Source organism: Emys orbicularis, chromosome 3 (assembly GCF_028017835.1).
Source record: "Emys orbicularis isolate rEmyOrb1 chromosome 3, rEmyOrb1.hap1, whole genome shotgun sequence".
In the NCBI taxonomy this organism is placed as follows: domain Eukaryota; kingdom Metazoa; phylum Chordata; order Testudines; family Emydidae; genus Emys; species Emys orbicularis.
In genome coordinates, this window is record NC_088685.1 from 26,121,828 (window position 1) to 26,266,006 (window position 144,179).

General features: G+C 44.2%; 1 protein-coding gene across 1 annotated transcript; it reads right to left on the bottom strand.

Annotated features, from left to right (window-relative positions):
* Nucleotides 1-117,435: 117,435 nt before the first annotated feature.
* On the bottom strand, nucleotides 117,436-118,920 carry KCNS3 (potassium voltage-gated channel modifier subfamily S member 3). The gene has a single exon (XM_065401949.1). It carries the CDS (start codon nucleotides 118,918-118,920, stop codon nucleotides 117,436-117,438), a length of 1,485 nt encoding a protein of 494 aa, XP_065258021.1.
* Nucleotides 118,921-144,179: the final 25,259 nt, after the last annotated feature.

Genomic DNA, 144,179 nt, shown 5'->3' on the forward strand with positions numbered 1-144,179 from the left:
GGCAGCCAAGGAACCAGAGGATTAAACACACGTTCTGGGGAAGACACTCAAATTACATAATTCCAGAATAAGTACTCTTTTTAAAAAATCACCCTGATTAATCTCAATGCATATTTCTATGCACAGTCTTGTCTTTCTACAGTGACCTCGCCAATGTAAAGCCTTCTCCAACATATTCAAATATTCAAGAATGATAAATAGAAGGTATCCTTTTAAACAGCTGTCTATATGTATATTTTCTTAGTATTCTTTAGAGCTGATAATCATTCTACTGTTAGATTCAGCTGGTAACAAATTGAAAGCATTCTTCTCATTTATTACCTTGTTAACAAAACAAGGGCTCAGTTCAGTAAAGTAATCTTGGTTTTATCTTTCTGCCTTATTTCAATGAAAATAGAGCAGACTTCGTACATTGCACGTCCCTCCATACTTTGCCAGGACATTGCTATTGTAACCACTGGCAAACTTTCCAACAATGAATGTGGCTATTTAAATCCCAGCAGCAGCTATGCTGGCTGAACTTTTAAATATGAATCAACATATCAAGTAAGTGTTTTAAAGAAAATGTGCTTGTAGGTACCAAATTGAGGTGGCAGCCTCACTCGGGGAGGGGGGGAGGAAGTCAAGGAAGTGGTGACCCAGTGAGAAGTGACAGCTGGATGCATTTCAAGGCCAGAAGTTGGACCAGAGAGCTGTGGGGAACATGTTCAGTAAACTGCTACATGGTTTCAGAAAATTTTCATTCAAATAAAAAATTGTATTTGCTTCACCTGGTTTTCCACCTCTTTTGTGTTCAGTTTTCTCAAATATTCTAACAAACAAGTTTACTGGGAAAGATGTTTGTGGGATATTAGATAATATTCATGAAAGGAAATTTTGAACTCATAATTGTGCCTTATTTGCACCAGAAATCTGATTCTGTTCCACTTCCACAGTCAAGCTATACTATGTGACCTTGTCTGTTTGAAACTAACCAACACACCTTTTATTGACTGTCTTACAGCCACAGCAAGCTACTCACAAACCATCTACAGCCTACTCACAAATTATTTAGCAAATAATTCTGACAAACAAACAAATTGGAAAAAGTCCTAAAAAATCCCCGCTCCCTCCACCCCATTTGATAAGTGGTCCTGTCATTCATAAGTACATTGCACAGCAATCTACCTCCTACTGGTCCCCAAGCACAATCAATGAGTCCCATTCTCCACCCTCAAGTCTCCCTAACCCTGGGCTTACATTGCATTACAGTGTATCATAACCACAACAACTGAGACAACACCCACCAGAGAGAGAAGAGAGGCAAAAAGTGACACAGCCAAGCAACAGCCTGTAAGCACAGTATGATCCTGAAAAAAGCGAGAGCGATCACTTTTGAGTCTGGTGATGACTAAAGAGGCTTGGGGCTGCAAGTTAAGAAACTGCTCCTTTTGGACTTGGTTCCTCCTGCATTCAGAGAAGAAGGACTTCCTTGTAAATCAACAAGATTTCATCAAAGAAAATTAATGTCTACTTCCAACTGGAAGATCCCCAGAGCCCTGAACTTTGACTAGCTGCTCAAGTCAAAAAGGGGCAACAGTATGCATGCCCTACCCCAGCACAGCTTACCAAGTATTGGCAGGTAAGGAAGCACAATGGTTATGGGATAGACATAATTTGATCCTTGCAAATAAAATATGCTTAGTGTATATTAACTTACAAAGCCCTTCACAAAAAAAGACAGTTATTTTTTGGATATTGTGATTCCTTAACCTACTGGGCCCCAGCTAAGGTCTGCTGATGCACGTTTCCATGCATTTTCAAACCTGAAATGAATCACTTTGAGTAGACGTCCTTTTATACGCTGGTTTTGTGGAACTCAGCTCATTGCCTATTGGCACCAGTAATATCCATACCTGCCCTTGGTTTAAGACATTTGCTTTCACCTGGATTATTAACTCTGCAGAATGGATTAACTTTCAAGCTTTAATGTTATCGCAATCTGGTATAAGATGTCTCAGCATGATAAGATGCTGTAAAAATTTTAATGCACTAGCTTCTCTGCTATGCAGCAGAGTCTCGATTTTTATTTATATCAGGACCGTTAGTCTTCATGCTTTCATGGAAAGAGTCATTTGATTTTCAACTTTAAAAGTTAACAGGCATTGTAAATTACTAGTGTTTTTGTAAAGTCAGCTTTTCATCAATAAAGTTCTAAGCTGATTAGGTGGGAGGGCTGGGGAGAGAAAATGGTGCAGACTTTTTATTTAACCTTGTGATAAATATCTTTGTCATATTAGTCAAAGTGAATACTTGTCAGTGTCTGCAGAATTTAGATTCAATTTCTCTGGTCATTAGAGAAGGAACTGAAAAGCCAGATGTCAAGGCAGGTGCCACAGTATATCTGATGGTAAGTTAATGGCCCTTGAAATTCAGAAGCACACTGTAAGTCCTAACTGCTCTGTTTGTCGCCCATGCCAGTCTTCTGTGTCCCACTACTTTTTTACTGCTTTTATTAAGATCGGCAACTGAATGTTAAAAAGAAGTTGTATTTTGTTTAGAATGGCTGATGGAACACGCTACATCATTTTACCATTCAGCACTCCTGTGTCAAAATCTTTCTTAAGCAATCAAACAAGGACCAATAATTTTACGGTGTGATTTCTTGGGACATACCAGGACTCATTAAAACAAGAGTTGTGCATATCCCAGCGGACAACTGGGAATCTCCCTTTTCAGTAGGATTCACAACTCCAATTTATGGCTTTGATAGGGTCATGAGATACCATAGAGACAGATGCAAGATAGGACTGAATATCTTCCTGCTCTGGGCCTCAAAACCAGTGTTATTTGTGGAGAGGAATTTCACATTTGGTAGTACAATAATTTGATTTAAACCAGTAATTAATAGTATTTATAGGATGACATCTCTGGGTAAGAGTCTTCCACACTTTTCATATTGAGTAGCACAACGCTCAATGAGTGCTTCCACTGATTTTGACAGGTACATTCTTGCAGAAGGTGGTACTCCAGTGCTAGTAATGGTGGAAGAATCAGACCTTCTGTTTTTAGGGGACTAAGGTGGTCTCATTTTGGAAGAAACAGAACAGTTCAGCTTTACCTCACCATCCTTTCAGTCTCATTCAAAGTCTTCATCCGATGGTGGCATTATTTTATAACAGGGGCTGATAAATTTAGCACAAATACTCATTTGCGGAAAAGAAAAAAGTGATAACAAATGAGACAAAGATTTTCTAGTGTTGCTGAGTTTCCTGCTGTGCTGGGAGTGATCAATTGCAGCTGTGCTTCCTGCATACGTGATCATGGAATAAATCTATTCTTTATAGTAGAAAACAATCCTTCTCAGAATGCGAGAGTAGCGTTCAATTGTCAGTAGCGTCTGCAGCTTGAGTAACTGAGTGTTTTCTTCGCTCACATCATGATTATTGTAATTTAGCAAGTTTTGCTATTGATTGAAATAACTGGTGCTTGGTGTCTTCATCAGTATGATTCAGTTTAGAGGAAGATGTTGTTGTGTTTTACATATTTAACCAAATCCATGGGCACAAAGGAACTTCAGAGATGTCACTAGCTACATATAGGGCCCACTAAGAACTTCACAGCAATAGTGGTGGTGGGTCATAAGAACCAAGGGATTCCGAATAGTGGATCAGTCTACAGGTTCATCTAGTCCAGTATCCTGTCTCCAACAAAATCAGTAACATCTCCTTCAGAGGAGGAGCTTAGATCTTATGATAAAACCTTTATACTACACTATACCAACATGTACTAATTCTCTCTACATATAAGTTCATTAGTATGTGTTGTGGTTCAGTTCTAAGATCTAAATCTTGAAAACAGACCCTTGGGCCTGAACGAAGGTCCAGTAAGTGCAACAAAAGAGTCCATCTATCTGGATCTGCTTGCAGGATTGTGGCCTATTGTGACAGGAGGGCTCTACTCACCTCAGGACGACAATGCCTCCCGGAAGTTCTGGAGATTAGCTAGGTCAGGCTGATGCTTCTTCCAGACCAGTGGGTACACCCTGTCAGTTCATCCTCTGCTGCCCCTCTCTCGCTCCAGGAACTACAGCTTCCTCTTTGTGACTCAGCCCTCCAGCCAGGTCACTTTTGTGATTTGCCCTTCCAGGGGGGAGTATTGAAGTTCATGCTCTCCAGCAGTCTCGGGCACAGGAGCGGCAGATTTGTATAATTTTTGGTGGTGCACAGAACGGGTCCAAGTCCCACAACTCCCCCACACACACCTACCTGAGGCTCTGAGAGGGCGTTTGTGTGCGGGGTGCACGCTCTGGGATGAAGCAGGGGGTTGGGGTGCAGGAGGTGATGCGGGGGATGGGCTCTGGGAGGGCGTTTGGGTGTGTGGTGCGGGCTCTGGGCTGGGGCAGTGGTGCGGACTCTGGGTGGGAGTTTGGGTGCGGGCTCTGGGCTGGGGCAGGGAGTTGGGGTGCAGGAAGGATTGTGGGGGGTGGGCTCTGGGAGGGAGTTTGGGGGCTGGCTCCAGGCTGGGGCAGGGGGTTGGGGTGCAACGCTTACCTCGGGCAGCTCCCGAAAGCAACCCGCACGCCCTTCTCACAGCAGCTCCTAGGCAGGGGGTCTGGAGGGGTCTCTGAACACTGCTGCCCACATGCACCACCACTGCAGGGCAGGCAGGGCCAGGGGGGATGCTGCAGGGGCATCAGGCAGGGGAGAGACCCGGTCCCAAACTTTGGTGGAGCCAGGCACCCGTGCTCTCATATTGGTGGAGCGTGGGCACCACGGGCCCATACAACTCGTTGCCTCTGCTCAGGCAGTCTTCTGCTTCACTGCCTCACAGTGCCACTCCCGCAGTGGCTGTCAGGGGAGCCTGGGCCCACTCTGTACACCAGGTTCTGGTTCAGGGACCATCTACACAGCAGCCAAGGTCCCATTTCCTGCATCTTGCTGCCCTTCCCTGAGCCACGTCCATACCGCCTTGCCTTTTCCACTCAGCTGGATTTCCCAGTCTCTTCCTTCCCTCCTTCCAGGGAGTAACTTTAGGCAACTCATCACTGCAGCCCATCCCTAAACACTCCTCCCTTTTCCCAGGGAGTGCTTACAGACTTCTCCCTGCCCCCTCCTCTGCTTCCCATTTCCTGTCTTTTGTAGAAGCCCCACATGTCCCTCACAGGTAAGCTCCTTTTTAGTTGTCTCCAGCCTAAAGCTCCCTCATTTGCAGCCTAATTAGCTGATTGGGCCCACCTGGCCCAATTCAGCTCTTGCAGGGCCAGTGTGGGGAGCCCACCCCATCACACCTATGTTTGTATGGAAAATGTGTAAGTTCATTTTATACATGCCTGTTCTCCCTAACTGAATGGAAAATGTTGGGGGTTATTCAAAAAGTGTGCTTAGCAGTGTTATTTTCATACTTTTCAGCATCTTAGGGGGGGTTGCCATTTATTTATGAGTTATATTAATCATGGGAGTAAATGTAATAATAAGTTTAAAAAGTGTTTTGTGGGAGAATTATGAAGCAGTGTAGGACATAATAGTGTGGCAAAAATGGAAATGGAATAAATCTGTTTTTTATAGTAGAAGACAATCTTTCTAGGAATGCAAGAGTACATGACAGTATATTTTAAAGAGAAGTAATGTTTGTAGGCTTGTTTATGGGAGCCATTGAGAACATCTTGGTAAAATTTTGGAAGTTGGTGCTTTATCTTTTCAGGTCACCTTCAAAGCATTTCTATTCTGTTTAAAGACAAATGTAAAATAACCAAGCCTATTTATGTTCCAGCATGTGATATTGCTCCATTAGGCTTCCATTACACAAACTCAGTTCTCCTTTCTGGAAAAGGTATTAGAATGTTCAGCCAGCTGAGAGCATTCCCGGGTGTATTAGGAACCCGTTCGTGCATGTCTGATTTTCTTCTAATTATATCACAGTAATAGTCCTCATGGAAAGCGATTTATGTAAACACTTCCTGTGTATTTATATCCCATAGAAAAAAGCTGGAAATTATATGTCTGATTCAAATGATTGTCTGAGTGAGGCATCCATTAAGGGCTAGACTGGACAACACTTACTCTGGTGAGCATTTACCTGCATCCTTAGTCCCATCAATGCATCTGCTCTTGTAAGTGATGAACAGTGGTGGACCTGGTGGATAGGAAATGCAGTATTTATTATAGAGAGCTGGTCAAAACTCAGACTTTCCATTCTGCAAGAAATTCCAACATTTGAAAAATTAATTTTTGTTCCAAATTGGAAATAAAAAACAAACAAACAAAATTCCTGTGAAAGGAAACTTTTGAAAATGTTTTATTTTGGGTCAATTAAAATGTTCTGTTTTTATAAAACTTAAATATTTTGCTCTGATTTTGACTTTTTAAAAATGTTACATTATAACATAATATAAAATAAATTTTGAAACTAAAATTGTTTTGAAACTAAAAATTGAAGTGAATCTTTATGATGATATTGAAATGAAGCATCTTTAGGGTGACCAGATAGAAACTGAAAAAACGGGACAGGGGGCAGGGGGTAATAGGCGCCTATATAAGAAAAAATCCCAAAAAATGGGACTGTCCCTTTAAAAACAGGACATCTGGTCACCCTAAGTCCCAGGAAGACTGCGAGCTACAAAAGGATCTAAAAAAACTGGGTGACTGGGCAACAAACTGGCCAATGAAATGTAATGGTGATAAATGCAAAGTAATGCACATTGGAAAACATAATCCTAACTATACATATACAATGATGGGGTCTAAATTAGCTGTTACCACTCAAGAAAGAGATCTTGGAGTCATTGTGGATAGTTCTCTGAAAACATCCACTCAATGTGCAGCGGCAGTCAAAAAAGCGAACAGAATGTTGGGAATCATCAAGAAAGGGATAGATAATAAGACAGAAAATATCATATTGCCGCTATATAAATCCATGGTATACCCACACCTTGAATACTGCATGCAGATGTGGTCGCCCCATCTCAAAAAAGATATATTGAAATAGGAAAAGGTTCATAAAAGGGCAACAAAAATGATTAGGGGTATAGAACGGCTTCCGTATGAGGAGAGATTAATAAAACGGGGACTTTTCAGCCTGGAAAAGAGGCGACTAAGGGGGGATATGATAGAGGTCTATAAAATCATGAAAGGTATAAAGAAAGTAAATAAGGAAGTGTTATTTACTCCTTCACGTAATGCAAGAACAAGGGGCCACCAAATGAAATTAATAGGTAGCAGGTTTAAAACAAATACAAGAAAGTATTTTTTCACTCAATGCACTGTCAACCTCTGGAACGCCTTGACAGAGGGTGTTGTGAAGGCCAATACTATAACAGGGTTCAAAAGGGAGCTAGATAGATTCATGGAAGATAGATCCATCAATGGCTATTAACCAGGATGGGCAGGAATGGTGTCCCAAGCCTCTGTTTGCCAGAAGCTGGGATTGGGTGACAAGGCATGGATCACTTGATGATAACCTGTCTGTTCATTCCCTTTGGGGCACCTGCCATTTGCCACTGTCAGAGGACACGATACTGGCCTTCTTGGACCTTTTGTCTGACCCAGTATGGCCATTCTTATGTTCTTACGTTAAGCATCTTAATGAGCTTGAAACTCTTCACTTCATTTTTTAATGAAATTGTGTCAAAATTGACACGTTCACACAGAAAGTTTCAATTTTGATAAAATGGCATTTTATGGTACAAAAATGATCCATCTGAAAAATTTTAACCAGCTCTATTATTATATTTATAGCAACAGGAAGAATCTACATGACACAGGCCATTGAAAGTGCTTATAAATTGCCTTGAAGAAAGAAGCTTTATAATAAGGAGAGTGAGAAGATGATCGTTTTTAAAACCTTCAATTAGTGCAGAATGAGTTTGCACAGCCTTTCAAGGAAAGGACATCTTAACAATGGAGTGTGTTTTTGTTTTTCCTGGCATAGATCCTATTACCCAGAAAAAAGGCATGTGCTATTCCAATTAAAAAGTACTTTTAAGGTTAAGTATACAGAAAACATATTGTTTCTGAAACAGCAAGAGTAAAAAAAAACAAGGCAGTAAAAAGGCAATTTGCACAAAGTACACAATAATATGGGGAAAGATAGCCACTAGATCAGGCCAGAGAATGACAATTCCATTTCATGACAACTTTTCAGCTTTCTAAATTTGCTTTCAGTCCTCATTGGAACAAAATCAAAAACCTTTCCAACATTTTTAGCAAAATGGAATTGTGTCAAAACATCCATTTTCAGATTGAAAATGTCAGGTTATCAATCTCTCTCTCTCTCTCCTCTCTGGGAATGACTGGAGAGTCCACCCTAGATCTCAAGAATCTTCCTCTTGAAAATATCGTCAAAATCTGTACATTTCCACAAAAGATTTTGGCTTTGACAAAACAGCATTGTTCAATTTAAAATATTTAATCTAAAATGTTCTGACCAAATCTAGTAGCTGCTCTTGTAAAAGTCCTATCAATGCCCAGTCACTGATCAGGATCAAACTCTGTTGTCAGATGTACTATCTATTTCAAGAGATAATTTAAGGTAAGATTTCTTTATGCTATTCAGAATTTATTTTTAACATGTGACACTTACAAGCGGAACTCCCCCAAGCATTTTGTCATTCACACACACAAGGAATTCCTTCCCTCTCCCCCCACCCTGGATGCCCACCCCTACCCAAGCATTTTTCATTGAAAATAATAAGAAAAAGATGTCTTCTGCTAGCATGCTCCTGGAAGTACTGTGTGAGCATGCTAGAATCCTGTTTCCCAGAATCTCTTCTGTGCCTGCACAAATTGACCCCAGCTCAAGAGCAGCAGCAGAAAGCATAAACTAAATAAAGAGCAGCATAATCCCACAACCCTTACAAAAGTGCACTGGAAGGGCAAGAAAACTATGGCACAAACAATCTGACCATGAAATCTAAACAGAATTTATGTTCTGCTACAACAAACTCAGGAGACTTTTTCCTGCTGGTTAGTGGTACGTAGCACACTATCAGCTTTGAACTAGAAGATTAGAAGGCATTATTTAAAGTCCTGCATTTTCTTGAAGCAGAGATGGCCATAAGTGGAAATAGCATTACTATTAATTATTTGTATTATGATAGCACCTAGTCGCCCCAACCATGGCTGGAACCTCATTGTGCTAGGGGTTGGATTGAACTGCAGTAAGAAACAGTTCCTGCGCTGGAGAGATTACACTCAAAATAGATGATAGAAAAAGACTGGGAGAAAGAAAATTTTCTGTCTCCATTTTACACATGTGACACTGAGGCACAGAGAGATTGAGTCCTGATTTTGCAAAAGGAGCCAGGCATTCTGACACAGTTAGGGTACTCACCTGAGGGGGAAGAAGGGATCTACCACCTCTCAGGTGAGGGCTCTAATAACTGAACTAGAGGATAGTCTGATGTGGGGCTCCCTCAGTCTCTCCTGTTGAAGCTCTTGCACTGTGAATAAACACCTGAAGAACCATTTGGGAAGGAGGGATGGGATGGGACAGACAGAGCAGAAACATAACAATGACTATAGCCTGGTAATTAGAGCACTCACTCTGGATATGGAAGACCCAGTATCCAGTCCCCCGGCTCCAATAACTCTTTAATTATTTATCCACAGTGCAACAGCTTCAACAGGAGAAACGGAGAGAGCCCCACATCAGAATATCTTGTAGCCTAGTGATGAGGGCACTCACTTGAGAGGTAGCATCTCAGGTGGAGGTAGGGATGCCAACTCTGAGGTACAAAACAAAATCCAGGACATCGGAATCATTTTGTGCAAAGCATGAAACAACAAATAAACATAATCTACTCTGATGTAACCAATAACAAGCCATCTACATTATTCACATAGTATTAAGCAAGCTTTACCACAATACTCCCGGTTCACTTTACCTACATAGCGGATATATTGACTGATGCTTCCGGACAGCCTTTGTTCCTAACATATATAATGCACAATTCTGCATATCTGACCAATTTTATAGAGATATAAGACGTACCTGTAAAAATTAAACTACTACTCAACCAACACCCTTTCCCCATTTAAAAAAAATGCTATATTATATTTTATTTATGTAAGCAGAGTCAGGATGAGCTCTACTCTGACATCTGGTGGTGAATTGTGGCGAGTTGTGCAAAAGAACTTCAGGGGCTGATCTTGTTTGCATAGGCACACCCACCCCACCTAGCATGAGCCCATGGCAGCTCAAATGGTCACTTTGTCTGCTGTGGGATTCCCCAGTTTCTCTGTTATTGGGGCAGGAAGAATAAAGTGTTGTTACCCTGATTATGTGAATCAAGGCCAGTGGAACTGTTTTATGACAGAGGGACTCACCATCAACTAAGTAGCACTTGCTAGACAAGGGACATGGGTTCCAAAACCCAGTGAATTGAGAGAGAGGCTGGGGATAGGTATTTGTGCCTGGTGGTGTGGGCTCTCTTGAGGGCCTGAAACACCTCTTGCTGCTCCTCTCTCTCTCTCTCTCTCTCTCCACCCTCCTCCTCCTCCTCCTCCTCCTCCTCCTCCTCTCCCCCTCCCCGTTGAATATCAGAGCTAATTTTGATTCCATTAGGAGTCTAGTTACAGTCTGCTGAGCTGAATTCACTTTGGGCTAATGGTGCACCAGCACTGGGGCTCCCCTACTAAAAGCTGAAATCACTAAAGTGCTAAAATTGCTAAGAGCTGTGTTAACTAGTGGGGTGGGGCAAAGATAAAAAGCTAAGTGGCTGGCAGATGGGAGCAGTTTGCAGGATGACTGGAGTGGCTCATGGGATGGTGAGTGGAACGGAGCTGAGCAGTTTGCGGGATGGCTGGAGCGGAGCTGAGCAGTTTGAGGGACAGCTGGAGTGGCTCACGGGACTGCTGGTGGAGTGGAGTGGAGCGGCTGGCAGGGCAGAGCAGTTCGCGGGATGGCTGGTGGAGTGGAGCAGCTTGCGGTGAAGGCTGCAGCAGAACCCCACGGAGAGGTGGGGCAGTCAGCCTTGGACCACGTAAGATGCCCCTTAACACTCCACCGGCACCCCCCCCCCATTTCCACCCAGGCTGGGGGGGGGGGGGTAAAACTCTGCAGATAAACTTTTGAACTCTGGGGTTGCACTAACCAGGGACAGAGACTTTTGGGGTGCTGGACTTTTGGGACTTTGGGTGATTTTTGGGTTGCTGGACTCAAGAGCCAAAGGGAAAGGACATGGCCCAATTTGCTGGGGTTGGTCTTTGCTCATGGTTTGGTCTATGAACCCTAAGTGTGGTCTTTTCCCAATTTAATGCTGATGTCGTTTACCTCATGTTATTAAACATTTTCTGCTACACCGAGACTCTGTGCTTGCGAGAGGGGAAGTATTGCCTCTTTGAGGCACCCAGGGGTGTGTGTAAGATTTTCCCAGGTCACTGGGTGGGGGCTCGAGCTGGTTTTGTGTTACGTTGTTGAGAGGGGACCCCTATGTACTGAACCCGGCCCTTGCTGCTATCAACTCGGCCTGGCAGAAGGGTTACATTTATATTCAGTCCACTAAATGGTATGTCTTTTGGTTATGACAAATGTAATTATCTGCTATATATATTTCATAATGTGTGCATGAAGTTGCCTATTCACCCCAGTTTCCAGTTGTATCATTTTTTTTTAAGCACAAAGGTCTTTCTGTCCTTTTGATAAATGTTTTAAATTCAACACATGATAGTTTTTCAAAATGCAAACAGACCTGAAGCTCTGTCTTCATCAAAGCAACTGACAACCTGTTCCTTTTATTTGACCAGACCTTCACTGTGACTAAAGACACTTTCTGAAAATGTATTGCTGACGGGAACAAAGAAAACAAAAGAAACTATTTTAAATAATTCTGTTACTTGTGTTTCCTTGCAAAAAAGAAAAAAAAAAGAAAAAAAAGCCCACTTTCAGTATGGCATCAGATCTTGAGGTATGCTGCTAAGTGAATTTTTCAGTATGGCAAAATCTTTATACAACTTGTCTTCAGCAGTGCTCAGCCGTAGCTTGTCCGCCAATCCTTCCAGGTCTCTCCATTCTAATTCACTTTCATTATCCAAATGCAAACAGGCTATCCAAGACAAAACTGAATTGTCAACATCCCAATTGGTTTCCAAGTATCGAATGGCTTTTCCAAAGAACTTGTCAATAAGTGTTCTGAATTAAGCTTGCTCATTTGGATCAAGTCCTGTTAAAGTTCGTTTCGCTTTGCTACCTCAAAAAAGGGATGACTGGGAAAACCTGAACAGGTGGCAACCCTAGGTAGAGGGTAGAGGGAGGACTTGAACCAGGTGTGTACCCTAATCACTGGGATAAAAGTTATGAGGGAGGTTGTCCTTTCCCGTCCCCCAGCTGTTTTCCATGAACTTGCCTGAGGAGCTCGATCTGGTAGACATGCTCAGAATGTGCCAACGGATTGGGTCCCACGTGTGATTTAGGAGGCCAAGCAGCTGTTTGCTGTCGATCTGTGAATTGCTCTGGGACTTAGGTAGGAGATAGGTGTCCAGATGTTTAGGATGAAGCAGCAATGTGCATTTTCAAAGGCAGAAACATAGGTGCTGTGAAAGAAACAAACTCCACTCAGGTTGGAAGCAACAAAATCAGAGACAGTTTTATTCAAGCAATTGCAAGGGAAGAATACAGCTGGCAGCGAACATCTCTGCCTCAGTTTCTCCAAAGTACAAGCAAAATCACATAAGCATTTATACCTCTTTATGATGTGCATTAATTAAAAACATCTGCATTTTATTTAGGCTATTTGCTATCTATTCCAGTATTTTCTCACTTTCTCTTCTCAAAACATCGTTATCTCAAGGCTAGGTCACAATGACTATTCTGCTGTTTTCCACTTGCTTCTGACGTGAGCCCTGCTTCTACAGGTCTTGCGATATTAGGCTAAGACTTAGCTCAACAGTTGCTCTGTCTCTGACACTTAAATGGCAACTTAAACCCTCTCTTTCTTTCCCTGCTTTCACAGTGCCTAGGGAACTCTTACTGCAAAAATATAGGTGCTGAGTGAGTTTGGGGGCCTACAGGGTTTAGCAAGAGTTTTTTGTGCATCCAGTTGTCCCAAAAGTAGGACTTAGGTGCCTAACGCCTTTTGTGCATCCAGGCTTGAGTGACTTGGCCAAGAAGTCGGTGACAGAGCTAGGAACTGAACCCAGATTTTATGAAGTTCCAGTCTAGTGCCTTAATAACCGGACCATCCTTCTAACGTAGTTGCTATGAAACATAATAATAATACATTGAATTTCTGTAATATTTTTCATCCATCGATCCCAAAGCACTTTGATAAATTGAGTAAGCTTTATTTATTCCCATTGCGTACATGTGGAAAGGGAAGTGGATAGAGGTTAAGTTAATTGCTCTAGGTTATAATGAGACAGTTATAGATCTGGGAATAGACGCCAGATCGGCTGCCTACCAAACCTGAATTCCATCCACTAGCCCCACCTGCCTCATAAATTAACCAATAGTCATCTCTTGTGATAAGAAGAAATGTATATGTCACACGAGAGGATGGAGCAAAAGATTGCAGGGTAAATTGTACTTGCTGCCAAATATCTCCTTCAGCTGAGTCTTATACACACACAACCTGTAGCACTCATGCTGACAGTGCAAAGAGATTGGAGAAGTGAGCTTCTATCAAGTGTTGGATCTTTGAAACAAGTTGCCAGAACAATCACACATATATCACTGGTGAAACTGTGTTCCATGCAAGGGTGGTATTTATTTATATGTAAATGAAAAAAATGGGAGTTTTATCATTTACTTTAGTGAAACATTAAAAGTTGGCCAATTATTCAGCTGGTTTATTGGGCATGGACACTGCATGTATGAAGGACTAAAAAAATAGCATAGAAGCAAGTGACCGTGCAGAATTTATAAGGGAATGCCACACAATTATCTGTGCCCTGTCCCTTTAAGGATTGAAGGTCTGCTGAGGAGCTCAAAAGGGAGTAGGGGGCAGCTCTGGGGAGCAGGGTGTGGTTGAAACAAGAGTTTGGTGTGCTCAGTGGCAATGGGGCTTGTGAAAGATGCATGTTTGTCTGTTTTGGATATGAACTTAATCTAATCAAGTTAATCTAATCTAGTTTTAAAACTGTTCTGGCTTTAGGGAATGTAACAACAGCAGACACCAAGTGCAGTATACGTGCATCTGACTTTCCAAACTAAGTCCTAATAAGACTCCAGACTTACTTTCTATAGATTCAGCATACGGAGCCCCGGCATGCTTCCCATACCTTGGGGATTATTTCTCAGTTTATATATTCTCTCTTCCATAGCCAAGGAGTTATCAGTTCACTTCCATTCACTTTGCACCATCAATCTTTGGCCAACAGCATAATTTTAGAAGTTGGTAACTTTGGGGATGGGGGGTCGGGGGGAGATCGTCTACCTACATCAATTTGAAAGTAAATGTAATTATCTCATTTATGGATCTCTTCTCAGATAATGCACCTAACCATACAAAACGTTCAACTAGGGCACTTCATACCTTGCATAGCCCTTGTGAAAACCCAGTGGACTCCATTAATAATAATATAGATCTCAAAGTGCTTTTCAAAGAAGGTCTGTATCATTACTCCTACCTTACAGATGGAGAAACTGAGGCACAAAGTGACTTGCCAAGGTCACCCAGCAGGCCAGCAGGAGAACCAGCAATAGAACCCAGGTCTCTTGAATCCCAGTCAAGTGCTTGTAGCTTCTAAGCACCATTACCTTGTGTGATACATCTTCATCTGGTCTTTAAGGCTCCAGCAAGGTACTTAAACACCTACCTAATCTTAAATATACAAGTACTCCCATTTATGTCTATGGTGAACCTTGATGAACAGAAGCCTATCAGCAAAACCGCAACTACACTGAAGTGACCGGGAATTTTGCCATTGACTTCAATGGGGCCAGTTACTCTTCGTTTCTAATTAAAAGGGGAGGTGGGGGGTGAGGGGATTTTGAAACAAGAAATGTATTCTAACAACAAACTCTTGTGGGGAAAATTCTTGAAAAGACAGAAAAAAATACCATATGATGCCAAATTCATGAACTTTGATTTAACTGAACTGGGTTTTACATGGAACAAAACATTTCCAGAAATGGTTAAGAAATGGTCCAGAAACAAATCCAAACATTGTGCCAGGCTCAACAAGCAACTACTATTTTAGTGCACCCAGGAAATGCAACAGAGCTAAGCTTACTAGAAAGGATAGAATGGTCTGTCAAACTGAAGCAAAAAATTGTAAAAATAGTGTAGCCAGTACATTAGGACAACACGCTAGTGCTAGACAGGTACATTTGTCAAGCTTTGTAATCTTGGTTCAAAGAAGTTCTAAGCTCCCCAGACTCTCTGGAAACTTTTTGAGATAAATTTGTGCTTTTTTCCTCCTTAGAAGGTAAGGGTCTGATTATGAGGTGTCATATTAGTGCATTTGAAATTGTTTCCTTAAAGTATCTGATTCAGCATCTTTAACAATTCAGCGTTGCTATAAAGATTCGAGCTTCCATGCTTTCCCCACTTGTGTTATTAAAATAAAACATGAAGCAAGAATGTGGAATTCTCAAACTAGTAAGAAGATAAATTTTGCATAAGGCATTTACATACAATGGGAGATACAGAGAAGGAATACAGTAAATAATACGTACTGTGCAGTATGAACAAGCTCAACATGCATGTTTATTCTGCAATATGTTAACTATTCACTATTATTCTTTTTCTTTAGTATTTGTAGTGTCCAAAATTGCTAGGTGCTTTTACAAAACATACAGGGATCCAGTCCTGGTCTTGAAGGGCTTGCAATTAGAGTTTGCTGAAATTTTCCAAAATTAAAATTCACAATGAAATTTTTGGACAGAAATAATCAATGACATGTTTTGCATGTTTTTCATTCAGTGATATAGCCAGCAAATAGCAAACTTTTGAAAAATATGTGGACAACATTTTAGTAAATAATATTTTTATTTTTTCTACCAGTTCGGCTTACAACCTAATTGTGCATGTGATGTGTTAAGCAATGATAACAAAGAACAAACAATGCAATGAGGAAGGGAATGGTCAACAATAATAAGATCCTGGGATTACAAGGTTTAGACACGTTCCCCTTGTGCTATTGTTTTATAACTGATTCAGTTCCAGTGGGTATTGTGGGGGAAGTGACTCTTAAGGATAGATTTGAACGAAAAGGCAGAAGTGGCTCATGGAACAGAAGAGTGTTCAGTGCATAAGGGAGAGTGAAGGAAATACCTGGAACCTTCCTCACAAGGATGAAAGATTCAGTTGATGGTGCTAGGATTGGAACCTGAGGCTTAGACCAGATTTTTACATGGTGCACAAATCTGACACTAAGAAAGCTCATGTCCTGTTTTTGCAAAGAGAAACTATTTGTAAACCTGCTGCGGTTTCAGTGCATTTTTTTTTCCAAATCAGAGAAAATTTGCCAGAAACAACCGTATTTTATCATGTGGGTCTCTCCAAGCAACTTATACATGCATATTAATAATAGGGCTGTGTAACGAGGAGGTGTGGCCTCCATAGACACCAACTTTGTGTTGGGTGCTAAGCACCCACTGGCAGCCCTCCATAAGCTCCCCTCCATCCCCCCAGTGTCTCCCGCCCGCCTGCAGGCCCCGTGGATCAGCACCTCCCCCTCCCTCCCCACGCCTCCTGCACGCCGTGGGAGAAGCGAGGATGTGGCGTGCTTTGGAGAGAGGGTGGGGCGGGGAGGGGAGGGAAGGGGGCTGAACTGAGCGGGAAGAGGTGTGGCGGGGATGGAGTGGGGGGAGGGGTGGAGTGGAGACGGGGCCTGGGTCAGAGCCAGGGGGTCGAACATCCCCTGGCACTTTGGAAAGTCGGCGCCTGTAGTGGCCTCCTCAGAGAGTGACAGGGAGGGACCACAACATGCCCCTTGGTAGGCTGAAGCAGGAGAGTCACATCCACCCTGTCAGAAGCAGAAGGGCGGGACAGGCAGGGTAAATACAAAAGGTGGGCCCTGCAGCTCAGTTGGGCTGGAGCCACCACAAGAGATGGATGCATCCATCCATCCATCCATCCATCCATCCATCCATCCTTCTGGAGCCTGCAGAGGAGTTACCAGGGCTGCCTCCTGAGGACTGGCCAGAGCGCCCAGGACTGCTGGCCGACCAAGATGCTGAGGAGTTGCCAGGGCTGTCGCCTGAGGACTGGCTGGATCTCCCCAGGTTGCCGGCCCCCCGAGATGCTGAGGAGATGCCACCTGCGGACTGGCCAGAGCTCCCTGAGACGACAGACACAGGTACACCCGAGGGGGAGAGTAGGAAGCAGCCCGGGGAAACCAGGGAACAGTCTGGTTGGGAGCTGACCTGATACAAGGTCAGCGTGTTGTGGGCAGATTCTTGCTAACCCAGTGGCGGACCACTGCACCACTGTTAGGGCACTGGGCTGGGATATGGTGGTGTTGGGCAGGCCAGTGTCCCCCCTGCCACCTTACCCCGGGATGGCACTACTCCCCCTCCTTAGGCCAGGAGGCCTGCACTCCTCAGGCAACCCTACCTGAGCCCCATAGACTGTTATTGGTGCTCACCCTTACCAAGTGCTCATAAACTGTCTTGGTCCTCCTCATCCTTACGTGAGGCTCATAGACTGCTTCACTGCTCTGCCCTGATTGCAGGCCAGAGCCTACCCATTGCTTTGTCCACCCTGACTGGGCCTGGGGCTCATAGCCTGCCCTACTGTTCTGCCTGGCCGGAGGACTGTAGCACTAGGTGAAGCTAATTCCCCCCTTTGAGCTCACCTTTACATGTAAGTGACAGCAAGGAGCAATGGCCTCCCTCAGAGACTGACAGGGATGGACTGCCATGCAGCCTACAGGCTGGCATGTTGTTTTTTCCCCATAGATCCAGATTCAGGTAATCAGTGGCACTGGAACACTTTTAATAGTGGGGGTGCTGAAAGCCAGCCCCCTTGCCCCTGTCCACACCCTCCCCACCCAGAGCTGGGGCTGGGAGCAGAGCTGTATCTCCAGGAGGTGGGGACCCGGACAAGGGTAAGGGGCCGAGGCTGGGGCCACAGCTGGGGGTGAGCCCGGGCGCGGGGCTGGGAGCCCGGGTGCGGGGCCAGGGAGTCGGGAGCCCGGGCGCGGGGCTGGGGGCCCGGGCGGGGGGCCAGTACCACAGCTCTGCATAAAACCTGGAGGTGCCACAGCACCCCCCACACCCCTTGTTCCCGCGCCTATGCAGGTAATGTATTTTGCCATATGTCTGAAATTAATAGCTTTTGAATGTTGCATTCCATGTGTATACAGTGTGTTTCATTAGCAACTTTTTTGGATCTCTAAATACAGTGATATTATTTACAAAGGTGCTTCACAGACTTTACAAAGAGGTGCCTGTCTCAAAGATTTTACAGTACAAATATACAATATACAGGAATGGAGGATGCCTTACAGAGCAAAGTAATTGAACAGAGTAGTTTATCACACATCTCCTTAGTGCCTCAAATTATGTTTAGAATGTAAAATACATATTCTCTCAGGTATTGTGTTAACACTTTTTTGAGTGAGATAGAACAAGAGTTTATAGGTCCCATGGAAGAAGAGTATTTTAAAGGGAAGGGTGGAGGCAAAGTAGATTGGAGAAAGAAAGGATGATGATTGCACATACTGAATTGGGGGGGGGTAGTCTCCCCATTGAAATCAATGGGAGTTGTAATATTATTTTCAATGGGAGAGCGGTGTTATGTGCAGCATGATGCTCATTTACTAGGGCACCTATAAAAATTAGGGATATTAATTTTTTATAATAAAAGAATCCATGAGCCAGATTCTCAACTGGTGTAAAATGCAGGGCCGGCTCCAGGCACCAGCTCAGCAAGCAGGTGCTTGAGGCAGTCAAGGGGGAAGGGGCGGCATGTCGGGCTCTTCAGCGGCAATTCGGTGGCGGGTCCCTCAGTCCCTCTCGGAGGGAAGGGCCTGCCGCCGAAGTGCCACCAAAGAAGAAAGCGGCGCGGTGGAGCTGCCGCCGATCGCGGTCGCGGCTTTTTTTTTTTTTTCTCCCCGCCGCTTGGAGCGGCAAAAACCCTGGAGCCGGCCCTGGTAAAATGGCATAGTTCCATTTAAATAGAGCTACGCTGCTTTACACCAGCTGAGGAGCTGGCTCCATATGTTCATAGTATTCTGATCGTCTCAGGATGCGACCTCAGTTGTGTTTGGGGACTCCAAATCTCCATTTGATCTAATTGACAATGACAACCAGAAGTAAGAATTTACAGAGAGCTAGACTTGATTGAATCAATTCTTGCTGGCAGCTACAGCAGCTATAAGAGCCAATAGTTCTGTTCACTACAATAATAATTAAAAAAATATACCTAGCCATTGATTTACCCCATTTAAATGAGCTATGCTTTAGAGAGGCTCTCACCTAGGTTTGTGACAGTCACTCCTCCCTTATATGAGAGGAGGTTGGCAATTGTTCTACACTCCTATGAATCAGCTATCCTGGAGCTATCTTAAAAATTAAATCATGCTTAAACATAATTTAAAAATATTATGAAATACAGTGATTTAAAAAGTAATCCTGTGGTACCTGGAGTGTGTTTAAAAAAAAAAAAAAAGCCTAAACCACAATTAAAGGCGATAAATCTTTTGCAATATATATAGCAAGCTAGCAGCATCTAGTAAAATAAAATCCAGGGCTTTCACTTGAAATCCACAATGAAGGGGGAGTCAGAGGCCTTACCGTGCAGTTGAAGTAGTGGTCAATCATGCTGTAGCTCAGAAGGAAATCTGTGTAGTAGCATTTGATCTGTTTCAGCATCAAAGGATTATATAAAGAAAGGCCACTGCTCCTGTTCCACTGACGTCAATAACAAAATTGACTATTGACTCTGAGAAGGAACATCCCCTGTGTGCACGATAGACCTTCACCACCAGCTTTTCTTTTAACTAAGTTTGAGACGCAAAGAGTTATTTTAATTTTAAACTCAAGTTCTAAGGCTCAGAATCTTAAAGGTATTTAGGTACCTAACTCCCATTGGATCTGGGCCTAAGTAACCGAAAAATTGCTTCTGAGCATGCTCAGTTGGCACCTTACATGAGCCTAATGAAGCCTTACCCATATGTGACCTCACGCTTCCTAACAAAAACCCTTAGTAAGGACAGGGGCCAGGGCTGGGATAATTTGCAATCAATCATTAAATAAAAAGGCCCTCTACATATTACATTTGATGTTTTTGCATTGCAAAGCAAGGGTTTCAAAGTGCAAACAGATGTGCTGCTGCCCCATTAACTGTTTCTTGGTAATAAAGAAGCAAAGGTGATTTACTGGCAGCTCTGGCAGGCTCTTATCTTGCCCATCCTCTGCAGCAGGGGTAGGCAACCTATGGCACGGCACGCGAGCTGATTTTCAGTGGCACTCACACTGCCCAGGTCCTAGCCACCGGTCCGGGGGGCTCTGAATTTTAATTTAATTTTAAATGAAGCTTCTTAAACATTTTAAAAACTTTATTTACTTTACATACAACAATAGTTGAGTTATATAATATAGACTTATAGAAAGAGACCTTCTAAAAACGTTAAAATGTATTACTGGCACGCGAAACCTTAAATTAGAGTGAATAAATGAAGACTCGGCACACCACTTCTGAAAGGTTACCAACCCCTGCTCTACAAAGAGACATAGATACATAACCTGCTGGTGTGAGCAATATTTACCTTTTATTATTGCTTATTTATTATGTTATTATTAAATGAAAGCAGTTTCTTTTGGATTAAAATAATTGCCTATATTAGAAGTACAGGCACAAGAGAGTTCTCCTACAGAAGAAGACCAAAAAAGGGTCAAAAAGAAACAAATAGCATAAATAGTCAAATATGGCAATGAGATTTTTTTTGTAATTATTTCAGTTTCAGTAATCGAAGGCATTAATAATATCCAGCGGGAATTGTTATTTGAAAAAATTGGAGCCCAGTCTTGTTCTCCTTATGCTAAGTAGTGCCTTATTCTGCAAGACATCCCATTTTAAATCTATTGCCGATTAAGGAATCAATTGTGACTTTGTCACCAGGCTCCCTGAATGTGGCAGCCCATAGCTGCACAGCCCCAGGAACTTACAGGAAACCTGCTTGTGACTATAATAATAATACCTAGCTCTTATATAGCACTTTCATTGGTAGACCTCACAGCACTTTACAAAGGAGATCAGTATCATTATCATCCTTTTTACAGATGGAACAGCCTTCCGAGGGAAACAGTGGGGGCGAAAGACCTCTCTGGCTTTAAGATTAAGCTTGATAAGTTTATGGAGGGGATGGTTTGATGGGATAACGTGATTTTAGTCAATAGGTCAATAATGTGCCATCGCTGGTAATTAGTAACAATGGTCAATGATGGGATATTAAAAGTTACTACAGAGAACTTTTTCCGGAGGGTCTGGCTGGAGAATCTTGCCCGCATGCTCGGGGTTCAGCTGATCGCCATATTTGGGGTTGGGAAGGAATTTTCCTCCAGGGTAGATTGGCAGAGGCCCTGGAGGTTTTTCGCCTTCCTCCGCAGCATGGGGCAGGGGTCGCTTGCTGGAGGATTCTCTGCGACTTGAAGTCTTTAAATCATGATTTGGGGACTTCAACAGCTGAGTCAAGGGAGAGAATTATTCCAGGAGTGGGTGGGTCAGCTTTTGTGGCCTGCATCATGAGGGAGGTCAGACTAGATGATCATAATGGTCCCTTCTGACCTTAAAGTCTATGAGTCTATGCGTCTATGAGATGGGAAAATGGAGGCACAGAGAGTTGAAATGACTTACCCAAGGTCATCCAGCAGGCCAGTGGCAGAATCCAAATCTCCTGAGACCCAGTCCTGGTCTCTGTCCACTAGCCCACACTGCCTTGCAAAGTCACAATCTGCTTCTCCATGTCCCTTTGCTCCCGGGGTTAGTACCCTGTATCAGCCCTGTGCCCAATGCAATGTGCTTCCATTGGTGTGTAGTGTGCAAGAGGAAATCTCATATTCTCCCCTTTCTCTCCCCTCCAGCAGAGTCCCTGCCCACATACAAAGGAGAGGTTGTAGCAGTCCTATGAAACTGCTCTCCCAGCTGTGCTGTTACCTACATTATGAATAGTCCACATGGGGGATCAATGGGCCCAATATATTGTTGCTCCCCTATACTGGATGGACTACAAACTGTCCCTAAGGTACTCACTGGGAGCAAATGTGGCAGAATCGGGCCTTGTCTGATGATCTCAGCACTCTCTTTAACAATCCAGCCAGTCAATAATGACTTGAGCAGTATGACTGTTCCATCTTAATATCATGTGGCAAATTAATATTCTTTTAGGATTTCAATTCAAATGCTATCTCTGCATCAGCCCTTGGCAACTCTTATTCCTCATTAGTCTCAGTAAGTATATTATCTTTCTTAATTAAGAACGCTTAAACTTTTCAGCCAGGGGAATTTGAGGATAACAGAAGACAAAGAAATATAGCACCATTAGTTTTAGTGTAAAGTTATGTTGTGTGTAGGGGAGGGTTGGAGCAGGAGACTGGGAGACATGGTTCTATTGTTGTAGCCGTGTTGGTCGCAGGATATTAGAGAGATATTCTTCAACCTGAAGAAGAGCTCTGTTTGAGCTCGAAAGCTTTTCTCTCTCACCAACAGGAGTTGATTCAATAAAAGATATTACCTCACCCATCTTGTCTCTCTGTGGTTCTATTATAGCAATAAGCCACAAGGGGGTGAGCATTACTGAGGTATTTATTCATGCATTGCATGCCATCCAAGATCAAAAATAGCCCACTAATTCACACTAAGACAAGATTTATGGCTATTTGACAATGGATAACTAATTGTCCAATCAGGGATCATGCAACATGAATTCATCCAAAGCCCTTTGAAGTGAATGGGGTGTGACCGAATGCACCCTTTATTCACACCCTACACACTACTGTAATAATCTTTGTACAAAATATGCCATGTGAGGTATCATTTGAAAACTAGGTTTCAGAGTAGCAGCTGTGTTAGTCTGTATCCGCAAAAAAGAACAGGAGTACTTGTAGCATGATTTGAAAATTAATAACTTGCTGGTCAATAATATCATGGTGAAATGTATGTACAAAATATGTATTAAAAATGATGAACATAAGCTGAAATTATGACTCAATGTGTTTACCAGACAAGTCTGGAGAATAGGTAAACCGGTTTCTCAAAGACAAAGCACAAGCTAACACCTCTAGCCAGGTGTCATCAAAGCTGATTGACAATCATTTGTCAAGTGGCCATTCTTTGTCAGCAAAGGAGGATAGGAACAGATTGATCTACATTTAGCAAGCAACAACATGGAACCTCTTTTACCAAGAGATTCCATGCCTCCGCCCTCACAGTGGAAAGGAACTTTATTTAGGGGTAACCCTTAGGAAAATGCATTTCAAAGGGTGACTAGATTATAAAAGTGAGAGGAAAAAACACTCCAGGTTATCTATCTATCTATCTATCGATCGATCGATCGATCGCTCTCTCTCTGTCTCTCACCTAAGAAATCAAAGGAACCAGCCCTTTGTCTTTGGCTGTGGATCCTGGCTGGAGAATTTGGTCAGCCCTGTTGCTGGGAACATATGGTAAGAATGTTTTCTTAAAACAAGTCTAGCTTAAGTTTTAGTTACTAGAAAGTGTTTTATCTTTATTTTTCTTGTAACTATTTCTGACTTCAGTGCATTATACTTGTACTTACTTAAAATCTCCTTGTAGTTAAATAAACATATATTATTTTTAATCAAAACTAATCCAGTGCTGTGTTTAAACTGACGGGTTTGGTAACTCCAATTAAAGTAGCAAACTCTTGTATATTTACCCCCGACAGAGGCAACAGACCTCTAATATCTGAACTGTCCAGGAGAGGGCTGGACAGTGCAGAACACACATTTTTGGGGAAATTCAGGACTGGGCATGTGTTTGGGTCACCCTGCAGGTAGTAACCAAGGCTGCTGGAAGACAGAGTGTGGCTGGTGTGTTGCTGGCAGGCTGCTGGGCTCAGGGTTGCTGGACCAGGGCTGCAGCTATACACAGACATTCAGGGTGTGACCTGCATGCTGGTTGGGCTGCTGGTGAGCTGCCCAGGTTGGGAGCTACAAGCGCAATGCATTGTGAGGCACCCAAGGTTGTAGGTGACAGATGGTGACACAACCCCTCACTGGTCTGGATTGCACCCCAGAATGTGAGTCTTTCCATAACTTCAATGGGCTTTGTATCAGTACCTAAAGCCTTCCATTATGAGAGAGGTGGAAATGGTAACTATCAGGGAGAGATGGGGCAAGAGCTATAAGCTCCATGGGACATGGACTACAGGTGAAATCCTGGCCCCATTAAAGTAAATAACAAAACTTCCGTTGACTTCAGTAGGGTCAGGATTTCACCCTATGTCTTCTGAGAGCATGCGGGGTAAAATCCTGGCTCTAGTGAAGTCAATGGGAGTTTTCCCATTGTCTTCAGTGGAGCCAGGGTTTCACCCACTGTTAGCACTTAATGATAATGCTGGACTTTCCATTCTCACTCCCTCTAAGAATATATAAGCTTAGAGGGAGAGAGATACTTGGTATATACATCAAGTAAAAGTTATAAAAATATAATTGTCTTATTGTTTTCCCACAATCTCCCCAGTATTTGTTTTAACATAATAGGCAAAGGGATTTTCTTTTTCAGTGTTGAGATCCTCGCATTATTATTTTTTTGATTAGTCCACAGGTGTGACATAGTCCAAAAGCCCTAATCAGACAATCAAATTGTGGCTTCAGACAATGTGTGTCCAAACCATATCCTAATACCAGCTGTGCTACTGATTCAGTAAATGGCCTGGGATATGTCACTGAGACCGATGCAAAATTGCATGCTTTTTTTGCAAATGAAATTGCTGCTATAGTGTGTACAGAGAAGGCAATTGTCCACAGCTAGATGATGTATAACGGTTGCTTATGTAATTGCAATTACGCTATTTGTATGTACATTTGCAGTGTTTCCATATGCAAATTAGGCATGCAATTGCATAGATTTTTAGAGCATTTAATTGTATGGGGCCAATATCGTAAATCAGACATTTAAACTCTCTGTGCTCAAAGTAACAATCTCTCTGTGTGACACTGTAAACACTTTTCTAATTATGCTTACATCTCCTCCATTACTACCTTTACAAAAAAAAATCAGATTAATTATGAATGGTTTCCTATTTCTAAGTCTGTGCTATCACATGGAAATGTATGCTTGATTATTCTTGCCAGCAAGTTAAAGATGTATGGGCTGGATGAATGGACTATAAGGTGGATAGAAAGCTGGCTAGATCGTCGGGCTCAATGGGTAGTGATCAATGGCTCCATGTCTAGTTGGCAGCCGGTATCAAGCGGAGTGCCCCAAGGGTCGGTCCTGGGGCCGGTTTTGTTTTGTTCAATATCTTCATTAATGATCTAGAGCAGTGGTTCTCAAACTAGGGCCGCCGCTTGTTCAAGGAAAGCCCCTGGCAGGCCAGGCCAGTTTGTTTACCTGCTGCATCCCCAGGTTCGGCCAATCACGGCTCCCACTGGCCGCGGTTCGCTGCTCCAGGCCAATGGGGGCTGAAGAAAGCGGCACAGGTCAAGGGACGTCAGGTGCTTTCCCTAAACAAGCAGCGGCCCCTAGTTTGAGAACGACTGATCTAGAGGATGGTGTGGCCTGCACCCTCAGCAAGTTTGCAGATGACACTAAACTGGGAGGAGTGGTAGATACGCTGGAGGGTACGGATAGGATACAGCGGGACCTAGACAAATTAGAGGATTGGGCAAAAGAAATCTGATGAGGTTCAACAAGGACAAGTGCAGAGTCCTGCACTTAGGACAGAAGAATCCTATGCACTGCTACAGACTAGGGACTGAATGGCTAGGCAGCAGTTCTGCAGAAAAGGACCTTGGGGTTACAGTGGACGAGAAGCTGGATATGAGTCAACAGTGTGCTCTTGTTGCCAAGAAGGCTAATGGCATTTGGGGCTGTATAAGTAGGGGCATTGCCAGCAGATCGAGGGACGTGATCATTCTCCTCTACTCGACATTGGTGAGGCCTCATCTGGAGTACCTGTGTCCAGTTTTGGGCCCCACACTTCAAGAAGGATGTGGAAAAATTGGAAAGAGTCCAGTGGAGGGCAACAAAAATGATTAGGAGGCTGGAGCACATGACTTATGAGGAGAGGCTGAGGGAACTGGGATTGTTTAGTCTGCAGAAGAGAAGAATGAGGGGGGATTTGATAGCTGCTTTCAACTACCTGAAAGGGGGTTCCAAAGAGGATGGATCTAGACTGTTCTCAGTGGTCCCAGATGACAGAACAAGGAGTAATGGTCTCAAGTTGCAGTGGGGGAGGTTTAGGTTGGCTATTAGGAAAAGCTTTTTCACTAGGAGGGTGGTGAAGCACTAGAAGGGGTTACCTAGGGACGTGGTGGAATCTCCTTCCTTAGAGGTTTTTAAGGTCAGGCTTGACAAAGCCCTGGCTGGGATGATTTAGTTGGGGATTGGTCCTGCTTTGAGCAGGGGGTTGGACTAGATGATCTCCTGAGGTCCCTTCCAACCCTGATATTCTATGATTCTATGATTAAGAAAGAGAGTCAGCATGGGTGTAACAGGCATGGTCAGCCTTCTTGACACTCTTCAAAGAAGCTGAAGAGTTTATATCTATAAAAGCAACAGAAAAAACACAGTTCTGTGTTCACATTACCTTAATTTCAGTCCACTTAATGTCTTTCATCAACTCCTATTGTCTTAGTTTAACAAATGGGATAATAAATAATGCAATCTACATCAATTGCATTTATTTGCAATTAGAATTTTTTTCAATACTCTATTTTATGAATATTTAATGAACTGTATAACTCTGATGGAAGGAGTGCAGTTTAGAGGGCCATAATGAATATTTAGAAAGTCTTCCTTTGCCATCTCAACTGCTGAATTTAATTTAACATCCAGTAAATCTGCACATTGTTCAGCAAGTCTGCAGTTTTCCTGATACAGAAATATGATGTAGGACATTTCAAGTTTTCTCTCTGCTCTCCTCCTTCAGAATAAATAGATGCCTTTGGAACTTCTTATAACCATAGCCTAGAATGCCAAAAATGGGAGAGTAAAGTTAGTCTCCTTAAATCCATATTAAGACTGTGAATTGAAAAAGAAAATTAAAGAAAAAAAAACGCTTCTGGGTGAATATTTAGGCTGTGAGGTGAAAAAAAATAAAAGATCATCTAAATAAGATTCATACCAAAAGACATTAAAATAAAAATGTTCTCAAGCATTTAATAAGGATCAAAGCTTTTTGATGCATAGCAGTTACTAGCAAAAGTTTAGATTGTCTTTGTTTTTCTTCTTGGCCATGATAATTTAATGTTACAATACACCACTGTGCTGGAATAGACTTCCATAGTTATGGATATTTCATATTCATATTTATCATTCAGCCAAAATGCATTGAAAGGGAAAGGGCAACAAGAAAATGGACAACAGAGAGAATAAAAAGAGAGGTGCAAGCCTGAAGGAATAAGCAATGCTGGCATTATATACAGTGGAGGTTATTCAGTGGGAAGGACCCAAATTTTTGAAATGTGGCTTAACACAGACACAAAGGAAAGCCAGAACTGGATGAATCTCTTCTTTGAGACAATTACGAATAAATATGTATAACACTCAATAGCCCCTCTACTAAGGGCTTCTGATCTGGCTTTAAAAAGCAAGGCATCTTGTAAATTGTGTGACAGAGTGCACGACCTGGTTGCAAAGTCGTGGAATATGTGACGGGGTGCTGGAACAATTTTTATAGTGTGGGTGCTGAGAGCCATTGAACCAAACTGTAAACTCTGTATATAATGGAATCTACTTCAAGCCAGCAGGTGCAGGAGCACCCCCAGCACCTATGGTATGTGAGTTCCCTCCCTCCAGCTTACCATTGGGGGTTAGTCTAACTAGATCCCAGAGAGACAATAATATTGCACCGGACCCCTGGAAAATCTATTACAACCACGTTGAGTTTCACAGCTCATAGGTACATATGAGGCAGATGCTTGGGCAGAAAATGGAGATAGCAATCCAGCTAAAGCACAAATGGAGTCTAATAAATACCTCCTTTACAGAGAGGATAATACTGATTTTGTGCACACCACAGTCCTGGGAACTAATTTAACACAGAGTAGAACAGAAGCAATTCCTATTAATCTTTGTGAGAGTGGCACATTACATATCTGTAGGCAGAATCTGTCCCCTATTAAAGTAAATACATTTTGGACCATAGGCACCGACTCCATGGGTGCTCCGGGGCTGGAGCACCCATGGGGAAAAATTAGTGGGTGGTCCGCACCCACTGGCAGCCAAGCTCCCTCCTCCTCACCTCCTTCTCCCCCCGCAGTGCACCGCATCCGCGCTCTTCCCCCTCCCTCCCAGCGCTTCCTGCCGCCTAACAGCTGTTTGGCAGCACCAGGAGGGAGGGGGAGGAGCAGGGACAAGGCATACTCAGGGGAGGAGGCGCAGAAGAGGCAGGTTAGGGGCGGGGACTTGGGGGAAGGGAGTGGAATGGGGGTGGGACTTTGGGGAAGGGGTGGAATGGGGGCAGGGCAAGGGCAGTGCAGGGGCAGGGGGGTCGAGCACCCACTGGGAAGAGGGGAAGTTGGCGCCTATGTTTTGGACTGATTCTGGAATCCTTACTCATGCTAGCAAGCACTTATGCATGTAGTTGCTCACCAACATGGGTAACTGTTGCACAATCAGGGCTTTTCTGCCTTTTTAACACAAAAGCTATATCTGTGCTGCATGGCCATTAGTGTTAGACCAGAGTAGGATCTAGGTATGGGTAAAAATACCTATACCATATCTGTACTAGAGCTACCACCATTGCTATCACCTATGCAACTGAACCAGTGGCAGTACCACAGTGGAAAGATTCCTGGAAAATGCTATTTAGACAGCAGAGAAGTGAAAGATCTAAATTCCCATAAAACCTTATTTTATGTTAGGATTATGTATGAAAATCATTGTGGCTGTGATCCTTAAGTGAGGGGAAAATATTCCAGCTTAATTTGTATTTGAAAGCACATGTAAATATGGAATCTGATTGTGAAATTATTTGAGTTCAGAATACGATCAGAAAGTGGTTTCAGCCTGTAGACACTTTTTGTTGTTAGTCTGAAAAAGCATATGTGCAACCATTCATCTTAGATGCAAGAACAGGAAATACTTTTCTATTACATAATGTGACAGGGCGTGCATACCCCGCACTAGACAAGAAAGGGTTAATCCCACATTATGGGTGGCGGAAGTCCCGCCCCATAGACCAGACTGGGCATGCTCCAAATGCTGCACTAGTATAAAGGAGGGCTGACCATTGGGGAAGAAAGACACTCAGTGGAGGCTCCAGCCTGGGAGCTGCTTCAGCCCCTGACTGCAGGAACCAGAGATCCTCAGACCCAGACTGGAGACCAGTTGCCTACAGCCAGTCAACAGGAGTCTGAGTCCCAACAAGCTACCTGAACCAAGGAGCTCGGAGACCCCGACGATGAACGGACCCCTGCTTCAGGACTCATGGTAGGAAGTGCCCGAGGGGGTTGGAGTGACTGGTACCTCGGACCTGAGGAAAGTCAGCGTGTTGCAGTAGGATCCCCGCTGACTGGGTGGTGACCACACTCACTGCCAACAGGGCCCTGGCTCGGGACTTGGTGAAGAGGGAGGGGCCAACCCCCCCTACCCCACTCCCTGCCACCACCCACCCCTAGGCCGCGCGGCCCTGACCTCCAGGGCAGCTGTGCTGACTCTGGCCTCTAGGCCACATGGCCCTGAACCCAAGGGCTGCCCTTTTGAATCTGACCATTGTGCCTTATCATGGTGAGGCCCGAGACAGTACGGTAGACTGTAACCGCGGTGTTAAAACACCCATCGTCCTCTTCAACAGGAGATGGGGCAGGCAATGATTTGTGGTTTAATGGTTATGAAGCTTAGACTTTTTGAATCACAGATTGTCAACATCACATCAAAATATACGAAGTAAATATCCTTCAGTCAAACTCCAATAAGTTCTCAATCCGCATTTTTCTTACTTTGGCTATCTGTAAATTCTATTATTATTATAAATGGAAATATTTTTCATCGGTTTGTGTGTGTACAGGGATATCCACGTTTACCAACATTTACCAATACAAATCTACTCTAAGACTAAATAAGAGCCATTGAAAAACTGAAGAGTTGTGCTTCGAAGGTCCAGAGTTCCTGTACACGGTGAATAAGATCCCACATGTTCGGAAATTTATTCACATTGCTTTATTGCCCGTTGGAGGATGACATCAGCTATAAAACCTCTATTGCTGTGTATATGGAACTTCTGCTTTTTTTCATATTCTTTGAAAAAATATAAAACTTCAGTAATTATATTTAACTTTTAAGGGCTAATTAAACAGGGCTGCCCAGAGGATTCAGGGGGCCTGGGGCAAAGCAATTTCGGGGGCCCCTTCCATAAAAAAAAGTTGCAATACTATAGAATACTATATTCTCGTGGGGGCACATGTGGGGCCCGGGGCCTGGGGCAAATTGCCCCACTTGCCCCCCTCTCTGGGCAGCCCTGTAATTAAATCACACTATGAGGGAAACCACACGCAGAGACGTTACACTATTCTATCCTAGTTGTGAGCATAGTAAACCTTGGATTGTGTGTACAGAATTAAAATTTCTATTTAATTTGAAACCATCATTGAATTTTTCATATAGCTGTGATTGACGTTTATCTTATGATTTTGATTAGAGGAAAAATCCTTAAGCCCTTGAAATGTACTGTCTAGTCAAAACAGATTGCCTAGCAAGAATGTTGAGTAAATTAACTCATACATACTCTTTCTGATGTATTAGAGATTTCCATGTCAGGAATATTATCCCTAAAAGACCGGGTGTCTGAGGCACTGTTTTTCCATAAAACTAAAGAACCTCTGCAGCAAATTGTTTAAAGCTCTGTGGAACTTCTTTGCTTAGACATAATTAGACAATTTACATATTTATTGGCTGTAAACTCTGTTCAAGAAACTCCCCTCCTTGTGGCTAATATTACATTGGATATTATAACTGAAGAACCATTTAATGATTTTTGTTATATCTGTTATGATGATTAAAAAACTTCTAAAAGGTAAACACCATTTTTAAATTACTTTCTTGGAAGCTTAAATTAATTTTATTGAAATTAACCATTCAAAATGACTGAAGTAATTAAGGAACACGAGTAAATTCAATAAAGGAAAATACTTGAAATAAGGCAAAGGATTTTCTACTTAGTGTTAGCAAGAAGATTCTTTTAAATTGTCACTCCCAATATTGCTCCTGTTGAAGACCATTGCAAAACTGCCATTAACTTCCATGGGAACAGGACCAGATATGACATCCTGGCCCCACTGAAGTGAATGGCAAAATTCCCATTGATGTTAAATGGGGACAGGACATCACCCCAAGCCCAGAAACTGTGTGGTAAGTGCCTGCAAGGTGATGGATGCCCATAACCTCCACTGAATTCAGCTCTCAGGGCAGGTGAAGAAGCACATCTTGCAAGAGGCATAAACAACACCATGTAGAATGAGCATCTTGGCATTAAATACATCCCTGCGCAGAAGTCCTCAAAACAAGGCTCATACTTAAATGCATAGGCTTGGCCGTCAGCATCAGGGTAAATTTCACCCATAATTTGTATGCAGTTGATCCTGCAGGGACTAGTGCAATATGCACATAGATTTGTTTCTCAGCAGCTGCTCAGAGTGTGGTTGTGCTTCTCTCTACACCATGGTGAACAAGGGTTGCTTTGTCTTCCTTCAGTACAAAAAGCCAGAGGAAAGCTTGTTCTAACTACAACAAGGTTAGAAGCTTAGTACTTCATTATAGTCCCATGCATGGCCGGATTAAGGCCGGGGCTTTAGGGGCTGCAGCCCAGGGCCCCGGCTCAAGGGCAGCCCCGCAAAAATAAATCACAGGCAGCGATCTCCAACTCTGGGCTGCTAAAAGTCCCGCGGCGCAGCAGGGTGCTCAGGCAGGCTGCCTGCATGCTGTGGCCCCACGCCGCTCCCAGAAGTGTCCAGCTGCTAGCATGTCTCTCTGGCCCCTGGCAGGGGGTGGGGGAGGCGGCTCCACGTGCTGCCCCCGCCCCCAGCACTGTCCCCGCAGCTCCCATTGGCTGGATCCCAGCCAATGGAAGCTACGGGGGCAGAGCTTACAGGTGCGGGCAGCGTATGAAGACACACTGTCTCCCTCCCTCCAGGGGCCGCAGAGACGTGTTAGCAGCCAGCCACTTCCGGGAGCAGCATAGGGCCATGGCATGCAGGCAGCCTGCCTGAGCCCTGCTGCGCCGCCGGCCGGGAGCCGCCTGTGGTAAGCGCCTCCTGGCCAGAGCCTGCACCTTGCACCCTCTCCTCCACCCCAGATCAGAACCCCCTGCACCTTGCACCCCTGCCCCAGATTAGAATCCCCCTCCTGCACACAAACTCCTTCCCAGACCCCACACCCCGTCCTGCACCCCAATCCCCTGCCCCAGCCCCCTCCTGCACCAAACTCCCTCCCAGGAAAAAGACTTGTATACAGGAGCCCCACAAAATCTTATAGCCCTGGGCCCACAGAAGAGTTAATCCAGCCCTGGTCCCATGCATTTAAATTAGTTGTACAGCAACATAGAGCACCATAACATTACTTAATTTCATCTTGTAGTAACTCCTTGTAAGCATATGTTCAGCAGTAGCAGATGAACATTGTGGAAAGCCCATTGCAAACTCCAGCACATATGCTCTGGAGAGCACAAGCTATCAGCAAGTATAACCAAAGTCAGACATGTTGGTAAAGCAAGGCACTGTAATGCTTCAAAATGTACTCAGATTTGGTATTCAAACCAGGGATTTGGAGCTGTGCTCCAGCTCCGCTCCAGCTCCAGGCAAAAACCTGCAGCTCCATTGCTCCGGAGCTGCTCCACGCTCCAACTCCGGGCTCCGCTCCAAAGCCCTGTCAAATGGTCAATTACCTTCTTTTAAGGTGCATCATGTTTTACTTTACAAATACATTAGTCCCTGATTTAGCAAAGCACTGAAGCATTGACTTTTTATCAATACATTAAAAGCAAGAGGAAGACCAAAGACAGGGTAGGCCCACTGCTTAGTGAAGAGGGAGAAACAGTAACAGGAAACTTGGAAATGGCAGAGATGCTTAATGACTTCTTTGTTTCGGTCTTCACCGAGAAGTCTGAAGGAATGCCTAACATAGTGAATGCTAATGGGAAGGGGGTAGGTTTAGCAGATAAAATAAAAAAAGAACAAGTTAAAAATCACTTAGAAAAGTTAGATGCCTGCAAGTCACCAGGGCCTGATGAAATGCATCCTAGAATACTCAAGGAGCTAATAGAGGAGGTATCTGAGCCTCTAGCTATTATCTTTGGAAAATCATGGGAGACGGGAGAGATTCCAGAAGACTGGAAAAGGGCAAATATAGTGCCCATCTATAAAAAGGGAAATAAAAACAACCCAGGAAACTACAGACCAGTTAGTTTAACTTCTGTGCCAGGGAAGATAATGGAGCAAGTAATTAAGGAAATCATCTGCAAACACTTGGAAGGTGGTAAGGTGATAGGGAACAGCCAGCATGGATTTGTAAAGAACAAATCATGTCAAACCAATCTGATAGCTTTCTTTGATAGGATAACGAGTCTTGTGGATAAGGGAGAAGCTGTGGATGTGGTATACCTAGTCTTTAGTAAGGCATTTGATACGGTCTCGCATGATATTCTTATCGATAAACTAGGCAAATACAATTTAGATGGGGCTACTATAAGGTGGGTGCATAACTGGCTGGATAACCATACTCAGAGAGTTGTTATTAATGGTTCCCAATCCTGCTGGAAAGGCATAATGAGTGGGGTTCCGCAGGGGTCTGTTTTGGGACCGGCTCTGTTCAATATTTTCATTAACGACTTAGATACTGGCATAGAAAGTACGCTTATTAAGTTTGCGGATGATACCAAACTGGGAGGGATTGCAACTGCTTTGGAGGACAGGGTCATAATTCAAAATGATCTGGACAAATTGGAGAAATGGTCTGAGTTAAACAGGATGAAGTTTAACAAAGACAAATGCAAAGTGCTCCACTTAGGAAGAAAAAATCAGTTTCACACATACAGAATGGGAAGAGACTGTCTAGGAAGGAATACGGCAGAAAGGGATCTAGGGGTTATAGTGGACCACAAGCTAAATATGAGTCAACAGTGTGATGCTGTTGCAAAAAAAGCAAACATGATTCTGGGATGTATTAACAGGTGTGTTGTGAGCAAGACACGAGAAGTCATTCTTCCACTCTACTCTGCTCTGGTTAGGCCTCAGCTGGAGTATTGTGTCCAGGTCTGGGCACCGCATTTCAAGAAAGATGTGGAGAAAGTGGAAAGGGTCCAGAGAAGAGCAACAAGAATGATTAAAGGTCTTGAGAACATGACCTATGAAGGAAGGCTGAAAGAATTGGGTTTGTTTAGTTTGGAAAAGAGAAGACTGAGAGGGGACATGATAGCAGTTTTCAGGTATCTAAAAGAGTGTCATAAGGAGGAGGGAGAAAACTTGTTCACCTTAGCCTCTAAGGATAGAACAAGAAGCAATGGGCTTAAACTGCAGCAAGGGAGGTCTAGGTTGGACATTAGGAAAAAGTTCCTAACTGTCAGGGTGGTTAAACACTGGAATAAATTGCCTAGGGAGGTTGTGGAATCTCCATCTCTGGAGATATTTAAGAGTAGGTTAGATAAATGTCTATCAGGGATGGTCTAGACAGTATTTGGTCCTGCCATGCGGGCAGGGGACTGGACTCGATGACCTCTCAAGGTCCCTTCCAGTCCTAGAATCTATGAATATGTTTGTCTGTAAGCACATTGTTATCATTTACTCCACCCTTGGTCATTCTGAGACATCCCATGTCCCAGTACTGGAAATTCATATTGTTTGACACTGAAATGAGAGCATGAAGCTTTTTCCTTTGTCCTTAGAAAAGCTGCCACTCAACTACCAAACAACAAAATTTTAGTCTTCGTTTTTTCACTGATCCCAAATGACATCCATCTTGGAGCAAATGACGGTAGAAATTAATTTATTAGTCACCGAAGTAATATGAATAAGCAGCTCCAATGAAAAGTCAAAAATGTACAAAAATTTTAGCAGTATTTTTAAAGTCTTCTGACCAAGTAGAAATTTCATTAGAGATTGTAAGTTCCTCTCCCCTCATGCCCTCATCTTCCCCTGTATCTACAGCATAGTATCTCAGCAACTATACTTACACTATAATCAGTGGTGTCATATTTAGGTTCATTTTATACTTTTTGTCCTCCATGTGCTCATTTTATTTAATATTTTAAAGCCATTAAGTCCATATTGGTGTAATCTCTCATAATAAAATCCTCATTTCTTTAAGGACGTTTGCTTCATTTACAGTTTTAAAGCATCTTTAGTCTCTTTTGGTTTTTCACTGGCATCGTTCCTCACTGGCTACATCCAACCCATCTACAAACAGATGTATAATCACCAAGAAGATCGTTATTATCTTAAGTAGCGATGGGCAATAACTTCAGAAGGTTGACTTGGTTTGGATAAAGAGTGAGGATGCTTAGGTTTTGGTGTCCCTCCCTCCTTCAAACACACATACCGAGGCGAGCTTTCAACCCTAACTTCTCCTTCACTCAGTCTGCTCTCTAATTCCATTCCCTTCCCCAGTAACATTAGCACGCTGGCTGATCTCTCCAGCTAGATTTTTGTGAATCCTGGTTTCTATCCCTCCCATACCTCCTTTTCCCCACATTTTTCTTCCCTACCTTTTGTCAACCCTTCCTGGGACTCCTACTGTGCCTGTGTTGCTATGTTCATACAGCAGTGGTCTTCTCACTCGCACACTCTAGGACTGCCCCAGGTCAGAGGTGCCCCAGAATTCCTTTAGTAACTCAGAACGCGGCCAGGTTTGAAGATGGCAATCTTTCTAGAACAGATTGCCACAACTACTGAGACTCTGTTACAGGTCTTTGTGGACTGTGGTGGTTGGGATGTGGAAGGGACTTCTTATCCAAGATGGTTTACAGTGAGATCCAAAGGCCATTGAAGCCAAAGAAAGTGTCCACTGGCTTTAACAGGATTTGGATCAGGCCCTTAATCCTCCAAAAAACAAAAACAAAAACACTTTTATTTGTTTGAAGGTTGAAACTGAAATTCAATCTGGTTATTTTTCAAACCTGTTCTCCTCATCTATTAATTATAAGAGGTTAGCTGTTTAAATCAAATAGCAAACATATTAAATTATTCTTGTGCTGGGAAAGAGAAGGTATTACTGTACTGTGGAGTCACAGTAGTCATCTCCTCTATTTAATCTTCTAGCTCCCTCTTTCCTGCTTTATCATGACTTTCATATTTTTAAAGGGACACTATCAAGAAGTTTTAGGTCAAACATCTAGGATTTGTTTTGAAAAGGGGTTGTAAATCTAATATGACATCAAAAAATTCAAAAAAAATCAGTGAAAACAGTTTTAATTTTTGGATTTAAACTTTCCCTTGTAGTATTTGAAGCCCAGACACAAGAGCACTGGCTAGTAAATGAGACAGTCAACTGAAACTGACTTGAATCAAAACAACACTGCAAACCAGAGTCAAAAGTAACACTTTTTCTAGCTTCACTGTCCAGGTCATGTTACATGCAAAAGGCTAAACACCAATATAACTGTTGATTTAGAGTTTCCTGTACATCTGTGATGTTTGTGTGTTGCAAGGCTGGTTGAAAAACTGATTTCCCCCTCCCCTCCCATGATTCTGTTTTGTTTTTCACTGGACATGCTTTTTGATAACTTTCCAGCCAGCTTTAGTGTTTTATTGTATGTAATCTGTCTGACAACCCTTGCTGTAGCTGAGGCACTTTGTTATTATGGATCATTCTATTTGACAGATTAAATACATTTGCTGTATGACATGTAAGGAGGTTTATTTTTTTTTACTCTATTTTAGCAGTTGCTGTTCAATTTTCATAAATTTATCATCAGTTTATCACACTGCAGTACCTATGACACTGCAATATTGCCCTGGTCTTGGCATAGGAAATCACTATCGTATTAATAAATGATCTTGGCCCCATGAATACTGGGGAGATTTTTTCAAAATATTCCCACCATTGCTAATACCAGTTCAGCTTCCCTGGTGCTAGCAGTGCTGGGAGCCCTAGCATAGAAGGCCTATAGGTACCTTCATTTTAAGCATAATGTCAATGAGATCTGTCTGGAGCAATGGTGGCCCATACAGCTTCCCACAGCTCCCATTGGCCAGGAATGGTGGGCGGCCGTGCCTGCAGACGGTCGATGTAAACTAACTGTCTTGCGGCTCGCCAGCGGATTACCTTGACGAGCTGCAGGTTGCCCACCACTGGTCTGGAGCAAGGTTAAATGACATGGTGCTTAAAATGTTGGCAGTAGTATCAGCAGACCCTGGCCTGCACAAGGGCTGCCAGTGTTGCTAACACTGGTGGAGTTGAATCAGGGCTGAAGTAGGAAATTTCCATGAGGCCCTCTGCATAGAGATTTGTCTTCAGGTGATCCATCAGAAAGAGCGTCTCCCTTCACTCCCATGGAACAGGCTGTAGAGATGGACACCAAATCAGTGCGGATCCTGGGAGACCAGCATGAGGCCAGGCCCACCCTTACAGAGACCTCATGTTTCTGCACCAGCTCAGTGTCCTGTGCATCCCCACACTCCCAAAAGAGCCATGCCAACATGACTCCTGCAGCCTATGACATCCCAAGGGACCACACTGAAAGAGGGATCCCTACTGCAGAGGGGCTGGGGGCAGAAAGTTAATACAACCTGTCACTATATTAACTCTCCTAAGGAATCTCAGCAGGGCTAGTCAGGGGATGAGAATAGGAAAGGGCATTTCTGGACAATGCACCCAGCATCAATGTGTGTGTATGTGTGTGTGTGGGAGGGGTGATCAACACATGGAGGGTATCGAGGGGATACTGGCCCACCATGTCTACTTATTTTAACCAGTACCCATTGCTGCCTTAACTCAACTGAGCAGAATGATTGAAGTCAACAGAAGTTAAGAGTCTAAGCACCTTTGAGGATCTAGCCCAGGGGTAGGCAACCTATGGCACGCATGCCAAAGGCGGCACACAAGCTGATTTTCAGTGGCACTCACACTGCCTGGGTCCTGGCCACCGGTCCGGGGGGCTCTGAATTTTAATTTAATTTTAAATGAAGCTTCTTAAACATTTTAAAAACCTTATTTAGTTTACATACAACAATAGCTTACTTATATATTATAGACTTATAGAATGAGACCTTCTAAAAATGTTAAAATGTATTACTGGCATGCGAAACCTTAAATTAGAGTGAATAAATGAAGACACGGCACACCACTTCTGAAAGGTTGCCGACCCCTGATCTAGGCCATAGTTTTTCTGTGCCTTGAGTCTCTCTGTGAAATGGAAATACACCTCTACCCCGATATAATGCTGTCCTCGGGAGCCAAAAAATCTTACCGCATTATAGGTGAAACTGCGTTATATCGAACTTGCTTTGATCTGCCGGAGTGTGCAGTCCCGCCCCCCCCGGAGCGCTGCTTTACCGTGTTATATCAGAATTCATGGTATATCGGGCCACATTATATTGGGGTAGTACTTTTCCACCTCGCAGGGCTGTTGTCAGAATAAATACATGAAGGATAATAAGGGTCTCGAATACTACAGTAAGAGGGCCAAAAAAGTACCTAAGACAGAACTCTGTTTTGTTCATTTCTTTTATATCTAGCTAGCTCTCTGATACCCTCATTAACTGCTTATGTAAGAAAACAACTGGTACTCTGGTTACTGGAGGTGGGAGGGGGTGGGGGTAAATTAAAAGTAGATTCACCAGGCATAGGAAAAGTGAAGTTGCAAAAGCCCATGTGGAGGTGGGAGAGGATAGCTTGGTTATAAATTCCTGCTGACAACTGGGCTTAAGAGCTCCAATCCCAGAGTGTAAAATCAGGAGTAGTAGCCAGTCCTAATTATAGCCAGGGATAGCTCTAGCTTTTTTGCCGCCCCAAGCACGGCAGGCAGGCTGCCTTCGGCGGCATACCTGCGGGAGGTCCCCAGTCCCGAGGCTTCGGCGTACCCGCCGCCGAATTGCCGCCGAAGCCGCGGGACCGGCGGACCTCCCGCAGGCATGCCGCCGAAGGCTGCCTGACTGCTGCCCTCGCAGGGGCCGTCAGGCCACCCCCCCGCGACTTGCTGCCCCAGGCATGCGCTTGGAGCGCTAGTGCCTGGAGCCGCCGCTGATTATAGCACGCACTCCTGTTCTTTACTACTAACAGCTCCTGGATTTTTTTTTCTTTTAGAAACAATTTTAAAATCACATCACTTGATTCAAATTTACTTCAGGACTGTCCTCTCCAAAACAACTGGTCTCAGTGCATCCTTCCTTAGTATATTTATACTGCTAGCAGCCATGGAATGCGCTGAACAAATGTAACGGGACAATCTCATCTACTTGAACACATTTGAAATGTTACTGATGGTGTTAAAGCAGCATTTGACATTCATTAGCCCAGATATTTAAATGATCCATGGTCTTCTGCATCAACTGTGATAAGGTAGGCCCCAAAAGATTAGAAATTCTTCCAAGGCCTTCAGCCCAGAAAAATAAATGAAAAGAGGATTTGTAACGACGGAGTCATATCATGGTATTGCACAATGAAAATTGCAGGAAAGATGCAGATGAATAAAAATGAGCCTGCTCTCTCATCTGCATCACAAATTGAGTTCAGACCAGTTTATCGTGTGGGTCTTGTGCAACGGCGTGAACAGGAATAAAAATTTGGCCACTTTTGGAGGGACACTTTCTGTGCCCCGCGGGGAGAGGAGCTGCCTCTCCTTCCCCTCCCCCTCACGGCTGGAGGAGTTGCCTCTCCCCATTGTGGGCCCCATTGCCGGTGGAGCTCTCTCTCCCTCCCTCTCCCCATGGCTGGGGGGCCAGAGGAGCTGTCATCTCCTGGCTCGGGGCAGAAGAGCTGCCTCTCCCCACCAAGGTCCCGGTGCCAGTGGAGCTGGCTCTCCCTCCCTCCCTCCGCAGCCCTGGGGCCAAAGGAGTTCGCTCTCCCCGCCCCAGCCCCAGAGGAGTTCTGTGCCCCCACTGATTGGGGGGCCTCTGCTTCTGCTTGCCCCCCCCTTGCACACGCCCCTGGGCTTTTGGAAGAGAACTTCAAAAGTTTGCTGTTATCTGCGCTGCAAGGACTTTAACAGTCCCACAGTGCTTCCTGTTGCTGGCATTTGTCCCAATGCCCTTGACAAAGTTTTCCTCCCCAACATCACACTGCTGTCAAGCATGCTGCTTGCCAGCTATCTGTTTCCCTGTAATGCTCCACCCCAGAGGTAGCTGTATGTCAGTAGTGTTGTATGCATACAGTTTTATGAAGTGAACTTGTATCTTTTTGGTGAAAGCCATTTAAATGTAAAGTGTTAGTTATTATTATGTATATTGTAGTAGTACCCAGAGGCTCCATTGTGCTAGGAGCACACATCATAAAACAACAATCCATGCCCCAAACAGTTCACTATTTAGGATAAGATGAGAGAGAACAGGTGGATCAAACAAACAAGTATGGGAAGGACAAGGTAACAGTCAAACAACCATGATGGATGTAATACGCAGGAGTCTCAGCACAACAGCTGCCTAGCCACTCTCAAGTGCTAGGTCTTCATGGGTTAGGAACTTCGCAGGATTACTATATGTAGCACACTCTTTTTACACTTTTTGGACTATTTTGCTAACGTGAGCAGCCGTGAAGACATAGAATCAGATTCATTCTTGGCAGAAGTGTGTGTAACTCTGTTGAGGTCCAAGGAGCACTGACTGCTTACACCAGCTCTGATTTTGTTCCAGAAGCTTAACAGGCTGATTTCCTGCTGCTTTTAACAGTCTTGGTGTCAGCCTTGGTGAAAGATAGCTAGTGATGGGCCTAAACTCCATACTGCCAAAATAACCTAGTTGAATGGAGGCAGAGAGCTCAGCTTTAAACCATAAAAGCTTTGGTCTGATATACGCATGTTTACTTAGCTTTAGGACCAAATATGGTCTATTGAGGATTTGGCAGCATTACCTTGAAACAAAGAAGAGCAATGCCAAAAGGGGGTGAGAAAGATGAACATTTAAGGAAAAATTATATTGTGGATTGTATTTCCCATCCAGCAACCCAGAATAAACCAACTAGAATATGACATGTGCTACAGTACATGTAAGCTATGCCTACTTGGTATGACGCTCTGCCCCCCTCTAGTAGTGGTTAGGACAGCTACAGATTGATGAGCCTGCTACAGCCTTGATTAAGAGAATGCAGTCTTTCCATTCCGGCAGTAGAGACTCATCCATTAAGATCCAGAGGTCCCAAATTCAATCCCCTCCACTTCTGCCAACCCACCCATGGGCACCAGTATTACCCTTAGGTAGTAGAGCTAGTAGAGCTAGCTAGTGTTAGCCTTAGCTAGTAGAGCTGTTCAAATTTCAACGAGAATCTTTTAAGCTTAGAAATTATTTGAATTACAATATTGGTAACAATGGGGTTAATTAATAGCAAGTTAGCCACTTTATTCATAGGTTTCTAAACAATGCCTGTTCAATTGGGTTTAAATATTCTGTCATAGGGCCAATCATGTTCAAATGAAGGCGCACTATAAGGCTAGGCCCACAGAAATAGTTCTTAAAGCATTTTCCATGGCATATTGCAAATGGTTGACCATATACAAAACACTTGGCTGATCTCACCAATTTTTTGTTGTTTCTGTCTGCAAAATAATTTGTAAGTGTCCAAGGTCACAGACTTTGAGAAGACTATTTTATTATTATTATTATTCATGTTGCAATAGCACCTTGTGGCCATTGTCAGGGAGCAGCGTACTGTACAAACACACAACAAAAAGATGGTTCCTGTCCTGAAGAGCAATAAAGAGAGGCAAAAGGTAAGAATAAGAGGATTATGAACAGCCCAAGCAGCAGTCACAGCCCATCATCTGTTTAATTGTTATTAAGATTTTGCAAGCACTGTGGCAGAGGGGACTTTTAAGGAAGTATTTGAAGGAGGACAATGCAGGCTTGTCTAATCAAAAAAGTTGCATCGGTTAATTTAAAGTGTGAATATAAACCAATTTAGTTAAACCTAATTCCTGTGCAAATTCCTGTGTGGACATTCTTATTTTGAGTTAATTTAAATCAGTCAGGTTTAAACTAAACCAAAATAAACTACTCTTGATCCAAAATAAAAGCATCCACACAGGGTTTGTACTGATTTAACTAAATCAGTTTAAAAACTATTTAATTTAAACCAGTGTAACTGTCTCATTTCAAGGTGGCCTTAGGTGACTTTGTGGATGTTTCCAGGGAGCTCCTCGCAGTGAAGTCACCTCTCAATTAGACTACAGAATTCCTGGGAGTTAGCAGAGGAGAATTTGGCCTGTTGCCTTTTAATCTGCTTCTCAAATGCCATGCAAGCCTATGTACTATATAAATGATGAAGTTCTCAAAAGTGACTTTTATTTCCCCCAGGATCTTGCATAGTTTTCCTATAAACTCTGCTGGAGAATAAACTTACAGCAGAGCTGGAATTTCCCTAGCGGGAGGATCCAAGCTGTATCTCTGCATTTAAATATGTTTTATAATGAGAAACACAGCTCAAGTGGAGATAAGAGCTTGTCATCCTTTTCCATCCTTATGTGAGTTTAAAATTCAGCTCCTCGTCTCAGGTGTTGTAGATAAGCAACACCATAGTTAAAAAATGAGCACTGCTCCATTGATAGGAACTGCATTTTCCACAGAAGAATTAACTAGAAAAAAATAACTATTGGGATGTGGATGGTGTAGGAGTTGCATTGAAATGCTTACATCTAACAACTAGAAAGAAAGAAAATCTGGTGATGGACAATGCCTAGTAACTCAAATGTCTAGGAGACACTATTGACTGAGACCTGCTCATCGATAGTGGCAAACATGAAATTAAAAAACACAATGAAGAAACGCACTAGTGTGAAGGACTTCTGTTGTGCTCATCACTGTAGTACGCTTCCCGGCTCTTTGAGCTCTGGTCAAGTGAAAAAATTCTCTAAGTGCTACTGGGTGGAATGTCAAGACCTATTCAAGCATGTGAGGTTATGTCACTCCCTGGTAGCAGGCACAGCATGATGGATATACCCTAATGCTAAAACAGCTCTTAGGGCTTCTCCTTTAGCTCACACGTTCAGGCACTCTATTGCTTGGAATACAAGGTTCTCTTTTCTATTTCTGTTGAATATCATGTCCATGCTGTCTCAGTGTGTCTTGTAGCTGATGATTACAGTCTATACTATGCTGTCATAGAATTATTTTACAACTGAAATAAAAAAGGGGCCAGATCTTCCGCTGATGTAATTCACTGTAAGTCCTGGATTTAATGGAGCTACATCAAGTTACAACAGCTGAGGTTCTGGTCCATACAATTTAACAATGGGGCATAGACATCCTATATGAAATAGGAGAGTGATTGATGTCAACACTAGTTTAAAAACCTTGTGTGTATATTCAACCTGAAACTGATGTGGTAGCTAAAAATAATGTTTAATAATTGATCAATTATTTGTTTTTGAGTTAGTGACTATGGGAGCAATTAGTAGAATATTTTTAAAGAATAAAATAGAAAAAAGATGACTGTTGCTCAAGCTTTATGAAGATAAATGTGCTGCAGGATCAGCTGCTTTTGAGTCATGCTACTGATTTTTCTTATATACAATGTCCTAATTAAATGGCAGTGCTATAGTTTTATTTTCATAGAGATTTTTTTATAGAGAGGATTCTATGTTTAAATTTACTATTCAAAACAGCTGACAGCACTGCAACATTCCAGTAAAGTAGTGCTCATTTAGCTGATTCAGTGTGCATTAATATTCATTATAAACTATAATGAAGTGACACTACACTGATTTAGAGCACTGACAGTGTACTGGTGCCAACAGACAAAGCAGTGCTATGATCCCCTATCTCACTCACACTCGTGCATACACATACTATCGCTTGCCTCATTAAATCCTCACATTAGCCTAGTCTCAGGGTATTATCCAATTGATAATGATGAAGTTAGCATGAATTTTCATTTAATTCCCGCTGCAGCTCATCCCAGGCTGGTTGTGGCAATGAATAATAATTATTATTATTGATTTGAATAGGTTGAAATATAGCGTCATACAAAATTGACCTATTGGTAACCCTTTGAACAAAAGCTGGGGCTTGAGTTCAGTTGAAAGTATATCTAATTATTCCAATGGACTTAAAGGAACTGAAAAATAGAAAGAAACAAAAAGAGGTTGAGACTGGGAATGCTTCAGAGAGAGCTCAGAAGTCACAGTAATCAGCATGTTATAAATTCCTAAATTAGACTAGGAGAGATAGAAGTGACATCTTCACTCCTGGGGGAGCGAGGGAGCAGCATTTCAAGACAATTACTGGCACCTTTCTCTCTCCCCTCCCAATTGATAGGAGCTGGAGAGAGACTATTCCAGCCTCCTCGCCTGACTCCTCTGAGGTGGTTACTAGAGGTAGCCCATGAGTGTGTCTAATTAAAGGAGCTGTAATTACAAACAAAGTTGATGGCTAAGTCTTTTGACTAATCCTCATTTCATGTCAGCCTTATGCAAGGTGGTCTGTTAAGAGCAATGCTTTGAAGAGACAACATACATTAAGTCGGTGGTTTTCAATCTTTTTTTCATTTGCAGACCTTGAAAAAATTTCTAATAGAGTTGCAGTCACCTTTGGAAATCTTAGATATAGTCTGCGGATCCCCAGGAGACTGTGAACCACAGGTTGAAAACCATTCTTCTATGGTAATTACAACTTTTTGCGGACCCTTTAGACATAGTCTGCAGACCCCCAAGCATGCGCAGACCACAGGTTGAAAACCACTCCATTAAGCTATGTACTACAGTTTTGACCAGTCAGTCAAGTGCTGATCTAAGCAGGAGCTAGGCTATTGTTTGATTTCTTTTATTCCTTGTGAAAATCTCTCTCTCTTTTAATTAGAGAGACAAGGTTGGTGAGGTAATATCTTCTATCGGACCAACTTCTGTTGGGGAGAGAGACAAGCTTCAAGCTTACACTGGTTCTTCAGGTCTGGGAAAAATACTGAGGGCATGGCTACACTTGCGAGTTAGAACACATTTAAAGCAGCCCCCTGCGCTCTAACTCACGATGTGTCCACACTAGCAAGGCACGTAGAGCGCTCTGACTCCGTGGCTAGAGCGCTCCTGATACTCCGCCTCGGCGAGTGGAATAATGTTTGATGCGCCCCCCGCTGGAGCACCGTGGCGCCAGTATGGACACCCTGGTCTGTTAATGTGCTCTGATCGGCCTCCAGAAGTGTCCCACAATGCCTGTTCTAGCCACTCTGGTCATCAGTTTGAACTCTACTGCCCTGCCCTCAGGTGACCAACCATCAGACCCGCCCTTTAAATTCTCTGGGAATTTTGAAAATCCCCTTCCTGTTTGCTCAGCCAGGCATGGAGTGCTCTCAGCAAATCTTTCCAGGTGATCATGCCTCCACGCGCCAGGCGATCCCCAGTATGGAGCAATGGCGAGGTGCTGGACCTCATCAGTGTTTGGGGGGAGGAAGCTGTCCAGTCCCAGCTGCGCTCCAGCCGTAGGAATTATGATACCTTCGGGCAGATATCAAGGGACATGATGGAAAGGGGCCATGACCAAGATGCCCTGCAGTGCAGGGTTAAAGTGAAGTAGCTGCAGAATGCCTACCACAAAGCCCGCAAGGCAAACCGCCGCTCTGGTGGTGCCCCTGCAACCTGCCGTTTCTACAAAGAGCTGGACGCGACACTTGGGGGCGACCCCAGCTCCACTCGAAGTACCACCATGGACACTTCAGAGCCCAGTTCAACAAGGCAGGAAGAGGAGGAGGAAAGCGGGAGAGAGGGTGCTGAGGAGGAGGAAGACACCCTGGAATCCCTAGAGGCATGCAGCCAGGAGCTGTTCTCAAGCCAGGAGGAAGGTAGCCAGTCGGGGTAGCCCGGTGCTTGGGGAAGGACAAACACCAGAGGAGGTTCCCGGTAAGCGGCTTTTATTTTGGGAAGGAAGTTATTCGGTGCGGGCTCTTGGGTTGAGGATAGTTAGGGCTGCATGCATGCCTAGATGTAGAATAGGGCGTTGATGTGCTCTCTCACATTGCGGTAATCGGCCTCAGTGATTTCTTCAAAGGTCTCAGCCAGAACTTGGGCAATGCACTTGCGCAGGTTTCTTGGGAGAGCCACTGTGGTCCTTGTCCCAGTCAGGCTAACATGCCCGTGCCACTGTGCTGTGAGGGGCGGGGGGACCATTGCTGCACACAGGCAAGCTGCATATGGGCCAGGGCGGAAGCCGCATTGTAGAAGAAGACCCTCCCTTGCTTCCCAGGTCACCCTCAGCAGTGAGATATCTTCCAGGATGAACTCCTGTGGAAAATGTGGGAACAGTGTTCAGTATAGGGGCCCCCTGCAGCTGTTGGCTCTCCCCAAGGCACAGAAACCCAGAGACAGTACAGCCATGAAACAATCATTCCCCCTGGACCCTGTGCTTACTCACCATTTTGGGGCTCCTGTGGGTTAGGTGCGCTCAGTTTGGGACAGGAAAATTATGCTATTGTGTAGACTGTGCTTGCCCTCCTTAAGTATGGGGGAATCATTGCTCTGTCCGGTGTGAACAATGCTGCCTCTGTTAAGTGTTGCATTTTGCCTTTACAGATGCAACCTTGAGATCTCAGCCATCCATGCTATCACTGGCCAAGAGACTGCAAAGACTCAGGAAGAGGCCATGTAGAAGCAAAGAAGACATGCTGCATGAAGTAATGCAGCAGTCACTTAACGAGAATCTAAAAGCGCAGGAGTGGAGGGTGAGTGAAAGGAGGATCTGCCAGTAGAATGCAGATTGTCGGCACAAAAGCGCGGTGCTCCGGCAGCAAAGTACAAATCCGCTGATAAGCATCATGGAGCACCAAGCAGACTCGATCCAGGCGCTAGTAGCCATGCAGGCGGAGCACTACCGCGCCCGCCCCTCCTCCCCCCGAAGCCCTTGTCCCAAAACTCTTTCCCTTGTGCCCCCATGTCACCTCCAACCCACTTTCCCCAACATCCGGGTTCTTATCACCACCAGCTGCCTCCAACACCTGTAGCTTCGCCACCCAGCCCTGAAAATTACGACCCTTACCCTCTGCACTCAACCCCCATCACCATGCAGTATAGCCATCCTGAAGTGCAGCACTCATTGCACAGCACTCCAGACAGGAAGGCTGAGTGTGATAACAGGACATACGCAAATCTATGATTGCACCGTTCCCCACCCCACCCCCTTGCCCTTTCTGATTCGCAAGGAGTTGTGTTTCTTTTCAATAAATGAATTTTCTTTTCAACAAATGGATTTTTGGCTTTGAAAACATTTCTTTATTATTGCACAAAGTAAAAGATACCTTAGCCCAGGAAAGCAACAGGCACTACAAGTCAGCGTAGCAAACACAGATTCCTACTAACATTGGAACCACTGCACTTCACTCCCGTGCAGGGCACCAGACATTACTGGTGGCTTTCAGCCTCAAATTGCTCCTTCAAGGCATCCCTAATCCTTGCAGCCCCGCGCTGGGCCCTTCCAATAGCCCTGCTCTCTGGCTGTTGAACCTCCGAGGTCCATGCCTGAGTGAAGCTTTCACCCTTCCCCTCACAAATGTTATGGAGGGTACAGCACGCGGATATAACCGCGGGGATGCTGTCATCGGCCAGGTCCAGCTTCCCATACAGAGAGCTCCAGCGGCCCTTTAAAAGTCCAAAAGCACACTCCACAGTCATTCTGCAGTGCTCAGCCTGTTGTTGAACCGCTCCTTGCTGTTGTCAAGGCTCCCTGTGTAGGGTTTCATGAGCCACGGCATTAAAGGGTAAGCAGGGTCTCCAAGGATCACCATGGGCATTTCGACTTCACCTACGGTAATCTTCTAGTCTGGGAAAAAAGTCCCGGCTTGCTGCTTCCTGAACAGGCCAGTGTTCCGAAAGATGCTTGTGTCATGCACCTTTCTGGGCCAGCCTGCGAAAATGTCAATGAAATGCCCACGATGATCCACAAGCGCCTGGAGAACCATAGAGAAATACCCCTTCCGATTAACGTACTTGGAGGCTAGGTGGGCTGGTGCCAAAATTGGAATATGCGTCCCATCTATCGCCCCTCCGCAGTTAGGGAAACCCATTTGTGCAAAGCCAGCCACAATGTCATGCATGTTACCCAGAGTCACGGTTCTTCTGAGCAGGAAGCAATTAATGTCCCTGCAAACTTGCATCAACACGATTCCAACGGTAGACTTTCCCACTCCAAACTGGTTAGCGACTGATCGGTAGCTGTCTGGAGTTGCCAGTTTCCAGATTGCAGTAGCCACCCGCTTCTCCACCATCAGGTCAGCTCTCAATCTCGTGTCCTTGCGCCGCAGGGTGGGGGTGAGCTCATCACACAGTCCCATGAAAGTGGCTTTTCTCATCTGAAAGTTCTGCAGCCACTGCTCGTCATCCCAGACTTGCATGACGATGTGATCCCACCACTCAGTGCTTGTTTCCCGAGCCCAAAAGAAGCGTTCCATGGTGGTGAGCATGTCCGTGAATGCCACAAGCAATCTTGTGTCATATGCTTTACTCGAGTCGATATCATCGTCGGAGGCCTCACTGTCAGTTTGGATCTTAAGGAGTAACTTGACTGCCAAACGTGATGTGCTGGTGAGACTCATCAGCATATTCCTCAGCACTTCCGTCTCTATTCCCGCAGACCAAAAGGGAAGACAGAGCACGCAGCACAAAAAACGTTGAAAGATGGCGCCAAATGTGGACGGAAGCAGAGGGATTGCTGGGATGCAAACCGATGCATCACAGGGCATTGGGACAAGATCCAGAATGCCCCCCATCCTCCGCCCCCTTCCCACAAGCCACAGCGCCAGAACGGGAAGAGGTGCTCTGTGGGATAGCTGCCCATAATGCACCGCTCCCAATGCCACTGCAAGTGCCGCAAATGTGGCCATGCCAGTGCACTTGCAGCTGTCAGTGTGGACAGACTGCAGCGCTTTCCCTACTGGGCTCTCTGAAGGCTGGTTTAACTCAAAGCGCTCTTCATCTGCAAGTGTAGCCATGCCCTCAGTGTCACAGCTAAATATAAGGTGGAACAGATTGTTTGGCATAAGTAGTTAACACATATTTCAAGGGACCATTCCAGGTAAAGTGGCCCATTAACACTCCTCCAGTCATCAGGGAAAGGAAGGATGGGGGAAGGCAGCTCGGAGTGGGGTTGTTAGTGGGTTGTGATAAGCCATAAATCCAGTATATCTGTTCAGTCCATGATTTTTAGTATCTAGCAAAGTTATGGATTTAAGCTTTTCCTGGAATGGGTGCTTGAAATACTGTATGTGTTAACTACTTATGCTAAACTATCTGTCCCACCTGTATTTGTATTGTATTTAGCTGTGACACTTTACTAAGTTTCCCTGACCTGAAGAAGAGCTCTGTGTAAGCTTGAGAGCTTGTCCCTCTCACCAACAGAAGTTGATCCAATAACAGATATTAATTACCACCTTGTCTCTCTAATATCCTGGGAGCAACATGGCTACAACAACACTCTCTTTTTATTGAAAGTTTTGCCTTGTTAAGGAATTACAATGTTGCAGCTTTGGGATTCTTCAATACACCTCAAATAAATACTGCACAGTAAGAGACATCCTGAGTCCTAAATGGGCATTACATCTTGCATTAAAAGGGTTAAAATTGGACTAGACAATTCTATTTTGGGCAAGACATCTGTTTCTCTTAGTTAAATTCAGACTTTTTTCTTTGAGAAAAGCTGTAAGAGAATTGGCCTGATTTTAACTTATTTTGCTATGAATTTCTGCCATATTTTGGACATGCACTGAATGGAGGTTGGAATATAAACAGTAGAAGAAACAACAACTAAGAGAACAAAGTTGAAAAGCCAAAGGCCAGCAAATGTTTTGATTTTAACTGTGTTTGACTGGAATTGTCGGTTGACCATGCAGTACTTCCAGCCTCCAAAAATATAAAATTAAATTGCAGTGCTATGTGTTGTACTATAAACTCTTCATCCCAAACTAGGGACATTTGGGTTGGTTTTGGGTGTTTTTTTTTTCACCCCAAACTTGAAGGCAGGGACTGAAACAAAATTAAAGACACCAACAAAGAATGTACAGTTTCTCAGAAGCAAAGGCCAAATTCAGTGTTTCCCATTAGTGGTTTGAAGGAAGGTTCTAGGTTGGTCCCATGCCAGGTATTGGAGAGGGAAGCCCAGGTTCTAGGTGGGGCCAAGGCCAGTGAAGGTCCTGTGGGCAGGGACTGCAGAGGGAGCCCACCCTGTCCTCTGGGGCTGGACCCTGATCTCTGGTGTGCAGCATTTCAACGTTACTCACTCAAATTTGGCCCAGCCACCTCACCGTCATAACAGTGTTTGGCCAAAACGTGAGTGGCACTGTAACTCCATGCACCAGGTCACAAGTACAATACCTGGAGTTGGAAGCCAGGCCCAGCCCTGCAGGACAGGAGCCACTGCTGTGGGGTGAGTGAGGGGTGAGCTCAATCTCCAACCAGGGCCTCCCCGCTGTGCCAGGATGGGATTATGGTTGCAGTGCCATGGTGGAGGATGCTGCTACAGGAGGTCAGTGCTTCTGGAGGAGGAGGCAGCAGCAGAGGAGGAGGAGGAGAAAGACTCTGACCTATGATTTTGTCCCCCCCACACAAATATGGAACCTGGGTAGGTCGCAAAAAAAAGACAAAAAGGCAGTTGGTGGGTCATCTCAGTAAAAAGTACAAACAATGTGTGCCATTGTTCTCCCAAGACTTCCTTTTAAACACGCTCCTGACGTCAAGAGGTGGTTAAATTGCTTCAGAGAAAGCTAAGCTCCTCCATCTCCAAAACTCTGAGCACTTTTAGAACCCCACCCTTGTTTAAGTTCTGAAACAGGAGGCTGTATTTTCGCTGTTAATTTGTTTGTGCATAAAAAATATTTATAGTAAATAATGGTCGGAAAGAGGACAAAAATCAAATATGGGCATCAGAGACTAGGACTGTATGTACATCATCCATTTGGCTCTCTTTCCTGATTAGTTGTGTAAATAATTATTCAGTCCTGCATGATGAATACCAGTTGAATAAGAATAATTACAAATGCGGTTAAACTGCCATTCTTGCAATATTTCCTCTGCAAATGCAAATATGTGGCAGTGCATTTCCTTGGTAAAATTGCTGAATAAATATCTATGTTGCTATGGTTTAGATTTGAGGCACTGTTTCCCAGAACATAGGAGTCTGGGATTTTATTGAACTGTAAGCTGAAAGTTTTTGTATGTTTTTTTGTGTATGTGACCAAAATACTTATATCTGTGGGCAGTTCCAGAACACTTGTGTGCATGGTGATTTATTATCCTTGCTCTCATCCTCTCCAGCAGCATGAAATCTGAGAGAGTTGATCTAGGAGAGTTTATTCTGCTGCCATCCATCTATGGTCTTGTGGCGAAGCCAAGCATCAAGCCTAGCATGTCAAAAATATTATTGGGCAGGGAGGTTTTGACCTCAAGTCTTCTTTTTATGTCTTTCCAAATAGTTAAGATGTTTAGTCCATACATCAGTCTGGATTTGTGTTTTGATTATTGTGGTACAGTATCTTTCAAAGCTGGAGAGGTAATAGAGGGAAGAAGGAGAGTCTATGGATAAAGAACAGAAATGGATCTGGATCTACTTGCGAATAATATTCATTCATTACTCCATCTGGAAAAGGTGTAATAATACTTCCCTGCTACCCAGAGGTGTTGTGAATTTTAATTTATAAATGTTTGTAAAGTGCTCCAAGATCTTCAGATGAAAATCACTATATAAGTGCATAGCATCATTACCATTTTAGTGGTGTAGTAAGGACTGTATATCTAAATAGTGTGTATGACATCTGATATCCAGTCCATTAGGTATTTTAGGTGGGCTGCCTGATAATATTATATGAGGTTTGGAGAGTTAGCCTTTGATCTCTTTGCTGTCCTGCAGATGTTTGCATTGCTCTTCACAGTTTAACCCTATGCTACCTATTGTCTCTCATTCACTGTTGAGATATCAGTTCCCTCAGTGATGCCAGCCTTCATAACCCATTTGTTAAATTTTCAAACAAGCACCTTCATAGAATATGAGGGTTGGAAGGGACCCGAGAAGGTCATCTAGTCCAATCCCCAGACAGATGTTTTTTTACCTCAGTTCCCTAAATGGCCCCCTCAAGGATTGAATTTACAACCCTGGGTTTAGCAGGCCAATGCTCAAACCACTGAGCTAGCCCTCCTCTCTTCATGCTCGGGAGGCACTCCCACATAAACATTGTCCTCTTTCAAGTCCTTCCTTAAAACTTGCCTCCTCCAGGATGCCTGCCAAACTCTTGACAATGGTTAAATGACCGGTGTAATGAGACTACTGTTCTACCATGCCAACCAGTATTGTTTCCTTGTGCTCCCCCCTCTGTCTGAATCCAGCTGTTGCCTCTTTTATGATGCTTAGATTGTAAGCTCCTTGGGGCAAGGACCATCTTTTGTTGTTGTTCAGTGTCTGTACAGCGCCTAGCAAAACAGGGTTCTGGTCCATAACTAGGGCTTCTAGGTGCTTCTACAATACAAATAAAATAATTGTATTTGATTCTGAATTTTTTTCTCCCCATATTATGGCAAAAGTTTGGAGCAAGCTTGTGGGGCACATCAAGTTAGATACTAGAAGAAGATCAAAAATCCTAATAGGATATTCATTTCAATAGTGCCTGCTGTATTTGCTAGGTGGAATATTTCACTGATGGCCAAGGCAGCTTTTGGAATACCTCATTTATTTAACTAACAGCATGTGACCTATACAAAGAAAACAGTATTGATGCTGTTAAAACCTAGCCCAGCTGTTTTCTCAGTCTCTGCAACTGTTCTCTGTCTTGGTGTGAGAATTTCTGAGATTAATAGGAAGTGTGGCAACTTCAAATTTACTGCTGACATGTAACTCTTTATAGAAACTTAGTGGTAGAATTAAAGAGATATTTACTTCTATTCTAACATTCTCAAACTGCTATTATTCATCATATATACTGATGTTCACTCTATCATTCCAATATATACTTTTTATTCCATTTCTAGGGGTCTAGCTTCCAGATTCTTCAGGAATGTGCATCTAATAATAGCACTTTTCATCAGTAGATCTCAAAGTGCTTTACCAAGGAGGTCAGTATCATTAACCCTATTTAGAGGTGGGGAAACTGAGCCAGAAAGAGGTGAAGTGACTTTCCCAAGGTCACCCAGCAGCCCCTTGGCAGAGCCAGGAACAAAACCTAGGTCTCAGTCCAGTGCTCTATCCCCTACTCCACACTGCTTTCCTAACAGCCAGAAGCCATGATGATGGGACTGGGATGTGAGCAGTTGTGCCCAGTGGTCAGAGCAAGAGTTTGTAGCCAGGTGCCAGAGCCAAGGGTCTCAGCTGGAGTCAGGAACCAGGAGTAAATAAAGTGTTATTTACTTCTTCTCATAACACAAGAGCTAGGGGGTCACCAAATGAGATTTATAGGCAGCAGATTTAAATCAAACAAAAGGAAGTATTTTTTCACACAATGAACAGTCAACCAATGGAACTCCTTGCCAGAGGATGTTGTGAAGGCCAAGGATATAACAGAGTTCAAAAAAGAACTAGATAAGTTCATGGAGGATTGGTCCATCAATGGCTATTAGCCAGAATGGTCAGGGATGGTGCCCAAGCCTCTGTTTGCAAGAAGCTGGGAAGGGGCAATGGGATGGATCACTTGATGATTACCTGTTCTGTTCATTCCCTCTGGGGCAGCCGGCATTGGCCACTGTCGGAAGACAGGATACTGAGCTAGATGGACCTTTGGTCTGACCCAGTATGGCCGTTCTTATGAGTCAGAGCCTAGGGTTAGAGGCCAGGAGTCAGAGCCAGGGTAACCAGAGTGAGGCAAAGCAGGATCCAATACAGAAGCAAGGCTAGGGACAAGCAGGCACAGTAGCTATCATAGCCATGGGCTGAGCAGCCAGCACCCTACTGCTACTGATGATGACCTTAAGAGCAGGTTTGCTGATCCCCTCTGTCAGTTGGGCAGCTTGGCCAATTGGGTAGCTCGAATGGGCCCAGCTGCGCTCATTAGACTCCCTGGGGTTAAGCTAGCAAGTAAGCAGGCTAGCAGTGGGTCCTTATTCCTGATACTGTCTCACAACTGCTTATTAGGCTGAATTCCTCTATTAGGTTAAAGTTTGTGGATCTAGAAGTGTTTTGTTTTATGCTGTATAGCCAGGACATGAATGCATAGGTGCTGGAGCTAGGGGAGCTTGAAGTGGTTTCTATCATATACAGCGTTTACAGTTTGGTTCAATGTCTCTCAGCTCCCCAGCTCCCCCACTATGCAAATTGTTCCAGCACCTCTGCAGAAATATAGAAGAAAAGTAGATAACCATCTTTTCTGTAAGGGACACATTCTTCTTTGCAATAGGAAAATTAAAACAGGAGGAAACAGAATGATGGCAGTCATCTTGCTGTAATGAAGTCATCATTCTGTACCCAAACATGGAAGAAAAATATCCCTAGCATTTCTCTGAAGAGTTCAATCTGTTTATACAAGTTTCTTACTGATTAATTTATTACACATAGAAATGCATGGAAAATCTGACACCTAGTGTAGGCTTTTAATTTTTCAGGTAGGAGTGGAGTGATTGGAGTTGCTATTATCATTTGAAAATCAGTGAGTATCTCTAGATTGCCCATTATTTATGGTATAACCTTTTGTTATCTCTCAAAGCTGTTTGACATTCACATATTTGAGAGACACTTGGTGTTGTGCCTTGTGGAAAAAAATGAAGCTCAACATTTTGCTCAGCATGGAAATATTTCACATCCGGGAAAAGGAATTTAAGAATCGCTCTGTTCACCCTGTAACATCCTAACATTCACAATAATGAGCCACTTTCAATGGGCCTTCAATTACATTAGGCATAAAATCTCCACTTATCCAATGTGACTCTCATGCCATTGAGATCTTTATTATCTCTTCACATCAGATGCAAATCACTAACCATGTTATGATTTTTCTGTCTTTTTTTAATTGTAATAAATCCTCGAGACATTTTAAGGAAACAGTATTAATTTTTGTAGATCTTATTGTTTTTTTCCCCACTAATTTTGCCACAGAAATTCAATCTAACTTAAATAAAGCACTCTAATTATCAGCCTGGTTCGGGTGTTCAATTACAGTGGTCAGTTATAGGCTGAATGTTAAGCAAAAGCAGAATCTCATACCTGTAAAATTGTTATTGCTATTACATTGCAGTACTGGCCAGGGACCCTGATCATGGGTGCTAGGTGCTGCACAAATAAGATAATCATGGAACCTGCCCCGAGAGCTTACAGTCTAACTAGAGACAAGACAGAGCAAGTGTGTGTGTGTGTGTGTGTGTGTGTGTAACAAACAAGAGGATGGAGCAAGAGGCAATAACTATAACCAGTACAATCATGCAGTTACATAAACAATTCAAATGTCACCTATGTGTACCAATGTCAATAAATAGATTAGTAGTATGATGAATATTACTTCTTCATAGACACTTATGAATTCAAGGCAGAATTTGACTCCTTACCCTGCTATAGGCTCAAACAAATCCAAAATCTCAAACTGAAGTTCATCCTAAAGCATGGAGTCCCATCTGGTTTCATGTCTGTCAAGGCTGATACCCCACTCTGGCACTTCGAGTGCAGAAGGTGAGGGCCTGCAATGACTCTAAAAATTAATACTGACCACTCCAGACTTGTATTAAACTCTTAAGGTTACAATTTTTCTCTGACCTTGGCTGGGTAGATGCTGCCACCACCCAAATGCAAAACCCCTAGGAACCCAGGAAGGCGCACTTGGGAATTCCTTCGTGCGGGGTACCCTCAAGCCCTTTCACCCCCACCTCCGGGGAAGAGCTGAGAAAAGAAAACAGAGAAATCAGCTGTTGCTACCAGCTAATTAAAAAACATATGCACAAACCTCTTAGGACACCAAAAATCCAATCCTCTTCTTAAAAGAGGTAAATTTTATTAAAAACAAAAAGAAAGAAAATACATCTGGATCTTAGGCTTTTACTAGATTTAAAAATCCCACTTACAAAAATTAAACATCAAGAATAACCTTTTGAGGTCCAGCTTAAAGGTTACAAGCAAAACAAAAGCATTTGGGGTTAGCACAGAGCAGTCCACAAGCCAAGAAATAAAAGAAATAACCCTAATCGCGTCTTCCTAGATCTTCCCTGACTTACTTACATATCTGGGGTTTCAGATAAGCAATCTCTAGGTATGATCTGATGGTTTTCCATACCTGGCTTAAAGCTTCCTATATCATAGTTCAGCCCTTTCTGTTCTGCGTCTCCTCTCTCCGGAGAGCAACAAAAAACAGACAACGTTTTTTCCCCAATTTTAAAAAGTTCTAGCCCTCCCACTGGCTCTTTTGGTCAGGTGCCCTCTCCCTTCCTTTTACCTGTGGACTTGTTAACCCTTTGCAGGTAAAGCAAGTAGAGAACTACCACCAAGAGGGTTTCTATAGCTAACTGGCTGGCTGGCTGTTCACAAAAGGGAGCTACCCCCCTATCCCCCCTCATTTATCACAATGTCAAACCACACATTTTACATACAGTAACTCCACACTTAACATTGTAGTTATGTTCCTGAAAAATGCAACTTTAAGTGAAACAATGTTAAACGAATCCAATTGTCCCATAAGATTTAATGTAAATGCAGGGGGGTTAGGTTCCACGGACATTTTTTTGGGACAGACAAAAGGCATTATACTGTATACTGTACAGTACTGTACTGTGGTTGGGAAGTGCCCCTGGCTTACCCAACACAGGCAGAGCCCGCTGCAGGCAAGGACGCTAGGAAGCACCTTTGCAGCAGCTTCCCCAGAGAACAGGCTCGGATTTTGCCGGGAATGCTCCAGGCCCACCTCTTCCTGTCCCCACTCCACTCCAGGCCCACCTCTTCCCACCCCCACTCCACCTCCTCTCCAGAGAGCCACATCCTTCTCCCCCCCCCCCCCCAAAGTCCTAAGCGCCGCCAAACAGGTCTTAGGACTTTCTGGGAGGGAGGTGGAGGAGCGGAGACGCAGGGCTTCCCCGCTCCTGCCCTTCCCTCCCAGAAAGTCCTAAGCGCGAAGTGCTGGGAGGGAGGGGGAGGAGCAGGGAAGCCCCGTGTCTCCACTCCTCCCCCTCCCCCCCAGAAAATCCTAAACCCTGCTAAACAGCTGTTTGGCGGTGCTTAGGACTTTCTGGGAGGGAGGGGGTGGCTCAGAGACACAGTGCTTCCCCGCTCCTCCCCCTCCCTCACAGAAAGTCCTAAGCGCTGGGTGGGAGGGGGAGGAGGCGGAGAAGCAACTTGTGCAATGCTCCCTTGTAAAGTCACTGCTCTTTCACAGAATCTTACAAGCAGGCAGCTAAACGACGTTATAAGGGAGCATTACACAACTTTAAACTAGCATGTTCCCTAATTGAGCAGGGACATAACATTGAAACAAGATTAAGTGGGATAACATTAAATGAGGAGTTACTGTAATTGATTGCAAAACCATAAATTGGCCTTGGTTTGCTTGAAAATGGGCTCACATCACCTTGAAGCATTCATGCCACTGTCAATGATGCTGGTGTGAATTTCAAGTTTGTAATAAAACCTGAAATCAAGCAGCTTTGGTGTGGTTTCAGATTTCATTGTGATCATATTGTATAGCTCTAGTATATACAGCAGGGATTGGCAACCTTTGGCACATGGCCCGTCAGGGAAATCCACTGGCGGGCTGGGATGGTTTGTTTACCTGCAGTGTCCACAGGCTCGGCCGATCGCAGCTCCCACTGGCCACGGTTCGCCGTTCCAGACCAATGGGGACTGCGGGAAGCAGTGTGGGCCGAGGGATGTGCTGGCCACCGCTTCCCGGAGCCCCATTGGCCTGGAATGGCGAACCGCAGCCAGTGGGAGCTGCGATCGGCCGAGCCTGTGGACACTGCAGGTAAACAAACCTTCCCAGCCCGCCAGTGGATTTCCCTGATGGGCCATGTGCCAAAGGTTGCTGATCCCTGATATACAGTAATCATACCTTCCCTTTGGTTCATAGCCTCAAGTATTAACATGTTCATAAAGTTCTTCCTAAGACAACATACCTCTCCAAGATATGGCACCTATTCCAGTGTAGTTCAGTCAAGTGTTTCCTTTAGTTCTCTGAACATCTTTCAATAAAGAATACTCCTGAGGGCAGTTAGGAAGTGTAGATGTAATACTTTGCCTTCCATCTGCCTGTATGAGTGCAAATCAAAAATAAAGAATAACTAAAGTAGGGGAATCAAGCATCAGTACATAAAAATATTAATAAAGACAACAATTGTTTTATTTTTTGTAAAAAACGGGTTGGGCATGAAGAGTGTATAATGTGAAGTGAGCCAGGTGAAATAATTATTTATCACTGGCTAACCCAGAGCAAATTCAAAATGAAAAGCAATTTTCAATTAATTGGTCATACTACACTTACCTGAGGTTATGCTGCATAATCAATCAGGAAGAAGTGTTATTTGCTTCTGTTTATAAGCCAGATGGTTCTAAAGCTCTTTTTTTAAAATTAAAACTCTGTTAAAAGCCAAAAAGAGAAAATGAGCTTCCCATTGGTGATAGAAGTCAGCTGGATCTGTTGACGTGATAATTTTAAATCCATTTAGTTGATGGATTATAACTGATGGGCTGTGAAGTCATCCTTAAGCTATGGTATGGTCCCTTTAAAGTGCTCCAGTGGTTTTTATAATCACAAGCTACATTCAACTCTCCTTATATTACTGCAGAAAGTGTAAGCATGCTGTTGTATAACTAAAACGCTGGATTAGAGATTTTCAAAAGTGACTAGTGATTTTGGGTGTCTCCATTTTGAATGTGCAACTTGAAACACCAGCTGAAAGTGCTGATCAACTAACGTAAATTAATGGGTGAGATCATGATGCCACTGAAGTTAATAAACCCCCTGTGACTTCAATGGAGCCAGGATGTTACTAAAGATTTCTTTATGGTGTCTCAACCAAAGAACCCAGATTCAGTAGTTACTTTTGAAAATGTAACCTTTGATTATACCTCATTGTTTGTGCCTGTTATTGTTTACATCATCTTTTATTCATTTGTTTGATATGTGTCCAAACCAAACTACTGATCCAAACACCCCTGTAATTTTCAAAAATACATTGCATGTAGCTATCATCTAGGCAATGATGACTCATTAAAAATACATAGAGAGATAAATGATAAACAGACAAGTTCAACTACAATTGAATAAGTTGTTCACATGACTTCCATAAGTGAAGCCAATTGCTTTTAAATAATGACACTGTAAATGGATTTAAGAAATATAAACATTAATATTGTAGTTATATAGAATAAATTATAGTGTTTGGAGGGTATAATGCTTTTATTGGAAGGAGAGCTACATTGTGCACAAGTATTGAAACTAGGGTGACCAAATGTCCCAATTTTATAGGGACAGTCCTGTTATTCGGGGCTTTTTCTTATATAGGAGCCCATTATCCCCCACCCCCATCCCGATTTTTCACACTTGCATAACTCACCAGTGTGAGTTATGCAAGTTATCTCCAGGCAGTACCTATAAAATCTCTATACCACCACATACCATGCTATTTTACTTTGGCGTTTAACAATATTTATTGAAATAGTTTTCCATATCCCTCCTCTTCTAACTCCAGGTTGTTTTAATGACCACCTACAGGCTTCACATTCACAGAAATATTTGGATGTAGATATTTAAAATAGGTTTTCTGTATATTAAAGAGTTTTGATTCTAGGTTCCAATGTCCTGCAAAAGGCTAGATATAAATTGTTTTCTCTCTCTCTCTCACACACACACACACACGGTTTTTCCAGTATATTTTTTATAATACACCCTTCCCCCCCACCCCCCCACATAGAATCCCAATGGTCTAAGCTGATATAGCTGGTTTCTCTAACGCTTATAGTTCATGAAATAATGATACTTAAAATTGTCACTGGTTGAGGACTGCTTTTTCCTGATGCAGAAAAAATGAAAGAATTTTCTGTCAGGCTCTCCTTCAAAGTAAAGAAAACAGCAGCTGTTTGAAAGATGCACAGACGTTTTGGATTTTATAAGTAGTTCTGGCAGATATGGGTTAATTCGCAGGGTACAAGAAAGGAGGTCAAGGTACAAAATTAGGCCCCAGTCTTGCAATCTGATCCTTACAGGTCTCTGGGGGACCACTGTAGACATGGAGTAGTTAGAGCAGATGTTACAGTTGCTCTAACTTACTTTGAGGGGTCAAACCATCCCTTGGCAATCCCAGAAACTGGGAGGTGCAGAAATGGCATAAATTCAGCATTGTCCTCCCTGCACTCAGTTCATCCCAGAACCAGGACTCTGGGTATTTAAGCACTAGTAGGAACAATTCGGTTCAGATGTCCTGATAAACTCTAGGCTTTGTGAATGGCAACACACACACACACACAATCTGCATATCTGGTGATTTTAATTTATCTTAATTGTGTTACCTCATGAATGACACACAGTGTTTAACAGTGTTTACAATTCTTTTAAGTGCCCTTCTAGCCTCATTTTATGTCTTGAGCAGTGTTTCTTATGAAGAGGTTAGATATGTACAGCTAGTACATTTCAGAGCTATATTGTAAAGGAATTTGCAATGTGTTTGGAGGGAACCAGGGACCTCCTTGTACTCAGTCTGGTTCAAGGTTCAATACATTTTTAGGGGAGAAAAATTGATAAATGGTGGAAGTGGTAAATAATGAAGAGGACAGGCCACTGATACAGAGCGATCTGGATCCCTTGGTCAGCTGGGCTCAAGCAAACAATATGTTTTTAATATGGCTGAACGTAAATGTGTACATCTGGAACAAAATGTAGAGCATGCTTACAGGATGGGGGACTCTACCCAGGGACGCAGTGACTCTTGAATAAGATTTGGGGGTCATGGTGGATAATCAGATTAACATGAGCCCCCAGTGCGATGCTATGGCCAAAGGGCTAATTCAGACCTTGGATTCATAAACAGGAGAATCTTGAGTAGGAGTAGAGAGGTTATTTTACCTCTGTAATTGGCACTGGTGTGCTACTGCTGGAAACTGTATCCAGTTCTGGTGCCCAGTATTCAAGAAGTATGTTAATAAAAAAAGAGAAGGTTGAGAGAAGAGCCACAACAATGATTAAAAGATTAGAAAACATGCCTTATAGAGATAGACTCAAGGAACTCAATCTATTTATCTTAATGAAGATAAGGTAAAGGGGTAACTTGATTAGTCCATAAGTACCTATATGGGGAACAAAAATTTAATAATGGCCTCTTCAATCTGGCAGAGAAAAGTATAACATGATCCAATGACTGGACATTGAAGCTAGACAAATTTCAACTGGAAATAAAGCATATGTTTTTCACAGTGAGAGTTATTAACCACTGGAATGACTTACCAAGAGTGATGGCGAATCCATCATGACGAAGTATTTTTAAATCAAGATTGCATTTTTTCCTAAAAGAACTGCTCTAGGAAATAGTTTGGAAAAGTTCTGTGGCCTGTGTTATACAGCAGGCCAGACTAAATGATCCCTTCTGGCCTTGGAATCTACATAGCAGGCTCATCTGCCAACTCTACCCCCTGCCTTTTCAGCCTCCCTCTCACAATATTGCCAATCCCAAGTGTACGGAAATCATTTGTCAGGCTCCAAAAATCAGGAGTGTGATTTAAAAATCACAAACTATTGTTCTTTTTATTTACCTTGGGATTTGGAGCCTTTGGGGTTCACATTTTCAAACTTCTCTGAAGTCTGAGGGTTAGAAACTTACTTTAAAAAAAATGAAAGCTAAGATTCTCACAATCGCATCACTGCAAGAGCTGGTGATGTAAGAGACATGCCAAATATTGCAAGAATCACAATAAAGTTTCAAAAGTTGGGAACACTGCACACCTCTCCTTAGCTGCCCGCTTGCGCGTAACCAACCCTCAGACCCTCTTATGTGCTGTTGGCCTCTTTGGCAAAAGTGGTGAATGCTAGTTGGCTACTCACTCATATTGGGTTTCCAGGCCATTGCCAGAGCCTCTCCTACATATTTTCTTTAGGAAAAGAGCAGAAAGCACCCCTGAACAAACAGCAAGTTAAGAGAATACACGCTTTCCTGCTGCAGCAACTGTTATACTATGCCCAGAGGCATGAAACATCCTCTAAGAGCTAGAGTCACAAAGGAACTGAGGAGTTGTGATGCTTAGCATCACCATATCTAACTTTCAGGTGCCTATAAAACAGCAGGATTCATGAAGCCTGAGCTGGGGGTTGAGGCTTCCTATACAATGAATGGAGGAAAATAAGTACCTAATGAATGAGATTCACAACAGCCAGCAAGCTAAACTAGCCCATGGGAGACACCAAGGAGAAGGATGTGTCCTAAGCTCACCCCCTCAGGAAGTTCAGCACTTCTTAAGTCTGGGCTGGAAAGTGGCAACTCTTTCTGTGTGGGGTTCTCAGCTGCAAACCCTCCCTTGGAGTTAGGCACCAATACCATTTTGTAGTAATTAGTGAGGAGGAGCACCTTGCTCAGAACTTGGAGCCCAGTAGTAGTTAGAGTGCTCACTTGGGATGTAAAAGATTCCCAATCCAAGTCCTACTGCTATTTCTCAGGTGGGTGCCCTAACCACTGCACTAAGGGATATTTTGGTGCATGGCTCCCTCTGTCTACTGTTGAAGTGTCATTAAGCGTCATTGAAGTGTAAATAAAGTGTCAGTTTGAGGCAGTGAGGGGAGGAACATGAGCAAGAGAATAACTTTCTAGCCTGGTGATTAGAGCACCCACCTAGGAAGTGGGAGACCCAGAATCCAGTCCTTCTACTCCCATGACTCTTTAATTATTTATACAAAGTGGAACACCTTGAACAAGAGAGACTGAGGGAGCCCTACATCAGAATAATCCATAGATCAGTGGTGAGGGCACTCCAATGAGAAACAGCACTCCCTGTTTAAAGCCCTTCTATCCCTCAGACAGAAAGGGGGACTTGAACCAGCAAAGCCCTGTCAGGGATGAACAGTGGTATACCCTTGTTAGCATTTTTGGCACACAGAAATACCACATCACAGGAGTGCCAAAGAAGTCCAGAACAGGCACTGATCAGAAGAAGGACCATAACCCTGTGAGGGAAGACCTGTTGCAGCCAGAAGGCAAGAGATACCACTGAGAGGAGCTGCAAGAAAACAGAGAAGACAGTCACTATAATATGACAGGTCAATCAAGGACTTACCAGCCCTGGAGACAGGCACTCCTGTGAGGATCCAGCCATTAGAGAGACACCAGAAGGAGTGGACTAAAGGAGTCATGAGGGATGCAGTGGCACTCAGGTCACACAACATGACTACGCAAGAGACCCAAGTGATCCAAATGAACAGGAGGCACTAACTAGTCAGCAGACAACACCCTGAGAAAGGCTACAGAAATATAGAAATCAGAACAGAAAGACAGTACCATCCGGAGGTCAACCCCACAGGGAGGGGTTTGAGACTCCACAAAGAACTAGTTTACTAGACTCAAAGACGGGTGACAGATAGACAGTGATAGATCGCTCTAGGTGTGGTTGCCTGTTGAGGAGACCAAAGTATGTAACTAGCAGAGTCTGTGGTAAAGACGAGACTCCAACTCAGCTATGGCTTAGCAACCTCTGGCTGAAGGGACATGGGGTAGCATCTGGGCATCAATTACTTGTTTTTAAGGTTTACATTAAAATGTTTGTAAATAAGGAAGATGTATCATGATCAGTGAAACTAGAGTCAGAGGGCCCATGATCCCTGGAGGGAAAGTCATTGAATGACGGGACACCAGGAGAACAGGAAACACAGGAAGATGGAAGCAACTCAGCCATATGGAAAGAGCAGCACATAGGGTTTAATAAAGTTTTGTTTGTTTAATGTAACCTGTATTCAGCTTCATTCACAGTGAATGAAACAATATCTAAGAAGTGGGCCAGCTGCACCCATAGCCTTAGCCTGTCTTGCTACTCCTTCCCAGGGCCTCTTCCTGTAATACTATTCTTCTGAGCTGCCCTCCCACTCTTTTTACAGAAGAAAGGGCTGGCATTCCTCTAGGCTGGGCTCCTAAACATCTTCACCTCCCCCATTTTTCTCTCTCAGTTCTGTTCTTTACCTCCCAGCAGTCCTGGCTCCTCATCACCTGACCCTTTGTCAAATGACTTCACTCATTGCCTTAGGGAGGCAAGCCAAATCTGGCAAAAACACAGTTAACCCCCCTGTAGGGCCAGTTTGCCCAGTGACAGCCAGTCTTTGAGTACCCAATCAAGAGTGTGTCAAATGTGCTTCATAGCTTTACTGTAATTCTAGCTGGCCAGATAACCACAGCATATCTAGAGACTTAGATTGAGACTTTCAACATTGTATAGGGCATTCAGATACCAAATTCTCATTCATTGTCTTCCTCAGCCTTTGTGTGAACAGAGTTGAGTTAAATGGGGTTGTACTTCAAAGTGTCAGTTTAAAAATAGTTTTAGAGTTTTATTGTATTTATTTCAATTTAAAATAATAAATAGGCACTGATCCAATGCTGTAGGCTTGCTGACATCATTAATAACATAATATAAATTAAAGAATGTAGTAAAATAGATTATTGTAAGCTTTTCGGGGGCAGGAACAGCCTCTTACTATATGTGTATGTGCAGTGTCTACCATAATGGGAATCCGATTTCAGCTGGGGAATCTAGGTGCCACTGTAATACTTACAATTAATAATAATAGCTCTAAAAACACTTTATCCCACATGGCAAGAATACTATGTCTATTATACAGACCTCCCCACTTCTTGGATGATAAAACAAAAATAGGTTCTTTGTAACAAAAAACCTTTGGGTTTTTTTTCCCTTTGCTAAGCATTTTCATCCACAAGAGTAACTACTTGTTTGCTGTTCCCACTGGAGCTGCGCCCAAGTGGCATATGAGTAAGCATCCAGCATAGTCCTAACATTTGTCCAGTGGAGAGTGCAAATAGAGTACAGAGAATAAAAATAGTTCAACTGCCTTTGAAGGCCAATGTATAATGAACAGCCATTCTGATAAAGCAGTGTTTATTTCTGATGTGTCTGGTAACTTGGATAGATCCTTCAGAAACTGACATTTCTTGAGTCTTTCCCTTTTTTGGCTTGCACGCTATTGATTTATACTGTAGGCAGGTAGTTTTGAATTAACCAAACGGCTTGGTTATCAGCAATTTATTAAAAAATGATGCAAGACCATCATGGATGATTAACCCAAAAAATTCATTTGTGGATAGAAAATTAGATTTGTGTCATCTCATCATTCAACCCTATTGTAACCTGAGTTGGAAAAGACAAAGGCCTGGATCCTAAGATGCTGTAAACTAGTTTAGCTCCACTGAAATCAAATGGCCCCATGCCGATTTACACCAGGAAGGGGTCCAAATAGCACTACTATAGAAGAGTGAAGAGGGAATGTGCCTACTATAATCTAAAAAGTGGCTCTGTTGGGTTTTTTTTTTTTTTAAGCCTTCGTTGAATTTCATGTTCACTGTTTCTCAATCCAGATCACATTATGTCAATTTATAAGTGAAAAAAGGTGGGGTATGTTTTGTTTTTGTTCTGGTTTGGTTTTGGTTTTGTTTGTTTCTAAGGGCTTGTCTACATGGAAGTTTTACTAGTTATATGGGTATTATTGTACCAGTATAATTAAACCACTATTGTTGTATTGGTATAACTTCTTGTATGGAAACTCTTATTCCAGAATAAAAGTGTCCACACAGGGAGTTATACCAGTTAACTATAGTGGTTTAAATTCGCACCATAGTTTATACAATGATGGGTTCCAAATTGTCACCTAAGAAAGATCTTCGAGTCATCATGGATAGTTCTCTGAAAACTTCCACTCAATGCACAGCAGCAGTAAAAAATGCTAACCGTATGCTAGGAAATAATAGGAAAGGGATAAAAAATAAGACAGTGTAACTTTAGTGGCCAAGATGGAGTCTCCTCTGCAAGCAGCTCTGGCCAAGAAAAGACGTGCGCAGGAACGCAGCCGGGAAAGTCCCTTCCGCCCCAGGGGCGCCTGTTCCAAACCCCCCAGAGTGAACACACTCACCCACAGGAAAAGTACAATGGATATAAAAAAGGAAATATTTAATCACTGAGGGATGATTGGAGAAAAACAGGGGGAAGATAAGGGGAGCAGTAAAACAGGGTTACATTCAACACAAGGCCCTGCAGGGCCAACGGTACTTCAGTCTGAAAGGGCAGAGACCAAGCAAAGCATCTGCACTCCGAATTCAGGAGTCCTGGGCAGAGTTCCAGTCTAGCAATGAGTCTTGGGTACTCCTGGTCATCTTTGGTGCCAGTAAACTTTCCCCAACATACCCCTCTGGCGCCTTCTTCCGATGCTCTCTGCAAACCCACACAGAGCAACAATCTCCCCACTTAACTAGCCACAGCCTCCCTCCTTATTCCAAATACAGAGTCATAAGCCCCAGTACTCACAGCCCCATACAGCTCTGGGCAGCAGTGATACTTTGTCCAGCTTCGGTTTGTCCTTCTCGGGTGATTTCTCCTTGGCACAGTGCTCTTCCTGGCCCCTGTCCTGGGGCATCCCAGGTCGGTTGCTCTGTCTCTCCAGGCTTCAGGCAGGTTCTCAGCTGCTTCCCTATGTGAGGGCCTGCTTGCTGTAGGTCTTCTGCCTGGAGCTCCAAACACACACACACCCACACGCACACCTTCTCACTCTCTCTACACTCCCGCCACCCACCAAACAGAAGTTCCTCTTCCTGGAAAAATCAGCCTTCCACCCCTGAACGCAAAGATTTAAAGGGGCCACGCTCTCTAAACCCCAAAGGGGTTATACCAGAAAAAGATCATAATTCCACTATATAAATCCGTAATGCATCCACACCTTGAATACCATGTCTGGGTCTGGTTGCCCCATCTCAAAAAGAATACAATGGAACTGGAAAGGGCAACAAAAATGCTCTCATATGAGAAGAGAGTAAAAAAATTAGGACTGTTCAACTTAGAAACTAAGGGGGAATACGCTAGAGGTCTATAAAATCAAGAATGGTGTGGAAAAAGTGACTAGAGAAGAGTTATTTACTCTGTCATGCAATACAAAAACCAGGGGTCATCCAATGAAATTAATAGGCAGCACGTTTAATACAAACAAGAGGAAATACTTCTTCACTCAGTGCACAACTAACCGGTTCAACTCATTGCTATGGGCTGTTGTGATGGCACAAAGTATTACTGGATTTAAAAAAAGAAAAGAACAAGAACTGGACAAGTTCATGGAGGCTAGGTTTGTCAATGACTATTAGCCAAGATGGTCAGGGATGCAACCCCATGGTTGCAGCAACCCTAAACCTTATCAGAAGCCAGGAGTGGAAGACAGGGAGAGATCATTCCAAAATTGCCCTGTTCTGTACAGTCCCCCTGAAGCTCTGGTATGGGCCACTGTAAGAGATAAGGATACTGGGAAAGATGGACTATGGTAGCTCTTATGTTCTTATGCCAGTATAATTTTCCCATGTAGACTAGCCCTAATTCTTCCTGTGCTGCAAATTCACCCAAAGTCAAGCTGTTCTTTCTGCCTCATTATCACCAGAGATAAAGATTCTGCAGCTGGAACGTATCAATTCTGTTGATGATGCAGGAGTCAGAATAGAAGCCACTTTACTCTCCAATAGCTGGGCTGGCTCTGCAGTGCTTACAGGTGTAACAAGTAGTTAAAATATAACTGTCACTAAGTTAAACAGATAGGCCACTGCATATACATATAGAACAGCTCTGTTGAATAAGTAAGTCACTCCTATGCTTTTCTGATCATAGCCACACTTAATCTAAATTGTGAACTTTCTCTCCTATGTCTCCTCACCACACACACACACACACACACACACACACCCCTCACCTACAATAAGTATAATTGTTGGGTGTTTCAATATGTCTTTGCCAATGAGCAGACAGATTTTAAGTGGAGAGGAATTATCCACTGTTATTGAGGAAGATGGAGAGCTCTTTTATCAATCATTCTTCCTCAAAAGCTAAGAACAAAGTTTTCAAAGTTTAATATTATGCACTCAAATACATATTTCCGTACCTAAATGAATGGCCTAATTATCAGAAGTGCTGAGCTCCATTAAAGTAAATGGGAATTACAGGTAATCAGCACCTCTGAAAATTCAGCAACTTATTTACATGCCTATATATAGATTCAGAAGCATAACTTTAAGCATCTAAATTGGAAAATTTTACCATGAAGGCTTAAGCCACAACATACAATGGTTAACTTAAATGGGTATGTAAGAAGGCAGACTCACCCCTGCGGCGCCACCTGCTGGTCAGCCAGGGAATTAGATCTCCAGCCTCTGGAGCGCCCTCTGCAGGCCGGTGATCCACCTGTCCTCTCCTTCGCGGCTCCCGTGTCCCTCCCAGGACCCCGGTGCCCCTTGCTCTGGGTGCTGCCCCCTGGCAGTACCCACACGCTAGGTCTCCCCTCCCAGGGGAACCCCCACCCACTATCCCCACCTTGCCTCAGCACTAGGCCACTGCCAGTCACCAACTAGCCCCCACTCCCTGGGGCAGACTGCAGTATAGGCCACTCATCACTGGCAAGGAGGGTTTGGACCTGCTGCCTTAGCCTAGCCCTGGGCTGCCCTCTGCAACCCCCAGTACCCCTTAGCCTTCCGCTAGGCCGCAGCCTGGGGCTATCCAGGCTGGAGCTCCCCAGCTCCTCAGCCTGTCCCCAGCCCCAGTCAGGTACGCTATCTCTAGCTTGCCCCAGCTGCAGCCACTTCCCCCAATCAGCTCAGCCTAAAAGCTGCTTTCTCCAGCCACAGCCCCCTCTGGACTGGAGCGGGGTTACCACCCCGCTACAGGGTAATAGTAGCTTTCTTCTTCTAATTCAGATTTGGTTCAGAAAATAAAAGAACATGAAAAGAACGGAAGGCACCCAATGAAGTGGTGGTGAACAACGTCCTTATCATAAGTCAAACACTGACGTCTTTACTCAATTTTTACTGGGATCATATTCAGGCACTTCATTGCATAAGGTTCTCAGCATTTGGCCCTGCTGGTATATTGCTATCTTATCTGTTGCATTTTTTAGATCAGCCACAGTTGACTGTAGCCTACGTCAGTGGGTTGAAAAATCGAGACTTCCCTGCAAAACAGAAAAAACACTCCAAAGTATGTAGTGTCAAAGTTTTATTCGTGTTGAGGTAGCCTGCCTTTTCGTGAAATAGTCAGCTAATATATTTACACAGCTTGCCTAGTGAGAACTTTAATTTTTATTGAGATTTTACAACATATGAGTAATGGAACAGCAAGCAATATTAATTACATGTCACAATATATTATTATTATACAATGGCAGCAGTAAATGTTGACCATTATTAAATGAAGCACCCTGCAGAGTTACACAGAATCCAAGAGCTTGATCACATGATTGGTGGATCATAAAAAGTACATAACAGAGGGACAGAGAAAAGGGCAGACAAAGAAGACATAAAGGGTGTGTTTGGTTTTATGTAAGTATCTTCCCGACAAATAAGTAATGATATCAGTACTGAATGGCAGAGTATTAGGTGGAATGGATTTTGATATTAAGCTCTATTAGTGAATGCATAATGGAATCAAATCTGTCAGTTCAACCCGATTTATGCCACTTACTGATTTTGATTTTTCTCCTTTAGAGCTGTGTTAGACAGTTCTTTTAACCATTCTGAAAAGCTGGGTGCTGCTGTGTCTCTTCAGTGTCTAAGGAAGATTCTTTTTGATTGTTTAGGACCATCAGTAACCAGCAGAATACAGGTCCAGTCACAGATGGATCTTCGAAGAAATTAAAGATTCATGTTCTATATGAGGGAGACAAACATATTTTTAATATTGAGGCTAGATTTCTACAAATTAAACCCCAGTGTTTCTCACAGCTACTTAATGTATTGGAGAAGGGGAGTTAAAACTAACAAAAGACAACAAACAAATTTTAGTTTCCTCTGTGTTTTGTGTAAAGAAGATGGTGCAGTCACTGCAGCTCGTGCTAATTTAGTCAAATTAGCATCCAAAGTGTCTTAAGCAGAAGGACAAGAGGACATAATTGTATTTGGCAGCCAAACAAGAACGCACAATTGTTTTTTTGTTTTTTTTTTTAATGTTAAAGAAACAGCTGCAGCTTTTTTGCTACCAGTGCATTCTGTTGTTGGGAATCTGAAATAAATTGTGTCAAATGAGTCATAACAGAACTTTCAAAACAACTTTTAAACTAAGTTACAGGACTTAGGGGCGAAAGACCTTTCTGGCTTCAAGATTAGGCTTGATAAGTTTATGGAGGGAATGGTTTGAAGGGATAACGTGATTTTAGTCAATTAGGCATTAACGTGCCATCGCGGGTAAAATGAGGGTCCGGCTGTAGAATCTTGCCTGTATGCTCGGGGTTCTGCTGATTGCCATATTTGGGGTCGGGAAGGAATTTTCCTCCAGGGTAGATTGGCAGAGGCCCTGGAGGTTTTTCGCCTTCCTCCGCAGCATAGGGCAGGGGTCGCAGGCTGGAAGATTCTGTTGTGGGTGGGTCAGCTTTTGTGGCCTGCATCATGCGGGAGGTCAGACTAGATGACCATATTGGTCCCTTCTGACCTTAAAGTCTATGAGTCTATGAGTCTAGGACAGACATATTTAAACATTCCTTAACTTACTGGTGAAAGCCATAGATAAGCCCCAATGGGCCAAATATTGACGGCAAAGCTGAGCCCATAAAGTCTCCATCCAAATGCATGTTCCTGTACAAAGTCACATGCAAGCATTTTTGCACATGCATACATCTAAATAGCCCATTGCATGTACCTGCAACCACAGATATTTGCACATAAAATAGTTGCAAGCACAAATTTTGCACGCATGGCTAACAAGCCCCATTTTGTAAATTTAGCTTTATATTTGTATGGATACAATAACGGTTAGCATGCAGCCTGCATTGCTTCTGAAACTATCAAGTAAAATGATAAGAAATGCACAAATTTCCAAAGGTTAAGCAGTTTGGATACTCCTTCACACTTACTCAAACGTAAGCTTTAGAAGCTGGGCTGGAAATCATACCAAATTTGCAGCATTTACTGATTGTTCTCAGACTGGAACTAACACAAAAATAGCATTTTGTGATATTTCAGTACATCTGCTGCTGGTTCCCATCAGAATGAGGAAATGCTGAGGTGGGATATATGTCTAGGGAGAGAGATGGCATGACCAAACTTTTTCAAATCTCATAACTTTGGGTGGTTAGTTTTGAGCAAAGATCGAGGGCAGTTCTTATTTTCTCTGACTCATTCCCCCATTCTCTAGTAATTGTTATCTTGTTATTCTGCTTTGCTCAGGTCCTTGAAAATTACCCTGACACTACAAGATAATTACTATGGGACACATTTTAAGCCTTCACCCTTGGCAAACAGGCTGTGCACAGGGATTATCTGAAGGTACCTGAGAGATGAGATCTTTCATAAGACCAAATTTTCAAATGTACCTATGTACGTTTCAACCAGGAAAAAATGCCCATGGACTCGGTGAATATGTAAAATCCCATAACTGCCTGAACAGATCACGTTTTCATTTGGGTGAGTAGCTGTTTACCTGAGAAGTTAAATGGTTTACATGACCAAATGTAGGGTTTGTAGACACATCAGCTGTAGGTGCATTTTATTTGGCTGGTGCCGCTTAATGTGTCACATTTAAAAATGCGGCTTAAATAGCATTCCTTCCAAAAATGACAGAAGACGCTAATGCACAGATATACTGCCACTTTGGAGGGAATCTATGCAACTATGCATTCAGATCAGCTAGTGCCACAACACACAGAATGCAATTTTTACCTGCTGTACACAGAGAGAGACTGAACACCAGAAAGCTGAGAACACAGCCCATTTTTGGTTAAGGTTTGTGCCTCCTTGCTTTGTTCAGGAACCTAAATACTATAGTGCTCAACACGCTATAACTATGATTACTAGATAGCTCAAACTTTTGAGATAAATACCTCTTAAGAGCAAAGAGGAGAAGATAGAATGGTGGCAAATTATTTTCATACAAATAATTGTTGTATAGGGTTACCATATTTTGAGTGTCCAAAAAGAGGACACTCCACGGAGCCCCGGCCCCGCCCCCAGCCCCGCCCCCGCCCCAACTCCACCCCTTCCCCAAAGTCCCCGCCCCAACTCCGCCCCCTCCCCTGCTTCCCGCGAACATTTGATTCGCGGGAAGCCTGAAGCAGGAAGCAGGCAGCAGGTAAGCTGGGGGGGGTGGGGGGAGGAGGCGCGGCTCAGTCTGGTCCCCTCCGGCGGCCGGCCCCGGCCCCTCCAGCCTGGCTCGGCTCGGGCCCTGGGGTGCCGGCCCCGGGCCAGCACCGCCGGCCCCCGGCCCAGCACTGCCGGCCCCCGGCCCGGCGCCTGCCCCCGGCCCAGCGCGGCCCCGGCCCAGCACCCCCGGCCCAGCACTGCCGGCCCCCGGCCCAGCGCACCCCTGGCCCCGGCCGCCCGGCACCGCCGGCCCCCGGCCCCGGCCCAGCGGCGCCGGATTTTCCCGGACATGTTCGGCTTTTTGGGATTTCCCCCCGGACGGGGATTTGAGTCCCAAAAAGCCGGACATGTCCGGGAAAATCCGGACGTATGGTAACCCTATTGTTGTATCTAGATGACTAGAAATCATTGCAACTGATGACAATGAAAGTGCTGCTACTATCAAGTTACTGTAGGAAAACATGGAAATGGCTGTGGGCACTTTTGCATAGTATAGGACATTGTTATGACAGCAATTTGAGATGTATTAGTGTAATATGATCTATAGCTAACCCTCAAATGGTTAAAGAAGGGCTTTTGGTTTGTTTGTGTGTGTGTGTTTGTTTGTTGGCATTAAGGATACACACTGACTTCACAGAACTATTCTGAAGCAGGTTGTAAATGATCTGATTCACAATAACATCCATCTTCCATGCCCAGAGAGAACAGGAGGAAATTAAATACCATACAAGTATTTTGCGGTAAAACTCATATTTGATGGAGCTAGTAAGAGCCCAGATGCTGCAGACAAAAAGCAAACACTCATAATATTTGTTTTTTAAATGATTCATTCCTCTTTCATGAGCTTCTCTAAGCAGCTAGTTGCCTAAAACCTTTTAGAGAAAGAACACAGATTCTTAGATTTTTAAGACCAATGTGATCACCTAGTTTGACATCCTGCATTACACAGGCCATAAAATTTTACCCAATGATTCCTGCAATGGGGCAAGTTATTCTTCCCTACTATACAAGTGTGCATTATCACGCCCAATTACGTGTGGGTGAACCAGAGCATCTCTTTCCTTCAATCTCAATTTAAAGACCCCATGTGATTATGAATGTATTACTGCAGCTGGTAAGCCATTCCATGGTTAGTTGTTCTTAGAGATACCCAGAGCCCAACAATAAATTCATTATTGTGTAGTTAATGTATAATCACTGTCGTTAAAAGGCAATTATTTGATCTTCTATATCTGTGCTGCTTCTTTCTCTCTTTTATCCCTCCTGAAACAGGCTGGCACTATGTCAGATTGTGGAGTACTTTTGAACAGGGTTTCACACTGGTCAGTGTTTGTAGCTCAGCATTTGATATCTCCAGTAATAAACTATTCCTGGGGCTGTCTCTCAGTCCATGCACCCACATTCCCAACCAGTACACAAAGGGATTGCCATTGTTGAAAGGGATTTAAATGCAAGCATTGCAGTACTGGATGCTTTCAGCTGCATCTTCTCTTCTGGGCCTGAGGCACAGTGGGACAGCTCTTGTTGCTGACAATTCTGATGAGTCTGGAGCATGGTACGAGGAGAGAAAGCAGAAAGGTTCACAGGTTTCTTCATTTCCATCACCTTGTGTCACAGCTCAGATTGCCTGATTAATACAGAATGTGGGTTTCAGATACTATGCTGATGCATGAAACCAGCTCGTCATTCTGAGTCTCATTCAACTCCTATCAGAGCCCCTGACTCCAGAGAACTTGGCTTGGGTCCTCTGGGCATTGCATATCACGGGCCAAGTTCACCACTATTGTCAGTGGGCAAAAGTTCATTGAAATCAATTAAGTTACAACAATGGTGACCGGTAAATCTGGCCCAATGACTTTAAAATTGGTTTAAACTAGTGTTCTTCACTATTTTTGAAGTGGAGGCCACTTTGGCAAAAAACCTTCAATGTGAGAGCCAAATGGGGTGGGGCCGAGGGGTTCGGAGTGTGGGAGGTGGCCCAGGGTAAGGCAGAGGGTGGGGTGTGGGGGTGAGGACTCTGGCTGGGGGTGAGGGCTCTAGGGTGGAGCTGGGGATGAGGAGTTTGGGATGCAGGAGGGGGCTCAGGGCTGGGGCATAGGGTTGGGACGCAGGGGGGAGGGTGAGAGCTCTACCTGGGGGTGCGGGCTCTGGGGTGGGGCTGAGGATGAGGAGTTTGGCGTGCAGGCAGGCTGCCCTGGGGCTGGGGCCAGAGGACTCCCCCCAGCCCTCTCCCTTCTGGCACAGAGCTCCGGGGGAAGGGGTCCTCTGTCCCTCCTGCGGGCAGGCAGCACGGGAGCTCCGGGGAAGGGGCCTCTCTACCCCCTGCTGGCAGCAGGGAGTTCCAGGGCCGGGAGAGAGGCCCACAGCAGCCCTGCAAGCCCCAACTTGCTCCCTTCCCCAGTTCCCACTCACCCCTACCTCCCTCCTCTCCAGGTCACTGATGCGAGACCCTTTAGAGCTGCTGTGCGGCTATTTATAGCCTGCTGTGTGGTCGCGCAGCTTAAAGGGAACTTAGGGAGCCACACTTAGGGCCGACGGGAGCCGCCATTGGCTCGCGGGCCTTGCAATGATGAACACTGGTTTTAACCCTTCATTGCCATACATCTCAGTAGTTTGCAGTGCTCTCCAGACTCTGGTAACTCCAGAACTCAGTTTAGTTATTCATGGGAATTTATGGAATGTTTAAAAATATGAAGCTGAAGGCAAAATGTTTAAATGGCTGCCAGATCCAAACTGCAAACGCTCTCAAATACCTCCCTTTTCTTATATTATCTCCTAGTTAAAAGGATGTGGCAAAGAATGACAATTACCAGATATACAAGTAGATTCGCTGACAACATCAGTGAGCTTCTGCAGCTATGGGGCTTCCAAGTGCCATAACATCCACCGCCACAGATAACTTGTCCTGAGCAGCAAGGCAGAATGGTCTGATGGGTATGTCTACCCTGCAATGTAAGCCCAGGGTTAGTGGGACCCGATCAATGGACCCTATGTTAGAGAACCCAATGCTTGAGCATCTACATGGCTGGGCAACCCCAGGTAAAGAATTTTCTAGCCTGAGCTCGGAAGACGGGGCTCTGGCGTTCACACTGCAGTAAGCAGCCACAAGTCAAACCAGCTATTTCCCAGATTCCCTAATGCCTCCTGAAATGTGACCACTCTAGCCCTTTGATCATGATGCAATGTGGAAAAACTCGACTGTCCACCCTGCACATTACAGGAAGTTTGAACAGCCTGCCAACACATCCTGCCATGAGGTCATTTTGGTCTCCGTGCTGCCAGCAATCAGAGACGATAATATGGAGGAGGTGCCATATGACTGGAGGGGACCTTCATAAGTCATCTAGTCCAGTCTCCTGCACTGAGGCAGGATTAAGAATAATCTTCTAGACCATCCCTGACAGGCATTTGTCTAACTTGTTCTTAAAAACCTCCAACAATGGAAATTCCAAAACCTCCCTAGGTAATTTGTTCCAGTGCTTAACTGCCCCTACTGTTAGGAAGTTTTTTCCCTAATGTCTAACCTAAATCTCCCTTGATTCAGCCCATTACTTCTTATCCTCTTCTCAGTGGTTAAGTAGAACAGTTTATCATTCTCCTCTTTATAACAACCTTTTATATACTTGAAGACTATCAAGTCCCCCATTAGTCTTTTCTTCTCCAGGCTAAGCAAACCCATTTTTTTCAATCTTTCTTTGTAGGTCACGTATTCTAGAGGTTTAATCGTTTTGTTGCTCTCCTTTTGACTTTCTTCAATTTTTCTACAGTTTTCCCAAAGTGTGGTGCCCAGAAGTGGACACAGTACTCCACCTGAGACTTTATCAGTGCTGAGTAGTATGGAAGAATTACTTCTCATGTCTTGCTTACAACAATCCTAATAATACATCCCAGAATGATGTTTTCTTTTTTTGCACCACTATTACATCGTTGAATCACATTTAGTTTGTAATCCACTACAACCACCAGATTCTTTTTTGCAGTACTCCTTCCTAGGCAGACATTTCCCATTTTGTATTTGTGCAACTGATTATTCCTTCCTACGTACAATATCTTGCATTTCTCCTTATTGAATTTCATTTATTTCAGACCCTTTCTCCAGTTTGTCAAGATCGTTTTGAAGTCTAAGCCTGTTCTCCAAAGCGCTTGCAACCCCTCCCAGCTTGGTATCACCTGCAAACTTTATAAATGTACTCTCTGTGCCATTATCCAAATCATTTATGAAGATGTTGAATAGAACTAGATCCCTGCAGGACTCTGCTCTAAGTGCACTTTTACAATCAGTTGTGTACCCAGCTTACAGAAGGTTCATCTAGGCTATATTTGTCTAGTTTGTTTATGAGATGGTCAAGCAAGCGTGTCACAAAAGCCTTGCTAAAAGTGAGATATACCACATCTATTCCCCTCCCCCACAATCAAAAGGCTTGTTACCCTGTTTCTGGATTGTGCTTTCATGCCTGTTTTAGGAAATGGGCAGAGCTTCCAAGAGATGATGCTGGACATTTTGGCAACATTTTCTGACTCACCAAAGGCACCCGACAGAGCTTATGATGGAGCAGGAGGACACAGACACAGAAGACTCAAACTGGCTGATGCTGCTCATAACACTCAGTACAGCCCTTGATACCTCCTATGTAGACTGGTGATTCTGGAGTAGGGCCAAAGGCACACACTGGTGGGACCACATCATCTTGAAGACCTGGGATGACCAGCAGTGAGACCAGAACTTTCGCATGAAGAAAGCTACATTTCTGGAGGTTTGTGAGCAGCTTCTCCTGACTCTCCAATGTAAAGACACGCACATGGAGGCAGTCATGCCGGTCCTGAAGCAAGTTGCTATAGCCATTTGGAAGCTGGCTATCTCTGACTGCTACAGTTCTGTTGCCAACCTGTTTGGTGTTGGAATGTTGACTGTGGGGAAAGTGGTGGCAGAGGTTTCTGAGGGAACGAAGTCTCTGGTTTGCCCCAAGATGGCAGGTTTAGAATATTGCTGAAGTAATTGCTTCCCTTGAGAGAATGGGATTGCCAAACTGCGCAGGGGCCTTAATAGGACTTGTGCCCATAGTTTGCCCTCCTCTAGGAGCACGAGTACATAAACCACAGAGGGTACAACATTGTTTATGTAGGGCCTCATGGGCCAGAGTTTGATTTATGAATATCAACATAGTTTGCACTGGAAAAGGTCATGATGTCATGGTTTTTAGCCAATCGGGAGCCTACATTCATGGATAGGCTGGAACATTATTCCCACCAAATGACATTGGTGTTTCTGTCCCCACTGCATTCCAGGGATCCCGCGTATCTCCTTTTGCCTTGGCTTACCCTCACCTTACCCTGATATCAGAGGCCATGGCAAAAGATGGTTTAATTACACTCTCAGCAGGTGTGGAATGGTTTTGAATATGCTTGTGGCAGACTGAAATTCCATTGGAGATGTCTACAGACCCATTTGGATTCCAGTGTCATTAATGTAGTGCACATTACTGTGGCTTGCTGTGCTCTTCTCAATATTTGTGAAGCCGGAGGTGAGCCATTTCCCCCTGAATGGACCTATGACAGCGAGTGGCCACTGAATTGGTACCCTCAGCCAGAAAGGGCACTGAAGCTGGATACACCCAGGCAACAGAAGTCAGGGCTGCTTTATGCTCCCAATAAGGACAAATGCAAAGTACTCCACTTAGGAAGGAACAATCAGTTGCACACATACAAAATGAGAAATGACTGCTTAGGAAGGAGTACTGCGGAAAGAGATCTGGGGGTCATAGTGGCTAAATATGAGTCAAGAGTTGCAAAACACTGTTGCAAAAAATGCAAACATCATTCTGGGCTGTATTAGCAGGAGTCTTGTAAGCAAGACACAATAAGTAATTATTCTGCTCTACTCCACACTGAGTATTATGTCCAGTTCTGGATGCCTCATTTCAGGAAGATGTGGACAAATTGGAGCAAATCCAGAGAAGAGCAACAAAAATGATTAAAGGACTAGAAAACATGACCCATGAGGGAAGATTGAAAAAAATGGCTTTGTAAGTCTGGAAAAGAGGAGACTGAGCAGGAACATGATAACAGTTTTCAAGTACATAAAAGGTTGTTACAAGGAGGAGGGAGAAAAATTGTTCTTCTTAACCTCTGAGGATAGGACAAGAAGCAATGGACTTAAATTGCAGCAAGGGAGATTTAGGTTGGATATTAAGAAAAACATCCTAACTGTCAGGGTGGTTAAGCAGTGGAAGAAATTGCCTAGGGAGGTTGTGGAATCTCCATCATTGGAAATTTTTAAGAGCAGGTTAGACAAACACCTGTCAGAGATGGTCTAGATTAGGGATTCTCAACCTTTTTCTTTCTCGGCCCCCCCTCTTCCCCCAACATGCTATAAAAATTCCACAGCCCAGCTGTGCCACAACAACTATTTTCTGCATATAAAAGCCAGGGCTGGTGTTAGGGGGTATCAAGGAGGGCAATTGCCTGATGCCCCACACCATAGGGGGCATCATGAAGCTAAGTTGCTCAGGCTTCGGCTTCAGCCGCAGGTGGCAGGGCTCAGGGCCCCAGGCTGCAGTCCCGCCTAGCGGGACTCCGACTTTCTGCCCTGGGCCCTAGCAAATCTAATGCCAGCCATGCTTGGTGGACCCCCCTCAAACCTGCTTGCAGCCCCCCAGGGTTGAGAACAACTGGTCTAGATAATACTTAGTCCTGCCATGAGTGCGGGGGACTGGACTAGATGACCTCTTGAGGTCCCTTCCAGTCCTATGATTCTATGATTATGGACTTGGACTTGCATGGGCCAATGGAAGAGGGGAAATAGTACCTTTATGAATGTGCTTGTGGGGGGAGGGGGAAAGGGCTGATTGATTGTGGATTGTTGGGGGATTGATTGCCATGCAATGTGTTTATGAATGACCTCACCACTTATCAAATAGGACGCTGTGGGGGTGCTTGATTCACAGTATGGGTTGATGTAAGGAAGCAATTGATGTATGGATTGATGCAATCTATGTACCAAGGAATAGTGTTTGCATACTAATTCCTAATTGTCCCTGATCATGTGTTTACCTTTATTGTATGATGTGATGAAGCGATATCAATAAACTTTCTTGATCAAATAAAAAGCTTTATTTATAAACATGACTTAGAAAAGTATAACATTAACCCATTACCTGGCAGCCAGCTGCCATTACCACACCAAAACACCTGTCACGACAAAACCTGACAAAAAAGTGCATGAACAAACACAAACAGTGAAACTATGTTCAAGACAGAAATTCCCTACTGTTGTATGTCCCCTGGCCTGCTGTTCTCCTTTCCTTTTCTTCCACATTTGCTGCACACTTGGCACTGAGGAAGTGGGGTGGAAGGAACCACTGGGCTGGGGGTCGACATGGAGGACTTCATGGAGCAAAGATGCCCTGCCCAGTTGCTCAGAGGGGCTGACTGGATAGGCCACTCAGTCATGGAGTGGCCCAAGCTGTTTCTGGACTTCAGCACAGGGTATCACAGAGGGGACTCAGGCCGTGGTGTGGGTGATGCAGCAGAAGCCAGTACTCTTGTGGACATTATTGATAGCACCTGCTCAGATTGTTCTTTCTGATGAGCTCTGTCATCCTCCCTTAGCTGCCATTCCTGTTCCAGGAACTGTGAAACAAGTGCCTGCTCCTGTGCTGAAACCCTGTTCTCAATCCGTGCAGCCATTCTGAGTCTCTCCTCTTGCCATAACTTTCCTCTAGCCACAAGTCCCTCTGTTTTTGGTATTGGTCCTGCTTCTAGGCCCTGTCCAGAACTTCAGCCATAAGTTCATCGGAGAAATGCTTCATATTGGAATTGTCCGTGAAAGTTCATCGATCAAGGCTCCTGCTGCAGTGTGGTGGCTGTGGAGGTGCTGCAGGCTGTAGAGATCAAGGAGCCTGGAACAGGACAAGACACAGAGGGTTATTGTCTCAAAGAGCTCCATGCAGGAGCACAGAAAAAATCCTTGTGGAATTTCAAGGACATAAAATGTTACTTTCCCAGACTGAACTTCAGTATATTGTGAGAGGGATGCTTCAGACCACAGAAGCTCCCTGGACACACCTGGGTTACTGGCAGCAAAAGAAGTGCAAAGACAACGGCAAGTTTAACCCCTCCACCCCCCACCCCCAAAAAATAAATAAATTGCAGAACAACTTGGGTTTGTGGGGCAATCTGACCATGCTACGAAAGGATTTTACTATCATTTTAGGCCTTCTGCATTTTGGAGGATGTAACAGTTCTTGTGGTGCTGTGCAAAGGGAGATGTTATTCCAAGCTGCCAGTAGGAAACCAGCAGTGTATGCAACCAAAGTATTCAAATGTACAGTGACTAAACAGCACATCCTCAAGTGAAGTGGGCTGGGCAGCTACCAAGGTGGCCCAGCAAAATATGCCCTTCCCCGAAATGTGCCTACCTATCTGGAGTTCCTGCTACAGGAACGGTTTGCAGCTATCAGCACCCAGGATTGGGTCAGAATTCATGAGAGATTCAATAGAATGCTGCATTAGCTTCCACATGCTCAGCCTATTATGACTTCATGTAAACACAGACCTCCACTGTCACCCTCCTTACCCTCTTCCCCCCATCTCCCAGCACATAACTGGACAACGTTTAAAACCCAAGTCGTACTTGGGACAAATGTTTTTGTCACCTATGGACTGCAGTTAACTGAAATGGGCTAGATTTGTAAATGGAACACATTTCCTCCTCACCCCGCCCTTCCACCCCCATCAACAGTTCACTATTTCCAGCAGGTTCCTTACACTGTTGTTGAGTGATTACAGAGCAATGTGCTTAGAGGCATGGTAATGTAAGGTTATTACTTTTAAGAAATAGGAATGCCCTAGCAAAATTCTGCTCCTTTCCAGTAAAAATTCACTTTCAAGGGTTTTTTTGTTTTTGTTTTTTTTTACTGTTTGCATTTCCCAGTCACCATTCTGATGGTTGGGGAGAGAGGGTGGGAAACAAGCCACTGGCATACTGCTCCAGTAATTTTTGCGTTGGTTCATAGAACAGAAATCCCTTCTATTCCTATATTAATAAACATTAAAATAGAGCCTGAAACTTACCAGGCTCTGGGGTGGCTTCTATCAGTTTCACATCCACTGCCAGTTCCACTGCAGGCCATTCCTCAGGTGGGGCATCAAGAAGCTCCTCCAAATATGGCCCCAGGATGTGCTGCCCCTACAGTAAAGCTTCCTTTGGGACTGGTTTCAACAACAGTCACCTCGCTGGCCTCACTTGGCACCTGCTGCTGGCTCCTATCAATCCCCAAGCTGGATTCTGGGGCCAGCAGGGCCCCATCACGGCTCACCAAGTCATCATGCACCATGATTGGCTCTGTACCCAGCAACCAGCCAAACTCCTCATAAAAAGACATGATGTCAGTGAGTTGCCCGAGGTGCAGTTCTGGTCCCTGGTTTTCCAGTACTCGGTCTTGAGCTGCTTAATCCACTCCCTCCACTGATCACCAGTCCGGTAGATTTCCGATCCTGCTAACTTCTTCGCTATTTGCTGGTCTGCATGGTCACTCCTGGTACTTTTACTAAAGTCCATTGTTTTGCTGGCCTCACACCAAAGATTAATCAAAATCTGGGTGTGCTCCCATGACCATGAAGCAGCTCACTTTGCAAAGGATTCTTCTGGTCATCCTCCATGTAAACAGAGAAGGTTCTCCAAAGGTGTGTTTGCAGCTCAGAGGTAATAAAATAATGGAAGGGTTAAATGCTAACTTGCTGAACTCCTGCACTAGAACAAAGGGGGTTGCTTCCATTTCCCTGGAGTCAATTGGTGATGCTCACGATAGAAGACAAAGGTTGTCAGTGCATGAGATTGTGAGATACTTTTGGTGGACTCCCAGGACCCGAATCAGGAGGCTGCATCTACACTGTAAAGCAACAGATCTTGAACCTTGGGTCCTGTCTTGACTCAAACTCAAGCCCTGCACCCACTCAGAGTCCTAGGACCCTGGGTCTGAGCCAAGTCTGAGAGCTTTGTGTGAAAATGGAAACAGGGTTTGGCCTCAAACCTGAGTCTGAGCCCAGGCTTACAATGCAATGTAGACATATCCCTGGGAAGGAGAGACCCACAGGGTATGTTATATTCCAAGGCAATTGGGATCTTGAAATGTCAGGGTCCTCACTAAAAAAATATAGACTCTCAAGTAAGTAGCACGCAATGGATCTGATTTTCAGACTGGATTTAAGGAACAGAACACCCCTCACCTCCTGGAACAACCACCATCTTGTGCAGGCTGAGATCAGAACCCTCCTCCATCTTCAGACAAGAAGTAGCAACCATAACAATCTAGAACCCAGCATAATTTCAAAACAGCCTTGCTGGTGAGTCCACCCCACCAAAGGGCATGGAATAGAACAACTAGTGGGTCCCCATTACCAGTCACTAAGCCCAGCTATTGAGACTCTGGCATCTTCTCTTCCTATTGTCCCCACAGATCTCCAAGGTTCCCTGATGACTATCCACAGCAAAAGAAGAAGCAAAAAATGTTTCTAGTGTCAGTGGTGGAAAACAGCAGCAGTTGCAGACAGGCTCCAGCACAAGGAATTCTTGCAAGTTTATACCCTGGCCATGAAAGTTAACCCAGAATTCACCACTCCACTCCAGAATACACCACCTCCCACTGCAAAGATCCAATTCTCAGAGAACGATCACTTGCATCCAATGTGGCCTCTTGATGCAGCTGAGAATAGTGCATGGGCAGGCTGGGAAGGATCAGGATACAGAATCCACTGCTATGAGAGCCTTCAGTCCTCCCCCATATAAGGGACTGAATAATGTATGTCAGCCATTGAAAGAAATAGCCTCCCTAGAACAATTCTGCAGCTATTCTGCAGCATCTGGTAGGTGGATTCTTCACCCATCTCCTGCACATCAGTCTAGCTACTCAAGCTGGATGCAGACTCTGCATTTTCTCCTAGCTGAGTGGGTTTGAGGCCTTTAGGCTCTCACAGCACTACTAGTAAATGTCGTTCAACATCATTATGCAGCAAAGAAAGTCATTAAGAACAACCATGAAAGTACTTTTGTGATGTCTTGTAGCTAATTATTAAAGTTCTCTACAGCTTACAGCTGTCTTGGATTACCTGGAATTTCTTGCCCTCATTCCTTGAAGAAATAGTTTAAACCCAGAAAAAAATACGAATGACTCTTCTCTCTTACATTGTTGTGAAAACAGTGTAACTACATTGACTTCAGTAAACATATGATCTGAGAGTAGAAGCAGGCCCTAACAATCTCAGTTTAGTTAAGCCAACTTCAGGGTCTTTGGTCTTTAATGTTCTTCTAGTGTTTTCCAAACGATATAAGCAAATAATCTTGCTAAAGGATGGGATCATAACTGTAGTGTTTCCTGAACTATTGTTTTACCTCAGCTTTATCCTCTTTGTACTGTTTAGCACAACAGGACTTTCTGTAGGAAGCAACAGCATTAACTTCACCCCAAAGAGCTGGACGATGTGGGAGAAGGAAGGGGTGAAAACATGGGTCTGATCCTGCCCCTCTCTACTTTGACTAACAGAGCTCCCCACAGGCAGAAGGGAGTGTATGCTGCATCCTATCCAAATCATAGTGTGGAATTCCTCCAGGGGCCTTCCACTGCAGCACAACCCCTGCATGTCCCCTTTGCCAAGAGCAGTGGTCTTAAAGACTCCACCGAGGCCAAAGTAAATAATGGCTGTATGAAATATAGTTTGAAATACCTGATGATCCACTGTTTATCACGAGGGTATGTGAAAAAGAGATTCTGGAAGGCCTCATCATAGCAGGAATGGAGGATGGTCAGAGATTAATGGCATTAATTCCAAGCATGTGGAAATCAGACCATGTAATACTAGGAGGAGAACAAAACAATTCTAGACTAGATTGTAGGATTATTACTAATAAATGTGAATAATTAAAATCCACCACCATCCTACTTGTCACCAGGCCCATAAGCTGGGTGTGATGTTTGACTCAGAATGCTCTCTAGGTCTTCACATCCAGGCTCTACCTAAGTCTTGCTGATTCTTTCCACATAACATCTCTAAGGTATGGTCTTTTTTATCCATCCACACAGCTAAAACTCTTGTCCGAGCTCTCATCATCTCATGTCTCGATTGCTGCAACAGCCTTCTCTCTGGCCTTAACAAATGCAATTTTGCCCTGTTCATATCCATTCAGAATCCCATTTCAAAGGTCCTTTTCATAGCCCATCAGTCTGACCATGTCACCTCTGGTCAGGGGGGAGGGATAGCTCAGTGGTTTGAGCATTGGCCTGTTAAACCCAGGGTTGTGAATTCAATCCCTGAGGGGGCACTTAGGGAGCTGTGGCAAAAAAATCAGTACTTGGTCCTGCTAGTGAAGGCAGGGGGCTGGACTTGATGACCTTTCAAGGTCCCTTCCAGTTCTAGGAAATAGGATATCTCCATTAATTTTTTCTTTGCATCCCTCCACTGGCTCCCTTTTCTCTAGTACATCAAATAAAAGCTGCTTCTATTCACTTTCAAGGCCATAGGAACTGACTCCGTGGGTGCTCTGGGGCTGGAGCACCCACAGAAAAAAAATAGTGGGTGCTCAGCACCCACCAGTGGGCCCTGCCAATCAGCTTATCTCCCTTCCCCCCAGCACCTCCCGCCCACCGCTGATCAGCCGTTCAGGAACTGGTGGGGCAGGGATGGGGGCAGGAATTGGTGGGGCAGGAACTGGTGGGGGAAGGGGTGGAGTGGGGGCAGAACCAGGGGCAGAGCAGGGGTCGAACACCCCCCGGGAAATCAGAAAGTCAGAGCCTCTGTTCAAGGCCCTTCATGATCTAGCTAGCCCCATTCTGCCTATCATCTCTCATTCACTATCGAGCTGTCAATGCACTTCCAGCTGGCCCATGTCACCTCCAACTCCCACTTGTTGAAACAAGCACCTTCCTGGGTTTTCCCCACAGTGCCTCTCATGCTTGGGAGGTGCTCCACATAAACATCTGCAAAGCTAATTCAAGTCATTATCCACCTTCAAAACCCTCCTCAAAACTCTCTTGTGCTGTGATGCCTACAAAAAACTGGACAACAGTTAGACTGTTGATGGGCTGAGACCACTACTTATCAGGCTAGCCAATTTTGTCTCATTGTTTCCTTGTAGTCTTCCATCAGCTGTCGCATGTCTTAGATTGTAAGCTCCTTGGGGAAGGGACCATCTTTTATTTTGTTCTAGGTTTTACAGAACCTACCACAATGCCTAGGGCTCATAGGTGCTTCGGTAAGATCAATACAATAAATAATAGGTCCCATGCATCTTTCACATCCAGATTATGTATTCAGAGTGATGGTTATCATTCCATACCTTGTGAAATGAACCATGTGAAACTGAACATGCCAAGACACCTATTTAGACCTGAATTTCAAAAAAACGAAGTGCTCTTTCTTCGGAGAGAGAGTATCAGAAATATAATTATAGAACCCAGAATTACCTCCTTAGCTTCATTACATATATTTGGGAGACAAGGTGGGTGAGGTAATATCTTTTATTGGACCAACTTTTGTTGGTGAGAGAGATGAGCTTTTGATCTTATACAGAGCTCTTCATATATTTGGCTATTTCACTCTTCTTGGTTTTAAGTTGTCTCGGTATTATTATTCTTTTGGATGGGTATTAAAGCCCTTTGACATTCCATGAACAGATTCATATGATACCCATTATCTCATAACTTATTTGACTGAATATGGCCGAGCCTGGCTTATTGGAAAGAAGGTGCTCAGAAACACTGGTGATTTAGAACCATAAGTACACAGACTGATAAAAGTCCTAGATCTGTTTTACTTATCTGCACATAGCATGACTATACCGAGTAGAAGTGAGTAAGTATTGGATAAATATAACCTGATGCTGAACACCCGGCAGGTCCTATTGACTTCAAATTTAGCCATGTACAATTTTTGGTGAACCTTTTTGGTGGTCCCATACAGTTAAATTATGCAATCTTTACTCATGTTGGTGAGCACTTATTTGAGTAGTCAATGAGCCCAACAGGACTAATTGTGTGAAGAAATGCTTAACAATATGAGAATGGGATGTACAGCCATAATGAATAACTTCAAGAATCATTATTTGTTTTTCATAGTAAAACTATTATTTCTAATTTTTGTTCTGTATTTGTACAGCTCCTAGCTCAGCGGCATCCTAGAGTGACTGGATCTCCCAGGAACCACCAGAATACAAATAAATAGTAATAATAATAATAAAGCTTTGTAGAAAAATTTAGAAAATTAAAAGTGAAATACCTACAGTTAAGTTCAGATCATGAATGACCTACACTTATCTCTGCATTCACAAACTCATCCAGAGTGACAAGTAATAATTCATGTTAATCTAATAATTAAACTACAAGATGAGAAGTATTAAAAATTAAATGACAGAACTGAATGTTCTGCAGGCCCAATCCTAAGAAAAAGAAGAAAATGAGAAATGAAAAAAATGTACCTGGTTATAAGTGACCTCAGCTAATATGCTACTCTGTATTATTGATTTGCTTCATCTTAAAACATTGTAAGTAATGAAATACCCACATTAACAATACATAGTATATAAATCAACTGAAAAAGAAAGTAAAATATTCAGTAGTCATATTGTTGTACTGAATCTAAACTACATCTTAATCTGATATACAGGGGATCATGTCCCAAAGCATGAAAACAGCCTTTGTAATTGATAAAAAGACAGAGGGACACAGCTTTGGAGAGATCAATCTGCAAGTTCAGTTCTGCAAACACTTTCAAGGATGGATTTCACTGACTTATGTGGTCTCACTGGGTATGTCTATGCTGTACATTAGACCCGGGCTCTGACTCAGATTTGAGCCCTAGCCCCCCTTCCATCCACACATACATCAATCTGATTTGGGTGAACAAGCAGGCAGGACCTAGGTCCTAAGACCCTGCTAGAAGGGTGGGTTGGAGCCCAAGTCCTGCTGTGCCTCAAGTCCAAACCCGGTCATTTTGCAATGTGGACATAGCTGAAGCCACAGCCCTGAATTAGAAGGACTGTGTAGTGCAGTATGGACATGTTAGAATGTTTGTAAGACCCAAGTCCAGCACCAGTAAACCCAGGTTTACAATACAGTGTGGACGCTCAAGCACGGGCTTGGAAACACTGAATCCACAAGTCCAGGTCCTACAGACCCAGGTTTACAATGCAATGTTGACATACCCATTGGCTTCAATGGGAGCACACAATAAGGACTGCAGTATCAAACCCTATATTTATAAATACTGACTGTAAAATTAAAGCCAAGATTCAAGCAACAGGTTTAAAGGATATTATGCAAACAATTATTCATGAAGATTAGGTAGGATTTGCATATAGGAGTGTCACTGTCAACTACTCTGGAAAAAACTTTCACTTGATCCCAGTTACTAAACATACCTGCCATTTGTCATTAGATGTTGAGAAAGCATTTTTAGAGAATGAGATGGCTCTATCTATTATCAGTATTCAGGAAATTTGGTCAACCTTTCTCATTAGGACTGAAGTAATATATACTTCTCTCTTTGCATAAAAAATAACTCTCAAGCACACACTCTCTGAAAGTCAGGCTGGCCCTTTATAGAGTCTCAAGATGGAAAACTGTGGCACCCAAAATCATGTCAGTTTTGAAAATGTAGACAATATATTTGCAGACTCTTACCTATGAGTTTTATATGGAAAGTTCCCCTTTAAATTAATTCATTCAATTGTCCTTTATGGCATGAACTTTTTGGAGATGCTGGGTTAAATGTTGCAAAGCATGACTGTTTCACTGTAACCACAAACTTCAGAAAAGGAGATCTGAAAGATCTGCTGGGGTACAAAGTTTCATGTGAACCTGGACTAACCTATGGAGCTCAAAATGGACAAAAATGTTTGCAAAATCTTCTGCAAAGTGAAACCATTGAGTTTCACCCCATCCCACTTTTCCTGAGTGATTAAGTTGTATTTCAGAACAGCCAAAAGAGCAGTTTCGGATGACCTTCAGAAATAGCCAAGCCTATAAGGAGATAAAATCTCAGATAAATATACAGTCTCCAAATTATTCATTTTGAAGCAAAACAATTATCAACTCAGCCAGCGTAGCTCCCTGCAAAGTGAAGTGACATGCTGAGTCATCTTGGAGCACATTAAGATCTGACGGCAGCATTTCCCGCAAGTCAGCACCCATGCAATATTTTCTTCGGTGATCCATAGAAGCAAAGCATTACAATAATGTGACCTAGAGATTCTGAAAGCACACGAGTGTCAGCAATGGACAGAGTCTGGCTAGATTCCATTAATGGTAAAAGGACAATGCTTACCCTAGTGTTAATATGACCCCCAAACAGGAGTACAGAGTCCAAATTAACTCCCCAGATTTGAATATCAACAGAGAGCACAATTCTATCAGCATCAGCAGAAAACCCATATTATATAAATATCTATTAATTAATATGAGTACCAACCAGAGGCATGTCAATTCACTGAGCTATAAAAGAACACAAAACATAAAAAGCTTGCATCGTACCAGACAGATAGCCAGACAGGACAGGAAACCTGCAGGTGAGTTGGAAGTTAAATCTTATCAAACCTTTAAGAGGTTAAATTGGTCTTTGCCAACAGAAAATACCCAACAGGGCTCAGGAACAGCTCATAGTACCCTGAGTCATTCTGACACCTCTGGGAAGCTATTAACTTGTTCCCTGCAATCTCAGCTTTTTTTTTTTTTTAGTAAGTCTCTAGTTACTATGATTGTGAAGAAAAGTTCAAAATTGTGACTGATACAGAGATGTCTATCTAAAGGCAGGTCTACACTTAAAATGCTGCAGCGGCACAATCTGCAGCGGTGCAGCTGCACCCCTATAGCACTTCAATGAAGACAGTACTATGCTGACCAGAGAGCGTCTCCCATTGGCATAGTTAATCCAGCTCTGCAAGAGGCGGTAGCTATGTCGAAAGGAGAAGCCCTCCCATCAACATAGCACTGTCTACACTGGGGGTTAGGTCGGTATAACTGTGTCATTCAGGGGTGTGAAAAATCCACACCCGAGCAACACAGTTATACCTATGTATGTTTATAGTGTAGACCTGGCCTGAGTCTACAGAGAGTGGAGAACAATAGCTTTGAGAGATGTGACCTGCCCCAGTCATTGCATGGTGTTAATTCAGATCCCCTGTGATGATAATTTAAATGCCAACATTATTAACTATTAACCATGTGTATGAAAGGAGAGGGAGAATCACAGATCTTCACAGTTTACTCATTTTGGTACCACAAATGGGTAGTGCTTGGAAGATACCATCAATTCCTCCCTATTCCCCTAATCAGAAAAAGAGCCCAGCCTCAGGAGCATAGCAGAGCTTAGTATGCACATATTCAAGCCCTACTCGGGGGTAGCGAAGCTCAAGGAGCCCAGTGGCACTTACTATCGTATTTTCAATTATTATTATTTGTATCACGACTAGAAGCCACAGTCATGGACCAGGACCCCACTGTGCTAGGTGCTACACAAACCCAGAACAAAAAGACAGTCCCTTCCCCGAAGAGTTACAATCGAAATAGAAGATGAGACAACAATTGGATACAGATAGACTGACAGGGGAGTACAAGGAAGCAATGAGACACTATTGATCAGCATGATAAGCAGTGACCTCAACACACCAGCAGCCTAGCCTTGGTCACGTTTTTTGTAGGCCTCACTGCAAAGGAGAGTTTGAAGGAGGAATAGCCACACAATCAACAGTGGGTGGAGTCTCATTTTGACAGCTCACATGGGCGGAGCTTATTTTGTGGAGCGAGCAAGGGAGCGTACCGATATCTTTTCACCACAGTCTGATTCCTGATTTTCAACCCCAAACTCAAACCATCACATTTTCCAGTTAGAGTTAATAGGTTAGTACAGGAGTAGGCAACCTTTCAGAAGTGGTGAGCTGAGTCTTCATTTATTCACTTTAATTTAAGGTTTCGTGTGCTGGTAATATATTTTAACATTTTTTAGAAGGTCTCTCTCTACAAGTCTATATTATATAACTAAACTATTGTTGTATGTAAAGTAAACAAGGTTTTCAAAATGTTTAAGAAGCTTCATTTAAAATTAAATTAAAATGCTGATCTTACGCCGCCAGCCTGCTCAGCACGCTGCCAGTCTGGGGTTCTGTTCACCTAGGCTGGCAGCGGGCTGAGCGGGGGCTGCGGCCGGGACGCCGGCTGGCAAGGGGCCGGCAGCCAGGACCCCAGACCTGGGGGGGGGTTCAGGGGTCAGGGCAGAGGGCTGGCGGTGTGTGTGTGGGGTTCAGAGGTCAGGGCAGAGGGCTGGGTGTGTGTGTGGGGGGGTGCAGGGCAGAAGACTGGGTGTGGGGGGGGTCAGGGGTCAGGGCAGAGGGATGGGGGCTGTGGGGGTGCAGGGCAGAGGGATGGGTGTGGGGGGGTCAGGGGTCAGGGCAGAGGGATGGGGGTGTGGGGGGGTGGAGGTGCAGGGCAGAAGGCTGGGTGTGTGGGGGGGTTCAGGGGTCAGGGCAGAGGGCTGGGGTGCTCGGCTCATGGGGGTACTCCCAGCTCCCTGCCCTGAGCGGCTCATGGCAGTGGGCTGGAAGGGATATGCCCTGTTCCACCCCCTTCCCCAAGGTCCCGTCACTACCTCTTCTCTGCCTCCTCTACGGAGCAGCGAGCACGCTCCCCTCATCCTCCTCCCCCTCGCAAGGGCCATCAGCTGATCGGCACAGGGAGAGGGAGGGGCAGGGGCAGGAAAGCACCACACTGGGGGAAGAGGGAAGCTTGGCAGCCGCAGGACCAAGCTTCTGCCTCCTCCCCCCCACAGGGGAGAGCGGTGGGAGGGGGGGCTGAGTGGGGTTGGGAGCCGGGACCGCGGCAGGCAGCAGCGTGCCACTCAAAATCGGCTTGCGTGCCGTGTTTGGAACGCGTGCCATAGGTTGCCGACCCCTGGGTTAGTAGAACTGGAACCTTCTTATCTTGACGCGTTATAAGTTTGATGATAAATCAAACTGTGGCACAGGCACAGGCAGATTACACTTTTGTGGGGCCCTGGGCCTGAGTAAATGGCCCGCATTCCCCCGGTACTCCTGCCGGGGAGCGAGGTCAGAGTGTGGAGGCTTGCCCCACTCCGCCTGCCCGGCACTCCTGCTGGGGAGCGCTGTTGGGGTGCAAGGGCTTGCCCCAATCCGCCCGCCCATTGCTCCTGCCCGGGAGCAGGGTCAGGGCGCGGGGGCTTGCCCCACTCTGCCTCCCCGGTGTCATTGTCGGGAAGAAGGGTTGGAGTGCGGGGGCTTGCCCTGCTCCCTGGCAGGAGACCAGACAGGCAGAGTGGGTCGGAGCACTGGGGCGCCCATTTTTCCAGGGCCCCCAGGCACGGGCCCCATTGGCCCAGTGGCTAATCCACCACTGGGCACAGGTGAGAACGGTGCTAAATACAATGAGAATTCATGGTTCACACAAACTGACAGAGCTACGGGAGTTAGAAATCAGGTTACAACGGATAAGTAGTCTGAAATAGTTCAAGATTGCATGAGTAGCAAGAGTAATATTTATTTGTTATTTATTAATTATACTATGAATTTATAAAGCAATCAATCACATTGGTCTGGGTGCTGGACGTTCTGAACATCAAGAGTAAAAATATACACCATGTTCAATAATAGAAAACTAGAGAAGTGAGAGATTTTTATAGATTCATAGATTCTAGGACTGGAAGGGACCTCAAAAGGTCATCGAGTCCAGTCCCCTGCCCTCATGGCAGGACCAAATACTGTCTAGATCATCCCTGATAGACATTTATCTGACCTACTCTTAAATATCTCCAGAGATGGAGATTCCACAACCTCCCTAGGCAGTTTATTCCAGCGTTTAACCACCCTGACAGTTAGGAACTTTTTCCTAATGTCCAACCTAAACCTCCCTTGCTGCAGTTTAAGCCCATTGCTTCTTGTTCTATCCTTAGAGGCTAAGGTGAACAAGTTTTCTCCCTCCTCCTTATGACACTCTTTTAGATACCTGAAAACTGCTATCATGTCCCCTCTCAGTCTTCTCTTTTCCAAACTAAACAAACCCAATTCTTTCAGCCTTCCTTCATAGGTCATGTTCTCAAGACCTTTAATCATTCTTGTTGCTCTTCTCTGGACCCTCTCCAATTTCTCCACATCTTTCTTGAAATGCGGTGCCCAGATCTGGACACAATACTCCAGCTGAGGCCTAACCAGCGCAGAGTAGAGCGGAAGAATGACTTCTCGTGTCTTGCTCACAACACACTTGTTAATACATCCCAGAATCATGTTTGCTTTTTTTGCAACAGCATCACAATGTTGACTCATATTTAGCTTGTGGTCCACTATAACCCCTAGATCCCTTTCTGCCATACTCCTTCCTAGACAGTCTCTTCCCATTCTGTTTGTGTGAAACTGATTTCTCCTTCCTAAGTGGAGCACTTTGCATTTGTCTTTGTTAAACTTCATCCTGTTTACCTCAGACCATTTCTCCAATTTGTCCAGATCATTTTGAATTATGACCCTGTCCTCCAAAGCAGTTGCAATCCCTCCCAGTTTGGTATCATCTGCAAACTTAATAAGCGTACTTTTTAAGCCAATATCTAAGTCGTTAATGAAGATATTGAACAGAGACGGTCCCAAAACAGACCCCTGCGGAACCCCACTTGTTATACCTTTCCAGCAGGATTGGGAACCATTAATAACAACTCTCTGAGTACGATTATCCAACCAGTTATTCACCCACCTTATAGTAGCCCCATCTAAATTGTATTTGCCTAGTTTATCGATAAGAATATCATGCAAGACCGTATCGAATGCCTTACTAAAGTCTAGGTATACGACATCCACAGCTTCTCCCTTATCCACAAGACTCGTTATCCTATCAAAGAAAGCTATCAGATTGGTTTGACACGATTTGTTCTTTACAAATCCATGCTGGCTATTCCCTGTCACCTTACCACCTTCCAAGTGTTTGCAGATGATTTCCTTAATTACTTGCTCCATTATCTTCCCTGGCACAGAAGTTAAACTAACTGGTCTGTAGTTTCCTGGGTTGTTTTTATTTCCCTTTTTATAGATGGGCACTATATTTGCCCTTTTCCAGTCTTCTGGAATCTCTCCCGTCTCCCATGGTTTTCCAAAGATAATAGCTAGGGGCTCAGATACCTCCTCTATTAGCTCCTTGAGTATTCTAGGATGCATTTCATCAGGCCCTGGTGACTTGCAGGCATCTAACTTTTCTAAGTGATTTTTAACTTGTTCTTTTTTTATTTTATCTGCTAAACCTACCCCCTTCCCATTAGCATTCACTATGTTAGGCATTCCTTCAGACTTCTCGGTGAAGACCGAAACAAAGAAGTCATTAAGCATCTCTGCCATTTCCAAGTTTCCTGTTACTGTTTCTCCCTCTTCACTGTGCAGTGGGCCTACCCTGTCTTTGGTCTTCCTCTTGCTTCTAATGTATTGATAAAAAGTCTTCTTGTTTCCCTTTATTCCTGTAGCTAGTTTGAGCTCATTTTGTGCCTTTGCCTTTCTAATCTTGCCCCTGCATTCCTGTGTTGTTTGCCTATATTCATCCTTTGTAATCTGTCCTAGTTTCCATTTTTTATGACTCCTTTTTATTTTTTAGATCATGCAAGCTCTCGTGGTTAAGCCAAGGTGGTCTTTTGCCACATTTTCTATCTTTCCTAACCAGCGGAATAGCTTGCTTTTGGGCCCTTAATAGTGTCCCTTTGAAAAACTGCCAACTCTCCTCAGTTGTTTTTCCCCTCAGTCTTGATTCCCATGGGACCTTACCTATCACCTCTCTGAGCTTACCAAAATCCGCCTTCCTGAAATCCATTGTCTCTATTTTGCTGTACTCCCTTCTACCCTTCCTTAGAATTGCAAACTCTACGATTTCATGATCACTTTCACCCAAGCTGCCTTCTACTTTCAATTTCTCAACGAGTTCCTCCCTATTTGTTAAAATCAAGTCTAGAACAGCTTCCCCCCAGTAGCTTTTTCAACCTTCTGAAATAAAAAGTTGTCTGCAATGCAGTCCAAGAATTTATTGGATAGTCTGTGCCCCGCTGTGTTATTTTCCCAACATATATTTGGATAGTTGAAGTCCCCCATCACCACCAAATCTTGGGCTTTGGATGATTTTTTTAGTTGTTTAAAAAAAGCCTCATCCACCTCTTCCACCTGGTTAGGTGGCCTATAGTAGACTCCTAGCATGATTTGAGATGTCCGACTTTAAAAACACTACAGGAATCACTAGAAAGAAGATAATATTCCACAACCTTGGAGCAAGGTTTGAAAAAGTCCTGTACTTAGAAATTGTACAAAGCACCGATGCCATAACAAGGAAAGAACCGGTCCCAGAATGTAAGGCTTAAATGTGAACAAAATCCTGAAATCATCATCATGAACATGAATCAAATTACACCTGAAAAAGTAAGAGAATAAAGGCCTAATTCTCGTCTCCAGTGAAAAACAGGATTAGCTCCATTGAAGTAAGTGGAGCTGCAAGGTTGCGATATTGGCTTTCAAATACATGTCAGTAATAAAAATGCTGATTGAAGTCTTCAAAGAGGCATTTTTTGATGGAAAACTGTTAAGTCGAACATTTTTTAACCAACTTCTTTAGGGCTTGTCTACACAAAGATTTAGTTTGCAGCAAGCTGGGGTGTGAATCTACCCCATGCTAGCCTGCCGAGGACTAACTGTCCACGTGGACCCTGCTGACGTGCATCTAGTCCTGTTTCAAAGAGGTCCAAGTGGATAGTTAGTCTTTGGCAAGCTAGTCCTGAGTAGATTCACAATCCAGCTTGCTGTGAGCTAAATGTTCCTGTAGACAAGCCCTTAGTTTCCTTTGAAAATGTCTCCCATCTATTTTTATTCCAATTTAAGAAGCAGCCAGTGAAACTCTCTGATTAATAGTGAATAGTGCGAGTCACAAGGTGTAGAAAAAAAATCAAATGTTTCCACACATTCTACCTAGATTTACAACAGCAGAAGGGAAATGGGGATAACGATACTTCCTCACTTCACAAAGGGGCTATGAGGATACAATTTTGTTTGTGAGGTGCTCAGACACTAAAGAGTTTGAGGCCAAAGAAGTAGGCAGATAGGCCAAGTATGGAATATAGCGGTGGAATCTTCCTGCAGTGGGGTTTACAAACCCCATACTGAGCATAGGCAGAAGACAGAGGAGAGTCTTTCCCACTTACAGGCAACCAGGGTGATCACACCCCAGCATAGCTGCCAGCACTGCCAAACATGGAGACATGCACCCACAGCTAAAGGAAACAAGCTAAACTATAAAGGATGGGGAACAGAGAGGCCTGGGATAGCAGAGGGGGCAACAACTCCATGCCAGGCTGCATCTGGGAAATCAAAAGGAGACTGGTAAGCTCTGGAATTTAAGGGACTCTTTACTTAAATTGAGTCTATGGACTGATCTAATTGCAGATAAATTGAAACGGACCAGTTAGGGAAAAGCTAGGACTCCCTAGAGTGACTGTGTAAAGCCAACAGACCCCAGTCGACAGCAGGCCGGATTGAACTGGGGACCTCTGGAGCTTCGTGCATGAGCCTCTACCGCATGAGCTAAAAGCCAACTGGCTGTTAACTAAGACTGTAGAGCAGACTCATTTTATCTCTCTCTCTCTCTAAGTGGTCTCGGTGCCATTAGATGGGACAGAACACCACATCCAGAAGGTGTATGGATTACAACTGCACCAAAAGCAGTTGACGCTTCCTCACACCAGATCACCACTATAGGTCAACCATGCCATACAATGGTATCAGAAGATACTTTGCTCTTCATTCACATTCATTCCTTGGGTATTTTTGTTTGTTTCTGTCTGCTCTAAAGGTCACTGCTGTGATGTGGATATTTGTCCAATAGGTGCAGGATGGGAACAACCAGCTCATTTCAGGTAGGCCATCAAACACCCTTATTGTCTTGCACTAGATACAAACCATTGATCTAAATGTAAAAGGTGTATCCCATTATCCATTTGTTGTTTCTCATCATATACTTACATTGTAAACTCTGTGGGAGCAGAGAATGTCTTTTTGTTAGGTGTGTTCAGTGCTTAGAACAATGAGGCCCTGATCCTTTGAGGCATCTGGGGCAGAGCCTCAGTGGTGTAAATTGTAATAGCCCTATTGAATTCTATGGAGCTATGACAATTTATACCAATTGAGGCTCTACCCTTCTAGGTGCTACCACAAAACAAATAAATATTAAATAATAAATAATATATTAAATAATTTAAAAAATCTCATAAGAGTACTTATCCACTTTGGTACTATATTTATGTTCCCCAAATTACTAGTTAATTAGTGATTGATGATAACTCCATCTACAACAGGGATCGGCAAACTTTGGCATGCGGCTCATCAGGGAAATCCGCTGGTGGGCTGGAACAGTTTGTTTACCTGCAGCGTCAGCAGGTTTGGCCGATCGCAGCTCCCACTGGCTGCGGTTCACGGCGCCAGGCCAATGGAGGCTGTGGAAAGTGGCGGCCAGCACATCCCTCGGCCCACACCACTTCCCGCAGCCCCCATTGGCCTGGAACAGCAAACCCTGGCCAGTGGGAGCTGCGATCGGCCGAACCTGCGGACGCTGCAGGTAAACAAACCGTCCCAGCCCACCAGCAGATTTCCCTGACGGGTCGCGTGCCAAAGGTTGCCGATCCCTGATCTACAACATACTCACCACTCTTTTTTAAGAAAGAAAATATCCATTTGTATCTACCATTTCAAAGAAGCAGCAATGTACTTCCTCAGTAAGGTAATAGTTCCATCTGATCAGCTTGTTTTATATCCTGCAGCATTCCATATAATCTATCTTAAACCTCAGAATACGTTTCAAAATTACATTTTTCAGAATTTTCATTAGTCAAGTACATAGGTCACAGCAGTTAACCAATCATTTTAATAGTCAGAGAAAAGCTACCCCATCTATCAGCTTTAACTATCAGATTCGTTTCAAAAAGACTCTCATGAGCAAAATAGTTGTTGTTTTTTTGCCACAAGCAGTTCGTGAGTTTAAGTATCCTACATAATGAAGGTCTCACTCATAAGCTTGTTAAGACATGATGTGATTTTCTTCGTAATGTGTTTCTAGACCCTTGTCTGAGCAAATTACACCACTTTTTTTCTTCACAATGTTCTCTTTTTGAACCAAGTCTCATACACTACCTGAGTTTCATACACAATGAGGAATTTCAGCTAGTTGGTTATAGAGACCATGGACAGACTCACATATTCACTGCTAATGCTCTCAGGAATATAAACCGTTTCCAAAGGATACAACTATAACAGGAAAGCATAGGATAGTGATTTTTCTTGCTTTTGCTAATAAGTCTCATCTTTCCATTTTTAACTCAGATATTTCATCATCGATGGCTCATTGTCATCTTAAACACCTGGGCCAAAATTAAATTCATAATTGTTCCTCCCCGTTCCCCACAGCTTATGGCATTCGCATCCTCCCTGACATTTAGGTCTGTAACCCGGTTCTTCAACTCCTCTCTCTCATTCTAACCCATCAGGGCCACACCATGCTATGTACTGTAAAAAACACAGAGACAGCCCTTGCCCTGAAGAGCTTAAAAACTGAATAGACAAGACAGACCAAGGATATGAGGAAACTCAGCGACAGAGAGAGGAGGAATGACTGGCTCAGGGTCAGTTGTAGGGCCAACAATAGAACCCAATTCGCCTGAGTCCATGACTAATGTTCCTCACCCCAAGCACAACTACACATGAGCCAGCCCAAATTTTTCCCTATGAATCCAATTCTGCTCTCATTAAAGTCAACAGGATTTTTTCCCTTAACATAAATGGAAGTAGGACTGAACCCTATTATGTGATGTCATTCCATGTCACAGCAAAAAGCTTAGGTGTGCACATCCCTGGCACTTGAACTTCCTTCATATCTACGGAATGCTACCAAAGATGTCCTTTAATTATGAAGTAGAACTGTGACAGTATTGATTAACAGTGCTTTTTATTCTCTGCATTGAGCTTACTCAGATCCTGAACTCCTTTTTTGACTGCTTAATGAAAAACTTGTTCATAATCTCACATGCCAAGAGAAAAGTTCGAGGCATCACAGTCTCCATGACAGCAAAGAGAGATAATGAGTCAGCATTTTTTCTTTCCTTGGTTATTTGTTATTATATTATTATTTTAGTGTTCTTTTGGCAAGGTAGTCTAATAGAAATCACTCTCAGAATTATGGGAAATATTTGGCCAGCAATATTATTGCCCTCCTGTTGCAATTAATTTTTCTTCTGAATTTCAAAAATAAAAATGAGAAAAACCACACTTCTGTCATTGCCTCCTCTCCCCCCCACCCCCCGTCATAAAAAAAAAAAAAAAAAACACCTCAGTCATTTGGTAACTAGCTAGGCAGATTGCTGGGGATACATGGCCTAAGAAAAGAGAAAGCAAACTCTGTAGTTGAAAAAAAAAAACCCACCACACTTGGAGATACCATGTACAGAATTATAAGGATCCAAAAGACCTGGAAGGTGATCTAGTCTATCCCCTACCATTGTAAGATTATCTCATTTACTACATTCTTCAGTGCTTTGTCCAGACCAGTTTTCCATAATCCAAGTGAAGGGGGTTCCACCCTTGGCAGGCTGTGATTTTTTCCCTAATAGGATACTCAAGGCTGCAGCCAGGTTTTTAGGGTCTGGGACAAGATTTCAAAATAGAGGCATCCTGCAGCCTCTTGCAATGTGCCCATTCTCCAATCATTGCACTCACAGCATTCCTGCAGCCTTCCCCCATCTACATCCCTTCCTCTCTATCCCACTTCAACTATTCCCATTGCTGTTTTAGGCTCTCCTTCGCTCAGTCACCCATATGGGCACCCACATCCAGCAGGCTCCTATCACCAGGCCCATACATACACCCGCCTCCCTGCTCCAGTTCATAACCCCATGCTTTGAAGCTCTGGAGTCCTAAGGAGGATCTGCGGGTAGAGGTATGGTAATGAGTGGTCTAGAGCCCTAAAGCATGACTAGCTGTACGGAGTATGGATCAGACTCCCTGCAGCAGAGATGCACTCAAGTGCAGTTCCTGCCAGCAACCAGGAGGGTGCAGTGGGCTACCGTTAAATAGCTCAGCATAGTAGCACTAGAGGTGAGTGAAGCAGCCAAAGGACAGCACCACAGAGCTGACAAAAGAGGCATTGCCAGGTCTGTGTCCCCAACTAGAGCCCAATCCCCGTCCAGCTGCCGTGGCTGTCCCCCCACCATTGGCAGCCCAGAGGACAATACGGCCCCAAAGTTAAACCTTTGAAAAATCAAGGGTTTTAAATGATGCTGGGGCAAGAAGAGCTGTAGTAGCTCCTGCAACTCCTACACTCTGCAGCAGGGAAGAGTCAGTGATCTGCACGGAGGCAGATCCACTGGCCACACTCCCATGTCTCCCTGGGATACCCTTTCCCCATCCCCCACCCCCACCCCCCTCCCCATAAACTATGGCTCAGGGTGCACTGTCAAGGCATATAGTAGCTCTGTGGTATGTGCAGGGTGCACACTCCCTACCTGGGATCCCAGAATAGCTTTCCCTGCCTTACAGTTGCTCTCATAATGACCCTAAAGGGACTCTCACACCACCGCATAACACATTCTAGTCCCACTCCCTCCATCCCTGACATGGGCATGGGGCAGAAGAGGTGATAAAAGGCCAGCTATGCTGGCTCTACACCCACCAGGATTTGTCCCAGAAAGGGTGAATTCCTAGCTGCCTATTTGTGGCAGTGTTGCAAATGGACTGTAAAGCTGCCCTATCAGAGACCAGAATTCGACCCTGGCTTTTTAAACCACCCTTTTTTTTCTTTCTTTTTTTTTTGGTACCAACTTTCTAAATCCCGATAAGCCTTTATACATGTCTTATGTTTTCCAAAACCACTTAAGCCACATTCATTATTATTATTAACATAATTTCTTTAAGCATTAACCAATGTTCAAAGCTTTCGGCAAGCAACAAAATGGAAAAAAACAAGCTATCAAAGATGGAAACTTTCAGCATTCTGCTCAAAGCTCTCCCAGCAAATAGCCCTGCATTCACAACCTAGCGCTCATACTACATTTTATAATAGAACCACTTTGCATGCATTGCACACTCCTGTAGTGCAGCAATCCCTGTATGAATGCCAGCACAGTACATTAGCAGAGATTATCTTTGGTGCCAGAATTTTTAAAGTTATACAATAATGTTTTGATAGCCATCCAATCAGTATATGTAGTAATATCAGAGGCAGTAGCATTTCCTTAAGGAGACAACATTAATCCAGAAAGAAACCTGAACAAACTTGAAACTATAACCAGAACAGAACTAAATTCAAGCCTGAATTTTTTGGTATTGACTATTCACTATCCTGCGCTCAGCCAGAATCACCTATAAACTACCTCCATCTTACCCTTATCCCCAACAAGTAGCTATCAAATTGGACTCATTTATAATGAATTCTACACACTCTAAACCAGTGGTGGGCAACCTGTGGCCCCTGGGCCGCATGTTGCCCACTACTGCTCTAAACCAACCCAAATCAATTCAGAACCATGTCCAAGCAGTCAAAAACAAAGCAGAGAATAATGCTGCTTACAATAGAAAGAAATTGTAATTGATTTTGAAAAGAGAACATGAGTTGAAGCTAAATTCTATGAGAGTATCAAGCTAATGCAATAGGCAAGAAAAAAAAGGAGTAAATGAAAATCATTACTGCTATTGGGAATAGTTCAGGCTTTATTCCAGTAGCAGGGGAAATATCCCAGTTTGATGCAGGTAGTTCTTGCATAGTGGGGATAGATACATCTTCTTTATAGTTGGTGAGTGCGGTCTGCAGTAATGGAAGGTGAACCTGGGTTATTCTGCAAGGTTAGGGAGGGGGAGCCTCATTTTTATCTAGTAAGGAATGGCTTCAGGTGGTGCAGGCTGGCTCTGACATGTTTATAGAAAGTTTCTGGGGTGTTTTCAGAATTTTCAAGGTGTTCTTGGCTTGTTCAGGAGGTTGAATGAGGTCTTCATTAGATTCTAGCATGCTGGGTTGGCTCCAGATGGATCATGGCATACTGAAGTTGCTTCTAGCTAAAAAAGTTTGTAGTAAGAGCACAATTTCAAAATAGTTTGAGGAGGTGAATAGTCTATCTCGCTTTTGGAAGAGTCTCTTGGAGTTCTAGGATGTGCTCCTCAGTACAGTCCTGATCTATATGTACAATCAATAATTACAGCTATTATAGGAGAAGCTACAATAGCAATTCTTCACTCTCCCAAAACATCTCATCTCAATCATGGAAAGATTGCCCAATCTCATTTAACTATTTCCAAGTATTGCATGCCTGCTCAAAAAAGGTACACTTCATTAATTAATTGTTGTCAGTGAAATATTTCATTTTGTCTAGATTTTGGGGTCACCAGATCTTTTTGTACCTGAGGTTTGTAGTTACATGTAATGTCTATAGTTAGCCCTTGGACACACAGACAGCTAACACAGACACAACCCAGTAGGTTCTACAAAAAGAATTACTGCAGCTTATCCAGGGATCAAGGTGCATGCGCCACACTCGCATTGAACCAGTAGCACTTCCTGGCATGTGCCACTACTGGGTCTCTTAAGGGATTGTCCCCTACCCTACATATCAAGAGCAGGCATTAACCACTAACGTTTTTATAAGCATATGCTGTACTGCATTGGATGGCCACAGTTGACTGAGTATTCATATTATTACATGCCAAAGTATACCAAGTTTGTAACTTTTGTGGTCTGGAAAGCATTTCAGACACAGTGTCTATCCATGCAATCCTGACCAACATATGATGATCTAACAGCGGCTACGTGTTTCAGCACTGGTTGGTTTAACAGAGCGTGATCTATTTCTCAGGTGGATGAACTCACTCAACTATTGTCTCCCATCAAAGAAAATATGAAGACCCTGCCCACACTGCATATGGGAACAAGTCTAGATTCAATCCTGCAAGAGTGCAATCCTTAGGACAACATATTAAGCTTTACAATAGATATGCTGCATCAGACCAATGGTCCATCTAGCCCAGTGTCCTGTCTTCTGACAGAGGCTAGTGCCAGATGCTTCAAAGGGAATGAACAGATCAGGGCAGATATTGAGTGATCCATCCCCCATCGTCCAGTCCCAGCTTGTGGCAGTCAGTGGTTTTGGGACACCCAGAGCATGGGGTTGCATCCCTGACTATCTTGGATAATTGCCTTTTATGGACCTATCCTCCATGAACTTATCTAGTTGTTTTTTTAACTCAGTTATAGTTTTGGCCTGACAATGAGTTCCACAGGTTGATTGTGTGTGGTGTGAAGAAGTACTTCCTTATCTTTGTTTTAAATTTGCTATTAATTTAATTGGTGACCCCTAGTTCTCGTGTTATGTGAAGGGGTAAATAACACTTCCCTATTCACTTTCTCTACACCATTCATAATTGTATAGATCTTTATCATATTCCCCCTTAATTGTCTCTTTTCTAAGCTGAACAGACCCCCTCTCTTTAATTTCTTCCTGTATGGAAGCTGTTCTATACCCCTAATCCTTTTTATTGCCTTCTCTGTACCTTTTCCAATTGTTATGTATCTTTTTTGAGATGCGGGACCAGAATTGAGCATTTAAGTTGTGGATGTACCATGGATTTATATAGTAGCATGATATTTTCTTATTATTTATCCCATTTCTAATGGTTCCTAATATTCTATTAGTTTTTTTGATTACCGCTGCACACTGAGCAGATGTTTTCAGAAAACTGTATACCATGTGTCCAAGATCCTTCTCAAATGATAATAGCTAATTCACAACCCATCATTTTGTATGTATAGTTGGAATTATACACTGAATTTCATCTGCCATTTTGTCACCCAGTCCTTCAGTTTCATGAGATCCCTTTGTAACTTTTCAGTCAGCTTTAGACTTAAGTATCTTGAGGAGTTTTGTATCTGCAAACTTGGACACCTTACTGTTTACCCTCTTTTCCACATCATTTACGAATATGTTGAACAGCACAGGCCCCAGTACATAGCCTAGGGGGACCCTGCTATTTGCCTGTTTCCATTGTAAAAAACTGACCATTTATTCCTACCCTTTGTTTCCTGTCTTTTAACCAGTTACTGATCCATGAGAGGACCTTCCCTCTTATCCCAGAACTGCTTATTTTGCTTAAGAGTCTTTGTGTGGGAGCTTGTCCAAGGCTAGTCCAAATACACTATATCGACTAGATCAGCCTTGTGCCACCCCCCACCAGCATGACCTACTCTGTCATTCCTGTATATTTTGTACTCTGGTATTACCATATCCTAGTGACTATCATCATTCCACCAAGCTTCTGTGAGGCCTGTTATATCAATATCCTCATTTAATACCAGGCACTCAAGTTCATCTATCATAGTATTTAGACTTCTAGGATGTGTATAGAAGCACTTATAAAATTTGTCAATATTTAGTAGTCTGCCTTCATGTGACATAATTGAACAGGACTCTTTTTCATTTGACTGTTTCTCTTCAGTTCCTGTCTGTACTTTATCAATTTCTATCCTCTCCTCTTTACTAGGATATAAAGTATTCCCTTTAATAAATCCTCCACTAAGGGATGCCTCTGTCTGAACCATGTGCTCCTGCCCACGGGTCAGCTTTCCCCCTCCCTTAGTTTAAAAATTCCTCTATGACCTTTTTAATTTTACATGCCAGCAATCTGGTTCTGTTTTGATTTTGGTGGAACCCATCCTTCCTGTATAGGCTCCTCCTTTCCCAAAAGGTTCCCCAGTTCCTAATAAACCTAAATCCCTCCTCCAAACACAGTTGTCTCATCCATGCATTGAAACCCTGAAGTTCTGTCTGTCTGTCTAACTGGCCCTGTACATGGAACTGAAAGCATTTGAGAGAATGCAACCATGGAGGTCCTGGACTTTAATATCTTACCTAGCAGCATAAAATTGGCTTCCAGGACATCATTCCTACCTTCCCCTATGTCACTGTTACCTACATGCACCATGAGCACTGGCTCCTCCCAAGACAGCATATATATCTATCTAGCTGTCTCAAGAGACTGCAAACTTTGCACCCAGAAGGCAATTCACCATGTGGTTCTCCCGGTCGTCAGAAACTCAACTATCTATATTTCTAATAATTGAATCTCCCTTTACTATTACCTGTCTCTTCCTGATAACTGGGGACCCTTCCCCTGCAGGGATATTCTCAGTGTCAGAGGATACCATGACATCCTCAACAGCACACAGACTGTCAGACTGTGGGAAGGATCACTCTACTATGGCTCAGAAAGTCTTGTCTATGTACCTGTCTCCCTTAGGTCCTCCAGTTCAACCACTGTGGTCTCAAGGGCCTGTACTGGGTCTCTGAAGGCCACAAGTTGCTTATACTGAATGCACTTATATGGCACCTGTCCACGAGACAGGTAATCATACATGCTGCATTCAGTGCAATAAACTTGATAGCCCCCCACTCTGCTGCTGGACTTCTGGGTGCATTATTATTACTCTTGGGGGAGGGGAGGCATTTGTTTGCTTGCTTATTTTTTGGAGACGATTATAGTCCTACGTTTAGAATATATTTGTTAAGTGTATCTGGCTCTCATGCTCCCTCTCTAAACTCCATCACAAAACTCCCGTTTGCTAGTTTCACAGAACACCTATGGCCTGGCTTTTAAAACCACTGTTCCCCAGGAGTTAGCCCCATCCCTTTGTCAAGGGATCCTAAAGGGATTAATGATTGAAGGGAGAAGGCTAGAGCTCGTTAGTAAGGCCACTTGGCTAGCAGGCTGCTAGGCTCAGCACACAACCCCCATACCAGACCACACGATAATATTCGGACAAGCAAGCACGTGGCAAACAAACTAACGGACAAACTAACAGACAAATGCTCCCCAAGGATCACATAGTCTCTCCAGTTTTACCTTTATATTAAACTGGGGAAAAAAACATATTAGGAGAGTTGTCTACAATAGAAGCCTGGGTTCAAATGATTCTGTTTCCAACTGACAATGAAGTTGCTAACGTTTAAAAAGATTCCCTGGGGATTTATTCCCAGGATAGCAGCCTGAATTTCATAGCTCCTGGCGAATTCTGCAAAATATCCCACAGGACTGTGAAACTATTAAAGTGATGACACTCCATATATGACATCACTCCACACGTTTTATGTTTCTGGTTTTTTTTCCTTATTCAATTGTCCAAGGAACTTTTCCTGTGAAATAATGTTTTTATATTATTTATTTTTATTTGTAAACCAACATATAAAAATCACCCAGGCAAATGCCATGGGTTCCCTAATGGCAAATGAAATACACAATATTACAAACTTCATTGTAATAAAATCCTACCACATGCCATCAATATTTCACCAATCTTAACTAGAGCTGGGGGAAAAAAGAAAAAAAAAAAGTTTGGTTGACAAAAAAATGTTTTGTTGACCAAATCAACCTTTTCCAGCATGAAAAAAAAAAATTTGAAAAAGCGGAGGTGGGGAAACTATTAAAAAAACCCTGAAAGACTGAAGCTAATACTTTTTTACTAAAAATTGACAAAATTAATGAACAATTTTAACAAAATGAAAAATGTTTGTTTCTTTCTAATTTTTCTTTGTAATGTCATCCTATTTATTTATATCAGCCTTACCTTGGAAAACAAGCAGGGAGAACTGGAAGTCCTGGCACAGTCAAGGAACTATGATGTGATTGGAATAACAGAGACTTGGTGGGATAACTCACATGACTGGAGTACTGTCATGGATGGATATAAACTGTTCAGGAAAGGACAGGCAGGGCAGAAAAGGTGGATTGTATGTAAGAGAGCAGTATGACTGCTCAGAGCTCCAGTATGAAACTGCAGAAAAACCTGAGAGTCTCTGGATTAAGTTTAGAGGTGTGAGCAACAAGGGTGATGTCGTGGTGGGTGTCTGCTATAGTCCATCAGACCAGGGGGATGAGGTGGACGAGGCTTTCTTCCAGCAACTAACAGAAGTTACTAGATCACAGGCCCTGGTTCTCATGGGAGACTTCAATCACCCTGATATCTGCTGGGAGAGCAATACAGCTGTTCACAGACAATCCAATAAGTTTTTTGGAAAAAGTGTAGGGGACAATTTCCTGGTGTAAGTGCTGGAGGAACCAACCAGGGGCAGAGCTCTTCTTGACCTGCTGCTCACAAACTGGGAAGAATTAGTAGGGGAAGCAAAAGTGGATGGGAACCTGGGAGGCAGTGACCATGAGATGGCCGAGTTCAGGATCCTGACACAAGGAAGAAAGGAGAGCAGCAGAATACGGACCCTGGACTTCAGAAAAGCAGACTTTGACTCCCTCAGGGAGCTGATGGGCAGGATCCCCTGGGAGAATAACATGAGGGGGAAAGGAGTCCAGGAGAGCTGGCTGTATTTTAAAGAATCCTTATTGAGGTTGCAGGAAAAAACCATCCCGATGTGTAGAAAGAATAGTAAATATGGCAGGCGACCAGCTTGGCTTAACAGTGAAATTCTTGCTGATCTTAAATGCAAAAAAGAAGCTTACAAGAAGTGGAAGATCGGACAAATGACCAGGGAGGAGTATAAAAATATTGCTCAGGCATGCAGGAGTGAAATCAGGAAGGCCAAATCACACTTGGAATTGCAGCTAGCAAGAGATGTTAAGAGTAACAAGAAGGGTTTCTTCAGGTGTGTTAGCAACAAGAAGAAAGTCAAAGAAAGTGTGGGCCCCTTACTGAACGAGGGAGGCAACCTAGTGACAGAGAATGTGGAAAAAGCTAATGTACTCAATGATTTTTTTTGCCTCTGTCTTCTCAAACAAGGTCAGCTCCCAGACTACTGCACTGGGCAGCACAGCATGGGGAGGAGGTGACCAGCCCTCTGTGGAGAAAGAAGTGATTCAGGACTATTTAGAAAAGCTGGACGAGCACAAGTCCATGGGGCCGGATGCGCTGCATCCGAGGGTGCTAAAGGAGTTGGTGGATGTGATTGCAGAGCCATTGGCCATTATCTTTGAAAACTCATGGCGATCGGGGGAGGTCCTGGATGACTGGAAAAAGGCTAATGTAGTGCCAGTCTTTAAAAAAGGGAAGGAGGAGGATCCGGTGAACTACAGGCCAGTCAGCCTCACCTCAGTCCCTGGAAAAATCATGGAGCAGGTCCTCAAGGAATCAATTCTGAAGCACTTAGAGGAGAGGAAAGTGATCAGGAACAGTCAGCATGGATTCACCAAGGGCAAGTCATCCTGACTAACCTAACTGCCTTCTATGAGGAGATAACTGTCTGTGGATGAGGAGAAAGCAGTGGACGTGTTATTCCTTGACTTTAGCAAAGCTTTTGATACGGTATTCTTGCCAGCAAGTTAAAGAAGTATGGGCTATAAGGTGGACAGGAAGCTGGCTAGATTGTTGGGCTTAACGCGTAGTGATCAATGGCTCCATGTCTAGTTGGCAGCCGGTATCAAGTGGAGTGCCCCAAGGATCGGCCTTGGGGCCAGTTTTGTTCAATATCTTCATTAATGATCTAGAGGATAGTGTGGACTGCACCCTCAGCAAGTTTGCAGATGACACTAAACTGGGAGGAGTGGTAGATATGCTGGAGGGTAGGGATAGGATACAGAGGGACCTAGACAAATTAGAGGATTGGGCCAAAAGAAACCTGATGAGGTTCAACAAGGACAAGTGCAGAGTCCTGCACTTAGGACGGAAGAATCCCATGCATTGCTACAGACTAGGGACCGAATGGCTAGGCAGCAGTTCTGCAGAAAAGCACCTAGGGGTTACAGTGGACGAGAAGCTGGATGTGTGTCAACAGTGTGCCCTGGTTGCCAAGAAGGCTAACAGCATTTTGGGCTGTATAAGTAGGGGCATTGCCAGCAGATCGAGGGACGTGAGCATTCCCCTCTATTCGACATTGGTGAGTACTGGAGTACTGTGTCCAGTTTTGGGCCCCACACTACAAGAAGGATGTGGAAAAATTGGAAAGAGTCTAGCGGAGGGCAACAAAAATGATTAGGGGTCTGGAGCACATGACTTATGAGGAGAGGCTGAGGGAACTGGGATTGTTTAGTCTGCAGAAGAGAAGAGAAGAATGTGGGGGGATTTGATAGCTGCTTTCAACTACCTTAAAGGGGGTTTCAAAGAGGATGGATCTAGACTGTTCTCAGTGGTACCAGATGACAGAACAAGGAGTAATGGTCTCAAGTTGCAGTGCGGGAGGTTTAGTTTGGATATTAGGAAAAACTTTTTTACTAGGAGGGTGGTGAAGCACTGGAATGGGTTACCTCAGGAGGTGGTGGAATCTCCTTCCTTAGAGGTTTTTAAGGTCAGGCTTGACAAAGCCCTGGCTGGGATGATTTAGTTGGGGGTTGGTCCTGCTTTGAGCAGGGGGTTGGACTAGATGACCTCCTGAGGTCCCTTCCAACCCTGATATTCTATGATATCTTCAACATACCCTGCGCATCTCATCAGACCTCTGACCCCTATTTACACCCTCAGTCCCAGTTCCCAAACAAGACCATCACCCCACCTTCTTCTCTATTCCCAGTGAAGGAGCTGGGGGGAAAGGATGAGGTGCCATGCATCTAGAAGGCTAACAAATCGCGAGTGTGGTGGGCCAAGGAGAGGAGCAAATTCCAAAGCTGGGGGCCTTCATGGAAAACATGCTGCCAACAGCTTCTTCTCTTTTATACTGAGTGCCAGTATTTTTGTTAATAATTATGTAATGTTTATCATTGGCTTTGAAAAGTGTGACCTATCTACCTACCACCTGGTTTTGCTGAAGTTCCATAGTCCAGACATGCAGAATTAGCACCTCATCTTCTGGAAAACAAAACTGCTGCATGCATCTGACGAAGTGGGTATTCACCCACGAAAGCTTATGCTCCAATACGTCTGTTAGTCTATAAGGTGCCACAGGACTCTGTCGCTTTTTACAAAACCAAAAAAAAAAAAAAAAAAAAGGCGGATACTTATGTGAGGAAACATGGAGCTCCTGTTGTTGCACTAGCTGGGATAAAATCCTAAAAGTATGTGTTTCCATGCTTCAGGGCACTATCTCGTTGTCAAAAGATGTTATGAAGAAATTTTCCCTATGGTACAATAATGCATCAGGAGGGCCACCATCCTATGGAACAAATGGGCATTAGACACGGTCAGAAACAGGATACTGCACTAGTTGGACCATTGAACTGTTTCACAGGGGCAGTTCCTATGCTCCTAGAAACTGGGGTAGGCAGCTAGAAAGATCATGTATTGTTTGATTTTGTTTTTTCCCCCTAAACAAAGATAGGAAAGGCACCTGAACTTGGCTTTTAGCGTTCGAGGGATCGCAAAACTTCAGACAATGTGAAACAAGAATACATCATCATCACTTTCCAACAGGCTCACTTAGAAAGCAAGACCTAGTGTCAGGAGGGAGGGAGAGAGATAAATGCTTTATACTACTGAATGGGTTTGGGCTAATGTTATTTACTAATCACTAATTATGGTTCAGTAAAAGCATTTTGATTCAGACACACAATTACATGTGGCAAATGGCTGCACTTATGCATCTGAAATATGAACAACAACTTCCTCTGTTCTGCTTGTTCTTGTAGTATTTCTTGATGCCATTCTAGCTCAAAAAGGCTTTTGGCTAATGTCATGATCTTCTCTCCACCCATCCCCATCCTATGCAGACGGTGGAAAGGCCTGGCCACAACAGAACTAGAGCAGCTCTACTTCCCAAGGGCAGGATTTGTGGTCCTCACACAGGGTTCAGTATTCTTGTCCCCTATGCACCACCGAGAATAGTTCTACCACGGTTCACTGTGCTGTAGCATGCAAGAGAGAGGCCCATGGAGTTGCAACCCTGCGGAGCCACTCGTCACTCATCCCTACTGGAGTTGGTTGCTTCTGTGGCCTTTAGGCTGCAGTAGCAGCCAAAAAGTGATTGCACTGCTGTGGTGGATCAACCTTCCTACCCTGCCCTCAGGGAAATCCAGGCCCACAGGATCTGGCCCCAATGTATTATTCCTGCATTAATCATACAGCACACACCACACACTATGAATACTTCACATGGGCTTTAATGAAGCAAAGAAATCATGGAAATTTAAAATGGAAAATAACTGTCAGGGTACCTTGTCTAACTCCTTGCCAGTACAAGATTGTTCCCTCCAGTAATTTACAGTATGTAGGTTTAAATGCATCAGGAGCCTGGGCTTGAGTTGAGAGGTTATTCCAAACTCCAGTGAGTATCACTGTTAGGTTATTGTGGTATTCGGCCTAAATTTTGCTTTGCATAACTACTGCTAACATTGGACTAACATAAGCAATTCCTCCCCAGCCAGACAGTTATCACGTACACAGCCTGCTTTCTTCAGGTACTACAACACACTTCTAATGCAGAGACCACATGTTAATTTCAACAACCCCAATAGAAAGCCAGTGTTCCTAGATTTTAAAGTGGATGCCATTAAAGATTAGACTGTAGTGATGCACTCTACATGGCATGGGGCTATACCAGGAAATCATTTGGAGGAAAGAGTCAGAGCAGAATGGTTCCAATAGGCTACCAGGTGGAACTCAAGGTGTGGCTTTAATTCCTAAATCAGTAAATAGGTTGGGCTTTGGTTTTCTGAGGGATCACCTGTACCATGCTGCAGCAGCTGAGATCAACAGTATCCCCTTTAGTATAGACAAGAGGCAAGATGTTCTCCGTGAGGGTTCCTTTACTTTGGAATGCACTCTCCTCTTGGACCATCAACATCCAGGTTTATTAACCTTCTATGCGGGCTGCAAAACCTTTTTTCCCTGGGTTTCTGGGGAGTGATGGGGCTGATGGGTTTGGTAGAAATTCATGTATGTATGGAAAGTCCTTTCATAACGTGTATCTGAATTTATGCCAAGAACACTGGATAGCCCCAACAGAGATTTTTATAAATGTAATCAATAATAAGGACTGGATGGTATCTCAAGGACTCAGGCCATAGTAATGTATGGGTGCTGGTAGTCACACCACTCCAGGAACATCCCTCTCTGCTCTTCCCTTGCTCCAGCTCAGTAATAATTTACTATTAGCCTTTATCAGAGTAAATTACTACCGCACTCTGCACTGGCTCAGTTGTGCTGGATAGCAAGTGGGAGGATGATGCCCCAGGGAGGCAGGCACTTACCCAAGTCCCAGTAGCCCATTCAGGGCTTGTCTACACTGGTAATTTACAGCGCTGCAACTTTCTCGCTCAGGGGTATGAAAAAACACCCCCCTGAGTGCAGCAAGTTTCAGCGCTGTAAAGCACCAGTGTAGACAGCACTGGTAGCTACGCCCCTCGTGGAGGTGGTTTATTTAGAGGGCCGGGAGAGCTCTCTCCCAGCGCTGTGCCGCGACTACACAGGCCACGTTAAAGCACTGCCGCGGCAGCGCTTTAGCGTTGCCAGTATAGACTAGCCCTCAGAGGAATATGGGTCAAATCTTACTCCCTCTTGGCCTCGAGTGGGCCTGTAGTTCAAATCATGCCCTAACTAAATGAAAATTCAAAACTCAACATTCCCTGTCCTATGTACCTCCGCTAGCCATGACATCTTTCTGTACTTAGAAGATACTCTAGAACTCTACAATTATTGTGGAGCAAAAAAATGTGGAGTTTTTAAATGACACCTGCTGTAGATTGATTAACTGGAGTCTAAACATTTAGGAAACATATGCATTAGCAGCCATGGCCAAAGCTAAAATGCTAGATAACAATATACATGGGAGACAGTTACTGGTATCACACACCAATTGCATATCCAGGATGTGGTTATTTTGGTTTTGTTTTCAAGACATCTGCTTTTTGTGTGAAGAGACACTCATGGGCTCACAAATGCTGTCAGTTAATCAAGGACATTAGAGAATCTCTCCAGTTCTTAACAGTTTTCTGTCACTTGCTCGAGCTGTTAGGGGATGAATATATGCATTAGTGAACAGCATCATGTCAAGCATTATAAGAACGGTGCAGGCAGCTAAACTGCTCTTACCAGACAAATCTCTCTAATACTTTTTGCATTCCCAGACAGGAGTCAGTTCATATGGAAATCAATGTAGAGCTTGCTTTCTGTGAAGAGATAATGTATGCTTCTAATTTCCAGCTAACCGGTGAGTAGTATTGTATTTACAAGTTTAAGATGACTTGGATGTGCCATTTATTAGGCCCATAATGTTTACTTTCAGACTGCCTCTCTTGCTTAGTGCTGCATTTTGGCCTTTCTTACAATAAGCAAATAGGGATATTACTTTAAAAGCATTAAACGCACCTCAACGCAACGGCAAGATTACACATTGATAGCATCTCCATTAAGGTATACTTGCACCTTTCAGTCAACTAGTTAGCAGCAACTCCAATTTCAGGCAGAAGCTCTTTCTGGGATAGGGACTACACTACTTCTTTTGTGACTGTCCAAAGAAACAAAATATAGATGTTAAGAGTGGTGAGAGGAGGTAATAAAAGAAAAGCAGTGAGGGAGAAAGCAAGAGAGAGGAAAGAGAAAACTCCCTCCCCATCACGTTTCCTCTTTTGCTTTCTTCTCATTCCATTGTCCCCTTTCCCATCTTCCTTTTCTATTTTTTCCCTACGCTTCCCATCTTTTCCTGCTTTCCTCACCCTTCTCTTGATCTCTCCCACTTTCTTCTTTGCCTCCCCGTTCTCCCGACATAAAAAATGGCAACAACAATGCAGCAGCATGGCATGAGACGAAACACCACAGGTATTTGGCTAGGGGAGGAAACCCTGATGCAGACCTCCCACTGGTATTCATTCAAACTGGGAAACACAGACCACTGCATTGGTATAGCTGGCTATTACACTCGGGCATAATTCCACAAAACTGGATGTTATTGTGTAACAATGTTCAATACTGAGTATCAAAAGAAAAAGCTCCTGCAAGCAAGACACAGAAACTAACAACATGCTGAGAAACTGTTTTGTATAATGGAAGGCAACCTACGCTGGAATGCACATCCTAACAAAGCTCTTATATTTCAGATACCACAATAGATAACAGCTGGATGAATATACCTTAAGCAACATCTTCAAAGGGAAAAATGTGTGAAGCCAGGAAATAGAAAAGCAAAGCAAGGAGTAAACATGATGTACTTTCTATAAGTGATAATGTATGTCTGTAAGTCAAGACCAAATGCGAGAAAGACACAAAACAACACAAGAAAAAAACCTCTTGGTACACTAATCAGCACTCCTTCGATTAGTGGTGTTTAGAGGGAGGGGTGCACAAGTGAGCATCAGATGCAGTAAGAGTGGGAGAATCACACATTACCCTGGTCCTGCTCTGGGACTCAGTAAATGCCAGGCATGGTTTCAGGGCTTCAGTGCAGGCAATAAGGCTAGTCTCACTGCTCTGCCTTATAGGACACCAGGGAACCTGGAAAGCGGTTTTGAGTATGGATTTGGGGCCAAATTCTGCTCTTGGTTACACCTGAGTAATCCAGAGTATCTCCACAGACTCTAGTAGAGTTGCTCTGGACTTACACCAACATGCAGCACCTCAGGACAGAATTTGGCACCTTGTAGTTTACTGAAGCACGTCAGTGAGGTGCCACTGTGACAAGAGAAAGATGAAAGAAGCACAAGCTGAATCCAGTACAAGAGCATCACCAAATCCACACCTCTTTAGAAGGGGTAGAAGTGAAACTGTAGCTACAACTGGCAATCTACCCACCCTCCCTGCCTATGAATAATTAATCAGGGCAGCAGGCAGGGAGTAGTTAGAATCAGCAAGGCTCCTACTCTTTCTCCTTGACACAGAATACAAAATCCAAATAAAAATCAGACATATTTCTTTCAGAAAATACCAAGGGTGAAATCCTGGCTCCATTTAAGTCAATGGGACTTTTGACTTCAGTGGAGCCAGAATTTCACTCCAGGAGTCTCAGTGATGGACAGTAGATGGAATGTGAATGCATATGTATTTCCATTTTCCAGAGAATGGCTGTGGAAATGAGCTGCTGAGTTTAAAATCCATCCATGTGTTTAAAAAAAAAAAAAAAAGTTCAAAGGAAGTAAAACAGTTGACTAAAGTGCGCTGTGGCAGCCTTAAGAAGGTTTCAAGAGACAGACCAAGGTTGTAATAGCACTTTAGTGAGCAGTATTTGCATTGCTTTAGATCTAGTTCCTTGTGCTGAAATGCAATCTACTTATATGTGAAGGCTACAGAGAGAGTTTCTTCGGGCACTCAGTAATTTCTTTGCTGTTGGGTTATTCTGTGTGGTTTGTGTTAAATATGCCTGCCTATGAAAATAGTAATGTATATTATGGCATTTTTGTAACACTAATTGTCCAGTAAGAATGAGGCATATTTAAGGCTAAGTTCTGCTCTTGGTGGGATAACCGAGAGAAGAACTGATCTTCTTGCCTTAATTGTCAGTGAAGCATCATGCACATTTATGGCATTATATAAAGAATGGGCCAAATTCTGAAGTCCCTACACAGCCTAAAATACTCTCCACCAGTCCTGCACAGCTAGTCTAGGCTTAGTGTGAGGGGGCTCTGAAGGAGCTAAGGAGAAGGAATCCTCCTCTCCACATGCAGTGTGGCAGATGATCCACTCCACTGTCTTGCAGCCTATGATGTGGGGTGGAAGCAGAGTCAGTGGATCTGTGTGTCATCAAATCTATCAGCCCATCTCTGCTCCTCTGCTGGCCTGCCTTGCTCAGCCTCCCTGGGGTTGGGCTATGCAGCTCCAGAAATCCTGACACATGTATGAACACCACCAGTTACACAGCATTCTAGGGCACTCTGCAGGCGCTAAATAAGATCTAGCCTTCAGTTTTTATTTCATCCGTAGGCAAAACTCCCATTGACTTCAGTAAGCGTTCTGCCTGAGTAGAGACTAAAGGCTTCAGAATTTGGTCCACAATTAATAATAAACAAAGTATTCCTTTAAGGGGGAGGGGGAAAAACAGAACAGAAAAAGCCAAGGGGTCTGATTCTCCATGGGCCTGCACCTTGTGTAGTCATTTAAGGACAATGGGTGTATAATACTCCCAAATCATAATCATACGGTGAAATCCTGGCTCCACTGAAGCCAATTGCAAAACTCCCAGTGGATTCAACAGGGCCAGGATTTCACTCATAGGCTAAAGGTCTGACGTGGTATATAGTAGCCCTAAACATCCTGTATTCAGCTGGGGAAGGATTACCCCAGTGCCATCACCATGGGAGACTGCATTAAGGCTGACTTTTGAGGACTCCCTTCACAAATCCTGGTGTTAGGGACATGCCAGGGGTGTGCTGGCGGCTGCAGCATGCAGTGTGGCAGAGATTCTGGTCCATGCTGTAGCCCATAGGCCAGTTCAGGGAGGCTGCCATAACTCAGACTACCAGAGCCATCTAAGCCATCTACACTGCAATCATGATGTGTGACTGCAGCTCAAGCTGACATACCTGAGCTAGCTTTAATCTAGCCAGCTCATGTGTCAAAGCAATAAAGCCGCAATCGCGTGTGCCTCAGCACAGGCTAGTTGCATGCCTGACTACCAGTGCTCCAGGCAGGTTTGTACCACCCATGCTGAAGCACACCCTGTCTCAGCTTCATTGCTCTCAGACCCAAGCTAGTTAGCTCAGGTACATCTACTCGAGAGCCAGTCACACCTTCTGATTGCAGTATAGACATACGAAAAGTTATGCCAAGGGCCTCTCCTGCCCCCCGACCAGCCCAGGACCAGAACAGCACAAAGGTGGCTTAACGACACTGTAGCAGGGTGGTGGGGTTGGTCAGCAGGTCTAGGCCTCCCACCTGAGTCTCTCTTTCAGTTCAGTGTGTCCCTGGCACTCTGCCTGAGGCCCTGCTGGACTGGCTTGGGGATGGAAGTCAGGGGCCCCGGCCCAGGGTCCTGAAATTGTAGTGGTGTGGGATGGCCTGGTTCAGCCCACCCACTGCTCACAATCCCCCAGGCCACTTCCCAATACATCCTATGTCTCAATTTGGGGTGTGGCTGCAATTGCGTTGAAGTCATTGCCTCAAACCCCCAGTCTAGGGCCAATGCCTGTAACCCTCTGGTGCCCTTGCCCCTGGTTCCACCAGCCTTTTGGGTAGCATCGGGACAGGGGGAAATCACAGCCAGACACCCGCAGTAGCAGTTTCTACTCCTGCTGCTGCAGAGCAGTGCTCCTCTACAAAATACTTCACTTTTCTCCTCCCACACCCTTGCCTGGAGCTTCCTTTACGCTGCTCCTCGGGGAAAGAACCATGCTCAGCCATGGCCAAGGAGCGGGAGCTTCCAGGCCCAGTACTGCTTCAGCCCATGTCCTGTCTCACCCTTAATGTGGGGTCTGAAGACCCCATCACAGGCACCCTACCCCTCCACCCCGGGCTATAAATTCTGTGCTGGGCCTTTTAGAGGTGCGCACAGGATCTCCCTCGTAGTGTTTTATCCCTTTTTTCCAGTCGCTTTATACAGGTGTAACTGACTACACAAGGAACAGAACCATAGAGAGAAACATGCTCCGTGTGTACAATTTCTTTTTTAAATCTGAAATGTGTTCTGACTTTAGAAGGAAATTCCAAATATTATACTTCCCTGGAGTAACACCACAATGTACCAGTGAATTCCCCATCCTGAATCAGGAAGTGTATTAGGTTCCTAAACTCCATGTCTACTTAGTGAACGTAGTTTTATGTATCTTTTAATGGCTTTTTTTTTTTTTTTTGCAAGTATATTTGCATGTAGAAACTTCACTTAATTGTGCTATATTTCCTACATATTAGCAATCTGCAGTTACCTAAACAGCAGTAAATTACAAAAACACATTCTGTATAAATCATCAGACTGCTGCAGGAACAAACATTAGACTTCAATTTAATTTATGTCATTTTTCAGCTTTTTCCACCCCACCCTCCCAAAATGCATAGCACTAGTCATGTAAAAACTAAATTGCCATGTGAGGTATATTTTTAAGCCTCATCTAAACAATAAAGCTTGTGACACAACATGAGAGCAAAGAATGTCCAAATATGGCTGAGAGTTAAGTACCCTGAGAATTAAGTGCTCTTAAATTCACTGGAGTTTATAAATCTGCATTAACCAAATATCTGAAAACAGAAATAAAGGAAAGAGAAAATGATTCAACTCATTTTCCAGTACCATTCTCTACAGATGTCATGTTATAAACATCCTCAATATCTTGGATGCTGGAGGCGTCTGTTGAATCTTGATCGCTGGCTATAATTCCTACTGAAGAAAGGCTAGAAATGAAGGAGTGCATCCTTTTTGCATAAATATCCCTAATGTTAAAATAAGGTAGCTCATTACATTTCTCTTTGTGATCATTGTTGGACTGGTCTACATCAATATCCTTTTGCTTTTGATAGTATTTAGAAAACTTGTTGAAAATTATAGTGATTGGAAGGGCCACCACTAATATTCCACAGAGAATACAAATGCTACCAATGAACTTCCCCAGTAAGGTGACTGGGAAAGTGTCTCCATAGCCGACAGTGGTCATGCTGATAGTTGCCCACCACCAGCAGACTGGGATGCTGTGCAGTTCTGACTCATCGTCGTCTTTTTCCACTGAGTAGACCAAAACTGAGAATATAGAAATCCCGACAGATAGAAACAAAAGCAAAAGTCCAACTTCGTGGTAACTATGTCTCAAAGTGGCACCTAAAGACCGCAGTCCTACAGAGTGCCTTGCCAGTTTCAGGATGCGAAATATCCTCATTAGCCGTAGGATCTGAACCACTTTCCCCATATTCTCAATGTCTTCGCTTTCTTCTTCCTTTGTGTCCACAGCCAAGGTAGCATAAAATGGAATAATAGAGACAAGATCTATGACATTCAGAGGGTTTTTCCAGAACTTCTTTAGACTTGGAGCTGCGGCGAGCCTTATCACTAACTCAACGGTGAACCAGACGATGCACGCTATCTCCACGGCTTCCAAAACAGGGTCCTCAATCTCTCTGTCATTGGCATCCCACCTTTGGAACTCTGGCATGCTGTGGATGCACATGGCTACAATTGATGCTAGCACTACGCTCAGGGAGGAAATTGCAATTAACTTGGCTGATAAGCAGTACCCAGGGTTTTCCATTCTGATCCATACTTTCTTTCGTATTTCACCAAGCCACAGCTTATCAAATTTCTCCAGCTCTTTATCAAATATGGATGATTCTTCATTGGAAGAGTCTATACTTCTGTCATTGCTTTTCTGATCCCAGTCCTTATCTTGACCTTCTTCTTTTCTTTCTTGATACCTATTGCTACAGCAAGAATCAATGAACAGCTCGTTGATCCCCCAGTACTCTATTTCCTGGCAGAAGGAGAAGATACAAAGTTCCTCCATGACATGCAGTTTGCCTGTATAGTAAAAATTCAAAACATATCTAAACAAAGAAGGGTTCCTATCAAAGTAATATTCCTTGTCTGCAACACTGTAATCATCACACAGTTCCAGGATAGCCTCTTCAGAATGGCATTTGAGCAGTTTTCCAAGTCTGGTCTGGGGAAATCGGAGCAAAGTACTTTGATCAACTGATTGCTTAAAGCCACCCACATTCAAGTGGATAAGTTCCTCATCTTTCCCAGGTCTATGGAAAAATTCACCATAAACCATTTTGAACACAGTAGTTCTGTTGCTGGCTTCCAAGGCACTAACCCATAAGATTACATTGCACCTAAAAGAACATAAGATATTATTAGACAATTTAATTCAGTTTTGTTCTTGCTGCAATTATTTTCCAATCTCCATTTACTGTGGAAATGCTACATTGAAAAACAAGAAAGAAATGAAATGACAAATACATTGTTAACATTTCCACTAAAGTAGACTTAAATAAGTCTGGTGATTTATTAAATCAGAGTTAGCAAACTTGAATAAAATAGTTTCTGGTTCAGCATGCATCTTTATTTTTTTCTTCATTTATTATTACTCTTTTCCTCTAGTACGATCACATTTAAATTAATATTCATTATGAAAAATACAATGAACTTACAAATTTTGGGACTAAAGGCAAAACGTACTCAGACTACTAAACATTTAGGGCCAGATCCTGAGCAGGAGTTAATCAGTTTTGAAATCAAAGGAGCTACATCAATTTAAACCAGCTAAAATTTGGCCCTTAGTACCCCATTCTTTATTATATTATTTGCACCAAGGGGGCATGCTATTATTTCTTACATGATGCCAACACATCTTAATCTACACCCTTCCCTAGAAGAGCATTCTATATTCCTGTCACTCTTTGGTTGAAAACATTTCAAGAGTCTGTTTTAAACAGCTTATTTTCATTTTCCTTTCCTGACCTTGCAGACATCTCTTGCCCACATTTGGATATCTGCATTCATGAAGTTTCCACCATAGGTATTCTGCAACCTGCCTTGCTACTCACCTGTAGTGATGCAAAGTTCCTCCTTAAGACCTACATCAGTTCCAGAAGCACTTCCTACTCTGCCACAGCAGGTGCACTGGTTATGCTGATAAACTGGCATTGAAATGTCATTTCTGGAAAGAGCAGCTTCCAGAGACAGCACTTCCAGAAATATTTTGTCTCAGCAAGTAAGAAGGGGTACCTGTAGGTAAACACAAGTAAAGGGCATTTTAATATCTATACACCTTCACCATAAATATATTATTCAGGCTAAATTGGATACAAAAGGCAGATAATATTATACCATATAAAATGTCTGAGACATTACCCTTAACTTTCCTTTGTTAGTTATAAACCTTCGCTTTAGAGTCAAAATTGGCTGGCCTGATACTTTCCATGTGATTATGACTTCTGACCTGTGTGACAGTAGAAATCGCTATGAGCTCATGATCTAGGATACTTAGAAGTTCGCTTCCTGTATGTCAATTTAATTTACTTCAACTTAGGATGGCAATGAATTTTGAATGCCACAAGAGAGAAGGTATTCTAGCTCTCTTATGTTAGTGTGCTAATTTATTATTATGCAGATCATGTCTTTTAACTGACTTGTTTGGGGTTTCTTTAGTGGTCCAGTTTGCAGGCAGTTGTCCAAGGATGCAGATTTTTCACACCTATGAGCAACGTAGTTATACCAACCTAATTTCCTAGTGTAGACCAGGCCTGAGGATTTGTATGAGGTATTTTCAATGAGCACTAACCTGAGTTGTGATAGAGAAATAGTTAAAGACAGCTAGTCGCTCGGGGCATTTGCTTATCACCTCAGTTAATCCACACCCTCTGTTTATTATCCCAGTTGATCTCTGCATGTATGTAATCTCTCTTAGATACACGTACACAAAAATACCTAGGGGAAGATGTTAAGCAGACCCCTAGTATGTCCAAAAAGGAATTTAAGAAATGTATATCGTTACACGTAAACATGTTTGTACACTAGTATATAAGAGGGCATTCTGAGCCAGTAAGGTGTGTCTCTTTCCTCTAGCAGTGGCTATGAGAGAGCACCCGTCAGCTGATCGTAAATAAAAGCTTGGTGTCCGTATCCTTGTCTCCGTGCCTCCTTGGGGTAATTGAACAAGCTCCAGGGGGAAACGAGCCGAATTGGCTAACAAAATGGCGACCACGAAGGGACTTCTCTCCCTGTAGGGGACTCTGACCGACGGCCAAGAGCAATTCTGAGGAGTGGCCACCCTGAGCGTTGGTTTGCTCGGGCCTCAGGTTGTTACAATTGGCCGGGACGGCTGTGTCCCCTCTAAAGAGAACTCCAAAAGACACGGAAGCAGGACGGCTCCAAAGAAGGGAAGATCCAACTGCCGGACGCGGCCACTCCGGGCGGTAAGTGCGTTTACCTCCTGGGTTTTGAGGAATAACGCCCCCGAAGTGTGGGTTGGATGGTAGATACCCTCTAGGCAGCCTGTGTAAGGAAGGGTATATTGGCATTGTTGTATTCTGTGTATACCTTGTTATTGTGTTATTGTGTTGTTAAGTAAATAAGGAATGGCCCATGTATAATTCCACTAACTCTACGAGTCCGTGGGCCATTCTGGATAATTACTGGGACTTAGAAAAGCCCCAGGGAGTGCTCCTGTTCATAGGAGGAGTAATCTTGTTTTTCCTCTTAATGATCTGCTGGAAACCAAAAATATAAAAGACTGTGATTTTTATTTATGTAAAGTAACACTGACCAGGTCCGAGGCTTAAGCTGACTTCAGCCGCCCCAAGACTCCTGCGAGGGGAAACCCGGTGACCAGGATATCTTGATTGCAAGGGGGGTCAGCCGAACCTCGTGACCAAGTGTCTCCCTAAATTAGGGCTAGAGCCCTGTCTTTTCCTTATCTCGAAAGTTGGATAAGAGCACGATGGGGTCCGGACAGAGTACTTCTTCCGGGACACCCTTGAGATGTATGCTAAATAACTGGAAAAGGTTTAGAGACCATACTGATTATGGAATTGCATTATGTAAGGATAATCTTGTAAAGTTTTGTACTCTTGAATGGACAACATTTGGGGTAGAATGGCCTGAGGGGGGGACACTCAAGCCAGAGACCGTACAGGCAGTACATAGTATTGTGATCAGGGATGGGCATTGGGACCAATACCCCTATATAGACATCTGGCAGGACCTGGTGGCTAGCCCTCCCCCATGGTTGCAAAAATGTAAGGCAAGAACCATTAAAACTTTACTGGCCCGTGACCCTATTAGGAAACCCTGTCCTCCTGTTAAGAAAACTTGCCCGCCATCTGTAATTCCTTCGGCCCCCGATCCGATGCCTCCTCCTCCCTTGTACCCTGGCCTTCCCATTTCCCCACCCCAAAATGGGGGCCCCTCCCCGCCTCCTCAGGATAACGCTCCAAATGTAAAAATAAGAAAGGAATCAAGTGACCCTTCACCCGTAAAATTTGAAAAGGAGCTGAGTGACCAAGCAGGGGATGAGTCAAATAGCCCAGACTCCTCCGGAGAAGAGTCCACCCCAACCCCCTTGCATAGCCCGGTAGCTGATCACACAAGGAGCAAGACTGGCTCCCAGGACTGGAATATAGATTCCACTTATCCACCTGGGGAAATGAAGATAAAATTTGTTAGTCCATCGGGTAAGAAGGGTGGCGTAGTATTTCAAGCACCCCTTCGAGAGGTTTTGGACCACGATGGTGACCTTAAAATGATATATGTTCCCTTTACCACTAGTGACTTATATAATTGGAAGCAGCAGAATCCCCCGTTTTCGGAGGACCCCGCCCCACTAACTGCGGTATTTGAGACCTTAATTACGGCTCATAACCCTACCTGGGGCGATATGAGAGTTGCGCTTAATACTCTATTAACCGCAGGAGAGAGACGCCTGGTTCTCTCAAAAGCTCGCGAACAGTTACTTGAGCAAGGGAAAACCTCGGCTGAGGTGGATGCTCTGCTGCCTGAGAGCCCCCCTGACTGGCCACAGAATAAAGTTGGCGAGCCTAAACATAGAGAATACGCCGCGGCCATAGTACAGGGAATGAAACGTTGTATCCAAAAAACCCCGAATTGGTCCAAGCTGTATAACATAAGACAGGAAAAGAACGAAAATCCAGCTGCTTTCTATGAGCGGCTCTGTAATACTTGTAAAAGATACACAGACTTAGATCCTGAAAGTGCTAATGGGAAACAGGTACTAATTCCTCTCTTTATTGGGCAATCTTATGAGGACATTAGGAAAAAGCTGCAGAAGCTGGAGGGGGCGGCGGGCAAAAATATAGAGGAACTGTTAGTAATTGCCATGAAGGTTTACGATCGAAGGGATGATGAAGAGCGAAAGAAAGGGGCCCGCGCCTTGGCCATGGCCCTGAGGGGAGGATATGAGGAAAAGGGGGGCAAAAGTAAGGGACGGGCAGGGCCACTGGGAAAGGGAAAAGGCCCCCGTCTGGGTCGGAATCAGTGTGCCATCTGTAAGGAAGAAGGGCACTGGAAAAATGAATGCCCCCAACGACAGGTTACAGGAAAGGAGTGTAAGGATAGAACTCCGCCCCTCCCTATCTTCTACTACAATACAGGACACCCGGGGAAAGAATCCTCCCCATAGGGAGGCCGGGGGACCCAGCGGCCTCTCCTGGCAGCACAAGCCGCCAGCCTGGATCCCACGGTAAAAATCAGAATAGAGGGCCGCCCAATAGAAGCCCTTATTGATACTGGGGCCACCCTTAGTTTGCTCCCCCTTAATAAAGCTCCCCGAGGTAGGGCTCAGGGATGTGCAATGGTACAGGGGATTGAGGGACAAACTACAGCTTTGGAAAAGACTTTGCCTCTCCTCGTAAAGATAGGGGACCATCAGATTTCCCATCAGTTCGTTTGTAGCCCCTCCTGTCCCATAGCACTTCTTGGACGAGACATCCTCACTAAGTTGCAGGCAGAAATTTCATTTGATAATGGAACTATGGAGGTCAGGCTTCCTAAGCAACAAGCCTCTAACTACCAGATGGCACTTGTGAGTGCTAGAAATCTCTCTCCGGGGGGTCGGGGGAGGGATGAGAACCAGCTGCAAGGGGTCCATTCAGAAGTATGGGCAGAGGAGGGAGGCGTAGCCCGTGCCAGAAATGCCTTACCGGTGCATATCCCTCTTAAGGAAGGGAGCAGCCCGGTTCAAATTCGACAATACCCCCTTAAGCTAACCACTCGGATTGGGTTAAAACCTCTTATTCAAAAGTTTCTGCAGTATGGGTGGCTCACGGAAGGTACGTCCCCATATAACACCCCGATAATAGGAGTCCCTAAACCTAATGGGCAATACCGATTGGTTCAAGATCTAAGGCAGGTTAACAAACTAATAGAGGCCCCCTATCCGGTAGTCCCAAACCCTCATACTATCTTGGGACAGGTCCCTAAGAACCATAGCTGGTTCTCTGTGATAGATTTAAAAGATGCTTTCTTTTCTATACCCCTTGATGAGGAATCTCAAAGGCTGTTTGCCTTTGAATGGGAGGACCCAGATACTCACTACAAGGCTCAGTATCTTTGGACTGTGGTCCCCCAGGGACTTACTTGTGCACCCGAGATTTTTGGCAGCCAGTTAAAAAGGGACCTGGCTCCGTTTTTGGCTAACCACCCCTCATGCAATATAGTTCAGTACTGCGATGATCTGCTTTTAAGCACTGAAACAGAAGCAGCCTGTAAAGAACAGACAGTAAAACTCCTTAACTACCTCGGGGCACAGGGGTATAAGGTTTCAAAGGAAAAAGCTCAATTGGTTAAACAACAGGTTACCTTTCTCGGATATCATATATGCCAAGGGAAACGTAGTTTGGGCAAGGAAAGAATCCAGGTTATACTTGACAGCCCTGAACCCCGGAATCCCCGTGAGTTAAGGGCTTTCCTGGGCTTGACCGGCTTTTGTCGGCTCTGGATCCCTGATTATGGGGGAAAGGCTAAACCATTATATGAATCCTTGACTAAGGAGGGTCTGCTTCACTGGACATGGAGTAGGGAAATGGGAAAAGCATTTCGAGAGCTTAAAGAAGCCTTGGTTCAGCCTCCAGCTCTAGCCCTCCCAGATCCCCGGAAACCCTTCACCTTGTATGTTCATGAAAGAGGGGGGGTAGCAGCTGGAGTCCTATGCCAAAGGTCGGGACCAACATGGCAACCTATTGGATATTACTCAAAGGTGTTGGACCCTGTCGCCAAGGGGTGGCCTGCCTGTCTACGGGCTGTTGCGGCCACTGCCCTCCTTGTCCAGGAAGCCGAAAAATTGACCCTGGGTGGGGACACTGAGGTTGTGGTCCCCCACGGGGTGCCTCAAATACTGGGAACAGGCGCAGGAGAAAAACATTTAAATCCCAGCCGACATACTAGGTATGAGGTAGGGCTTTTGCTGGCCCCTAACTTAACTTTTAAGACCGTTAGCTCCCTTAACCCAGCTACCTTGCTACCTGATCCCCAGACTTCCCGTGGGGCTAGCCCCACTCATGACTGTGTTGAAGTCTTGCAACAGGAAACCAAACCCCGCCCTGACCTTTCGGACTTGCCTTGGCCCAATCCCGATATCGAGGGGTATGTTGATGGATCTAGCTATGTAGTGAACGGCAAGCGGTTTACTGGGGCAGCGGTAGTGATTAAGGGCAAGGGAGTGTACAGGTTTAAACTCAGCCCTAATCTATCCGCTCAAGCAGCAGAACTAGTGGCCCTTATAGAGGCTCTCCGAATGGGAACCGGGAAAACTCTTAACCTGTACACTGACAGTCGTTATGCCTACATGGTGGTGCATGCGCACGGAACCCTATGGAAGGAAAGAGGGTTTATTACAGCTTCAGGCCAAAAGATTGCACACGGAAGTCTCATTAAAGTGCTTCTTGAGGCACTGATGCTTCCCCTCCGGGTCGCCGTGATACATGTGCGCGCCCATGGAAAAGCCCCTGAGGCCGAGCAGCGTAGGTATAATCACCTAGCTGATCAGGCTGCGAAGGAGGCCGCCCAGAACGGGGCCTCTTGGCTTCTGATGGTCCAGGACTCAGAGGCTGAGGCTCCTCCTCCCCAATATACAGCTGAGGAAATTTGCCATGCGAAGGCTGCAGGAGCCAGGCAGATTTCCTCTGGATGGTGGAAATTACCAGGGGGAGAAATCTTTGTCCCTCGACCAGTGCTTCAGGAAATTCTTCGGCTTTTGCATGGAGAGGGACACATGGGGTCGGGAGCCATGGTTGATTTAGCTACCCGATCCCTTAAGGGGCTGGGCATGCACATGGAAGCTCAAAGAATTGTCAGTAATTGTCCTGTTTGTCAGCGAACAAACCAAAAAGGGTGCGGCCCTCCTGCCCCAATGGGAGGACGGCCCTGGGCTGCTTTCCCTTTTCAGAGATGGCAGGTTGATTTTGCTGAAATGCCTCCTTGTAGGGGCTATAAATACATACTTGTGTTTGTGGATCAGCTCACTGGATGGGTAGAATGTTATCCCACCCGACATTGTCAAGCCCGAGCTGTCACTAAGGCTTTGTTACATGAAATACTTCCTCGTTTCCATCTCCCCGAGGTAATTGAGTCTGACCAGGGGAGCCACTTTACTTCACAAGTGGTTCAGCAGGTTTCTCGGGCCCTCGGTATACAGTGGAAATTGCATACACCCTGGAGGCCGCAAAGCTCAGGACAGATAGAAAGAATGAACAGAACTCTCAAGGACACTCTTACTAAAATATGTACAGAGTCCAGTTTAAAGTGGCTCGATGCTCTACCACTTGCCCTGACTCGCGTTCGAAGGGCCCCACGTAAGGGTCTTAAACTTTCACCCTTTGAACTGGTCTTTGGGTTCCCTCCCCGAATACTTATCCCAGGATTCCGGGAAGATGTAAACTGGGAAGTGGGGAACGATTCTTTATGGAAACAGGTATCTGGGCTGCAATCTGTTTTGTTACAGCTACATCGATACGCGGCATCTTTCCAGGCCCTCCCCTTGGATCAGCCCGTGCATCCGTTCCAGATTGGGGATCAAGTCCTTATCAGGAGGTGGAAGCGTGATCCCCTCACTCCACGTTGGGACGGCCCGTATACTGTCTCGCTCATCAGCCAGACTGCAGTTAAGATCCTTGGAAGCGACAAGTGGACACACCATACACGGGTAAAACGTTTTCTAAACCCTAACCAGGAAAGTCAGGAGAACGAGCCAACAGAAGAGGACACCAGCCCTCTGCCCGCCCTGGCACCGGAAGCCCGGGGTGGCACAGGCGAAGACTCCATCTGGGAGTACCAAGGATTAGACGGACTAAAGGGACTGTTTAAAAGAAAGAAGCAATGAAGTCATTTATAATATTTCTGTTTATGTGTTCCCATTATTGCTATGGTTGGGAAAATAGGTTTTTACAATTAGGGGAAACAGTAGCAAGCTCTTTTAATCTTAGTAAATGTTGGGTATGTGGGGGTCCAGGAGGTTTAAATGAATGGCCTTGGGTAGCTCAGCCGGTGCAACCCAAATGGTGGGTCAGTAATTTAAGCATAGTACACGAAGGAACGGGAATATGGACTGAGGATAGTAGTCCCTGGCGACTCTATTCTTCCGGAATAGGAACCTTTTGCCTTAACCGGACAAGGCAAGGGGGAGTGTACTTAGGAGAAAGCAAATGTGATTGGACTTTATCCCTAGGATAGGATTGCTATGATTCCAACTGTAACACGTATGATTGTTCCAGGTACCAAGGACGATGGAACCTTACCCATGTGAAACTTTCTAATAGTAGCTGGGTAAGATGTTCCTATTGGCATCACAGGGGCAAAGGCTGTGAGGCAGTAGGATTAGACGGGTTCTTTGATGCTCTCGTTCTAAGTTGTCAGCGAGACAATACCACTAGTAAAGATCATGTGGTACGGTGGTATCAGTGGGCATGGCAGCACCATAATGGGACCCGGACCTTCTTCAATCATTTTTGGTCTAGCACCGATAAGCCCGGACGAGGCTGTAATTGTATCTGGAAGGCGGGGGCCGGAGCTTGGAAATGCCACTACTGTGACTCAGAAGGTGAACCTACCATTACGGGAGCGCCTTTTCGAGCTGGCAATTCTTTATATTTTGACACAACATTGGAGGATTCTGAAACCTGGGATGGTCCCTTTGCTAAAGGGACTTGGGCCCTAAAAGGTCACTATTGGATCTGCGGGCAATATGCTTACAGAAGGTTGCCTCCAAATTGGACGGGCATATGTTATGTTGGGTACATTAGGCCCCTGTTCTTTTTGCTACCCCAAACACTGGGAAATAAGTTGGGAGTCAAAGTATATGATGACCTAGTTAGAGAAAAGCGGTTCGTGGACTCCTCTTTAACCGCCGGGAGTTCCCAAAAGTGGGGAGCTCAGGAGTGGCCTCCTGAAAGAATTATAGAACATTATGGACCAGCCACTTGGAACCCTAGCGAGTTAATATCTGGGGCCAGGGAGCCTATTTATAACCTAAACCGGATAATTAGATTGCAGGCTGTTCTGGAAATAGTCACTAACCAGACAGCCACCGCACTCGACCTTTTGGCTGATCAGTCAACCCAAATGAGAAATGCAATTTATCAGCACCACATGGTTCTTGATTATTTGCTGGCAGAAGAAGGAGGAGTCTGTGCAAAATTAAACGAGTCCAATTGCTGTTTACAGATAGATTATAATGGAAAGGTGGTAAAACAGCTAACAAAGGAAATGAGAAAGTTAACCCATGTCCCAGTCCAAACTTGGGGTGGGTGGGACACAGACTGGTTTACCTCCTGGCTACCACAAATAGGATGGCTCCGAAAGGGTTTCCTCCTTGTTGTATTTTGTATCGCAACCCTATTAACCCTAGCTTGCTTTGCTCCTTGTTTAGTTGCATTAGTTAAACGCATGACTAATCAGATTGTATATCAACGAATGATGGCACTATATCAACCAGTAAAAACGGAGGACTGGGGGGTCTAGAAGCTCTCAAAATGCTTTTAAGGGGGGATAATTGATAGAGAAATAGTTAAAGACAGCTAGTCGCTCGGGGCATTTGCTTATCACCTCAGTTAATCCACACCCTCTGTTTATTATCCCAGTTGATCTCTGCATGTATGTAATCTCTCTTAGATACACGTACACAAAAATACCTAGGGGAAGATGTTAAGCAGACCCCTAGTATGTCCAAAAAGGAATTTAAGAAATGTATATCGTTACACGTAAACATGTTTGTACACTAGTATATAAGAGGGCATTCTGAGCCAGTAAGGTGTGTCTCTTTCCTCTAGCAGTGGCTATGAGAGAGCACCCGTCAGCTGATCGTAAATAAAAGCTTGGTGTCCGTATCCTTGTCTCCGTGCCTCCTTGGGGTAATTGAACAAGCTCCAGGGGGAAACGAGCCGAATTGGCTAACAGTTGGAATGAACTAAATCCCCCGCGTAGATAAGCCCTAACAATTTTCAGTTATTACCTGCTAAACTGGATCAGGGTACATACAATTTAATTATTTAAAAAAAAAATCAGATCATTTAAATTAAATACAATTTCAAAAAAAATAAACCTATTAAAACTAAATTTGAAATTATGGCAACTTATATTAAGGCCTAAATCGATTATAACCTAGTAAACGGTTTTAAATTAAATTAAAATAGAATATTCAAACAGTACATATTTGCTGCCAAAGTTTTAAAGTTCAATAACTAGTTCATTTAAAGTTGAGAAGCTGACTAGAAGTTGAAAGAGCAGGAGAGCATATTTTCCCTCTTCCAATCTAGGGATAAAAATGAGTTGTGAGAGGATGAGAGCTATTACTTCTAAAATCTTGAAGGATGTGGTGATCAGAAACAGTCAATTCAATTCACCTACTCCCTTTATTTAATAAATCAGTTAGTTTAAAAGCAAAACATGTTTTGCGTTTAAACTTTTTTTTCCCTTATGCATCTACCACATTTAAGGTAATCTTATTTAATAAAAAACAATTTTAAAATGCTAGTTTTGTGCATTTTTAATTGAATTCCAATTTCCATCCAAGTGCAGCTTGAGACAAGACAACAGGTTAAAAAAATAATAATCACCATCATCTAGTAAATAAGACATGACATTCACCATTTTCTAACTTTAAATAAAAGGTACAACTTAGAAATCTAAATAAGTATATGTTCAGCTACATAATTGCTTAATAAGGGTGTATAGATATAGTATATCCTCCTGGTTAACAAAAAGTACCAAATTTAGTGTAAAAGCTATTTTTGGTTACGAAGCAACATGTTTTAATTGTTACCACCCAATGAAAAATCATCCTTTCTTTAGAAAAAGTATAAATGCAAAACAAGATTAAATCACTAATTTAAATCAAGGGTTCCAGCTTGATTTAAACCATGATTAATGCCCCTGAGCCATCCAAACCCTCCTAGCTGAATTTAAGACAGAGAAATGTATATTATTTCTATAATTCCATTTAAATGGATGGGAGCTAAGGACATTGGAGGGATGATTCCATGAGAGACGGAGCAAATTCCCAGACCCATTTTGGAGACGCACAGGCTGAGATTTGAATGGAATTTAGATAGCGGAGTATCATGTGAGCATTAAGAATATGGCTAATCCCCTTTCCCCATCACCACCACCAGCAGCTCCCTGGGTCTCTTGCAACAGTTGTATGTGGATTACAATCCCCATTCTGAAGCATCTCTGGATTCTACTTGTCTAATCCAGAGTTGAATTTCTAGTCACTGCTAAACCTGACATAACCAGAGCTCTACACTGATTCTGCCCTCATGGGGTTGAGATGTTTGTCCCTTGCTCCCAAAATTTGCTCTTCCCAAATGGGAGAATCCTGCCCTGCAGCTTACCAGGGGTTCAACTTTTCACTCGTAAAGTGGAGCTCTGAGGGAGAGAATCAGTTCTAGTCCACAGCTCCCACCAGCTCTTACTGGCACTCAGGGCAGCAGCTCTGCGTGAAGCGTGGAGGAAGCCAAACTTGCTGCACTAAAACTGCAGTTCTACCTCTGCAGCATGAAGGAATGGGACAAGGCAGCAACTTCAGAGCCCCTCTCGCATAAGGTTTGCAGAAATACAGCCTGAAGGGAGGGGATTCCACTGTGTGCAAGGTACGGCATTCAAGCTAATGAGGCCAGCCACTGGCAGTATGGGGGCGGGGGGGAGAACAGGAGCAGTTTGAGAGAATTTCCCCCTTCCCCAGCCACTGTGCATCAAAGAGAGGAAAGGGAGCAAGATGGGAGCACAGAGGGGGACTCACAGGGCAGGGGAGAAACAAGGGGAGCAATGGCAGAAGAGTGCAGCAAGATGGAGGACAAGGATGAAGAGGAAGCAACAAGGGTACACACAGAGGGAACCCCAAGAGTAAAGGGGAGTGTTACCTATCAGTTCTGTGTTCTTGGGGAACTAGGGCGCAGTACCCAGCCCGTCTGACTCACGAAAAACCTTCCCCACCCCCCGCCTCTGCTTGAACCAAAGCTGATCAGAAGAAAGACTTACAAAAAGCAATGAAAAGGCAGGGAGAGACACACCTAAACCCCTCTGGACAAGGGTGACAGGATTAAGGAAACTCCCCTAGCCTCATTTGCATCAAAGATGCGACAGGGAGGCATCCCCATTAGCATACAGAATGGAGAACAGAGATTCTAAGGCAAGAACCACACTGAACTCTGGGACCAGAAAAGCAGGGAAGCACTGCATGGTGGGGGATCTCTGCTCCAAATGTTAATGAACCCACACCTGCACACACCCAGCTCAGTAGTTATCAGACCAATTTACCAATTATCTAGTAATAAATCCTTTATTGGTATCCAAAATACTGACGCTGCCTAATTGCACTGTGAGCTCCCTGGAAGGAACACCGCCCATAGCCAGGAATGATCAGTTCCTATTGTCTAGCCTGAACGAAACAACTTTGGTACGCTTCCTTGAGCCATCAGTTTAACCATAAACAAATCTAGTGTTCTCCCTTGAACCATTGTTCTTTCCCTAAAAAAAAAAAAAAACCCTAACTATGCTCAAGTAAGTGTTCTGATGCCTGGATCCAAAATCTGCATCAGTTCCATTGGGACTTCATCTTCTCCTGACTGATCGTGCTGGGGGCTCTGCCGGTCTCCAGCACTCCGGACCTTCGGCTACCACCATCACCTGGGACCCCCGATCGATTCAAGCTTCACAGAGTGGTGAGAACCCAGCTCTCTCTCTCTCAGTATAGCCTTCTGACCCTGACTTGTGGGATCAGTTATAGTTTTCTAAACCTGACTTTCATAATCAAATTTAAGTTAGTTTTAATATTATAATATTTAATATTATGTATATTTAATATTATAGCTGTTTTGTTTGTTTGGCTCCCCTTGTATGGTTATTACCTGGCAATAAATAAATTTCATGGTTAAGCTGGTTGCTTCTCTCCCCCCTTCACCTTCCCCCGTGGGTGTTTTTTGGCTTCCTCATTCACTCTGCAGCAACACTCCTCGTACCTAAGCTAAAGATCCCTGCAGCACCCAAAAATCCTGTGTGTTTGCTCATCAAGTGGGTTACTGCCAGAACAATTGTAACATGAAAGTGGGGATAGAGATGTGCTGAACCTGGGACATAGGAGGTGGCAACTTGGAAGCGCTGTTCGACCCAGCCTGCTGAATCCAAGGACCTATGAGGGTGACAGCTTGGAAGTGCTGCTCGACCCAGCCTACTGCGTCCAAAGACATATAAGGGGTCAGCTTGGGAGTGCTGATTAACCCAGTCCTCTCAAGCGCGCTCTGTTAATGTGTGTGTGTGTTCGTTTGATTATGGGGCTGGAAGAACCCAGCCCTGGGGAACTTAGGTCCTGCAGGATAGCTCAATTGGTCGGGAACTTGCAGAAGTAGAGCTCCATATGAGAACACAAATGACACAAGCAGTACATTGATAGAATTACAGAAATCGCCCCCTCCAGAAGAGTAACCCTAATGAATGAGCATACCCCAAAGTAATGGGCAAATCTGGTAACAGGAGGCAGAGGCCAGACAGGGAGAAGCAGAGACTGGAAATGCAATCTCATCTGGCAGATGGGGACCTAGAGTACTCCAGGACGGGGAAAGAGATTGAGAGAAAAGGAAACACAGAAGCAAAACAGCTAAGCTCGCACCTGGTAATTGTATTAGAGTCTCTTTCAGCTACCAGTCCAATTGGTACGGGCATCCACAGGAAGCTTAGAAAGAACAGCCTCCCTCTTCTCCCCCCCCCCAAATTTTTGAACCTCTCACCCTGTTCATTTTTTTAATTTTCCCAGTTGAAAATGTTGGGGGGTTGGGGGGGGAGGAGTAAAACCCTGTCAGCCCACTCTGGCATCTCAAGTGCAGAAAGTGGGGGCCCACAAGGATTTTAAAAATTAATACTGGCCACTCCAGGCTTGTATTACACTCCCAAGGTTACAGCTTCTGACCTTGGCTTGGTAAACGCTGCCGCCACCCAAATGCAAAAAAAAAAAAAAAACCCTTTGAACCCAGGAAGGTGTACTTGTGAATTTCTCCCTGTGGTGTAACCTCAAGCCCTTTCACCCCCCTCCAGGGAAAAGCTGAGAAAGAAACAAAGGAAATTAGCTGTGGCTACCAGCTAATCAAACAACATGCACAAACTTCTTAGGACACCAAAAACCCAATCCTGTTCTTAAAAAGGGTAAATTTTCTTAAAAACAAAAAGGAAAAAATAAATCTGGAACTTAGGCTTTTTGCTAGATCTTAAAAGAAACAATTACAAAAATTAAGCACCCAAAATAGCTTTCTTGGGGGTTAAGCTAAAGGTTACAAGCAAACAAAAGCATCTGGGGTTAGCACAGAGGAGATCCACAAGCCAAAATAAAAAATAAACCTGATTGTGTCTAACTAAACATTCCATATCCAAATAATTTCTTCTAAGTATGGAAGATGAATTTTCATACCTGGTTCAAGCCTTACACAGCATTTCTGCTTATAGCATTGCTGCTCCGTCCCTGCAGTCCAGAGAACAACAGACAAAGGAGAAGTTTCTTTCCCAATTTTAAAAGTTCTAGCCTTCCCATTGGCTCTTTCGGTCAGGTGTCCACTCTTTTTTTTTTTTTTTTACCTGTGGGCTTTTTAACCCTTTACAGGTAAAGCAAGCACAGAACTGACACCAAGAGGGATTTAAGCTCGGGGGGATAGCTCAGTGGTTTGAGCATTAGCCCACTAAACCCAGGGTTGTGAGTTCAATCCTTGAGAGGGCCATTTAGGGATCTGGGGCAAAAAAACTGGTCCTGCTAGTGAAGACAGGGAACTGGACTTTATGACCTTTCAAGGTCCCTTCCAGCTCTATGAGATAGGTATATTTCCATATATTATTTATTTTATAACAGCTAATTGGCTGGCTGGGTGTCCATCAAAGGGAGCTACTCACCACCACCCCCCTCCCACCACACACACTTCATGTATCACAAGCCCCTACATAAGGCACAGGTCACCACAGTCATGGGCCATACCAGACTGTTGACCAGATCCTCCACTGGGGTAAATCAGTTCAGCTCCATTGATTTTTAATTGAGCTCTGCTGATTTACACCAGCTGAGGGTCTGGTCCCATATGTTGAGTTTTTAATAGTATCAGTGACAATGATTTAATTTTCTTTGCGACAGAGAAGCTCCTACTGTTTAGAGCAGCAGCAATTTCCCCTAGTTGACATGAAGTTAAGCCATTCTTGCTCTTCTGTTTGAGTACATTTTTATCACTTTGATGCTTTTATTATTTCCTGGAGAGTTAAGAAAGAAGAAAATAAAACATCCACAGGTCAGGGAATGCCGCAGCGTGTGGCTTTGTTTTTTTTTTTTTTTTTTTTTTTTTAAACACAATGCCCTGTTCTGCATATGCTGACCTTACAAAGTGTTTTCAGCACCATTAACCTCTTGCTTCCATCCCCCCCAGTTTAGCGCTGTCAGAAGCATTAGTAGAGAGCTATACAACTCTGTTCTACCTTTTCATATTTTCTTTTAAATGTTATTTTCCCACAGCACATCACATAAGTAGAAACAGAGGATCAGAAGCTAAAACCCTTATGTGCATATAAATCCTTGCCTACATGACAGGTTACTTCGGTATAACTTACATTAGTCACACACCCCTGAGTGATGTAAATTATACCGACCTAAGCGCTGGTGTAGACTTAGAGTTAGAGCGCCTCCATCACAAGCACAGCAGCTGTAAGTGCTGTAGCGTAGATGTAACCTAACTAGCCCTAATTCATATGACTGGTGCCATCAGACCCAAAGGGAGGCCAACAAGACTTCTCACACCTATAAGGGTTGTGGGATCAGGCCCAGAAGTTATTTACCAGAACTGGTAGTTTTAATTCTACAAAAGCAGATGTGTAGCCAGAGAGGGTTTTGTTTATTCATTTTGTACAGCAGACACCTCAATCCATTCTTATAATTAGAACTGAGGAAACTGACAGTCTTCAGTTGGAAAATAGCTCTTCATTTATGATAATACTGTAAAGCCCTTTAAATGACTTCTTTCAAAATTAAATTGACATGTTTATTTTTAACAACTGGATGAATTACCGTGCGACCAAGATCAGGGACCCATTGTACTAAAGCATTGGGCATACTAAGAGACAGATTGTAAACTGTTCAAGCCAAAGGCTAATTAGATAATACCAAAAAGGAAGTACTATTATCTCCATTTTATATACGAGAAACCATGGTGCAGAGAGATTACATGATTTATCCACTCCAGTTATAGTATAACTACAAGCTTGCATGCATCTGCAAATAGGAGATTTCGAGATAATAAATTGATAACAGGAGTTACACTCACTCTGAGTATTTTCCAAAGTTGCATCCCTTTGCGGCCTCTTAGGCCTAATTCTGTCATGTGTATGTAACCCACACACCTCTTGGGTTTGCTGTTCTGTCCCATCTAGTGGCACTGAGACCACTTGGAGAGAGAGATTAATGAGTTTGCTCTACAGCCTTTGCTAACAGCCAGTTGACTTTTAGCTCATGCACTAAGCTCCAGAGGTCCCAGGTTCGATCCCGCCCGCTGACAAGCAGGGTCTGTCAGCATTACATGTACACTGAGAAGCACCTTGCTCAACTCCTGGAATAAGAGTGTCAGAATTCAATCCTTAAGCGGTTTTCCACTTCATTCATGGTCCTGAAGCAAATTCTGGTTTCACACCCAGAATACCTTATCTGAAGTCACTGGAGTGACTCTAGATTTACATTGATGTCAATTCAAATACAATTTGGCTTTATTTGTTTATTAATTTCCAGTGGGTAATATTTACCTTTGTTCCAGTGATACTTTAGTGCCCTGACCTTAACATCTCAGCTTCAATACCAATGCCACAGAAATACTGGGCCAAATTTTAGCTCTATGGACATCAAGGGGAGTTTTGCCATCGACTTCAGTGGGCCCGAACATGACTTAATGCCTGGTCAAATCCATTTATTTTTATGCTGATCAAATAAGAGAAAAATTAAATTAAATTTGGGATAACTCAGTATACTAAAGAAATAAGATGAAAATTTTGCCCACTGCTGGCTTATTGAAGTCATTGTAACTAACAGAAGAATTTAGTGCTCAACAATTCTTTAAAACACTGCACCATTGTTGAACTTGCAGTATATAACTCCTTATTGATTATGCAGATCATTATGCATATTTATAATGGTGCCTCCATTTGATTACTCATTTGAATAATTCCAGTAAGCAAGCATCTGCCACTTTGGATAATAATCAACATTAATGCACAGTATACACGGCAACTGACTCCTGCTTATAAAGGCCCTGATACAGAGCCCACTGAAGTTCTTCCTTAGACAACAGTGGACTTTGAATCAGACCCAGGTTGCAGGAGGAAGTTTCAAGAGGCCTGGTCAGAGTTCTTTCATGGCATGTATTAAATTATTGCTATTTATTATTTGTATTACCATAGCACCGAGGAGCCCCAGTCATTGTGTGAACAAGAAAGGAATAATTAGGGGTGCTGCTGTAGACATCAGGAGAAAATACTGGAACCTAATTATTTCAAGTTTAGTGATTGCATGGCTGCATAAGTGCTAGCCAGGGTCTGTGGGGGGGGGGGGGGTAATGGGGTACTCTCCCTACCCACTGCATGGCCTGGTTAAGGCAGTATTACAGCTTTTGCAGTCTGAGGACCTCATAACTGTTTCAGAGGTGCTTCCCATGAGATCCTCTATGTCCAAAGGGGAGCAAAGAAGAGTGGGAATATAGGTGGCTTCACCATGTTCACACATAGGCCAGCTACGTGAGTAGACCACATGACTTAAAAGGAATGCCTCTGATGCTCCCACTAGGATAATGTGGATCTGCAACATATTCAAAGCAAGGATATGCCTTACAGTTACAATCTAGAGCTTAAAGGGTGTAGTGCTGTTTTAATGGCATATTTGTGTTTGCCAAAACAACTATGGTGGGACATTTTTTTTAAGCATTAATTAATCTGTCAATCACAGATAAGGAATAGGAAGCACTACCATGCTAAATATTAAATTGATTCATGGTTGGACTGATGTCACAGTGTTTTATTACTGTATTTTTTAAACACAGCAAGCACCTATTGATTTTTAGTATTTTATCTTGTGGCCAATTAGTCTGCAGCTATATACATCCTTGTGTGTATGTGTAGGCTCTTCAGACATCTCTCCAGAGTTGAGAAGAGATCTTCAAATTTCAAGGACTTCTCTGCTGAATTGAATAAGCAGAACTAACAAAGGGACAGATCCTGCTACCACGGAAGTCAAGAGCAATATCCCTCTGACTTCAATGGTAGCAGGTTTGGATCCTAATACTGTAAGCTAACTAAAAAAATTATAAATAAGCCCAAGGACAAGATTTTCAAAAGTGACTAGTGATTTGGAGAGTTGAAGTTTTTGGGTTTCCAGTATGAAAAGTCTTAAAGGGGCCTGATTTTCAAAATATGGTGAGCACCCATCCTATACAAAAAGCAACAGAGGGTCCTGTGGCACCTTTAAGACTAACAGAAGTATTGCAGCATAAGCTTTCATGGGTGAATGCCCACTTCATCAGACGCAAGCTATACAGTGTCTCAAGCTTGACACCCAAAAGCACTTAAATGGGCCAGATATCTAAAGATATTAGGCACCTAAAAATGCAGGTAGGCACCTAGTAAAATTATCTGAAGTCACTTATCTGCACCTTTAGGTACCTAGATTACTTTTAAAATCTTGACCTTCACCATAAAGTTCACATCAGGATTGAAACTTCCCCCATATTTGGGGGTGTTTGGATCTGGGGAAATAAAAGAGAATAAGCAGTGTTTGACTGTTTCACTAAGGATATGGCTACACTACAATCTGAAGTGTAATTGCAGCATGGGTAGATATACCTGCGCTAGCTTTAACTGCGCTAGCATGGCTAAGGTTGCCAACTTTCTAATGCAGGGTTGGGCAAACTTTTTGGCCCGAGGGCCACATCTGGGTATGGAAATTGTATGATGGGCCATGAATGCTCACAAAATCGGGGGTTGGGTTGTGGGAGAGGGTGAGGGCTCTGGCTGGAGATGAGGGGTTGGGGGTGCAGGAGGGTACTTTGGACTGGGACCAATGGGTTTGGAGGGCAGGAGGGGGATCAGGGCTGGAGCAGGGGGATGGGACACAGTAGGGAGTCTGGGGTGCAGGCTCCGGGCAGCACTTACCTCAAACAGCTCCCGGAAGCAGCAGCATGTTCCCCATCCGACTCCTATGCGGAGGCGCGGCCAGGCGGTACTGCGTGCTGCCCTGTCCGCAGGCACCACCCCTGCAGCTCTCATTGGTTCCTGGCCTATGGGAGCTGCAGGGGCGGTGCTTAGGGTGAGGACAGCGTGTGGAGCCTCCTGGCTGCCTCTACGCATAGGAGCCGGAGTGGGGACATGCCGCTGTTTCCGAGAGCCACGGCACGCACAGAGTGGGGCAAGCCCCTGACCCCGCTCCTCGGCGGGAGCTCTAGGGCCTGATTAAAACGTCTGAAGGACCGGATGCGGCCCCCAGGCTGTAGTTTACCCACCTCAGAATCTGGGGTGGGGCCGGGGATGAGGGGCTTGGGGTACAGGAGGGGGCCCAGGGTTGGGTACTGGGGGGTGTGGGGCAAGGGCTCCGGGAGGGAGTTTGGGTGCAAGAGGGGACTCTGGGCTGGGGCAGGGGGTTGGGGTGCTGGGTCCCGGTGGCGCTTACTGCAGCTCCCAGGAAGCGGTCACCGGGTCCCTGCAGCCCCTAGGCGCATGGGCATCCAGGGTGGTTCCGCAGATTGCCCTCACGCCCGCAGGGACTGCCCTTGCAGCTCCCATTGGTCGCAGTTCCTGGCCAATGGAGCTGCAGAGCCATCACTTGGGCCAGGGGCAGCACACGGAGCCTCCCTGGCCACCCATGTGCCTAGGGGCCGCAAGGACCTGGCGGCCGCTTCCAGGAGGCACGTGGAGTTAGGGCACACTGCGCCGCTGACCAGACTTTTAACAGCCCAGTCAGCGGTGCCGACCGGAGCCACCAGGGTCCCTTTTGGACTGGGCACCTGGCAACCCTAAGCATGGCTAAAAATAGCAATATAGATGTGGCAGCGCAGGGCTCAGAACAGGCTTTACAAATATACCAGGGGCTCTAAATACCTCCTCATGTTGCTGAAGCCCGCACTGCTGCATTTACATTTCTATTCTTACCTCCTGTCAACTCCAGACAACAGGTGTCTAGTGAATGGAGCTGGCATGGTCGTTTGGGTAGCACACACAAGCGACAGCTACTAGGTTTGCTCCTCCATCCCCATGAAAACTTCCCAGGTGTTTCTGAAATGCCTGTTCTTGAGAGGGGACTTATAGTCTCTCTGACCTCTGGGCAGTGGAGTTTACAATTGTAAGCAGAGTGGTCACTGTCATAGGGGATGGGGCATTGCAAACAGCTGCTGGTGGTCTGTTAGGTTCAACAAAAGTCATGCAAAGCTCCACGCTATTTGGCGAGGTGGTTTTACTGTGTCGCTGTAACCGTGCGCATACATCAGCCAGAGACAAAGTTGAATGCGGACACATGCACAGGTAGGTTGACACAAGGCAACTTCTGTTCACCTAACTTTATAGCATAGGCCTGGCGTTAGCCATGCTAGCAAAGGTATGTCTACCTGAGCTGAAATCACACCTCAGATCTCAACGTAGACATGCCGTAAGACAAATATGATGAAGGTGAAATTTACCCTTATGCTTCAGGCTAACAGAAGGCCAATCCATCAATTACATCTCACTTAAACCCTCATATGTTCATCCAATCAGGGAACAAAAATAATACATGTAACTGATGTGATCAATCACAATTACCAACATAGCTCCGTTTTTGTATATCAAATATTGATTATTCCTAGTAAAATGTCCACAAGAAATGGATAGGGGGCAACTTGTAAAAACTAAACAAAAAGTCAAATGTGAATAGTAAGAACATGTGAAACATGTCTTCATTTATGGACATCTTGTAAGCAGAAAAAGAAGGTAAATCCATCAACTAAATTATCTGCTCAGCCATAAAATATTTTATGCATTCCATTGGCAATGGTATTCTTTATCCAGTACATTGTATTGCTGTGATGAGTAAACAAAACAACTACTCCACTATATTTCTCCTGAAATGGATTAAATCCAACCTCCAAGGAGACTTTTTAGTAAATAAACTTTGGGATCAAATCCTGATATTTCATTTTTAATTATATTCTGTGTTCCTTATTCAGGCGAAACACATACTGAAGTCAGTGGGAGGTTTTACATATATAAGGATTGCAGAATCTATGCAAATTATTTAAAGAAGTATCTACTCATGCAGATTGCATATTTGCATTTATCTACTAGTTTTTGTTTTGAGTTGGTTGGCAGTTACAGGGTATAAGGCTAGATGTGGGTGAAGGGCATGCTGTCTTGCCAGAATGCTACCAGCTCTAGAGGCAGTATTAGAGGGGGCACATTCTCATTGTAGTCCATTATTTTAATTGCTTTCTCATGAACTTTAAACACCCTGGAATGTGATACAATACTACCTAGTTATCTGAATGTCATTTCTGTAATGATCAAAAAAAATGTACTGTTAACAGTCTTCCTAACACAACGAGACACCCTGGAGAGAACATTCATTAATTAGCATACTGCGACACACACACCTGATGCAATTTCTGATGGCTCCATCATTTGCATTCTGTTCAGAATACATACAGTGACTCAAAGGTTCAGTGTTCAGATAGTGATCTTCTATCAACCTGTACTAAGTGGAATAGACAGGTTAAAATAATCATGTTTGCTTTAAAGCCCACCCGTGATCCTTGCCAATTTAACAATAACTACAGTGTTGCAAGGATGACACCTTTCAGTTGCCTGAGGCAGTGGATCACGTCAAGAGTTTCCTTGAGCTACTTTGCCCCAATTACTGAACTTCACAAAGTGATTTATGAAGATGAGAAGAACCCGAGTGCATTGTTATGTCCAGGTCAACATCAGCATAGTTGATGATAAAGGAAAAATGTCTCTCTGCAGAGAGACAATAGGATGCTCAGCTACTATCAGGAGCACAATTTAAAAACAGGATACACTATTTGATGTGAATATTGCAAATTTTAGCTGAAAGAAGGAAGAAACTTTCCACAGTATGTTGGAATGAGATGGATGTGCTGAATTTCATACTGGGTTCAGTCCTGCAGCATCTGTTCAGGAAATTCTTATTCACACGAGCAGTCCAATTGACGTGCAATATTATTATAATTATCAATATTTATATTATAGTAATGTCTAGAGTCGTGGTTCTCAACTAGGGGCCTGGGGCCTCCTGGGGGGCTGCTTTCAGCATGGCCAGCATTAGACTCTCTAGGGCCCAGGGCAGAAAATCAAAGCCCCCCTGCCCAGGGCTGCAGCCCGGGGCCTGAGCCCCACTCCACAGGGCTGAAGGCGAAGCCTGAGCAACTTAGTTTTGGGGTGCCCCCTCTGGCATGGGGACCTGAGTAATTGCCCTGCTTGCTACCCCGTAACGCCAGCCCTGGCTTTTATATGCAGAAAAACAGTTGTGGCACAGCTGGGCTGTGGAGTTTTTATTGTATGTTGGGGGAGAGGGGGTTGGAGAAAAAAGGTTGAAAACCCCTGGTCTAGAGGCCCCAAATGAGATGAGGGCCCCATTGTGCTAGGCAGTGTGCGTTCACATAGTAAGAGGCAATTAAGCCATGAAGAGTTAATCATTTAAATAAATGAGCCAGACAAACAGACCAAAGGCACAGAGAGGTTAAGTGACTTGTCCAAGGTCACACAGCAGGTTAGTTGTTGATTTGGGAAACAGAACTCAAGTCTCCTGACTCTAAATCCAGTGCTCTGTCCACACTGTTTCCCCAAAGAAACTGGACAAAGTTAACAGAATACTAGTGCAAGGGGTTTCAGGACGGGGCCTTTAGGCCCAACCTGCAGTTGAATCCATGCAGATGGATCCCTGAACCTGCGAGGAGCCCAGAGAAGTCAAATGATCAAAACAATGTAAATGAATCCCCCACACAAGCAGAGGGTTCCACCCACGTAGATCCAGGGCCTTATTCTGCACAACACTGCTTTTACCCCCCGCCCCCCAACTGACAAATTGTGTTGTGATCAATCCTATGAAGGTTTATATAATGTTTTTTGATGCATCTTATCCCAAACAAAGCCAAGTATTTAGCCACAGTACAAGCTTTGAAATATTATTCACAGACCCCCAGAGTGCAATGGATTTTTAGGAGTTAGTATGTGGAGTGACAGAATTTTCTAATAAGGGGAGACTGCACAAATTACTCTTCCCCTTACCAGCACCCAGGCCTAATGTAAAGGAAAGGGATATGATCTATAGCAGGGGTCGGCAACGTTTGGCACGCGGCTCACCAGGGTAAGCACCCTGGCGGGCCGGGCCAGGCCAGTTTATTTACCTGCTGACGCGGCAGATTCAGATCGCGGCCCCCACTGGCCGCGGTTCGCCGTCCCGGGCCAATGGGGGCGGCGAGAAGCGGCGCAGGCGAGGGATTTGCTGGCCAGTGGGGGCCACGATCGGCCGAACCTGCCACGTCAGCAGGTAAATAAACTGGCCCGGTCCGCCAGGGTGCTTACCCTGGCGAGCCGCGTGCCAAACGTTGCCGACCCCTGATCTATAGGGTGATATTTACCCTTAGGCATTGGCCTATGTAATATTTAAGACTAGGGTTGCCAACTTTCTAATCGCACAAAACTGAACACCCTTGCCATGCCCCTGCCACGCCCCTTCTCTGAGGCCCTGCCCCTGCCTCGCCCCTTCCCAGAGGCCCCGCCCCCCATTCAATCCATTCTCGTTGCTCGCTCTCCCCACCCTCACTCACTTTCACTGGGCTGGGGAAGGGGGTTGGATTCGGGAGGGGGTGAGGTCTCTGGCTGGGGGTGCAGGCTCTAGGGTGGGGCCAGAAATGAGGGGTTCAGGATACAGAAGGGTGCTCCAGGCTGGGGCAAGAAGTTGGGGTGCAGGAGGAGGTGAAGACTCCAGCTGGGGGTACCGGCCCCCTGGGTTTGGAGTGTGGGAGCGGGCTCAGGGCAGGTGGTTGGGGTGCAGGAGGGGGTGCCGGATCCAGGAGGGGGCGCCGGATCCAGGAGGGGGCTCTGAGAGGGAGTTAGGGCATGGGAGGGGGTGCAGGTGCGGGGTCTGGGAAGGAGTTACGGTGAGGATACTGGGAGGGAGTTAGGGTTTGAAAGGGGATTCTGACCTGGGGCAGGGGTGCGGGAAGGGGATGGGGATGAGGGCTCCAGCTGGGTGGCGCTTACCTCAGACAGCTCCCAGTCAGGGGTGCAGCGGGGCTAAGGGCAGGCTCCCTGCCTGCCCTGGCTCCGCGCAACTCCCGGAAGCAGCCGGCATGTCCCTGCAGCCCCTAGATGGTGGGACCAGAGGGCTCTGCGCACTGCCCATGCCCACAAGCGCCACCCCCGCAGCTCCCATTGGCTGCGGTTCCCAGCCAATGAGAGCTGCAAAGCCAGCACTGGGGGCAGGGGCAGCGAATGGAGCTTCCCTGATCGCCCCTTTGCCTAGGGGCCGCAGGGACACGCCGGCCACTTCCGGGAGCAGGGCGGAGCCAGGGAGCCTGCCTTAGCCCTGCAGCACCACTGACCGGACTTTTAATGGCCCAGTCAGCAGTGCTGACTGGAGCCACCAGGATCCGTTTTCGACCGGGCGTTCCAGTCGAAAACTGGACGCCTGGCAACCCTATTTAAGACCCACTTGAGCTCTCAAAAAAAGGACTTAAATGGTGCATAGGCCTAGTGCTATCCTCTGCACGTGATGAATTGCACACCAGATGAGCGGTTAATTTTTTTCCACCCTTAAAAATCTATGATCTCTTAATTATTTAAAAAAAAAAAAAAAAAAAAAATCTTGCATTTGGTCCAAGGGAAGGTGAGGGATAAATTAATCTCATACCCGGAAGATTTTCCTGATATTCAGTGCAAATTTTCCCTTTTCTATTTTCATCCCATTACTCCTAGTTATAACTTTTATCCTGCTAATTGTTCCTTGAAATTTACATCTTTCGCAGTTGTGAACTG

Coding starts and splice junctions, on each gene's coding strand:
- KCNS3 (XM_065401949.1), bottom strand. CDS start 118,920: ATGGTTTATGGTGAATTTTTCCATAGACCTGGGAAAGATGAGGAACTT.